Here is a 144179-nt window from a genome sequence, read left to right as displayed (position 1 = left end):
CCAGCACTGACTGCATCCAGCCTTCAGGCGTACTGGGACCTAGTGGGGGGAACAAAGGGAGGATACTACAGTTATACTAATATGATGGGGCGTGGTTAGTGGTGATGAGGTAGCTACATTATAGGTTGCATGCATAACCCATCTACAATTGTGAACTGTGAAGTGTTGTTAAATCATCACGTGGCACAAATGATGTCACTTTTTTTTAGACAAGCAATACAAGTGCTTTGACACATTGACACATGTTCCATTGGCGATATTGAGACCACCTTTTTAAGAATGGATGTTTTACAGAGAGGTGTAAACATACTAGAAGCGATCGTTCCCTTCACATACAGAGAAAGTTATATGGCATCGCTAAAATCAATATGCATTCCGAGTATTAAATATAATCGTTTATACTCAATGTTAAACGATTACAGATCATAGAAATGTAGTGAGTCCAACGCGATTGTAAACGGCTTATACGGTCCAAATGGGAAAAGCCGGTTTGTGCCAAGTGTATCTCAGTGAGCCGCATACAGAAAACCACTGAAATCTCGAATTCACGAGTTCAGAATTTATAAACAAAGTACTTAGAGAATCATAGGAACAGAAAATAGGTCACATAATTTATATAATAAGTAACCACCATTCCAAAATCAAATAGTATCGAATCAAATGAGTTCAAAAGGGATGGACAAAGCTTGAAAATAATCAGAGGAAATTCCCTGAAACACTCAAATACATCAGTACCGGCAGTTGGTTCCCTAACTGTAGATCTATGCATTGACAGAGGAAAGTTCTACAAAAGAAAACGAGCTACTTTCTGGGGAATTCCTCCGTCTTGGAAGGGCTTTGAAGAGTTTTTCCCACAATTAGACCAGCTTGTGCCAAATGACATTGGTATAACTCGTCAGACGCATTGTGGCAGCTGCGAACCCTCACAGTTTACATAAAGATAATAGCATCGATATTCGCCAAGGCAGCACCTTTGTTTATCTAAATGCCACTTTTAGTCTCCCGTTGATTTAATGAGTATTAGAAAAAAATAGGACAAAATCACAGGTACATATTCTCTAAACGCTGGTGGCAATTCTACCGAAACTTACCAGACTTTGGAAATAAACACTTCATTTAAAAAGACCTCTTGAAGGCTGCAGATTGCTGGTGAGACACTTTTGGAATGCTCTTTTATATATAAACAGCCTGGAAGCTCCGTAGAGATCGTGTGGGCAGAGAACGACCAGCATGTTCATTCCAGATTACTCACCTTCTGTCCCCTCTGTCCAGCTTCCGGGTTCACCATTCGCAGGAGTTCCAACGGTAAACGCAAGAGTTATTATGGATATCGCACTGGCCACTACGTCCATATAATGTTTCAATGTTCAACCACAAGTGTACAAGTCACTCTTGGAGAAATTCAAGCTTGCTTGAATTTTCTCCCGAGTCAACAAGTTACACGATTACCTGCCGTTAGCGCCACGGTGGTCCACGGTGGTCCACGAATGCCGTACGGTTATCGTACGAGGTTCCCACGATGTTCAACTCTGGTTACCTCTTGCGTCAAGCCGCCCCGTGAGAAAGGCCTATTATCGTCGCTACATTTTTGCATATCATTCATTCATTGTTCTTTATCTCTCCACATCACCTTCTATATCTCTCATTTTCCCAACCAGTCTGAAGAAAGGTCTCAACCCGAAACTTCACCCATTCCTTCTCTCCAGAGATGCTGCCTTTTCCACTGAGTTACTCCAGCTTTTTGTGTCTCTCTTCAGTTTAATCCAGCATCTGCAGGTCTTTCTTACACTGTATCTGCAGAACATTGATAGGCGATGTTTAGGGTTGAGACCCTTCTTCAGACTATTCCTTAAATCATATTTTCTGCCCATTTTTGTGTATTCCCACCATTTATTTGCAGTATTTAAGGTGAACTGTGCAGCCATTGGAACGTAGGATAATTTTCCATTTCCAAAATAATTTATCTAGCACCTGTAATCTTTGCCCATCTGTTAATTCACATGATTGCTCCTGTTTCCATTGCCTGCTGTTTTCATCAGGAGGCAAATAGCAGCCAGTATTATTTAGAGCCAGCCTGCATCTTTTAAGGTAGAGATGATAGGGTTGGAAATTGTATATTGTGCCTGCCACACAACTGGAAAACTGATTCTAACCTGGGAGACACTCACAAAAGTGTAAGGCAGCACCTTTACTGCTGCGCCACCAGGTACCCAGACGTGGCGTCGAAGGGCGAGAAGCCGAAGTAAAGAAGTGGAAGACAAATAACTGAACGGAAACAAAGCCGAAACGCCAAATAACCAAAAGCGTACGAAGCCAAAACGCCAACTGACCGAAAGATTTAAATTTTGAGCACAATATCCCTGTATGAAATTTGAGTAGAAATGTCTTCAAGGTAGGGGCAACATCGCTACATCACCTGCATAACTGGCAATAATCTCAGCCTACTGAGTCATTCATTGAGGGTATTCTTTTGTACTGACAGACTTGTCTGGAGACACGAGACTGCAGGTGCTGGAATCTTGAGCAAAAACCAAACTGCTGGAGGAACTCAGTGAGTCAAGCCTCTTTGGAAGGAAATGGGCAAGTAGGATTCACAGAGGGGGAGCAGGGAGAGAAAATCTCACAGAACTGTCTGAGAAAGGAGGCAGGCTTCTTCAAAGTGGTCATACTTTGAGGCGATTTCGCAGTGGAGCAGTAAAATTCTGAAGAATGAATAAGTTTATTGGCCAAGTATTCACATACAAGGAATTTGCCTTGGTGCTCCGCCCGCAAGTGACAACATGATATACAGTTAGGAATGGTACATAAAACATTAAACATTAATAATAAAACATTATTGATTAAACATGTGAATTAAATAAAATACCAGAGCAAAAGGAGGCTACAGATTTTTGGTTATTGAGTAGAGCTACTATTCGTAGAAAAAAGCTGTTTTTTTTGTCTGGCTGTGGCAGCTTTGACAGTCCGGAGTCGCCTTCCAGAGGGAAGTGATTCAAAGAGTTTGTGGCCCGACTCAAGAAGGGTCCCATCTCATAACATTGTCGGTCCATTTCTCTCCACAGATGCTGCCTGACCCGTTGTGTTCCTCCAGCAGTTTGATTGTTCTTGATAAGGTGAATGGGCCAATGCAAATCAAATGGACTTTGCACTTGAGAAACACCATAGCTTTCAGAAAATACAAACCACTCCTCAGCACAAAAGGGGTCATTTCAATGTTTGTCACCAATATGTCAAAAGGAAGCATTTGTGGCTTTATAAATTAACCTGTTCCTCCTGCATTCCTTGGATGGAGGCAAGGGCTTGAATTTTTATAGCCCTTAGATCTATACATCTTCAAATACGTTGATCAAATGAAGAAATGATGAAGTATCCATGGGCTTGTCAGGACTGAATCTGATGAATTTCTCGGTACATTGCTTTCCGATCTCCTGGAGATATGTTAATATTTCGACTTGCTTTCAAGTTGTATTTATAAAGAGCATTTTAAATGCAAAACGTATTAGAAAGTAAAGGTGAATACGCTTGCATGTTCGTCATTCATTGATTTTGAGCAGAGCCAAGATAATAATCTTAACTTCTCCCATATCTGTAAGCTTTCTACATCATCCTGTCTCCTCAATCTCCTTCCCTTTGCTCATACTTCCTCCATGAATCCTACTAACGTTCATTAATCTGATTCATTCCCAGGAGATAGTTTGGCAGCATTGATCAACATTGCGTGCCCTCCAATTTGTTTTAGCGTGCCAATTCATTACAATACACACATTGTGTATGCCTGCCTTTAACAAAGTAATCCATCCACCACAGTTTAGAATGAACACCTTAATTAGGTTTGCATTTCAAAACGCAGTTCCTTTCAGCTGGCCTGTCCAGATTGAATTCAAACAAACAACTCTGTTGCCTGCATCAGTCTTGTTGCAAGGTTTTCAATACTTGCAGGAATAAAGAAATATATCACTCCTCATGATATAGAAATTGGGACTTGTCTGATTTTCAGCTTGAGGTAATTAAATGTTGATATCGTTGGTGTAATTTGCCGCAACACTGATATTTAGTACAAAGTGAGGTTTGACGAGCATTTTCAAGCACAATGCGCCCTGGTGCATGATTGAGGTTTTGTGCAGAACATCTGATTTCTGCTGTTCAACTCTCACAATGCCAGCGGCTAACCAGATGGGTGATGATGTTGTATGAAATGATGGAATGTAACCCTCCTCACACCACTCCCCCCCCCTTGCACTTCCCCTCCCCCCCATTGCCCTCTTCCCCCCCTCGCCCTCTTCCCCCCCCATCACCCTTCCCCCCCTTCTCTCCCTCTCCCCCACCTCTCCCTCTTCCCTCCTCGCCCTCTCCCCCACTTGCCCTCTTTCCCACCTCTTTCCTTCCCTCTCTCTCTTTGCCCCCCTCTATTCCCCCCCCCTCGCCCTTTCCCCCTTTGCCCACTTCCCTACCTCTTTTCTTACCTCTCCTCTTTCCCCCTCTCTCTCCCCCCCCCCCTCACCCTGTCCCCACCCCCCCCCCCCCCCTCTAACCCTCACCCTCTCCCACAGTCGCCCTCAACTTATGGAGCTAGAAATTGCAATCAAACTCTTAATGTCTTTAATATAATGGTAGGAGATATTTAGTAATGCCCAATATGCTATATGTTCTCACAACTATCTCACAGTGGTATTTTCTCTCTTCGGTCATCAACAGGACACATCACAATGCAAACAACATATATCCTGCAACAAACAAACTACTGGAGAAACTCAACAATGCTCTCCAGAGAGGTATTCTGTCTGGAGAGAATCGTTGGACAGGTCAGCATGCTTTATCTTGACATAAGGAGTAGAGGGGACATAGCCATTATAAAGAGGTGAGAGGAAGAAGGGGAGGCAGACAATGGATGGAAGATAGACACAACATGTTGGAGTAACTCAACGGGTCATGCAGCATATCTGGAGAAAAAGGATATGTGACATTTTAGGTCAGAGCCCTTCTTCAGGATGCTGCCTGACCCGCTGAGTTATTCCAGCACATCACTGCATTTGCTTTTGCAAGGGCTACCAGTCGGGCTGCATCGTGCTATGCAGGGAATATAGATGCCAGGGATATAATGCGTCTCTTTGCCTTCCGCGGGACGTCACACAGCAGGGGATCACCCACTGCAGTTGTAGAGAGGCTGCAGTGTGGTGCAGGTGTGAGGGACTACACCCTGGCCAATTCACAGGGCTTGTGTTGATTTCTCTAATTTCAAGTAACCTTTGCATTCTCTCTCCATCCTTCCCCCACCCTAATCATCCTGCTAGTTTCACTATCGTCCTACTAATTGTTCATATCCCTTCATTATCACCTCATCCACAGCCAACAATGGACCATTGTGGGCTCCACCTTTCCTTGGTCATCGGTGACCAAGGCTCTGATTTATTATTTTCATGCCTTTCATTAATTTGCTCTTTGTACCTTTTCATACCTCCAGTTTCCCACTCCCCTGCATCTCATTCTGGTGAAGTGTCTCGACTCGAAACGTCACTGACTCCTTTTCTCCAGACATGCTGCCTGACCCACTGAGTTACTCCAGCATTTTGTGCCTTTCCACAATGACTACAGGCCTTTGTTGGCGACCAGCATAGGATCGCTCTCTACATAAAGAGTAGAGGGGAGATAGCCTTTATAAAGAGACGTGAGGGGAAGTGGGGGATGGAAGATAGACACAACATGTTGGAGTAACTCAACGGGTCATGCAGCATATCTGGAGAAAAAGGATATGTGACATTTTAGGTCAGAGCCCTTCTTCAGACCCAAACGTCAACCATTGTTATTCTCCTGGCCCGCTGAGTTACTCCAGCACATCACTGTCTATACTTTTGCATAGGCTATGTCTTTGTGGACATGTGGCTCCATGTCTCGATCGACAGCCTGGATCCTATGGACCCTCTCATCGCCTCATGTCCGACTTTACAGAAGTTGCTGTCACCCCTCATTATGAAACTAATGGTTCTGATAAAAGCTCATCCACTAAAAAGCATGACTATGTTTCGCTCTCCACAGTATCTGCTTCACCTGCTGAGCTTTTTGTTTGACGAATTGAATATGCCATGATTAGAAAATTCTGGATTTGGGTGCCACAACGAGTCCCAGCTTAAAAAATAACTTGCTACAAAAAAAAATCTAACTACGATGTTTGTTATGGGTAATTTCATTAAAAGATTGGCTCCAGAAAGTGTCTTAGATTATATTTGAATCTTGATCGTAAAATATTACTAAAGTATCACATTAGGAGAAAATTCAGCATATCTAACCACATCAGACTTTGGTCTTGATTTAATGATTAGGTACTTTCCCTGTAGCAACAAGATTAAAAGCCTGCCTTTGTGCTACACACGAAATCTAATGAATATATTTTAGATATGTAACTGGGGAAGGTCAGTTATTACACGGAGATTAAATCAGGAATGAGGAATTCTGGATTTCTGCTGAACTGTACATCTCAAGATCATCAATGGAATATTAGCATCTATAACTTGCAGACACGTAGCTTAGTCATTTCATGATCATAAGTTATAGGAGTGGAGGTAGGCCATTCAGCCCATCAATTCTACTCCACCATTCAATCATGGCTGATCTGTCTTTCCCACACAACCCCATTTTCCTGACTTCTCCCCATAACCCCTGACACATGTACTAATCAAGATTCTATCGATCTCTGCCTTAAAAATATCCATTGGCCTCGTCAGCCTTCTATGGCAATGAATTCTACAGGTTCACCACCCTCTGACTAAAGAAATTCCTCTTCATCTCCTTTCTAAAGGTTAGTCGTTGTATTCTGAGGCTTTGGCCACTGGTCCTAGATTCTCCCACGAGAGGATGCATCCTCTTCACATCCATTCTATCCAGGCCTTTCACTATTCGGTAAGTTTCAATTAAGCCACCCTCATCCTTCGAAACAGCCAGACCCGGAGTGCTATGAAGTAAGCAATTTACCATGAAATTACATTTTTAGTGCAAATAGTTTCTCTGTCAGATAATTCCACTTTCTATCATCAAATCAAAATAATTCAATTGATATCAATAGATACAGTTGAATGTTATTTCTAGAAATGTCTGTGAGATTCAGTGGAGCATCAAACAATTTGCTTTTTCACAATATACTCTTTAATCTTCTGACCCTCTGAAGGGTGTCTAGAGTAATAAATGTTTCATTGTTTTTTAGATTAAAGCATTTATAACTTGATAACTTTGGAAGATTAAGTATTAAAACATCATTATTTCTAGTTCTAATTTAATTATTAATCAAATTGTCCATTGAATGCATCAAGCACATTACTATCTAACTTTTGGCATTTTTCATTTGTTGCATTACAATGAATTTGTACACTATAAAGGGTTAATCATACTGACCAAGTTACCCTACCAAGGTAGTCTCCCTTGCTGCGCCTGCTCCATACATCTCCAAACCTTTCTTAGCCACACAAGAGTCTAAGTGACCTTTAAATGTCATAATCGTACCCGACTCTGCAAATTCCTCTGGTAGGTTGCTCCATATACACATCACGCTCTGCGAAAAGTTCCCCTCAAGTCTCATTAAAATTGTTCCCCTCTCATCTTAAACTGCTCTCTAGTATTAGACTCTCCTACATGGAGGGGACGGGGACAGGGAAGGTGGCGAAGGGAGAGATACTGTGGCTATTCAGCTTATCAATGCCCCTTGTGGTTTTATAAACTTCCATGTTATCTCCTTTCAATCTCCTATGGTCCAGGGTAAAAAGTCCAGCCTATCCTGTCTCTCCTTATAACATAAACCTTCCAGACTCAGTACTATCCTCACCAACATTTTTTGCATTATTTCTAGTATTAATAAAACCCTTCCTACAGTAGGAAACCATTACTGTACACAGTATTGCCAATGTATTGTGCAGGTGTGGCAGGACATCCCAATTCCTGTATGCAATATGTTGATTGATGATCTCCGTGGATTTTCCTCTACCTTATCTGCTGAAGCTATCTCTTGTCCTCTTTTTGCCCTCCTGATTTCCCTCTTAAATATACTCCTACACCCCCGTACACCTCAAAGAACCCACTTGATTCAAGTGACCTCCTTCTTGCTTCTCGGTTCGACCCATACAGCTGAGCTGGATGAACCCCAGGAACATCCTTCCTTAAGTCGATGCGATGTTCTCCCAAATCAAAAACACACTTTATCCTCTCTTACCTCCATCTCTATCCCTCTTGTAGCAATTTATACCCTGGAACATTGAACCACTTGTCCTGCCTGGCTCTCAGGTATAATATCCCAGTCCCATGTACCTGTCCACATCCTCAGTCCTAGAGATATGAAAACTTTTCCTTTCTCTTCCCCTTTGTCGGGACCAAAATCCATTTGAATATCAAGGACTTTGGTGTATGAATAAGACCTTTGTTTCAAGTCTCTATTTGTGGTTCCTGTGTCTCATTTGGCAAGTTTTTTGTTTTTTTTTGGAATTAATTTTATTAGAAGCAATTGTACAGGAATAAGGCAATCGACATGACAGTTATACAATTATTGTACAGCTTCATTTTTAACATTGAAATCTAAATCAAAAAAAAGAAAATAAGAGAAAAAAGGAGAGAATGAAGAAAAAGAAATAAAAGAAAGAAAGGAAAAGACCCCTAAACTACCAAAGAAGTGCAAGAGGAAAGAAGAGGTAAGAAAAAGGAAGATGGAGATATACCTTCCCCCCCCCCCTCACCCATCCCTAGCATCGGTTTAAAATTTGTGTTTAACCATTCTGTTGTTACAGAAATTCAGTGAAAAGCGACCATGTTTTGAGAAAATGATCTGCTTTTTCAGCCAAAACAAGCCTAATGTTTTCTAAATGTAGTGTCTCGGACATATCAGTAATCCACATCTTCACTGTGGGAACTGTTGGCTTTTTCCAAAATTTGAGTACGAGTTTTTTCGCGGTTATTAGGCCATAGTCAAGGAAACGTCTTTGAAATATCGTTAGCTTAAAACAGGCCTCTGACATACCTAATGTGATCAGTTTTATATCTGGTTCCAGTTTAATTTTAAGTATTTTAGAGAAGATATCAAATATTCACCTCCAGAGGTTTTGTGTCTTTATACAGGAAGCAAAAGAATGGGTTAAAGTCGCTTCTTGGAGGTGGCATTTATCACAAATAGGGGAGACGGTTGGGAAGATCTTATTCAAGTTAGTCTTTGAATAGTAAAGTCTATGCAGTATTTTAAATTGTATCAGGGTGCCTGACATTGAGAGAGCAATAATGTATGTAAAGTAGGCTTTCCTCCCAGATATCGTTTGAAATTAATGAACCCAACTTGTCTTCCCATGCTCGCCTATACATCTCAGAAGATGGGGTATGCACAATTAAAAGAGTGTTATAAATGTAGGATGTTAACTTGCTTGTGTCAGTATGTCTATTCATACATTCATCTAGTATATCTGGACCCATAAAATGACAGTCTTGTGTATATGTTTTCACATAATCTTGGATTTGAAGATATCTAAAAGGATTGCTTGTTTTCAAATGATATTTCTCCTGTAGTTCTTGAAACGAGAGGAAAATCCCCTTCTCAAAGAGATCTCCCACCATTTTAATTCCTTAGTTTTTCCATTGTGCACACGCCTTATCTAAAGTAGACGGTTTAAACGAGGGATTGTTACCGATTGATAGTTTGGCAAGTATGACTTTTCTTCTTCCTTGCAGCTATTAAACCAATGATGTTTTTTCATCAGCTCTTCCGGCATATTGATTTCGAGCACACCATGTTTCATTCTCCTTGCCAGGTGACTCAAGGTTTTTACTCAGATAGGTTGTTGGCCAGTCCCATTCTGAGCAGCCTTGACAAGATGAGATCCAAGGCCCGGTTCTCGTGCTGAATGATGTGATGGTCCATGTGCCCTGATGATTTGTAACGGTAAGAAGAATATGGAGAGGCCTGAGTTTGATGGGAGATATTGGCCAAGCTACAACTTTATTCCTTGGAGCGCAGGGTAAGACTAATGAGTGATCTTATTATAGAGGTGTAAAAAATTATGAGGGCAAATGATAGGGTGAATCTACACTGTAGGTGAATCAGGAACCAGAAGGCATACAGTAGGTTTAAGGTGTGAGGGGCAACATTTCATTGGAACCTTAGGGGAAACATTTCCACTCAGAGGGAGGTGGGTACATAGAATGAGCTACAAGAGGAGGTAGTTGAGGCAGGTATAAAAACAAGATTTTAAAGGCACTTGGACAGGTATATGGATAGGATAGATTTAGAGGGATATGGACCAAATGGGACCAGTTTAGATGGGGCATCTTGGTCGGCATGGACGAGTTGTGCTGAAGAATAGGACCCCATTGTATGACTTCATGACTCTAAGAATTATTTAGTTCTAACTATTCTACCCAGAAAAAAACAACAAATTATGTAAAAATCACGATTTTTGCAAGGAAACCACAACTATTTCTCATAGTATCGGGCTCAAAAACCACATGAGACTTGAGTTAGGATATGTTCCTGGGCCCAGCAGGGTTGGTGAATATTAAAATCCGCATTGGTTCTGGATTCATTCAGTTGACTCTCCTGCTCTTAGTTACCAACCACAATGAAGTACGCAATGAAGTACGCAACTCCTGTCTTTCTAAAAGTCCTTGTTGATATGAGAGGTTTAGAAAGACCGCACCTCCTCTGGCACAAGAAAACACTGTAAACATAGCAAATCACTGGAGTCATTCCAGGTCTAAATATGAATACAAGGGAAAAAGATGACAAAGCAGCAAAGATCACATCAATTCCAATTTTGAAAAGTATCCATGTTTGGATTTAATTAGCCACAAATCAGTGAGGATTATAATCTTAGATAGTTCTGAAGATCAATGCAATTTCTTTCTTTCATCAGTGCCTGACCTATTGAGTTCCTCCAGTTACCATTTTCTTTCCAAAGTAATTTTTCGATGTTCTATCCAATGTAAAGCATATTAAAGCAGTCACAAAGCAGGCTCACCAAACCTTTGACTTTCTTAGACTTTAAAGTGATTTGGTATATCTCTGAAGTTTAAATAGATTTGGTATAACTCTCACAAATGTTTACAGATATACTGTAGAAAGTATCTTGTCTGGTTACTTCATGGCCTGGTGCAGCAATTCTAAAGGGCGATTTTTTTGGTGACTGTCGGCGACAATCACAGTCGTAGCAGGTTGCCGAAAAAACGGCGACTGGATCCCCCCTGCGACAATATCTACAACAACCTACCACCTAGTCGACGTCAAGCTATGGCAAGCTACAGACAACCGACGACCCATTAGGACGTCCACCTACGACCACACCTACAACAACCTACGACCACTCAGGCAACAATCTACAACAACCGAAGTCAACCTATGTCCACCCGCAACAAGCTACGACCCTGTTGCCGACAAATGTCGACAACTGAAGACAATTCAGTCGCCGGTACCTGTCGCTGGTTGACGTAGGTTGGCATAGGTAGTCGGCAATAGAATTCACTGAAGTCATCACCCGGCAACTACCTACATCACCTGGCGACAACCTGCGTCATCCTGGCGACAACCTACGGCAGCACCTACAACAGGAAAGACAAGCTACGTCAAGCCCACAGTCGCCGAAAGGTTTTGAATATTTCAAAATCCAGCGGCAGCAAGAAAAAAGTTATGATTCTTTAGTGACTTGAGGAGACAACTCATGGCCATACATGCATCAACCGCAACCATATGGCGACGCCTAGTCGCCTGTAGTCGCCGAAAATATTGCCTAAGTGGGGCAGGCCCTTAATGCATAAGTATGTAAGAAGCTGCAGAGAGTGGTGGACACAGGCTGGTCCATCACAGGCATACTTTCCCCTTCCATTGAAAGCATCCACATGAGGCACTGCTTCGGGGAAAGCCCTCATCTCACTACAGCCTTTGAGCAGGAGGTAGAGAAGCCTGAATTCTCATACCCCCATGTTCAGGAACAGCTACTTTCCTGTGACTATGCGGTTCAAGTTCAACAGTGAAATTTGAGTTACCATACAGCTATACTAAGTGAAAAGCAACAATACACACATCCACATAAAATAAAATTTAACATAAACATCCACCACAATGGAATCCACATTCCTCACTTTGATGGAAGGCAATAAAGTTCAGTCATTTTCTTCCTTTGTTAGAAAACATAGAAACATAGAAATTAGGTGCAGGAGTAGGCCATTCGGCCCTTCGAGCCTGCACCGCCATTCAATATGATCATGGCTGATCATCCAACTCAGTATCCCGTACCTGCCTTCTCTCCATACCCTCTGATCCCCTTAGCCACAAGGGCCACATCTAACTCCCTCTTAAATATAGCCAATGAACTGGCCTCGACTACCCTCTGTGGCAGAGAGTTCCAGAGATTCACCACTCTCTGTGTGAAAAAAAGTTCTTCTCATCTCGGTTTTAAAGGATTTCCCCCTTATCCTTAAGCTGTGACCTCTTGTCCTGGACTTCCCCAACATCGGGAGCAATCTTCCTGCATCTAGCCTGTCCAACCCCTTAAGAATTTTATAAGTTTCTATAAGATCCCCTCTCAATCTCCTAAATTCTAGAGAGTATAAACCAAGTCTATCCAGTCTTTCTTCATAAGACAGTCCTGACATACCAGGAATCAGTCTGGTGAACCTTCTCTGCACTCCCTCTATGGCAATAATGCCCTTCCTCAAATTTGGAGACCAAAACTGTACGCAATACTCCAGGTGTGGTCTCACCAAGACCCTGTACCCATGGTCGGGGCTTTTGAACCTTCCGCACTTACTGCTGCCGACGGTCCAATGTTCAAGCCCTCTGGTCGGGATGATCGAAACTCCGGCGCAGGGATGGATCGGAACACTCCGCGGCATGGAGCTCCTGCGTCGGCTTCTTCTTACCGGAGACCGCGGCTTCACGGTGTTAAAGTCCACTGGCCCCGCGGTCGAAGCACCGCTGGCGACCCTCGGCAAAGGATCGCAGCTCCCGATGTTAAAGTCCGCACCGCGCTGTGCCCGCGGCGTGAAGCTCCAGGCCGGTCTTCACGAAAGGCCGCACCACTCCACGTTGTAAGCCGCGGGGGGGGGGGGGGGGGGGGGTGGAGATGCGACACAGAGAAAAATCGCATCTCCCTCGAGGTAAGTGACTGAAAAAGGTTTCTCCCGATTCCCCCACCTCCCACATAAAACAAACCAAGAAACACCAAATCATACTTTTAAAACATACTTAAAATAATAAAAACAGAGTGGGGACTGACAGACTGTTGGCGAGGCAGCCACCACCGTGGTGCCACCCGATGGTGATTTTCTTGAAACAACCTACACAACCCAAAACCTACCTGAAAAACGGAACACCTTGCACTACCATGGATTTTTTTTTTTTATAATTATGTTTTTGCACTAATGACTTTTTTTTGGGACAATTCCCTTTCTTTTAGAATTTTTACACATAATCTATGTATAATTGATATAAAACTTGTTTTGGTGTGTTTTCTTGAGTCCATGTTCCTGTGATACTGCAGCAAGCAAGGTGTGCATTGTACCTCGATCTCAATCTATTTCACTGTGCTTGCGCAAGGCTATGAACTTGAAATAGAACTGTAAAAGGGTCCCGACCCGAACCTATCCATGTTCTCCAGAGATGCTACCTGGCCCATTGAGTTACTCCAGCATTTTGTGGGGGGGTTTTGCAAGCCAGCATCTGCAGTTCCTTGTATTGCCTCTCCAAAATTGAACTTCAATCGGTTTGCCAAATGGATGTATATTTAAATAAAATCTCTTTGACATCTTTACCACATTTTCAGATTGAAACATTATCACCCATGTCCTAGATATATTCCAGCTCTCCCAGTACATACACCCCTATATTTTCAGTCTGAAGAAAGATCCCGACCCGTTCTTTTTTTCCAGAGATGCTGCCTGACCCGTTGAGTTACTCCAGCATTTTGTGTCTATCTTTGACAATTAAAGCTCCAAATCCCAGTACCCACGATACATACTAAATATACTATCTCCATTAAGGCCACCAGCCAGCCTAGGGCCACAACATGTACCTTCCCTGGTCGCCCACTCAAAGACATATCCTTGGAAGAGGAACAGACAGTTATGATTGTTCTTCTTTAGAGATTTGTGTTCAGATATTCACCAGGCTTTCTAAAATGAGATAAGCAACTACTCCTTTAGATGACACCAGCTATTTGTTATTTTCTCGGGGACTGATGTTGTAAGACCACCAACATTATAGTCTGCTGGATCGTGCTGGTTTTCCAATGCAAGGGTTTGCCCGTGTAGGAAGGAACTGCAGATGCTGGTTTAAACCGAAGATAAACACAAAAAGCTGGAGTAACTCAGCGGGTCAGGTTTGATACAAATATATCTATTGATGCTCCTGAACACATCAACAGTGATGTAACCTGGGGTAATTGGGTGTTTCGGGTCTTTCAACATCAGACATCCTCACCCAGGCGACCCGCCCGTGGTTGATCAGACCACGACTTGTGTTCAGGTGGCATTCGCTCCTCCCCATGGACCTTCTCTCCTGATCCAGAGCCATCTCGAGGCCTTCGCCGCTGCCTCTGTGGTGTTCTTGATGGCCCTTCTCCTTGCCACTCCGTTGATGCCCAGTGAACTCAAGGCTTTGTTGAGCGATTGCCCTGCAAAACCTCTGCAGCCAACCTCGATGGGCATACACCTTGCCTTCCAGCCCTGCTTACGGCAGTCTATGACCAGTTCTTCATACTTGGTCATCTTCCTCTCATGGACCTCCTCCAGATGGTCCGCAGCCTTCGGTCCACGTCTCCCTTCGCAGTTGCTTCTAGCACCTTGTCGATGTCCTCGTCGAACTGATGCCAGACTGCAGTCTTGCAGGCCTGAGGCCATTTGACTCGAACCTTCTAATGAGAACTGTTCCGAGGGACTAGTTGCGCTCCTTGGAGGCTTGGGGCTCTATAGGGTGATTCTGGGCCCTGCTCCTCCTGCATCCCACCAGGTAAAATACCTGTGCGATGTGACACTCCCTGTCCCCCCCTCCCCCTCCCCCCTTCTCGGGCACCCCTGGGGGTATTTTTCCATGAGATTTTCTGTAGCGTGATTTGGGTCTCCTCCTCCCATAGGATGCGGGTTGGGCTGCCAACCCGCCCCACCCCGGTTGCCGTCTTTCCGAGCTGTCCAGGTAGTAACTCTGGAGAAAAGGAATGGGTGGCGTTTCAGGTCGAGACCCTTCTTCGGACTGTTGTATTCTGCAAGGAGCTGGACTGACCTGCTGATTAGTGCAGTTATCGCAAATGTTTGATCGCAAGTTGCCCTGGTGTGAGTCCTCCCCGAAGCCAACTCTGAGGGAGTGAGCCCTACTTAATAACCTCTCACGCGCTTCACTGATTGCAAGTTTAGGGGTGAAATGTTAGTGACACGTTGACGCATTGTAAATATTTGCAGGGAATAAAAGGAAATGTCTGCAATGCGAATATCCCGATCTAAAAACGGTGTATTTTATAAATAAAGTTTTCTTGGGGGAGGGAATGCGGTGTGTGTGTGTGTGTGTGTGTGTGTGTGTGTGTGTGGGAGGGGGGATTGTTCGCATAGCAACAATCACTGGTTTACAGAAAACAAAAACAAAGCTGGTGAAATTCAGCTATTTAAGCAGCATCAGTGGACGGAATTAAAGTTTCATCAGATCTTTGAAAGAAACTGGTAAAATAATAGATGGGGGGAGGACATGGATGGAACAAAGTAATCCCACTGACAGATGTGGCAATTACGGAGTAATCAAATAAACTGTAGATGCTGGTTTATACCGAAGATAGACACAAAATGCTGGAGTAACTCAATTGATCAGGCAGCATCTCTGGAGAAAAGGTGACGTTTCGGGTTGAGACCCTTCATCAGTCCCGAAACGTCACCTATCCATTTTCTCCAGAGATGCTGCCTGACCCGCTGAGTTACTCCAGCATTTTGTGTCCATCGTTGGCAATTAAAGAGGCTTGTTGTTCCAAGTTCCAGCATCTGCAGTCTCTTGATTCTCCATTGAGTTGGGAATGCGGTGGTTTCTCAGGGACCAATGAATGACATGGGAAGAAATAAAGTGCTGGAGTACTTCAGCGGGTCAGGCAGCATCTCTGGAGAACAGGGATAGGTGACATTTCGGGTCATCGCCGGTCCGTATTCTCCAGAGATGCTGCCTGACCCACTGAAGTACTCCAGCACTTTATTACTTTTTGTTGTAAACACGCATCTGCAGTTCCTTGTGTCGGCAATGATATGGTACTTTCGCGCTTCACGGCAGGCCGAGCGGAAATAATATGTGGGTCTGTTACAAACGTAATCAGCTGATTTAAAGTAAAAGAGACACAAAGTATAGGAGTCTGAAGAAGGGTTTCGGCCCGAAACGTTGCCTATTTCCTTCGCTCCATAGATGCTGCCTCACCCGCTGAGTTTCTTCAGTATTTTTGTCTACCTTCGATTTTCCAGCATCTGCAGTTCCTTCTTAAACATAGGAGTAACGCAGCGGGTCAGACCCTCCTGAGATGCTGGCTGACCCGCTGAGTTACTCCAGTACTTTGCGGCTATCATTGCTTAGATAAACCAGCATCTGTGGGTCTTTGTTTCTACAGCTGATTGAAGGTGTAGGAAGTTACTGCAGATGCTAGTTTAAACTGAAAGTTGGACACAAAAAGCTGGAGTAACTCAGCGGGACAGGTAGCATCTCTGGAGAGAAGGAATGGGTGACGTTCTGGGTCGAGACCCTTCTTCAGGCTGAGAGTCAGGCGAAAGGGAAACGAGAGATATGCTGTAGATAGTGATATAAAGAGATATAGAACAAATAAATAAAATATATGCAAAAAAAATAACGCTGATGAATGAAACGGTCTATTGTTAGCTGCGGGCTATGTGTTAATGAGTGTTCGATGTGCTCCCAGGGCGATTCTAAACCAGTCCGGAGCTGAAGCAAGTGCTCAGTATTGATGTTGCTGCTCACAACATCCATGCGTGGGGTTTGAACGATCAAACTCTGATAGGCAGAAGTACTTCACCCCGAAGATGGATACAAAATGCTGGAGAAACTCCGCGGGACAGGCAGCATCTCGGGAGAGAAGGAATGGGTGACATTTCGAGTCGAGATCCCCCTCGACCTGTAACGTCACCCATTCATTCTCTCCAGAGATGCTGCCTGTCCCGTTGAGTTACTCCAGCATTGTGTGTCCATCTTCGGTGTTAACCGGCATTTGCAGTCCCTTCCTACACGTTAACTCTGTTTCTCACCCCACAGGTGCGGCCTGACCAGCTGACTGTTTTCATCGTTTTCTGTGGGGTTTTTTTTATTTTAGATTTCCAGCATCTGCAGACCGTTTTGGGGGTATTTTTTCCCACGCGTTTCCAACACAATTTATCTTAAATATTTTGATTGTTTCCCCCACATGAAACAGGCCAAACAAACGATAAGATGGGAGAAGCAAATAGTTCGGGAGTGTACTGTCTATTTTGCGTTCCTCGTACTAAGTGTGCGAAGAAACTATGGAAATGGTCAGGTGAAAAATCTGAAAGTGCACCGCTCTTCAGTTCGAAAAGCGCCACCCACCGGGCTCCACTCTCTTGTGGTGTGAAGTCTACAGCCTTCCACCAGTACCCGGCCAAAGCTGACACGGTGCCCATGAAGCACTGGATCAAGGCGGAATTTTAACATCGTGGGGAAAAAAACACTGACATGCATATTGCGTGAAAGCAACAATACAAAGCCTCGGCGCTTTCTTCGCGCTTCTGGCGAACTTTCTCCAGAATAAAATGCATGAAATTCAACGAAAGGGGGTTGCAAGCGAACCGCGTGGCTGGGTCCCGTTTGATTGTTGCGCCCTCTTGCCCCTGATCCGTTAGTTAGTCCAAATGCCCTGCCACGTCGGAAAAAGCTCTCGAGCAGTGCGATACCTCAGCAAAAGTTTCGTCCATGGCTGTAAGCGGTCGATTAGATTGATCCAGCCCCTTGCATTCAGACTCCAAGTGTGTGCGCTTCAAGCGTAAGGAGTGCATTTGAAGCTCTCTCCCCGACGATCAGAGCGACCAGCCCCGTCCCTGCCCAACCTCCCCCTGTCTTCTGGGACCCCGGTAAACTGGAGACCCGCGTAACAGCGCAACCGCCTCCAGGACTGCCCCCTACAAAGAGATGGTATCGGCGCCGCGATTTCAACCATATCCTTTTCCGCGGAGACCGGAGAGAAGCGAATGCGTCTGCAATTGAAGACCGATTTCAGGGCAAGCTTTTGCTGACAATGAACTTTGATTTTGGGAGTCTGTGGCTCCCGGTTCCCGGAACATGCAAGAGATGGTCCTGTGGATGTTAATGTCCTGTGGATGTTAACTGTCTCCGCAGTGAAGGTAAGTTCCGTCAATTTCTCCGCGTGGTCTTCAGTTCGATATTTTTGCTGTTAATTCATGATTAGAATCGTCTTTACCCTCTCCCTGTACCGGACGCCCCGGGATGTCTTAAACCACCCTGTCCGTTCACTAGCAGAGCCGCGCTAACCTCTACAGATAGCCCAGCCGATGCTGTCTGATCCGTTGAGTTTCTCCAGCACTTTGGCTTTAACCCACCAGAGAGGCGAGTTTGAAAACACGGCCCCAACTTGACAGGGAGAAGTGGGAAGACTATTTCCATGGGTATTTTGCTCCTTTATCCTCACTTGCCCAATTTTAACATTTAAATCCCATTTGATTTTTTATCCGAGGGTTCAGAGAAGTCAAGTTAGGCACACCTCCGCGCATTTCAGGGTGGGTATATTGAATATAGAAACAAAGAACTGCAGATGCTGGTGTATACCAATGATAGACACAAAGTGCTGGAGTAACTCAATAGACAATGGGTGCAAGAGTAGGCCATTCCGCCCTTCGAGCCAGCACCGCCGTTCACTGTGATCATTGCTGCAGTACCCTGTTCCTGCCTTCTCCCCATATCCCCTGACTCCGCTATCTTTAAGAGCTTTATCTAACTCTCTCTTGAAAGTATGCAGATAATTGACCTCCACTGCCTTCTGAGGCAGAGAATTCCACAGATTCACAACTCTCTGGGTGAAAAAGCTTTCCCTCATCTCCGTTCTAAATGGTTTACCCCTTATTCTTAAACTGCGCACCCTGGTTCTGGACTCCCCAACATCGGGAATATGTTTCCTGTCTCTAGCGTGTCCAAGTAACTCAGGGGGTCGGGCAGCATAAAGAATCAGACAGAAGAAGGGTGTAGGAAAGAATTGCAGATGCTGGTTTAAATCGAAGGTAGACACAAGGTAGAATGTCTGAAGAAGGGTCTCGACCCGCAACGTCACCCATTCCTTCTCTCCACAGATGCTGCCTGTCCCGCTGAATTACTCCAGCTTTTGTGTCTATCTTGAGTATAATGAATGCCGGATGCACAGTACAAAGTTAGATTATTCCTTACCAAACGCATATTTCTTTGAGTAACTCCAAACCGTCAACAGAAATGGTTGTGGGCACGGCAAGTGAAATTAATCCTTATCTTAGTTAAGACGGAGATAACGAGGAACTGCAGGCGCTTGAATCTTGAGTAAAACATGAAGTGCCTGGAGGAACTCAGTGGGTCAGGCAGCGTCTGGGGAGGGAGATAGACAGGCGTTTCAGGCCGGGGCCCTTCTTTAGACTGATTGGTGTAGGGATGAGATCAATTAAGACAGGGTTTAAAAAAATGTTGCATCGTACTCCTGAGAACTCATGAATGGAGTTCCAGCCAACGGAAGCAGGGTTTACATCACCCAAATGAAAACACGGAGAAATACTTAGAAAATGTTGAAAACACTAACAAATTAAAGATTCAGATCGATGACCTGTTGTTACTCTATCAGACCGTGCTATAGGATATTGAGTCCCGTCCTAAGCACGAAGTCAGTGCTCCTTGCTACTAAGTGTTCCGTTTTGGTCCTGACTAATGATCGTAAAGGCGCACTCTTTCTCCGTCTTAACTCTGTTCTCTGTCCACAGATGACTTTGCCGTTCCCTGCAACGCACTGATTCCACCATGCCCATCATTTCCCGAGGCAGCGACAACTACAGTAACCTGAGCGACTCGTCGTGTAGTACCTTGAATCAAATTGCTCCGTTAATACACGCTGAGACTTGCCCTGCCAAAGGGGCTTTCTATCGACGGTCCGCAAGGGTCCGCCGTGCAAGTCAAGCGAGCTCCACCGATCAGAAGCGACACATCATCCTCAACGTGGGGGGCACCAAGTACTTGGTGCCTTGGCTAACTTTGGATGAGTTCCCACTGACCAGACTCGGGAGATTAAAGTTTTGCCGCAACTATGAAGAAGTCGTGCAGATCTGCGACGATTACGACGAGGCGTCCAACGAGTATTTCTTCGACCGGAACCCGTGCGCTTTTCGCATGATCATCACTTTCATATCTGCGGGGAAGCTGCGGCTTCTGAGGGAGATGTGCGCCCTTTCCTTCCAAGAAGAGCTGGCGTACTGGGGCGTGGATGAGGCCAACCTTGAGGCATGTTGCCGCAGGAAGCTCATTCAGAGAGCCCGAGAGGTGGCCAATATCAGGCGGGGAGAGGCAGTGGAGGTGGAGGACGATGAGATCAATGTCCTCCCGGTCGCCAACAGCAAGTTGAGTCATTTCATGAACAAACTCCGAGATATGGTGGAGAATCCTCAGTCCGGACTTCCTGGCAAAGTGTTTGCCTGCGTCTCCATTATATTTGTCACTATAACGGTAGTTAGTCTTTGCATTAGTACAATGCCAGATTTAAAGTCGGAAGAAGACCGGGTAAGTCCCCTAATTTCACAAATGTTCACAAATGTTCGGTCCGTATATTTGATAGTCCCACTAGTTCTATGTATCTGTGGCGAGAAACTTCTTATACATTTATATCCTTGCAGCATTTAACATCAGGGTCACTAATACCGTGTTTTCCATTAAATGGCTTTCAACCCACTAGATGACTATATAGTCATACTCATAGCTAAGATCCCAATAGCGAAGTTGATGCCAGTAAAAGGATATCTGAACCTTTTTTAGAGAGTGCCTGAGGCAAAGGTTTTCAAGATTCGAAATATGTTTGACAACCAAGGAAAACCTACCACAATGAACCCGAATATAATCTTATTAATCAGTGGAATGGGGCTTTCTGACTCTAAAAGCTTATTTAGATATGTAAAAAGGAAAAGATTAGTGAAGACAAATGTAGGACCCTTGCAATCAGAGACAGATGCATTTATAACGGGAAACAAGGAAATGGCAGAAAACTTAAACGAGTACTTTGGTTCTGTCTTCACTAAGGAAGATACAAACAATCTCCCAGAAATACTAGGGGACCGATGATCTAGTGGGAGGGAGGAACTGAAGGGAATCCACATTAGTCAGGAAATGGTGTTAGGTAAACTGTTGGTACTGAAGGCAGGTAAGTCCCCAAGGCCTGATGGTCTACATCTCAGGGTACTCAAGGAGGTGGCCCGGGAAATCGTGGATGCATTGGTAATCATTTTCCAATGTTCTCTCGACTCTGGATCAGTTTCCGTGGACTGGAGGGTAGCCAATGTAACTCCACTTTTTAAGAAAGGAGGGAGAGAGAAAACAGGAAATTATAGACCGGTTAGCCTTACATCGGTAGTGGGAAAGATGCTGGAGTCGATTATTAAAGATGTACAGCAGTGCATTTGGAAAGCAGTGACAGGATTGGTCAAAGTCAGCATGGATTTATGAAGGGGAAATCATACTTGACTAATCTTCTGGAATTTTTTGAGGATGTAACAAGTAGAATGGATAAGGGAGAGCCAGTGGATGTTGTGTATCTGGACTTTCAAAAAGTGTTTGACAAGGTCCCACACAAGAGATTAGTGTGCAGAATTAGAGCACATGGTATTGGGGTAGGGTATTGTCATGGATAAATAACTGGTTGGCAGACAGGAAGTAAAGAGTAGGAATTAACTGGTCCTTTTCAGAATGGCAGGCAGTGACTAGTGGAGTGCCGTAAGGCTCGGTGCTGGGACCCCAGTTATTTACAATATATATTAACGATTTAGACAAAGGAATTAAATGTGACATCTCCAAGTTCAAGAGTCAAGAGAGTTTTATTGTTATGTGTCCCAGATAGGACAATGCAATTCTTACTTGCTGCAGTACAACAGAATATCTAAACATAATACAGAATGGGAGATAAAAGTTCAGTGTGTCTATAGACCATAGACCATATATTCACAATAAACAAAAGATAAAGTGCAATAGTAATAATAGACTGTTATTGTTCGGAGCTTATTTGGTGTTGTGTTTAATAGCCTGATGGCTGTGAGGAAGTTTGAGGATGACACAAGTTTGCAGATGACACAAAGCTGGGTTACAATGTGAGCTGCGATGAGGATGCTATGAGGTTGCAGGGTGACTTGGATAGGTTGGGTGATTGGGCAGATGCATGGCAGATGCAGTATAATGTGGATAAATGTGAGGTTATCCTCTTTGGTGGCAAGAACAAGAAGGCCGATTATTATCTAAATAGTGTCAGATTAGGAAATGGGGAGGTGCCACGAGACGAGGGTGTGCTTGTACATCAGTCACTGAAAGTAAGTTTGTAGGTACAGCAGGCAGTGCAGAAAGCTAATGGCATGTTGGCCTTCATTGCGTGAGGATTTGAGTTTAGGAGCAAGGAGGTCATACTGCAGTTGTACAGGCCCCCGATGAGACTGCATGTGGAGTATTGTGTGAAATTTTGGTCTCCTAATTTGAGGAAGGACATTATTGCTATTGAGGGAGTGCAGCGTAGGTTCACCAGGTTAATTCCTGGGATGGCAGGACTGACATATGATGAAAGAATGGATCGACTGGGCTTGTATTCACTGGAATTTAGATGTATGAGAAGGGATCATATTGAAACAAAATATAATTTTTAAAGGATTGGACAGGCTAGATGCAGGAAAAATGTTCCCGATGTTGAGGGAGTCCAGAACCAGGGGTCACAGTTTAAGAATAAGGGAGGCCATTTAGGACTGAGATGAGGAAAACATTTTTCACCCAGAGAGTTGTGATCTGTGGAATTCTCTGCTACAGAAGGCAGTGGAGGCCAATTCACCCTAATGGTTTCAAAAGAGTTAGATTTAGCTCTTAGGGCTAAAGGAATCAAGGTATTTTGGGGAAAAAGCAGGAACGGGGCACTGATTTTAGCTGATCAGCCATGATTATATTCAATGGCTCAAAGAGTCGAAAAGCCTATTCCTGCATCTATTTTTCTATGTTTCAATGCCTAAAAAATTGGCTCATTAGCACACATTTTGTATATGCAAATGGTTGGATGTTGGATTGTTTTCCCTTTGTATAGCAGCAATCTGAAATTGACCTAAATGTGTGTGCCTATGTGAGTGTATGTGTGCATGTGTGTCAGTGTGAGTGTGTGTGTGTGAGTGGCTGTGTGTGTGTGCGTGTGTGCGGGTGTCTGTGTGTGCATGTTTCACATGGCTACTGTTTGCCTTGTATAGGTCACAAGGTTAATGATGCCAGCTGGCAAGGGTGGTGGTGGAAGCAGATACTATGATGTTATTTAAGAGGTTTTAGGAGAGGCACATGGATATGCAGGAAATGGAGGAATGTAGATCATATGCAGGCAAAGGAGATTAGTTTAACCTGGCATCATGTTTGATACAACTTTGTGGGGTGAAGGGCCCGCTCTACTGGTCTATGAACTATGTTCTATATATATTGGGCACCCACACATTTCCTCCGCGGTTGATAGAAGTCAGTATTTGTGGAGGAAACCTATCATTTGATGCTAGCTCAAAATTCTCAAAACACAGAGCCCAGAGTCTGTGAATGACACAGAATTAAAAGGCATAGAAAATAGGTGCAGGGGCCAGGCCTTCGAGCCAGCGCCGCCATTCCTTGTCATCATGGCTGATCGTCCCCTATCAATAACCCGTGCCTGCCTTCTCCCCATATCCCTTGACTCCACTAGCCCCTAGAGCTCTATCTAACTCTCTCTTAAATCCATCCAGCCACTCCACCCTCTTATTGATCTTGGCATCTCCCCATTTGAGGGCTTTATGATTAGCATTGCAGAGAATTAATGAGTGGTGCTTTGATCACAGAGTTCGTGTTGCAAGTTGTTCCTGCAATCACTGGTCCCTAGATCATCCCCAAGCTTTGCAAGCTGTACAGGTTATATCCAGCACTTGTTTAGTGCACTAAAGGAGAATGAGATCACATTTCTATGCACGTCTGTAATACCAATTGCTTTAATATGAATCCTTGCCTCGTGTGAAAAAATGCTTTTGTTACATGTACTACTCCAGAGTCCTGTGCATCAAATGCAGGTTGCACTTCAGTTCTGAGAAAATGTTACACCATGAGTCACCCTGTTGTGTTGTACAGTAGCGTTAGCAGGTAATGTAACTGCGCCACAGCTCCAGTAATCAGGTTTACGTCTGATGTCCAGTGCTGTCTTTGTGGAGTTTGCATGTTGTCCCAAGGGGATTCTCTCTGGGAATCCTGGTTTCTTCAGAATCCAAAAGATGTGTTACTTGTTGTATGAAGTTTCACTGTAAATTCCACACCCCACCCCACCGCCTCAAATGTAGGCAAGGAGAGGAGTAAGGTAAATGAGATTAGTTTAGCTTCCGTCACATTTCAGCACGGACAATGTTGGCCAGAGGGCCTGTTACCTGTGCTGTTCTGGTTTAGGTTCTCATGTTATGGGGTGAATGCGTGCGTCCTTTCCTCCGTCACTTCCATCTTACACTTATGCTTCATCACAATAGTGACAGCACATTACAAACACTCTGCAATGTGCAGTCATTACAAATACAAATTACAAATGTACGATGTCTGTTTTCTCCTCCTTTCTTTCTTATTATTTCGAAGATTGTAAATGTTTCAACTGAACAAAATTAGTTGTTGAGAGAGAAAGCTTTGCAAATAAGGGCATTTATAATAACTTTATGTGCTTTAATGTGAAGATACCAAACAAGATTTTGACATTTCAAGATAATTGCTGTACATTAGAAGAGGGAAATGTTTAGGCAGAACTCAAACCAAACTTTGCTGTATATTAAATAGAAATTGGTAAAGTAAGAGAACTTCAATTTAACATAGATTAATGTGAATAAATATGAAACTTTCATTAAAGTTTTGTATGTAAGAATTTGGTTTCTGAATTCTGGCCCAAACAGATAGACTTTAAGATTTTTACCCTTGATCACATCTGTGTCCTACTGTGTTCCAACTTTGTCAGATCAGAGCCCATCATATTAAAATGGAGAGAGATTTAGCAATGCCTAAACTTGCAATGGAAATGTAGTCATGATTGGCCAAACAAATTTCATTTTGAACTATTAACACTAAACAAATTTAGAACCCTTTAATGTTATTTTCCCTTGACACAATTGACCCAGTTCTATGAGAAAAAAAAAGCTGTCAATTTTCATTCAGAGTTGATTCAAGTTAATCTAAAAAATGAGAACTTTGGTGATAATTATCTTATACCCTTCTTTATGAGGGAGCAAAAATCTAACAATCCTAGCAAAAATCTAACAATCCAACTCATATTGGTTGGGCAATATTTTGGTAATCAATCCAAATATATATAGATAAGTATGAAGGAACTGCAGATGCTGGTTTAAACCAAAAATAGACACAAAATGCTTGAGCAACTCATCACCCATTCCTTCTGTCCAGAGATGCTGCCTGTCCTGCTGAGGTACTCCAGCATTTTGTGTCTATCAAATATATATAGACTTGAGTAACTCATCAAGCTAATATCTTCTTCTTGCTTAAGGCGTGCACAGCCTAAAGTTGTAAGACAACTTGTTCTGTTTGATCTTCTGTTTGTGCACGCCAGGTTGATTGCTTTCGCCGAAAAAGTGTGTAGCACGCGAAGGTTGCAATCTCACACCCCAAGCTAATATCATTTGCCATGTACAAGCTAAATGTATTTGTTTTGGCAATTGTATTTTCAGCTTGATATGATTTTGCTTTAATACAACATAAACTCTTTAGGGTAATGTTTCTGTTAAAGTTAATTCTTATTTACTTTTACCCAAGTATTGAAAATGTTTTAATTAGTGAAGCTTTTTTAATGGTGAAAACATTTAGTAGATGCAGATCTGATTTCATTTCTATTTTTGAAATGCAAAACAGATCACAATCCAATAAATTTTGGTGACTCAAACACATGCAAAATCTGAACACCAACCATTGATTTTTGATGCCTATTTTCATAGGCATCAAAAATTGCTGACAAACATGCCAATTATTTTATAATATTAGAAATGTCAGGTTTAAAATTTAAGACAGTGCCTGTATGTATTTATCTGTATGTAGACAATTTTAACATCAAATGAGAACACAGGTGGCAAGAACACGGTCCTGGCAATCTTGGTCCATGTCAAAGGCAAGGAACTTCAAGTTCAATGATTCAATAATTCAATGATACTTTATTGTCGCATGTTTCTAGGTACAGTGAAATTCTTTGTTTTCATACAATGCACAACGCACTCAAAGAGTCACCACATTCTGGCACCAACAAAGTTACAAAAGTACTCATTAGAGTCATGTTGGCCCATCTTCATTCTCGGTAGCCCCCACCACAGCTAGATCCATCTTTGTTCTCGGTGCCACCCACTCCTCTCTCATTCCCGACAGGTTCCACTTCATTACATAAACCTAGAGATAATAATTTAATGTAATTTTGTCATTTTTGGCAAAGATAATAAACCAAGTCTCATCTAAATCAGATAAATGTAGTAGCTTTTACAGTGGTATTTGAAGAAGAATAGCTGTGATACCATGACCAACAATCACCCCTCAATCAATCAGCCTTAGCAGATTATCTGGTCATTTATTCCATTGACGTTTGTTGGAGCTACGGTGTGTGTAAAGTAGCCACAACATTCCCTACAATACCCATAATAACTTTTCAGAACAATTTTTTGACCGTGCACAATTTTTTGTGTGACTTGAAGTCATGGAAGGCTCCACAAATACGAGCTTTTCCGTCACTGGTCACACCCGAAAAGGCTTATATAAGAGTCTAGTACCCGTTGCGACAGTTGGCAGTATGTGAAGAAAAAAATTGTTGGAAAAACAATTAATTTCTGACATTCACTTCCACGTTATCACATGATGCACGTTATTCTTGCCAATGATGATTTTTTGGAACATGAAAGGTTATGAGGCCAGATCAATCCATTTGACATCGAGCCTTGCCAAACGCTGCTCAGCTCCATTCTGCAAACACAACTCCTTTTAATTGTCCCACCGACTTACTTTAATTCCTGGTCCACCAATGCCTTGATTTAAAAATGGCCAAATGCCTTAATGGACTCAATTGTCCATTTCCCTGTTATCACCTCTGTTTGTATTCTTCCAGGATTCCTAATCTCCATTGCTCCATCTTGAACATGCCTTTTGCTGTCTGTTCCTAGGCTTCCTCCCCCCCTGCCCCATGCACACACACTTTCCTCCCCCATCCCACCTCTTCCACCAACTGGACCCATCTACCATCATTTTCTTATTTGGTTGTTTCATGAAAGCCACCCCAGCTGTCTATTAATATCCTAAAGGGATTTGGTGTTAAATTCAGTTTGAAAATTACTTTCATAATCTTTTTATTGCGTTAAAAGGATTATTTAAATGTAACTTATTTTCATTAAATCATTATATTTCTACTACTGTAGCCTTCCATTAGGCTATAACTCTACTACTTTCCAGATGAAATCTTTCCAATTGATTTCTCCTCCCAGTCCAAGCGTCCTAATTATTATCATGTCTCCTGATAATAACCTGAATGTATTTAATTAAATCCTTCTTGCTTCCATTGCGTCATCTCAAAAAAAAGATCTTCCAAGAGAAGATCATTCAACCTCTTTCATAAGTTCATAAATTCATGTGATAGGAGTAGAATTAGGCCATTCGGCCCATCAAGTCTACTCCGCCATTCAATCATGGCTGATCTATCTCTCCCTCCTAATCGCATTTTCCTGCCTTTTCCCCATAACCTCTGACACTCGTACTAATCAGCTTTCACCTTTCCTCACACCTGTATTGCCGATGCACTAAATCATCTGTACTGCTTTTGTTCAGCAAAATGCCACAGCATAGCTGACTTGAAATGCTTTCACTAGACATAGCACAGGTTCCACTGTATGAGACAAGCCAACGATAAACCAATACACATCATTTTTATAAGCTGCAATAGGTAACTGTTCAACATATTCAAAGATCAAAGTCACAAAGTTGCGATAAAAAAAAAACATCTTCCTATTTTTAGTTTATTACACAAACAAAGAAATGGGGGGGGGGGGGGTGGGGGAGGGGGGCAGTTGCCAAGAACGAGGGACCTGACAGCGGGGGGCTGCTGATAATAAAGAAGCACCCGGCGGGAGAGAGGGGGGCAGGTGCCGAGACCAGAGGGACCGTGGAGACTCTGAGCACTTTTATATCTTTGTCAGCGCCAGATACCTGAAAACTCTTTGCGTATTTTGTGTGTTGCGTGCAAAATCTAATAATTTCACTCGCCCCTAGGTACATGTGGAAATAAAATTCTATTGAATGAGTTCAACTTTCAAAAATCACTTTCTCTTAAACTGTTCATTGCCAATTTTTTTTTCATTATTGACCATGACCTGAGTATACTCGGGGGTGGCACTGAACAGGTTAATAGCAAATACACACTTGCTTTATGTACTTGTAGTGTTGTGTTTTTTTTGTCAGGCAAAACCCATTTTATCAAATATACGATTAACATTCTGACTGCACAAGGCTTTGTGTATGTTGCTTCAGGATAGTTAACTATTGGGCCGAGGGTTTTAATTAAAGACTATCCTTTGCGAGCAGTCACTGGTTGAAAAAACAGAAGCATAGAATCCATTACTTGTAGTCACAGTAGGCGATTGGAAATCCTGTTGCCTTTGATTTGACTACAAAATAAATAAGCTCTGGGAGCAAGAAGTCGCATGTGGCCCATTAGACTACGGCAGAAGCACAGAGCAGACAGCATGAAAGCTGCTTTCACTAAAGCGTGGCAGACAAATTGAAAGCAAGATAAAAATTCCGAATGAGGTTATTTTACAATTACACTAAATCTCATCGCAAAAGTCAAAGGAACAAAATGATTTAGGTGTAGGAAGGAACTGCAGATGCTGGTTTAAACCAAAGATAGACACAAAATGCTGGAGTAGCTCAGCGGCACAGGCAGCCTCTCTGGAGAGAAGGAATGGGTGATATTTCGGGCCGAGCGTTCTTCAGTCTGAGATGCTGCCTGAGTTACTCCAGCATTTTGTGTCTATCTCCAGAACTGGAGAACTGTGGAGATCTCATGAGTATTTCGGCTGGAGGAAACTACAGTATAAGAAAAAGGGCACAAAAAGCTGGTGTAACTCAGCGGGACAGGCAACACCTCTGGAGAGAAGGAATGGTTGACGTTCCCGGTCGAGACCCATCTTCTGAAGAAGAAGGTTTGTGAATGTTGCTTTGGGATACTAAATAATTGAACCAAGGGTTTTAATTACAGACAATAATTTTGGAGCAGTTGTTTAAGAAGGAACTGGAAAATCGAAGGTAGACAATAATGCTGGAGAAACTCAGCAGGTGAGGCAGCATCCATGGAGCGAAGGAAATAGGCAACGTTTCGGGTCGAGACCCTTCTTCATACGTTGAGTCACTGGTTGGAAAAAAAGAAAAATAGAATCCATTACTTGTGGTCACAGTTTGCGATTGGAAATCCTGGAGACATCTTCTGAAGATGTCTTCTGATGAAGATTGGAGACTTCTTCTGAAGAAGGGTCTCGACTCAAAACGTCACCCATTCCTTCTCTCCAGAGATGCTCCCTGTCCCACTGCGTTACTCCAGTATTTTAGTCTTTATCTTCAAAATTATTTAGGTCATTGATCCACTTAAACCATATTTTGTGTTGTCACTACTTTATTTATTTTAAATCTATGCTCCCATCTGGTCTTTATGTGCTTTATTAACGTTACTTACCAGGTACATATTCATCTGACTTTTAAACCCACCAATTGATTATACGTTTAGATTCTTCTGGGACAACATTGTCACAATTCTATTGAAAAGTTCTTCATACATTGAGTTCTAAGTGCTAATTTCAAATCTGAGGTATGCGTAGGCATCGCCACATCTCACTGAAGTGCCTTTTTTGTTTCACAATAAAACAATATTTCACAAGGTTTCCAGCTGGGTGAACGGATGAAACATCAGCATTTGAATTTCTAGCAAATGCCTCTATTGCTGAAAAGATAAATTTAATAAACTGTGAGAAAAGCATCCAGCCTGCAGCACATAATCACATCTGAGATACAGATGTCTCTTTCAACATGCCTCAAATTCTCAGGCAGCTGATATATTCAATAACTTTTCTTTATGTTCCGTCAGTATATTCAGCATTCAGTTTATATGAATAAACAGCAGTCCAAATGATCCAGATTATGGGATTAATCTCTCGAGATATGTCATTCACAGCAAGGCATTGCCTTTCAATGAGCAACTAATATGTCATGTTGACAGTGTGCCAACTCAGACTCCCAATACATCTGTTGTACAATACGGCTGACAAGTTTAATCATTAAGTACTCTGCACTGCATGCACAGTATAAATAAAATAGCACTGATGAGTTATTTAAACTGAGGAAATAAATTCACTTAACATCCATATGTATCCTGTAGACAGTCTTCTCATTTTATACAATGGCCCGCAAAAGTGATTTTAATACAAGCTATTTATTATTGTTGAGGTCCTTACTGAGTGCAGATGCAGAGTCCAAAGTATCTCTTTTGCAGATACAGCTTGAACCACAGTAATTATTTTTACTCAATGTTAATGAGGCATGCCATGTGAAAGTCTAACTATCACCAGTTCGAAAGTTGAAAATCAACATCGATTTTTGACATGATTTTGATTTCAATTGCTTTTACTCCATGGAGGTCAATCAGTCATTATAATCCCCACAAAACATCAGCATTGTTTCATCCTGCACCATCGTAGCTGACGGCACATTGGTGGAGCTGGTAGAGCTGCTGCCTCATGGCGGCAGGGACTTGGGTTCAATCCTGATCTCGGGGTCTATCTGTGTGGAGTTTGCCTGTTGTTCCTGTCACCGCATGGGTTTCCTCCGGGTGCTCTAGTTTCCTCCCACATCCCAAATGGGCGGCACGGAGGCGCAGCAGTAGAGTTGTTGCCTTCCACCACTTGCAGCACCGGAGACCCGGGTTCAATCCCGACTATAGGTGCTGTCTGTATGGAGTTTGTACATTCTCCCCGTGACCGCATGGGTTTTCTCAGAGATCTTCAGTTTCCTCCCACACTCCAAAAACATACAGGTTTGTAGATTAATAAGCGAGTTCTGTATTCCAAAAATGCAAGGAATCATGGGATTTGTCAAAGGTCACTAGTGATAAACATCCCCGGCAACCGTGCCGCCGCATGCACACAGACCCACGCCCCATCCGCAGCCAGGATCGAACCCAGGCCAGCGGCACAAGCACTGCCGAACCACCACTGGACCGTGTGTGTGTGTGTGTGTGTGTGTCCCGGAGCGCCCCAACCACTTCCGGGGGCGGGCGGAAACGCCCGGGGCGAACCCGGACTGCCGGGACACCGGCCCGCCACAACGGCGGTCTGGGCCCACAGCCAGCATGGAGAAGAAGTGCCAACTCCGGCCCAACTTCGCCCGTCCCGCCAGGCCAACCGACAGCCCTGGACTGACGGGACACCAGCCCGCCACAGCGGCGGCCCAGGCCCACAGCCAGCGCGGAGAAGAAGCACCAACTCCAGCTGAAATCTGCCTGTCCCGCTAGGTTAACCAACAGCCCTGGACTGGCCCGGAGCAGTGGAGCTAGCACTTGTTCTCCGCGCCGACTGCAAGCCCAGGCCGCCACCACAACTGGCCGGCGCCCCGCCAGCCCAGGGCCTCCCTCGACCTCTCCGGCCCCCCCCCCCCCCCAGACAGGGACGGGACTCCCAGGAGGGGACAGGGACAGCAGTAACTCAACAGCGCCGGAGACCTGGACCCGATCCGACCACGGATGACACACAGGTCTGCACCCATGTGGCAGCACAGCCGCCGAGTGACCCATGACCTAGGCATGCACAGTCGGAATACCGAACTCCCTTATTAGCTTGGTATAATTGTAAATTGTCCCACGTGTGTGTAGGATAGTGTGTTAGTGGGCGGGAATCGCTGATCAGTGCGGACTTGGTGGGCTGAAGGGCCTGTTTCCGCGCTGTACCTCAAAAAATAAAATCATGCGGGTTTGTAGGTTAATTGGTCTCTGTAAATTGCCCCTGGGGTTAAGGGAGTGGATGTGAAAGTAGGATGACCTAGAACTAGTGTGAATGGGTGACTGATGATCAGTGTGGACTCGGTGGGCCAGAGGAACTGATTCCATGCTGTATCTCTAACCCAAACTAAACGTGGTTAATTGGAAAGATATTGTACGGTAAAATTGGGTTAGCAAAATTTGAAAATTAGTAGATCTGCAACAGACTGCTGCTGCTGGTATCTGGAGCATCAAACAATCAGCAGATTGAGAGGCTTTTGTAAGGGAGGGAAGGAATAGTCAGCATTTCAGTGTGCTGAAATTGAAATGTCGACAATTCCTTTCTCCTCACAGATGTTGCTTGCCGTTCAAAGCTCCTCCAGCAGAGTACTAGTTTATAAATTAGATGCCTCACAGCAAATTCCTCTTCCTCTTCTTTGGGTATTCACTGGGTTGGATTTTCTGTTTTTCATATTTCTAGAATATTTTTCACTCATCCGTATAAATTGTTTATTGGTTAGAATGGTTAGATTGAGATTAATGGAATTCATTGTTAGATTTTTCTTTAACTATTAAATAAGTTAACAACATCATGTGGATTACTGCACAATCAGGATGGATACACTTTTCTTGATTTGTGTATTCCAGTGCAAGTTAAACAATTCCCATGCTAGATTAATGTAAAATATCAATTTAGATTTATTTAACTCAATGAAGGATCAGATAACATATGCAGCAGTGTAGTCAGACCTTTGTCATCTTTTCACTGCATCAACAAAGCTAAAAGTTGGAGCAAAAAGGAATGAAGCCAATGTTAGCCAGTGAATGTATGACACATTCTTATAATAGGTTCATAAATCATAGGAGCAGAATTAGGCCATTTGGCCCTTTGAGTCCACTGCACCATTCCACCTTGGGCTGATCTATTTTTCCCTCTCAACCCCATTCTACTGGCTTCTCCCCATAAAATTTGACACCCTTACTAATCAAGAACCAGTCAATCGCCCCTTAAAAATTATCCAAATGACGGGATCCACAGCCTTTTATGACAATGAATTCCACAGATTCAGCACCCTCTGACTAAATACGTTTCTCCTCATCTCCTTTCGAAAGGTATGTTCTTTTATTTCTGGACTATGCCCTCTGATCATAGACTCTCCCATTAGTGGAAGCATCTTCTCCACATCCACTCTATCCAGGCCTGCTGTTATTTTAATGGATATGTCCTTCCAATTAATAGCTCATTAAATTTCCTTTGTTTTTAAGATATCTAATACCTCCATCAGGATATATGTGAAGGGCAACATTTAAGACTTTGCCCTCTATTAGCTAATACCTTCACAGTAATCTATGAACAGGTCTAGATAAAAGCTGAAGTATTAATCCCAGGACAATGCCCTAAGGAACTCATTTTGCGTTGTCTTTGGCTAACTGCTGCCTTCTTGTCAACCTATTATTGGATATTAGCTCTGGAGCATGTTCGGCTAATCGATTTGGAACTAAGTAATGCTAGTAGGTTCAAAGCAAGCCAGTAATTGGTAAGTCAATGCCACTGAATAAGAATAGTCATAGAGCATAGATACAAATCCTTTAGTCTATTAAGTCCACATCAAACAAGGAACAGCCATTACACATCCCAGTTTTATACACCCCACATTCCCATCTATTCGCTCTAGAATCGCTCACTCACCTGCGCTTTTGGGGCAATTTACAGTGGCTAATTCAACTACCAACTTTATGTCTTTGGGATGTGGGAGGAAACCCACAGAATCACAGGGGGAATGTGCAAACTCAACACAGACAGCAGCAGAGGTCAGATTGAATGTGAGTCAATGACCTTTGAGGGGGCAGATCTCCTGACTGCACTATTTTGCCACTCATTGCTGACTGCACCTCCATCTCTTCACCAGTGATGAAGAATAGACTGGGTGACATGCCGGGTCGAGACCCTTCTTCAGACTCTGAAGAAGGTGTTCAGCCCGAAACATCATCTATTCCTTTTCTCCAGAGATGCTATCTAGTCTGCTGAGTTACTCCAGCTTTTTATGTCTGTCTTTGGTTTAAACCAGCATCTGCAGTTCCTTCCTACACATGACAAATAGACTGATTGGTGGGAAGTGAGTGGATTGGATTCATGCTGCCTTTTGTTGACAGGATCGTTTGAAGTAAGTCCTGGTTTGGAGATGCCAGTGTTATAGTTGTGTCGGAATAACATAGCTAAAGACACAGCTACCTCTGGGATACACTCCTGAATGTGAAAGGCAGAATATCATCACTGAACATAGTCTTTCCTAGACACTGCACACTCTGTGGTTTGGTAACTTCCTTTACATCTGAAGAGTAATCAGAAATGCAAATGCCAAGAATACTCATTGCTGAACTTCAAACACAAACTCTTTAATATTCACCCAACATAACAGGCAAGATCTTGGTTTAATGCTTCTTCCAAAAGGCAGTACATGACACATTTCCTTAAAATTGTGCTGAAGTTTTAGCATAGGCTACGTGCTTGGTTCTCTGAACACAAGTCTTTGATTTATTAGCAAGAATAATATTACAGGACTTGAGTTAAGTTGACAGCTTCCAGTTTTTAATGAACTGAGTTTTCCCCACTCTCCTCTGAATATTAATAATGGAAGTCTTAATCAGTAATATTAAAGATAAATAAAAGATTAAAACATTTGTCAGATAATAAGTCAAAAAGGAGCAAATCCTTGAATTAATGGTTCATAATCTATGAACTGCTAATTAGATTCATTTAAATAATGCATTTTATTTTACTAATGCAGTGTATTTATTTATGTTTTGCATTTTGTCCACAGGATAAATGTTCCCAGAGGTGCTATAACATGTTTATAATAGAAACCATCTGCGTAGCCTGGTTTTCCCTGGAGTTTGTGTTACGTTTTATTCAGGCTCGAAGCAAGTGGCAGTTTCTGCGGGGCCCCTTGAACATCATCGACATATTGGCAATTCTTCCGTATTACGTGTCGCTCCTGGTCGACAAAGGACCTGGGGACGGTTACAAATCTTCAGGAAGCAACATCTATTTGGAAAAACTGGGGCTGGTGCTCCGAATATTGCGGGCCTTGAGGATTTTGTACGTCATGCGCCTGGCCAGGCATTCCTTGGGACTTCAGACGTTGGGCCTTACCGTTCGGCGCAGCATCCGTGAGTTTGGACTCCTGCTTCTCTTCCTCTGTGTGTCCGTCACGCTGTTTGCGCCTCTCGTGTACCTTGCGGAGAATAAGGTGGAGAAAGGAGGAGGCTTCAGCAGCATCCCGGCCTCCTATTGGTGGGCCATCATTTCCATGACGACGGTCGGATACGGTGACATGGTGCCTCAGAGTATACCAGGTCGGGTGGTGGCTCTGAGCAGCATCCTCAGCGGGATCCTCATAATGGCATTTCCCGCAACCTCTATTTTCCATGCCTTTTCCTTTGCGTATTTGGAACTAAAACAAGAGCAGGAGAGAGCCCAGGCTCGGCTGAAATGCATCCAAAAGGCAGAAAAGCATTCCGAGAATGAAGGATTAAATGACACGAGCAATTGTGTTTCTGGAGACCCAGATTGTTCCAGTGAACTTAGTGACAAAGAGAAAAAATCTTTCAATTACTTGTAATTTTAAGGATTGATTCAATGTTGCTTCTTACTTGTACCGAATTACATGAATATACAGCACTAAGTGGCCATTTGCCCAGGTAACCCGTGATGGTGGTTTATACTCCATACAAATCTTCTCCCATTCCATCTACCTCATCTCAGATGTTCACAATATATTTCTATTCCCTCTCTCTATCTTGTTTCATTCTGAATGCATCCAAGATCTCTGTCTTAAACGCACCTAAAAACAGTGCATTCCACTTGCCAACCTTTTCCTCAAATAAAAAGACACCTATTCTTATTTTCATTTTGGAATTATTAATTACTCTCATGCACTTATGGCCCCTGGTTAAAGAAAGATCAGCCATGATTGAATAACGGCATAGACCTGATGGGCCAAATGGCCTAATTCTGCATCTTAGAACATGAATTTATGAACTTATGGTATTGGATTCTTCAACGGGAAGTATTGGGGGTAAATATTAACCCTCATCCTTGGACGGGTCGTGATTGGCTGAGAACTTGAAATTAGACAAAAATCTGAAACCGGAATCCGATTTGCATAAAATCTGCTCCCTTCCTATTAAATTAAACGGCTGAAGGAGCGGCCAACCAGTCCTCACCCTGGAAGAGGGATCACGGGATAAACCCCCGAAAGGCAATACAGTGCTTCCATTTTAAAACAAATTACTTTTACGGTACCTCGTGATAGCAGAATTTCCAGGCTTTGAGAAATCCAGCAAGTAACAAAAGGGCCAGTCCAACAGGTCAGTGCCTAATGGATCCAAAGAAGAACCATATGGGTCTACATCCAACAAGATTAATCTGAGAATTTCTGCAATATATCCTATGATTGTTTATTATTTGCTTGAACCCCATCTTGAGAACTACCTGTACTCTACCTGAGTGCTGCCCCTCCCACTAACAGCAAGTTCCTCTAAATTTACAGGTATGCCACCAAAAGTGATTTCTCCTGTGACCAACATCTTCAAACCTCTGAGATCCCACACAAGAGGTGTGCAGTGATCGCTCCCCTTTGCCATTTTCTGCAGCCCCATCACCCTGTAACTACCACCTCCATCCTTGACTCTTGCCTTCTACCATGTATCATCTCTAGCCCCAAGGACAATGTCTTTCTTCCTCACCGTTAGCTCCCCGAGGGATCTCTCTCCAGCAATCACTCCCTTCTTCATAACCTGGTCCTCTACTGTATGTTGAATGCTCCTCCAGGCAATGAGCAACTAACATATAAACTTAGCTGGTTGCCAGCTACAAAACCTGAAGAAATTATTTGAATATTGATTTCTCTAACTTCAAATAACCCTTAAATCCCTGTCCCACTTTCCCGAGTTACTCACGAATTCTCCCGAGTTTTCCCCTTGCTTCAAACTCGGAGAATATCCGTAGCGAGTCCGTAGCGAGTCCGTAGGCGTCTGTGGATATTTTGTAGTGGCTCGTAATGCCAGCCATGGGTACTCGGGGCATCAGGTAAGCCAGGACGTTTTTTCAGCATGTTGATAAAATGTCCACGAGTAAAACAAATAGCCCCGAGTGCCTACGGCTGGCTATTACCGTAATTTTCCGAGTTTGAATCCAGGGGAAAACTCGGGAGAATTTGTGAGTAACTCGGGAAAGTGGGACAGGGCCTTCACTTTCCTTCTGTCTCCGTCCCTCCCCAACCTAGTTCTCCGACTAGTTTCACTGCCCTTCTGATTAATTTTACTGATTGTATGCCTCCTTGTCACCTTCCCCTCAGCTAACAATGTACCATTGTACATTTCTTTATCATCGTCTGCTTTGACCTGTCGTTTACACGCCTTACCCTTCCATATCTCTAGTCTCCCTCTCCCCTAATTCTCAGTCTGAAGAAGAGTCTCGACCAGAAACGTCAGCCATTCCTCCTCTCCAGAGATGCTGCCTGTCCCCGCTGAGTTACTCCAGTATTTTGTGTCTGTCTTTGGTGTATAGCCAGAACCTGCAGTTCCTTCCTACACAAAATTATTTGAAAGATATTTTATGGTTAAAAGCAGCAGGACATTCACAGAGTTCCATCACAACACCTTGTGGCTGCAATCCCAATAACTTCACCCCTCAGAAAGCAAAGTCCTGTAAATACTGAGGCAGTTTCCTCTCCATCTAACCTAAATTCAACCACATCCCACCTCCGATTCTATGCAGCCTCTCGCATGTCTTTGCTTTCTTGGGAAATACATCCTAACCAGTTTAATCTTTCATGATATTTGTTATCACTTAGTCCCAGTACATCCTTGTAAATCAATTCAAATCAAGTCTACTGTCATGTGTACCAGCACAGTAAGATACAGGTGCCATGAAAATCTTGTTGGCAGCAGCATCACAGGTGCATAGACTCAGCTAACACACAAAAACAGAAATTATGCATATATTACACATAAATGCCAGAAAACAGTAAAAAGGAAAAGACTGCAAAAAAACAAGACATTAGTTAAAACATAATTAGAAAATTAAATGAGTCCATGGAAGTGCAGGAGGTGGTCTGTGGTGTTCCATGGCTGGGTTAGGGTTAGGGTTGTGCAGGTCAGTTCAGGGACCAGACAGTTATAGGAATGTAGTTGTCCTTAAACTGGTGGTCTGGGACTTCATTAACACTACCCTACACGCATCAGGGACAAGTTACAATTATATCGCCAATTAACCTACAAACCTGTATGTCTTTGGAGTGTGAGAGGAAATTGGAGCACCTCGGAGAAAATCCACTCAGATCACGGGGAGAACGGACAAACTCTGTACAGACTGCATCCGTAGTCATGGTTGAACACAGGTCTCTGGCGCTGTAAGACAGCAACTCTACCATTGCGCCATCATGCTACCCTAATCTTGATCTCTTTGTTCTAATCGATTTAGCATTTTATTTCCCAAAGAGCAGGCCATGTCCTGTTCACACCTCCCAAGGCACATCACTTCCCATGTATCTACTGAGATCATTTTGCCACTGCCCAGTTTGTAGGTATTTTAATATCTTCTTGCACAGTGTTGCATTCTGCAGTGCCCCATAATTGGCTTGCTTGTTTTCGACTTCTTTTGAAATGCTTTATCTTGAATTGCAGATCACCCTTTAGAAGATTTCCTGCTGATTTCTGTCTCCTCGAATTTCAAGATGATCTCTCATTTGACTTTCTTTAATCCCATCCTTATTTCCTCACAGCTTGTTCTTTTCAAGCTATCCTTAGACTGTGTCCTATTTATGTCAATCTGAGTATTGAATTTTATGATGTTGTCACTATCACTGATCTCATCTGCTTGCCGGCTCTAACTTCTGTTATCTGTTCTGCTTCATTAACCATGATGATATCCCACATTGATTCCCAATCTTAGAGACTTTGTATATATTTAGCGAGAAAGGCCTCATCTATAGGGCAACCGGGAAATTAGATGGCACTGAAATACATGCATTAAAAAGTTAGTTCCTGATGTGTCACTGATTGTTTTGTTCATAGATAGCACAAGAGGCAGCCAACATTATCAAAGACCAACACCACCCTGGCCACGCTCTCATTTCACTCTTACCATTGGGAAGAAGATGTAGGAGTCTGAAAACCATGACTGCCAGGTTCAAGAATAGCTTCTTCCTTCAACCATTAGGCTCTTGAACACGACACTACACTGACCTCAACAATGAACTATGGTTGTCCCAAGGACTTGTTTGTTTTTTTTAAACTACTTTTGGGGTTATCCATTAATTTAATGTTTGTATATTATATATTATATATTCCCTATGTATATTGTATTTATGGGCCTATTATGCTGCTACGAGTAAGAATTTGATAGTTCTGTTGTCGGTACAGAACCGTTGCAATTCGTCATAAGTCTCCCACTTCCCATTTCAATCTATTTTTCATTGATACTGGGTGAGGTGGTGCAGAGAACATTGAACTATGTGAAGTGTGTCGGAAGGAACTGCAGATGCTGGTTTACACCAAAGATGGACACAAAATGCTGGAGTATCTCTGTGGGACAGGCAGCATCTCTGGAGAGAAGGAATGGGTGACATTTAGGGTCTCATTTTCAGGTCTTGGCCCTTTGATATCTTGTTTTCACACCTTACACTTCCTTATCTCTGTGTCTCCATCTCCCCTGACTCTCAGTCTGAAGAAGGGCTCGACCCAAAATATCACCTATTCCTTCTATCCAGAGATACTTCCTGACCCGCTGAGTTACTCCAGCATTTTGTGTCTATAGTATTATATGTGATATGCTTTTAACACAGACGTAAAATGGCTTCTGGGGTAATAAATCCGTAATTTATTCGTTTCTGTTCTCCTCTCTTTGGCTATTTAACCTCTTGTAGTTCCAACTATTTAACTGGCCCTGCCACAAATTGTCCACTTGCGCTGGGTCCGCCAAGGCCGACTGGATCTCCCGGTTGCAAACCATTTCAACTCCTCTTCCCATTCCCATCCTGACCTTTTTATCCTGGGCCATCTCCATTGACATTATGAGGCCACACGCTAACTCGAGGTACAGCACCTCATATTCTACTTGGCGAGCTTTCAAACCAAAGGTATGAATATGGAATTCTCCAATTTTATTTAACTAACCTACTAACAACCCCAACTTCCCACTCCTCTTTGTTCCCCTCTCTTCACTGTACCCCTCCTGGAAGCACATCCAATTCTTCCTCCCTTCCTCCCCATCCCCTTCCACCTATATTCCTTCCTCTGTCTTCACATTTTGTGCATCTTCTATCCCTTCCTTCCATTTTTTTGTCTTTATCCATTCATCTACCAATCAAAGCCCCCTTACCTCTACCCATCTATCACTTGCCAGACTTTATCCTGCTCCCACCTTTCTTCCAGTCTTCCCCCACCCAACTACAATCAATTTGAAGAAGGGTTCCCCAAAGATGCTGCCTGACCCATAGAGTTACACCAGCACTTTGTGTCTTTTTTTTTGGAGAACAGTTTCCATGTCCCTGATCAACACCATCTGAACATTAACTCTAATTCGTGATTCCTTACAATTGTCTCCTTTCTATCCATGTTCATACATTTATATAACTAAAAGTCTCATCTTGACCACTTCCTGTCTGCACTGTATATTGAATTTAGAAAAAACGCTACCCTATATTGCTATGATTTTTGGCCATCTTACTCACAGTCCGCCTCCGCTGAGGCAGCCCTGAGGATTTTTCCAATCGATGAAAAATAAAAAAAGTTATGAGTGTTTAAAAAATCTTAAGATCAGTTGATTGGTCCTATTGCCTGTCAATCACCATGATGAAGGTAACGCCCCTTCCAGTTGGGGGGGGGGGGGAGCAGGACTATAAAACCCTGGATGCCTGGATGTGAGTCAGTCACTCTGCGAGGGAGAGCCATAACTGTGATTCTAAGCTGCGAATCAACTGAACTGTGAGTCTGCAATGTACTTGCAATAAATGATTTGTTAGCCCTTAATGAAAATGGAATGGAAATGAAATGAAAATGCAATGAGCTGTTTGGCCTGCCCTGTGCTTGAAACTGCAATAGGAATGGAAATGAAATGAAAATGCAATGAGCTGTTTGGCCTGCCCTGTGCTTGAAACTCCAAAGGAAATGGAAAGGAAATGAAAATGCAATGAGCAGAGAGGCCTGCCTTGTGCTTGAAACTGCAATGGAAATGGAAATAAAATGAAAATGCAATGAGCTGTTTGGCCTGCCCTATGCTTGAAACTACAATGGAATTGGAAATGAAATGATAATGCTATGAGCTGTTTAGCATGCCCTGTGCTTGAAACTGCAATGGAAATGGAGATGAAATGAAAATGCAATGAGCTGTTTGGCCTGTCCTGTGCTTGAAACTGCAATGGAAATGGAAATGAAATGAAATGAAAATGAAATTAGTTGTTTGGCCTGCCCTGTGATTGAAACTGCAATGGAAATGGAAATGGAAATGGAGATGGAAATGAAATGAAAATGAAATTAGTTGTTTGGCCTGCCCTCTGCTTGAAATTGAAATTGAAATGGAAATGGAAATGAAATTAGTTGTTTAGCCTGCCCTGTGCTTGAAATTGAAATGGAAATGAAATGAAATGTTTGGCCAGCCTGAAACCACTAATTTCAGCCCACAAGGCCCCAATTAGCCAAGAAACCAGTCCCTTTTGCCTAAAATGCCCGTATTAGCCCAGGAGGAGCATTTTGGCCTAAAGGCCGGTGTCCAGAAAAAGTGCCTTCAAGTTCAAGTTCAAGTGAATTTATTGTCATGTGTCCCTGTATAGGACAATGAAATTCTTGCTTTGCTTAAGCACACAGAAAATAGTAGGCATTTACTACAAAACAGATACATGTGTCCATATACCATGATATAAATATATACACACATGAATAAATAAACTGATAAAGTGCAAATAGCAGAAAGTGGTTATTAATAATCAGAGTTTTGTCCGAGCCAGGTTTAATAGCCTGATGGCTGTGGGGAAGTAGCTATTCCTGAACCTGGTTGTTGCAGTCTTCAGGCTCCTGTACCTTCTACCTGAAGGTAGCAGGGAGATGAGTGTGTGGCCAGGATGGTGTGGGTCTTTGATGATACTACCAGCCTTTTTGAGGCAGCGACTGCGATAAATCCCCTCGATGGAAGGAAGGTCAGAGCCGATGATGGACTGGGCAGTGTTTACTACTTTTTGTAGTCTTTTCCTCTCCAGGGCGCTCAAATTGCCGAACCAAGCCACGATGCAACCGGTCAGCATGCTCTCTACTGTGCACTAAGATTCACTGAGATTTAACTCAGATTTTTTTTTAAAGAGCCCCTTCGGCCTATCAGGCCTGTACTAGCCCAGGAGGAGTCCCTTCGGCCCATCGGAAAGTATTCTCCCTGCAAGTATTAAACCTCACCCCAGTATTGTTCTCCATCCCTTCATGGGCTCCCTGTGAGATCCAGGCCAGGATAGACTTTTCTCCTTCATTGCTGTGATCTGCAGAAAATGATGGAAAATGTCTAAAATTGATTCTCCACTCTCTCTCCCTTCTATCACATGTTTTGTGCATAATTTCTGGCAGTTTCTGAGCTGCCAGTCCACCAGCCCTGAGTGACTGAACTGCCAGCCCACCAGGCCTGAGTGACTGATCTGCCAGCCCACCAGGCCTGAATGACTGACCTGCCAGCCCACTAGGCCTGAGTGACTGAGCTGCCAGCCCAAGAATCCATTCGGCCTACAATGTCCATACTCGCCCTCTGGAAACCAGTCCCCTTGACCCACAACACCCATACTAGCTCTCCAGAACGCCCCCCCCCCCCCCCCACTCACTGGCCACCAATATTGGAATTGGTGCAGAGGTGGAATATAGTGTTGGGGGACCAGCCCTCCCGTGTGAACATGGGACCCAAAAGGTCCCACGTAGTCTAGTATATACATGTTATATACTAGTATACATATGTTAAGTGGACTCTATCCATTGAGACGTCTATTTCAAAAGATCATTAGATTATGTGATAGGATCAATATTAGGCCATTCAGCCAATCAAGTCTACTCCGCCATTCAGTCATGGCTGATCTTTCTCTCCCTCCTAACCCCATTCTCCTGCCTTCTCCCCATAACCTTGTGTATCCTTTGACTGCTGATATGGAATCTGCTTCACATTTATTTGTATTCCATAATTCCAGGATTGATAGGATACATGCGTATCTACCCTTTGTAATCCCACTCATGTGCTTCAAAGGGCACTCATTGCCACCTCCTTGCGTGGAGTAATTGTAACTGCCCCATTCTCTTTTCTTGCCACCCTTTATGCTTATAATCCTGAATATGTGCAGGTTTGTAGATTAATTCGCTCCAGTAAATTGTTCCAAGTGTGTAGAATACAACTAGTGTACATGAATTGCCTGTCGGCGTACACTCGGTGGACCAAAGGCCCTGTTGCTCTAAACTAAATTAAACTAGACCGTGACAGTAGCAGTATGGTTCTTATCACCAAACCACATCTTTAACTCCACTCTCGATGCCCTTGACACCAAACAGGTGATCTCGCTGGCCAGACTGCCTGATAAACTCCTCTCCTTTCGCTCTTTTGTGACCCTGGGATGAAGGATTACTGCACTGCTGGAAGCATCAACTTTCAGATAAATTATGAAATTAAACTTGTGACCTCAATCTATGTTGGATATGAAAAATCCCATGACATTATTTGAAAGAATAGTAGGAATATTATCTCTGACATGGTTTCATAATTCAACAATACTAAAGCAACTTATTTGGTCATTATATTACATTTAGTGGGAGATTAGTTTTACAAAATTAGTTTACATATTTATTAAAATATAACAATGATTACACTCAAAATCACTTCTGTAAATTGCTTCAGAACATTTTGAAAAAAATATAGTGGCATCTTATAAATCTTTACAAAAAATTATTTTCAAAGTGGAATGAAATAGGGAAACTTTTTGATTGAACATTACAACATGTGAACAGGCCCTTCAGCCCATTGAGTCATGTTGACCACCGACACCCCTTCACATTAGTTCCATGTTATCCCACTTTCGCATCCACTCCCTACACATTAGCGGCATTTTTAGAGGCCAATATTCAAACAAACCCGCACAACTTCGGGATGTGGCAGGAAACTAGAGCTCATGGGGGAATCCATATGGTCACTGGAGAACGTGCAAACTCCGCACAGACAGCACCCACGTTCAGGATCTAACACGTGTTTCTAGTGCTGTGCAGCTCTTCCAGCTGCGCCTCTGTACCGCCCAGTGACCCACATGTGACCCATATAACTATAGCTTGTCCTTGATCTTTCTTGATGCCTAAAATTAAAGGTAGATTCAGATTGTAAGCAGAGATATTCACTTAACAAGAATGTACATGGAACTGGGAATTAAGGGTGACCTTGAGTCCTGGTATAAAGCAACTCTTGTTGCAGTATAACTGCATTCTGAAGCGATCCATCTCAATGATATACTAAAAGCTGTAACTCTATCTCCAATTACAAAAGGGTTGAGTACTTGAACTGAACCTTCCTCATTAAGAAACAATTTATTTGATCGTTCCACTTCTTTTCCCAGATTATTTTCTTACTAATGTGACCTCAGTTCCTGGTACTGCGCTGTCATTAAATCCTATGTCTTTTAAAATTTGCTCATTAACCTTCTCAGGAAAAAAAGCACTGATAAAATAGCCTTTACAAACACAGTTATGCAGCGGCACCCATGTGATTGCTCCAAATTAAAACTTAGTTCTCTTCTTTAGTGACAGTGAATCAAGGCCAATTAACATGCCAGCTCAATAACTGCCTTCAAAATTACTTTCCCTCAGACTAGATGATAATTGATAATTTACACAATGTTGCCTAATCAAGGTGTCTCCAAGAGTTTGTAGTTATTCTTTATTAACTTAAGAGTCGATTTGAGTCATTAATTCCCATCTGTCGCATAATAAGAAGCAATTAGTACTCTTTGCTCAACAGTGAGGCACAAATGTTCCATATCTCTCCCACAGAACAAGATCAACATGATACTTCCATTTACAGGCAGGAAACAATTGCAGAATTTTGGTGTTTCATTAAAGCAAATTCCCGCCACAACCTACCAGACCACAAAGAAGCATGTTTATTGTCCTAACAATTATTTTTTCTTGGGATGCACTGACATGGTAGAATTGCAAATTTCAGTGCCGTTACTTTCTAAGAAGGGGAATAGCTTTCCATGGGGTGATAGGAGAATTATACAGAGTTGCTAAGGTCATAAGGTCAAAAATGATAGTAGTAGAATTAGGCCATTCGCCCATCAAGTCTACTCTGCCATTCAATCATGGATGATCTATCTCTCCAATTCAAACCCCATTCTTCTGCCTTCTCCCCATAACCCCTGACACCTGTACTAATCAAGAATCTATCTACCTATCTGCCTTAAAAATATCCACTGACTTGGCCTCCACAGTCTTCCGTGGGAAAGAATTCCACAGATTCACCAACCTCTGACTAAAGACATTTCTCATCATCTCCTTCCTAAAAGAACCACCTTTAATTCTGAGGCTATGGCCTCTAATCCTAGACTCTCCCACTTGTGAAAACATCTCTACATCCACTCTAACCAAGCCTTTCACTATTCTGTGTGTTTCAATGAGGTCCCCCCCTGTTTCCACACTGTATCTCTTAACTAAACTAAACTGTGGACTATATTGCACAAGTAGAAGCAGCATTATTGTGGTAGCTTCTTTGTAGCATCATGCTTGTACTAATCACAATCCCTCAGTGGATTCAGTCATTAATTGTTAACATCAAATCTGCCTGAATCATTGATGTAATGGTAACAGTGCTATATCATGTCAAAGGGATACACATGGTTTAAAAACACAGGGGCTGCTATTAATACTTAATAACTGAACCACATTTGCTGCAAGTACATTTACAACTTTATGTTAGTCACTTAGCAGGATCAATACCTTTAAGGTGTGCAGGGGAAATCTAAAGTTCTCACCCTTTGCTTCTCCCAACTAAAACCCCTCTTCCACTCCAGCTTTGCCCTTATACCACCTCACAAAATTATCCCTTAGTCTTTATAACCTCCTTGCTAGAATTTCTGGTCTCTTTGGAAGTGGTTACTGCAGATGTACTGTACATTCAATCTGTCAACGATCCTTTCAGTCCCTCTGCCAAAGGAGATGACCTTAATGGAGGTCAGTGGCAGAACTATCAGCTGTTGGGAATGGATCTTGGGGGAGATCCATGCTTCGATATATAATCCAGTAATTTTACTGTGCAATGATCATGGGCATTCAATTTTCCTTAGGTGATTTATTTGAACCTAAAAAAAGAGTAGACACCGACCAGCAGACAGATCTGTTGGCTGTTCTTATACTGGTTGCTTCTTGAACATGCAGCACATTTTAAAATCACAGCAATGGCACGCACAATTAGAAAAGAGAAATATAAGTGGAAATCGATTTTAAAATTCAAGCTCCCAACTCATGTTTGCCAGCTATATAAAGAGAAAGATATTTAGTTTCATCTCGTCACTGCCCTGAACGATAAAAGGAAGTTTGTAGCCACAGAGCAAAGGTAAAGCAGTCAAAAAAAGACACAAAGTGCTAAAGTAACTCAGCAGGTCAGGCAGCATCTCTGGAGAACATGGATAGGTGAGGAAGGGTTTCGGCCCGAAACGTCGCCTATTTCCTTCGCTCCATAGATGCTGGTGCACCCGCTGAGTTTCCCCAGCAATTTTGTGTACCTATGGATAGGTGACACTTTGGGTCGGGACCCTTCTTCAGACCGATTGTGGTGGGGGGAGGGGGAGAGAACTAGAAGAGAGGTGAGGGCAGGAGAGAGCAGTAATTGATATATCACTGACCACATGAGAAGATGGTTTGTGAGCACAATATAGACGGACAAACTATTGGATGCTGTAAATCTATAACAAGCAATTATATATCGTTGCCGTAAAAATGTCAAGACTCAGCAGCTTCATTTCAGCACGTTATGAGGAGTGAGATTGTTAGATATATTAATTCCCAAGGTACTATATGAACAGTGAACTGTGCAAACTTTGATTAGTTAATCCAGTGATTGCTCGCACATTAACTATGGATTTATGTCCATTGATACTTAAAAACCTGTCAGCAGTACACTCATAATTATTTTGATAAAGTTCCCACTTCAGTAACAGAACTTTAACAAATGTGACCTTGTAAAGGGAGACTTTTCAACAGCGAGATACAGACTCGGCAGTGGCTCTATAATTGATGTATAGACGCACAAAGATTAGCAAGAGAACGGCCCAGTTCAGATCCACAACCCAAATTTTCCTACATATTTCTGAAAATTAGTTACCTACCAGGGCCTTTCGAAAGTTGATAAGTTCACGTTCATAAATTATAGGAGCAGAATTAGGCCATTAATAATAATAATAATAATAATACATTTTATTTATGGGCGCCTTTCAAGAGTCTCAAGGACACCTTACAAAAATTTAGCAGGTAGAGGAAAAACATGTAAGGGGAATGAAATAAATAGTAGAGACATGGCTAGTACACAAAGTAAAGACAGAATTCAATACAAAACACAATATGAGGCAATTAATGCACAGATGAAAAGGGAGGGGGATGTGGGGCTAAGGATAGGCAGAGGTGAAGAGATGGGTCTTGAGGCGGGACTGGAAGATGGTGAGGGACACGGAATTGCGGATCAGTTGGGGGAGGGCGTTCCAGAGCCTGCGAGCTGCCCTGGAGAAGGCTCTGTCCCCAAAACTGCAGAGGTTGGACTTGTGGATGGAGAGGAGACCGGCTGATGTGGATCTGAGGGACTGTGAGGGTTGGTAGGGGGAGAGGAGGTCAGTGAGATATGGGGGGGCCAGATGGTGGAGGGCTTTGTAGGTGAGGATGAGGATTTTGTAGTTGATCCGGTGGGAGATGGGAAGCCAGTGAAGTTGTTTGAGGACTGGAGTGATGTGATGCCAGGATTTGGTGTGGGTGATGAGTCGGGCGGCTGCGTTCTGGACCAGTTGGAGTCGGTTGATGTAGGTAAGTCTACACCATTTAATCATGGCTGATCTATCTTTCCTTCTCAACCCCATACTCCTGCCGTCTACCCATAAGACATGACACCCATGCTAATGAAGAAACTGCCGAAATCCGCCTTAAAAATATACATTGATTTGGCCTCCACAGCCTTCTGTGGCAATGAATTCCACAGATTTACCACTCTGTAACTAAATAAATTCCTCCTCATCTCCTTTCTAAATGAACGTCCTTTTATTCTGAGGCTATGGCCTCTGGTCCTAGACTCTCCCACTAGTGGAAACATCCTCTCCACATCCACTCTATCCAGGCCTTTCACTTTAGGTCATTTAAATTGCAATGGAATGTGATTCCACCAGCATTCAGATCCTCTCTGGTTTCATCAAAACATTTAAATCATTGACTTCCAACTATTAATCCACATCAGAAAAAATCAATTTATCCTTATTTTGTCTTAAACCCACCATTGTTTTTGTACCAATTTGTGTACCATTGTTTTTAAAATATCTTTATTATGTCTCTTCTTAATCTTCACTGGTTACTCGGTCTTTCAATATCTGAAGTCCTTTAACCTTAGTATCATAAACCTTGCTGTTCATTTTTCAGGTCCTTGATATATTTCCTAATGTATGATGCCCAGAATTGTCCGTCATTTTTCAGTTGACTGATGGTTTGGTATGATTTTCTTTGCCCTACCACCAAAAAAGATTTGTTCTGTGCATTCCTAAGTCATTATGCCCTTCCACGCTCCATAAAATAATAGCATTTATATTTAACTGACTCTCCATGTGATTTGTCCCAATGTGTTTCACTTTATACTGATGTTAAATCAGAAGAAGGGTCCTGACCCGAAACATCACCTGTCCATGTTCTTCATTGATGCCACCTCACCCGCTGAGTTACTCCAGCATTTTGTGTCAAGCTTTGGTATAAACCAGCATCCGCAGTTGCTATTTATTCCATTATGCTTAACTTTACACTTAGTTGTAGATCTGCTTGCCCATTTCACAAGTTTGGCTTTGTTCTTCAATTTGGGGCTAATCTGGTGTCTAGACTCAAGTGCCAGATCGTTTTTATACAGAAAGAAAAGCAATGGTCCAGATTCTGGTCTTACAACCTGCTCCGGAACAGCCAGAAGAACATCACCCACTGCACTTGTCCGACCCATGTCCTGAGCCACTTAAATACCGAAGATTTCATTGCCCTTTTAATATCGTGCTTCTCCTGTGAAATCCTTCTAATTCTGCTCTAAAGTCAATATAATCACCCATTATAATTTGTCATGAACTTTCTCTGTTACTTCATCAAAGAAATCTGTTGGGTCAGCCAGACACATTTGGGGTCTTTTACATTGGTTATCTCCTATTAATCCGACCTTCTGAAGTGAGCATTAATGTCTTTGAAAGTGATATCCAGCATCTTTTACTTACCGACATTAGATTAATTGATTTGTACCTATCAGAGTCGTCCTTCCTCCCTTTTTGGAAAAGAAGGAATAACATTCTGCAGCCTTTAACCATATATTCAAGAACTGAAAGATTGTCATCAACACTTCCTGCCCCTGACCTAGATGTCTGGACCAGGAGGCTTTAACTCTCCGATATGCTGACTGGCATGGCACTTGCTCTATTTCAATCCAACTCAATTGTATGAGACATTAACGACCCTCTACTTATGATATTTCTCCTACACTAATCATCATAGAGAAAAATAGTGCCAATTAACATTGAATTATGATCAGATCTTTGGATGAGATTAAAGTAATTTATACATAATGGACCTGGCCCCATCAATCTGGTGAAAATACATGTCTTTGATAATTTTGGGCTGGATTCAGAGTCCAATTCTTGAGATGAAATTGGACAGTAATGTAAGGTTGCTTTACTTTTCTAAATCAGGAGACATCAGAGGCTTCAGATCAGAATGTAACAATATGTGGTATCATTGATTTTTTATTATTTTGCTCCATTTGGGTTCATTTTAATGCAATATTTAGTGCTGCTTACATTCGCTATTAGAAAACAATTTGAATACAGCAAAATAAACTCTTGCACAAAACGGTACTTCTGATATTTGTGATAACAAACATACTTTTGAAGGAAACATTTTGTTGTACCAGAATTTTTGAAAGAACTTAATCTAAAAATATTTGCTGTTGATAATATTCACCAAATGATAATCAACGGAGCTGAATTAATTATTATGTGTAGCTATTAATTGAAACAAGGCTTCAATGAACTGAAACTCAAAATAAAACGATCGATTTGCTAGCTATTTAATTTGTTATGCAAACTATTATGTCTTTTCCTTTTCCTCCTCCTCCTCCTCCTCCTCCTCCTCCTCCTCCTCCTCCTCCTCCTCCTCCTCCTCCTCCTCCTCCTCCTCCTCCTCCTCCTCCTCCTCCTCCTCCTCCCCCCCTCCTCCCCCCCCCTCCTCCCCCCCCCTCCTCTCCCCCCCCCTCCTCCCCCCCCCCCTCCCCCCCCCTCCTCCCCCCCCCCTCCTCCCTCCCAGCCTCTGCAGTTCCTTCCTACACTTAGAGCATGGAAACAGGCCCCTTGCCCCAACTTGCCCATGCCGATAAAGATACCCATCTACAATAATCCCACTAGATCATCTTAATTCCATTTCTTGAAGTTTACCACATTTATAGCCGAGATCTTAATTAATGTTACTAAGATAGTTAATATGAAATTCCATTGCCTCAAGGTATAAAGAGATACTCTGCTCTAAGGGGAAAATCAGAGTTCACTAATAGATTCAAGTATATGAATCATTGTTTATTTTTGAAATAAAATCTTTGAATTTTCTTCAGCTGCCATTTGCTACTCTTTAAAATCAATATAGGAAAAAAAATTCTGGGCTAAATTAAATCATGATCTCATATTTCAAAGTTTCCTCCATGATCAAATGAATATATATGAAGTCTTTTATTCAAATTTGCCAGATATACATTTTTAAAGCTTGAAGTTATTATTCCATATATTGCCTTACTATATTTTACAAAGGTCATGTTCTGCCCTTGAATTCCTCAAGGATTCTCCATGTCTCTAACACTGATCTTACCTCATTCATCTTATCCATGTCGGCTGTGCTTTCGACAAATTCTGAAGGTTCTTCCCTAATCCCCTCTGCTTCTCCAGCCTTCATTAAACCTTCCCTAAAACTTGCCTCTTTGGCAAAGTTTTGGCCACATTTTTGTTTCAGATTTGCAGCACCTACTGTTTGTTTTTTCTTAAATTTTCATCTAGATCACGTGAGCTCACATAGTTTGAGAATGATAAAAACTGGTGACAAACTATAAAATTATAAATTCTAAGGAAAATGTGACTTGCAGGTCCCAGGAGATTGAGAAATTCATAAGGTCTGTGAGAGACAAGGAAGAAAGATGAAAAGTGGTTGGTGAAGAAAATGGTTTAGAATAGGAATTACAAACGTAGTGTACATCTTAATCTCGAGTATCAACTTTTTGTCATTGTATTCTTTTTAATAAGGTGAAAGAGACAGATAGAAAGTGGCAGAAAGACATGGTAACAAGACATGGATATTGAAGTTTATAGCATGAAAATGACTGACATCAGAGAAAGTGGTGGCTATCAAATGGCGGCAATAAATAATCAGATAGGGCCAAGTCTCGAAGATAGAATGATGTGTACAATTAACAATAAAAAACAGCAAAGAATTTGCAATTATACTGCATCTTAAATGCACTAACCTTAAATGCAATATTGATGTGGTGTTTCACAGAAATTAACTCAACGAACTGCAGTTGCTGGTTTTACACAAATGGACACAAAGTGCTGGAGTAACTTAGTTCTGGAGGTCGGAGACAGGAGGAAAACGTCTTCACAGTAGGCGTACCTAATGCAGAAGGGTCCCGACCTGAAAACCTTAGACTTTAGACTTTAGACATACAGCGCAGAAACAGGCCCTTCGGCCCACCACGTCTGCACTGACCCCATTACACTAGCATTATCCTGCACACCAGGGACAACTTACAGTGACAGAAACCAATTAACCTATAAACCTTTACGTCTTTGGAGTGTGGGCGTAAACTGGTGCACCCGGAGAAAACCCACACGGTCATAGGGAGAATGTACAAACTCGGTATAGGGAGCACCTGTAGTCAAGATTGAACCCAGATCTCTGGCGCTGTAAGACAGTAAATCTACTGCTGCACCACTGTACTGCCCTAAAACATCACCATCCATGTTCTTCAGAGATGAATGAATGAATAAGTTCTATTCTTGACTGATGCTGCTTGACCTGCTGAATTACTCCAGCACTTTGTGTTCTTTTTTAAAACACAATTATAGTTTGACATAAAGCAATTTAAAGAGATATTAAGACAAAGAGTAGTTCGAAGGAGAATCTTTTTTTTTAAGTGAGAGAGATTTCGAAGAGTCTAAAGAAGCCACTCCAGAGCTTGGACCCACTGCAGCTGAGGGCATGTCCACCAACCAAGAACAGAAATGTATTGAGGCTAGAACCTGAGGAGCATACAGTTCTTGGCAGATTATAAATCAGGAGGAATTAGCAAGGGGAAAGGCCATGAACAGATTTCAAGTTAAGTGGGAACATTATAAAAATGTAGGTGAATATGTAACTGGAGACAAAGTGGATCACCGAGGTCCTATGGGTGATCCATAACAGATTACGATGAATGGAAAATTCTCTTCAGGATATACAGTACGTAACTTTAGTTAGTGCATATCTACAATATTCTGAAGAAGGGTCTTGACCCGAAACGTCACCCATTCCTTCTCTCCAGAGATGCTGCCTGTCCCGCTGAGTTACTCCAGCATTTTGTATCTATCTCCAATATTCTATCCAGACCCTTCACCAGAGTAGGGAATATCAAAGTTCCAGAGGTCTTTGAGAAATTATGCCAGACTTAAGTTTCTTTAGGCTGTGGCGTTTTAATGCCATAAGGTCATAAGTGATAGGAGTAGAATTAGGCCATTTGGTCCATTAAGTCTACTCCGTCATTCAATTATGGCTGATCTGTCTATCCCTCCTAAACTGCCTTCTCCTGCCTTGTCCCCATAACCTCTGACACCTGTACTAATCAAGAATCTATCTATCTCTGCCTTAAAAATATCCACTGACTTGGCCTCCACAGCCTTCCATGGCAAATAATTCCACAGATTCACCACCCTCTGACCAAAGAAATTTCTCCTCATCTCCTTGCTAAAAGATCCTTTAATTCTGAGGCTATGACCACTAGTCCTAGACTCTTCCACTGGTGGAAATGTCCTCTCCACATCCACTCTATCCAACCTTTTCACTATTCTGTATGTTTCAATGAGGTTCCCCCTCATTCTTCGAAATTCCAGCGAGTACAAGCCCAGTGCCGACAAACGTTCATCAGAGGTTAACCTACTCATTCCTGCGATCATTCTTATAAACCTCCTCTCTCCAGATCCAGCACATCCTTCCTCAGATATGCTGCCCAAAAATGCTCACAATATTCCAAATGCGGCCTTACCAGTGCCTTATAGACCTCAGCATTACATCCCTGTTTTTGTATACAAGTCCTCTTGAAATAAATGCTAGCATTGAGTTTGCTTTCTTTACTATAAATTTGACTTGCAGATTAACCTTTTGGGAATCCTGCACCAGCACTCCCTAGTCCCATTGCACCTCCAATTTCTGGATTCTCTCCCAATTTAGAAAATAGTCTATGCCTTTATTCCTACTACCAAAATGCATGACCCCATACTTTGCTACACTATATTCCATCTGCCACTTCTCTGCCCACTCTTCCAACCTGTCCAAGTCCTTCTGCAGAATTCCTGTTTTCTCTACACTACCTGCCCTTCTACCTATTTTTGTATCATCTGCAAACTTGGCCACAAAGCTTTCAATCCCCTCGTCCAAATCATAAATATACAACGTGAAGAGTAGCGGCCCCAGTACAGACCTCTGTGGAACTCTGCTAGTCGCTGACAGCCAACCAGAAAATGCCCCCTTTATTGCCACTCTTTGTCTTCTGCCATCCAGCCAACCTGCTATCCATGATAGTATCTGCCCCTTGATACTGCGGGCTCTCAACTTCCGTAGCAGCCTCACATGTGCCACCTTATCTAAGTGTTTCTGAAAATCTAAGTAAACAACATCTACTGACTCTCCTTTGTCTGTCCTGCTCTTTACTTCTTCAAAGAATTCCAGCAAATTTGTCAAACAAAACCTCACCTTCACAAAGCCATGGGGGTGGAAGATTGCAACCTTCACGTGGTCTGCCCTGTTTCGACTAATGCAATCAACTCGACGTGCACAAACAGAAGATCAAATAGAACAAGTTGTCCTACAACTTTAGGCTGTGCATGCCACACGAAAGAAGAAGACAAAGCCATGCTCTCTACGGCCTATTTTATCGTGAACTAAGTACTCCGTAACCTCATTCTTTATCTTAGCAGCCACTGAAGTCAGACTAACCGGCCTACAGTTCCCACTATTCTGCTTTGCTCCCTTGTTGTGCAGCAGGATAATATTAGCATTTTCCAATTTTCCAACTACTCGAGTGATCATTTAGAGTGATTCTTGAAATATCACTGTCAATGCCTCCACATTCTCTAAAGCCACCTCTTTCAGAACACTAGGTGCAGTCCATCTGATCCAGGTGACTTATCCACATTCAGCCCTTTCAGCTTCCCAAGCAAGTTTTTCCCAGTAATACCCACTCTACTAACTTCCACTCTCTGACTCCCTTGAATTTCAGACATGTTGCTGAAAAAAAGTTATTCAACTCCTCTGCCAATTCTTTATTCCCCATGATCACATTTTACCTTAATGAAGGTGTTTGACTTAACTCGGGTGAAATCGTTATTCAGGACAGAACCAGTGCTTTTTTTTTGCAGGCAAAAAGGTGCCGATATGCACCTTTAATAAACATAGTGTCAAGTGGTTGAAAAAGAAAATGACGGTGCACCATCACAATAAAAGCACTGGGTCGAACGAATAAGAGTTCCTTTAGCAGGTTGTTTTTTACTCTAGATTCCAGCATCTGTGATATCTTGCTAGTCCACAAGACTTGAAAAAGTAATAATGTGCAAACATTCAAATTGGAGCCGAACAAAATCAGAGCATGTCTGTCATAGCTAAATTTCAACGGTAAGTGGCCGTAGGAAGTTTGATTACAGTTAGTCGCAGCTTTGATGTTCATCTTTCAGGACTGGAAAATACAGTCCCTGGAACTGAATGAGTGCGTAGGTAAGAACGTGCTGACATTGCACCAAGTCATGTTCAATGGACAACTTATCCTCACTTGTTCTTTTTGTACGATCACACACAATAAAAACCACCCATTTTACAGCTGGCTGCAGACAATGATTAAACAAAAGTCAACACAATCCAAATCAAATTAGTAAAGACTCCAGAGAAAATTGGGAAGATATTTCATTGGAAGCCTTCATACTCCATTAAAATCCCAACAGATATAACAAATTAATATATATCATTTTCACATTAGCTACAGTTTTACAGTGTTTTTTTTCAAGTTGAAACTTGTTTTTTTGTTCTTTGTCTCAAAATTAGGTTGGTGTTTCTATTAATTTCCTTGAAAATATTTGGAGGTTTTGTGCTTCATGTTTTTCTTTAAACAAGGGAAGTTAAATATTTACATTTCATTTAAATTTCATTAGCAGTTGCAGCAAACGTATTTTTTATTGTAAAATAGACCATCCGCCATTATTTAGTTGAACATGGACAATCTGGATTGGGAAGCACCTCAAGCTATTCTCAAGGCCAGCAGCACCGTGTGTTTCAACCTATGGATGCTTTCCCTGTTCCTCACGAGAAAGAAGGAAACCATTTGGTTCATCGAGTTGAAACCACCTCTTAGAGCAGTTCTATTCCTACACTTCTTTCCCTGTAACTTATTGGTACATAACATATAGAACAGTACAGCCCACAATATTTGTGTCGAACACGATGCCAAGTTAAACTGATCTCATCTGCCTGTACTTGATCCAATACTTACTACTCCCTGCACTTCCACGTGCTTATCTAAAAGCCTCTTAAATGCCACTATCATATCTGCTTGCACCACCACCCCTGGCAACGTGTTCCAGGCTCCCATTACTCTCTGTTTAAAAAAACTGCCCTACACATCTCCATTAAACCTTCGCCCTCTCACCTTATAGCTATGCTCTTCAGTGTTGGACATTTTCACCCAAGGAAACATTTTCTGACTGTCTACCTTATCTATGCCTCATAATTCTATATACACCTATCAAGCCTCGCCTCAACCTCCGACATTCCAGAGAATGCAATCCAAGTATCCTACCTCCCCATGTATCTGAAACCCTTTCATCCAGGCCGCATTCTGGTAAAAATGGTCTCCCATATGCCCATTAACACCTCACCCGCCCCATATTTCTCCACTAGCTACCTACAATAGGGATGATTAAGAGCTGGTAATTTACAAAATTAAATTGATTTTGGGATGTGGGAAAAAATGGAGCTGACTACGAAATCCATACAGCAATATCTGATCCAGTTTCACAAAAAAGCTGCATCATTTATCAAAGATGAGATAGGGAAAAAGTTATGAAGCTTTTGACTTTGGCACACTGCTGCAGCAGAAACTCTGTGAAATCTAAAATTATAATTTGGGAAAGGGAAAAACAGAAGCTGAATGCTGGAAATACCGGAATGGAATGAATGATTACCAACATTTGAACAGGCAAGTACGTATTTAGAGATAGTACTGTAAATAAAAGATATCACGTGAGTCCACCCTAATGTGAGTGTCGGTGTGGTCACTGCTGAACCCACGTCATCCACAATGCCACATGGGATGTGGGTCCCATGTGGGACAAATGGGTCACATGCTGGCAAATTGGACTAGCCTAGAATTCCAACTTGGTCAGCATGGACAAGTTGGGTCAAATGGCCTGTTTCCTTGCTGTACAGCCCCGATTCGATGGCTCCATGCTGAATTCAGTTGAATCCTGAGATGGCAGTGTGGTTTTAGATGACAGGGTCATGCTAGATTTACACCTAGATGTCAAGTACCATCTGGAAGAAGTGCTGACAGATATTTGGCAGAGAGGAATCAATGTTGTCAACCGAATTTGTCAGGTTTTCCTTTGGATGAATTGAATAGAGATAACACCTAATTGACTTCCCTATCTGCAGGTTTTCTTTTATGTGTTTTATCCGGATGATAGAACTTTTCCTTCTTTTGGATGAAAGTCAATTGGAAACCTGTTTCCTCCCTCACATAAAAACAAACTATCCCATGTTCTATTCAGGGAATTCACTCCATGTACAGGTTCATGTTCCTCCATTAACTAACACCATTAAAACTGGTAGACAATGGACAATAGGTGCAGGAGTAGGCCATTTGGCCCTTTGAGCCAGCACCGCCATTCAATGTGATCGTGGCTGATCATCCACAATCTGTACCCCATTCCTGCCTTCTCCCCATATCCCCTGACTCCGCTATTTTTAAGAGCTCTATCTAACTCTCTCTTGAAAGCATCCAGAGAACCCGCCTCCACCGCCCTCTGAGGCAGAGAATTCCACAGACTCACAACTCACTGTGCAAAAAAGTATTTCCTCATCTCTGTTCTAAATGGCCCACCATTTACGTAATGGTAAGCCATTGACATAGCTGGCCACTCATAATGTTAATTGTACATTTAGCTCCATTTAGTGACTGCATTCAGGGTCAGAAGTACTAAAATATTCACTCTGTCAAAAGGAATGGATTACATACGAGAAATCATCCACCATCAACAATGTATTTGTAAGTTCCAGGAGCAGAATTAGGCCATTCAGCCTATCAAGTCTATACCACTAATCAATTATGGATGATCTTTCTTTCCCTCTCAACCCCATTCTCCTGTCTTCTCCCCACAACCCCCGACACCCTTACTCATCACGAATCTGTCAACCCCCACCTTAAAAATATCCATTGACAGCCACCACAGCCTTCTGTGCAATGAATTCCACAGATTCACCATCCTCCGACTGGAGATTTCGAAGACCTTGTGTGCCTCTATGTTTGATTTGTTTAAAATCCCTTTCCATGAATTAGCCTCACACATGAATAAAGTTGGACATTGTATGGTGCTTCATGCAAAGATTCAGTATATGGAACAGTGAAACTCAAATATCTTGCATGTTATATCATCACCAAGAATAAGACCCAGAGGCCGACTGATGGTGACATGAGAGTGGAATCCTGTGGGGTTTATAATGAGCAGCCAATTCCAATAAAAGGATAAAAGTGTCATGCTTTTCATAATCAAGGATAACCTGTGGTGTTTTGCTGTTAATGAAATGCTTGTGAAGTGTCATCAGTTTAATTAGAAAGAGCAGGAGTTAATAGCTCCCATAAACAGCAAAGCAGCATTGAGTATTAAACCTTCATCTGTGTTGCCATTTGAGAGGCTACGACGACTAACACAATAAGCAAGTATTCTTCATAAATTGTGGCAGCAGAAATACGCAATTTGCCCCATCAAGTCTACTCTGCCATTCAATCATGGCTGATCGATCTTTCCCTCTCAACCCCATTCTCCTGCCTTCTCACCATAAGCCTTGACACCCGTACCAACAAAGAATCTATCAATCGCCACCTTAAAAATATCCATTGACTTGTCATTCACAGCTTTCTGTGGCAATGAATTCCACAGATTCACTACCCTCTGATTAAAGTAATCCCTCCTCATTTCCTTTTTAAAGATGTCCTTTTATTCTGAGGCTAATGGCCTCTGGTCCTAGACTCTCCCACTAATGGAAACTCATGAAATCTTCTGTGGAATTGTGGCCTACATTTAAAATCTCACCTTAAAAAGTAACTCATCTGACAACATTCTCACTACACTGGAGTGTTGGCTTCCTTGACTTTTTTATGAAAACATCTCTTAACTCTTCTGTCAGAGGTAAGAATGCAATAAACCTAGTGCCATATGTGACATCTAACACAATCTCGTAAACTTCCCCTTAAGCAAGTGGTTTGGTTTTATTGAGGTCAGAAGAAGATAATTGTGCAGATTGCAATTTGGAACTGGTAACGCGTTTTGAAGGTATTGGTTAGTTAGTTAGTTAGTTTAGTTAATTGTCATGTGTACCGAGGTACAGTGAAAAGTTTTTGTTGCATGCTAACCAGTCAGTGGAAAGACAATGCATGGGCAGAAAAGTGGCAAATGGAGTACAGCATAGCAAAGTGTGGGGTCATGCATTTTGGTAGTAGGAATAATGCCATAGACTATTTTCTAAATTGGGAGAGAATCCAGAAATTGGAGGTGCAAAGGGACTAGGGAATGCTGGCGCAGGATTCCCAAAAGGTTAATCTGCAAGTCAAATTTATAGTAAAGAAAGCAAACTCAATGGTAAGGCCGCATTTCGAATATTGTGAGCATTTTTGGGCAGCATAGAAACATAGAAAATAGGTGCAGGAGTAGGCCATTCGGCCCTTCGAGCCTGCACCGCCATTCAATATGATCATGGCTGATCATCCAACTCAGTATCCTGTACCTGCCTTCTCTCCATACCCCCTGATCCCTTTAGCCACAAGGGCCACATCTAACTCCCTCTTATATATAGCCAATGAACTGGCCTCAACTACCTTCTGTGTCAGAGAATTCCAGAGATTCACCACTCTCTATGTGAAAAATGTTTTCCTCATCTCGGTCCTAAAAGATTTCCCCCTTATCCTTAAAATGTGACCCCTTGTTCTGGACTTCCCCAACATCGGGAACAATCTTCCTGCATCTAGCCTGTCCAACCCCTTAAGAATTTTGTAAGTTTCTATAAGATCCCCCCTCAATCTTCTAAATTCTAGCGAGTACAAACCGAGTCTATCCAGTCTTTCTTCATATGAAAATCCTGACATCCCAGCCAGCATATCTGAGGAAGGATGTGCTGGCTCTGGAGAGAGGAGGTTTACAAGAATGATCGCAGGAATGAGTAGGTTAACCTATGATGAACGTTTGTCGGCACTGGGCTTGTACCCGCTGGAATTTAGAAGAATGAGGGCCTCATTGAAACATACAGAATAGTGAAAAGGTTGGATAGAGTGGATGTGGAGAGGATGTTCCAATCTAGCCATCCACAGTGTACAGATACTCGAAGTAAGAAATGCTGGTGTGAACCAAATGTGTAGGATCGAGTACAACCAGTGGCCAATACTATTACTTGCACTGTAAGCTTGAGACTAAAGACAAATTCCTCTCCCATTCTTTATTATTGCTGAACAAATTAGTTTTGAAATATTACTTCCAGCAAATTTTTAAATTTGTGTAAAGATCTTGCATCACAAACAGCTGTCTATTTAGCAATATTTACTTCAATTATTATGAAATAGAAATGCATTATTCATTACCTAATGTGGAATTAGATTTGCACTCTCAAAGCAGTCTATAAATGAAGATTTAGAGAGTTATGCATTAGTCCAAATATTCAAATATCAATTTAGAAAATATGAACCATGAATAACTATATTCTACTTGACAGTTTATATTATATGAATAAATGTCAATAGGTCTTGAAAGTTCCCTATGTAAAAATGGTTATCCTCATCTTGAGTATTTGAATAGCTTGTTAAAATAAGCACAATTTATTAGATTTACGATATGCTTCCCGATAGCCAGCATGAGGTAAAAGAAAATATATAGACAGAATATAGACAGGAAAGGTGTATATGCAACATGGTGGTCAAGGTGGATGACATTAAATTCCCCAACATTGGCAAGAGCTACCCTAGTACAAGAAGCTTAAACACATAGGAATTTGTAAGTCGCATCAAGAGGGTTTCTGTCTGAAGAAGGGTCTCGACCTGAATCGTCACCCATTCCTTCTCTCCAGAGATGCTGTCTGTCCCGCTGAGTTACTCCAGCTTTTGTGTCTATCTTCTTGAAACAGTATGTGGATAGACCAACTAAAGAGACCATACTGGATCTTGTATCCAGTGCAAGCCTGGTTAGGTGACTGACATGTCAGTGGGAAACCAGAAGGCATACCTCTAAGGTGAGAGAGGGAGAGTTTGAAAATGTGAAGGGCAACATTTTTTGCACATAAGTGACAGGTGTCTGGAACGAGCTGCCCGGGGTGGCGGTGGAGGCAGATACCATGGTGGTATTTAAGAGACTTTTAGATAGGTGGATTAATATACAGGCAATTATGTGATTTGGATAATAGGCAGGCAGAAAGGATTGGTCTAATTCTTATCATGTACAGCATTGATATTGTGCACCAAAGGGCCTTTAAATAATTTCAAAATTTGACATGAATTAAGGAAATAGTTAAACATGGGAATCAAATGCCAAGTACAAAGGGTAGGTTGAAAAGATGAGATGTTCAGGGACCAGACAGCTGCAGATGCCTCTGACAGTAATCTCGCAAAGGAGAAGTCTCACAAGGCTGAGTGGATTCTTCAAGGAATCCAGAGGTGCTGGTGTGGGGTGAGAAGTGAAGCTGAGGCAGGAAATCCTTTGCCTGTAACTGGGTTTGTCGGAGTCGAAACAGATATGTGGTCCCTTCCTCAGGTGGGAAAATGGAGCAAAGGTGCTGGGAGGCGGACGTCATGGAAACCATGCTGGAGGCTGAGAAGAATAATGCTTTATCTTGCACCATTGTCACAGTCACCTAGGATGCCATTTGTCGCTTTGTTGAAGTCTGACTGGTGGAGATACCAAACAATTGCAAAATCCCAACAAACGATTGCAAAAATTGCAAGTTGCAATACTTGCAATGACTCATTGTGCCACCTCTCATCTCCTGGGTTAGTGAACTGTGCCGCAAGATTAATGTTCTTCACCGAGGATTTTCACTGCACTATGGAAGAGTGCCTCCATTACAGTTCACTATCTCTGTAACCAGTCCATCTGAAACTCATCCAATAAGTCCTTCCAAAGCTGCACCTCTCAATTCTGATCACTCGTGTTCCAGGGTGCATCGGGCAATTTATTTTAACATTGGATGTGTGTTGTCAGAACAGAGATGTTTTATAGATTATCTCCTACATCCACTGTTGTCAACATTGCCACAGGAGTATTGGACTCAAAGGATCCCTGAGCAGCAGACCAGTGAGATAGGATCTCAGACATGACAAAAACAACCACTTTTTGAAGACCAGGTTCTCAGCTTGAGTGCCTTGCATTTTAAATGTCCAGTCAAAGATGGGGATGTCAGCACATCAGTGACAGCTGTCATTTACAGCCTTTATTATTGCTCATTTCTTTGATAGCTCCTATACCCTGCAAATACCACACAATTTATGTATTTAGTCAGAATTTCGTTTTTAACTGCAAGCAAACACTTCCTTGATTCGGATGGTTGCAACAGGATGAGGTGTTTTCATACTGTTGCTCGAGAGGAGTTTAATTGCAGGAAGTCATGCTGGAATCTTTTTTTTGAACCAGAACGTCGTGTTCTTTATTTATTTACTTACTTTTTATTTATTCATTGACAGGATGCAGACATTGCTGACAAGGCCAACTTGGTTTATCTAATTGCTCTTGAACTGAGTAGCTTATTGAGACGTTTCAGAAGGTGGTTAAAAGTCAACCAATTATACATCCTTCCAACCTTCCACTGTCAGACTAATAGAATTAGATTTTTTTTAATTACAGTGCACTGAATAAATCACTCCCTCGGGCACAATCAAGCACCTGTGGTTACAAGACCACTTACTTTCAATGGGAAGGGTGTTGGACTATTTTAGTTTTACACTATGCTGGCAATACAGCAGGTAATCCAGGAGTGCAGGGCCAAACTCAGTATGGATGAGCCAAAATCCTTTGTCCAACCTTCCAAACATCACAACAGAGGCAACAAATATCAAAATACTCTAAATTCACTTTGATACTACAGAGTGGATTAGGGTATTATATTGACTATACGCAACTACGCATTAAAGACTTTCCTTTCCTGTGTTTGTTAATTAAATTATATGTGTTTCATCTGTCCTAAATGAATATAATCTTCTTTATTTGTAACTCGTCCTATTAAGAATGAATTAAAAGGAATTGATTTGCCATGAGTTTTTTAATCAAATGATCTGTGTTTTTTGCAGCAAAGCTTAATATAGCTATGCAGAACTTTGCAGTGTGCACCGTACATAAACTGCACTGCAGTCATTTGCTCAGGATACTCAAGACAGAAAACCCCATATCCACAACCTCTACCATCAAAACGGACAATCTCAGTAGAGCATCATCTCTAGCAGCAACACATAATCTGCTACAGGACACACAAAGTGCTGGAATAACTCAGCAGGTCAGGCAGCATCTCTGGGAAACATGGATAGGTGACGTTTCATGCAAGGACCCTTCTTTGGTGCATCTTTGGGTGAAAAGCAATGGTCGCTGTTTCTGGTTGAAACTTTGCATAACAATCTCAACTTAATACGTTGACCGTTCATTTCTACCCACAGGTGCTGCTTGACCTGCTGTGTCCCTCCATCTGATTGTTTGCTGCTCCAGATTCCAGCACCTGCAGTCTTTTGTGACCAACATCAACAGGTTCCCCGGCAAGTTGAGTGCATTCCCAAATGTATCACATGCCCTTCATTGCGACTTAGTTTAAATCAAGGAACTCCCTATATAACAGCACTACGGGGGGTGACTTCACCAGAAGGACTGCAGTGGTTCAAAGAAGCAGCTCAATGCCACCTTCTTAAGCATATCTCAGGTCTAATTAGTTGTTGTGCTAGCAACATCCAGATTGCAGAAAATGATTTTTTAAATAGCCATCTTTGCAGGTGGAATTAGGCCAGTTTCATTTTTAGCACACCAAAATTATGGCGCTTTTATTGCCAGATGTGTAAAGTGCAAATGCACAGTGAAATTATTTTCTTACAAACAATCCAGTAGAGTAACGCCATAACCAAACACATCCTCGATTAGCCAGTGTACAGAAATAGTCCACTGATCCTGCATGCAAGAGGCGCTATGTTTTGACGTCATTTTAAAGTCCAGTCCTCACTCTAGTGTTGTCGAGTTCTACAGCCGTCGCCATCACTTGGACATGTGGGTCAACCTACGAACCAACATCCCCCTCCCCGCCTGTCCACCTTTGTTTCCCGGGCACATGTCCACAGCCAACCTCGAGGGCATGGTTGACCAGACCCCGGTTCCCTCTCTTCTTTTACCGGCCTTTCTCCTTACCCATCTCGTCCGTCATCATCACCGGCTCCATCCCCCTGGTCTCGGGTCTTCGGGGACGAGCAAAAATTGGCAACAAAAAGGCACCGATAATATACTTTCTGAGCGTAGGAGGGGAAGAGGAAGGTGGCCCTTCAATATTGTGTCAGCATTGCACACAGCAGCAAATGGCTTGGTATTTAAATCTATATCATTGCATTGTTTTAAATGTAAAGAAAAATAACAAATCCTGTTTGGTAACGAAATAAACAGGAAATTATATTTTAATTCAGCACTTTAATACAGTACTCGTACTTTTATCAGCAACAAAATATTTAAAGATACATCAATCTGCAACATTTTTAAGCAATTTAACCGAATAACAAGTTTAAAATGCAATAATTTTTTTAAACAAGATTCAATGCTTGCAAGTAAATAGGATCATCCTTATAAGTTTTATTCTTTTTTTATAAAAAGGAAAATATGAATGAAAAATAGTTGCTAGCGCAGCGCAAGGTAACATTTTTGCATACACATTAGGGGTGATTATGCCATTCTCTCAGTGTGACATGGAGCTTGATGAGGTGGTCTTGTGAGTCAGGAAGGGGAGATTGTACTTTCAGTTGTGTAACCCATTCTCTAGCTCATTGTCCAGCAATGTGCTGGGAGTGTAGATTTATAAATAACCCTGTTTTCTAATGAATATCATTCAATCAACAATGAGCTGTAAGCCTGCAGGAAAACGTTGAGGGGTTTTTTTTTTGGTGAATAAGAGGTGCCATAACAGAATCCAACTGAAGCAGCTGAAAACATAATGAATTTCTCAAAGATTTGCCACATGATGCTGGCAGCATGCAAAACATCAAGCAAGTCCCAGGCCCCTTCGTGATGAATACATGTTCTGACAATCCTTGTTCAGCAAGTGATAATTAACTCTGCATCTTAAAATATCCTCATAATTTCTAAGTGACAAGGGAGTTTGGGAGAGGGTTTTATGGACAGGAGTTGTGCTTAATGCTCTACCACTGGTACTTCGTAGCGGCACAAAGCACCAAGGCTTAGCCGCACAGGGCATGGGAAAAACAGGGACTTGGCTTAAATTCTTATGCTCTTCGTTATGCCAGCCTGAATTACTAGAACCATCTTAATTTTATTGAGAGATGTCCAATATTGCATGAATATACCATTAACATAGTTTAAACACTGTCAGGTGGAATATGTGTTTGGGCACTGTAGAGTGTACATTCTAATGCAAGTGACTTAGAAAATTTGGTTTGGTTTACAGAATTGCAGCCATCATGAAGCTCTGGAAAATAAAACTCAACCATGCATAAGTGAAAATATAATTGAATTAAAATTGAGGGCTGTTATATCACGTATAAAAGCAAATCCGGCCATTCTGCCTGGTAAATTGCGTATGAAGTAAAATGTTGCAGCATCTGAAAGTGCTAGATAATGCAGCAATGTGTAGGAATTTTCTAAGTCAAAACACTTTAAAAATCAAAATAAGCTAAGCTGTTTGGAGTTGAACGGTAGAATACCACCGCATGTGAAATGTCCTGAAGTTGACTTGACCAGAGGATTAACATTTTTTTAAATCATATGGCTTTGGCAAAATAAATTATAGATTAATGCCATACTGTGGACTGTACGTTAATGCATGGCAGATAAACAGTAGCAAGTCTGATATCATCTTATAAAATCATAAAGTAGCCTTCAGTGCAAAAACAATGCGTATTAGACATATATTGGCACTGACAGGTAAAATCAGTGCTAGAATGTGACCCCATAAACAAGCCATGATTAATAATGTAATAGCAAAGTCACACAGCCCTGCTGGTCTCCAGATGCACTGAACCTGAGAATCACAGTGGCAGTAAATTCTGTAAAATACAGGCCCTTGAGAAAGTGAGGTAAACCTTCACCTGCATATGCGCAGATCATCTGACATTCATTTTCACAATGTACCAGAAGAATCTACTTATCTAATATTTTTGGAAGACCCTGCTGAATCAAAAATGCACCACATATATCTTATCTAAAAGCCACAGAAATGGCCAGACAGTAATACAAACACTACTTCTTTGGTGGTACACTGCAGCAAAGCTTGTAGCAGGTCACTAGAATGTGCACCATCGGCAGTAAGAGCCACAACACTGTTGTTACAGCTCTGAAAACTGTCTGTCCCATAATGTTGTAAATTGATCTCCAATGGTGGGCAGCTTTTCGGGAGAATTTGGGGTGAGTGGGGCAGGAGGCAACATAAGGAAGTATAGACTTTTGTTGGAAACCTTTCTTAGAAATTGGTGGCAAATGACCTCCTTTACCCGTCCTCCTGTGCAGTCCAATTATCTTATTTTAGAGACAGTGCGCAAACAGGCTCTTCGGCCTACCGAGTTTGCACCGACCAGCGATCCCTGTAAACTAGCACTATCCTACACAATAGGGGCATTTTACAATTTTTATCAAAGCTAAATAACCTGCAAACCTGTACATCTTTAGAATGTGGAAGGAAACCAGAGGACCCGGAGAAAACCCACGCGGTCGCAGAGAGAATGTACAAATTCCGTACAGACGGCATCTGTAGTCAGGATCGATCCCTGGTCTCTGGCGCTGAAAGGCAGCAACCCCAGCACTGTGCCACTGTACTGCCCCCTGTATCTGTAGTAGGGAACAATCTTATTTTTTTGTTGTTGTGTCTCCACCTTCAATGGTCTAAGGAGCCTGCAGGGAATTGGCTATCATCAGCATTGAACCTTTGAAATAGCTGTCCTTTTAAGTGGCAGATTGATGTCCTGCTTTTTATATGATTCTAAGGGATTTTGTCACAACTGCTGGTTATTTTTCTGGGTAATCCACCTGATTCCTAGCAGTGGTCCTGAGGGAGGTACAGTACATTCTGATATAAAGGGATCAGTCATTAGTGCAAAATGGATGAAAATTGTTATATATGTAGACTGATGTAACTGTACAGTAAATAGACAATGTGACAGTAGAGGTAGTTTCCATAATTTAAACATGCAGTGACAATTATTAGGTGACATTATGGATTATAACTGACCAGGTCAGATGATAGAACTCTATGAAATGGACGTTGCTGTATCAAATATGACAACATTTCTAAGTCTTCCATTTCATTGTTATTGCTAATAATAGTTTTGGTCAGACTGCAATGATGCATGGTGAAAGGGACAGTAATTCTAATTAATCATTCAAAGCACACTGGAGAGTGTTGGGGCTGGATGCATTTTTCTTGCCTAACTAACAGATAGTGGGGTAAGGGAGACGGAGAAGGGGGTAAATTATGATACAGATCGAAAAGGCTTCCGTGATGGAATTGTCTGTCCTTGAGGAACTTGTAACCCAGAAGCAGTACGGAAAATGGTTAAATATAAAAGCCAACATTCCAAGACACTATATAATCTTTGTGTCAACACTGCACCAGTCTGTAGAATGCATGGAAGAACATAATCAGTGGGAACTACTTAAGGTTGATCACAAAAAAAGTCAGGAAAGGGTATTACTCTCATAGAGCAGTAGTATGCTTCCAGCATATGAACCATAAAGAGCTTTGATCAACTGCTACCCAGTCTTGTTTGAATCCTTTGTCGTATTCAGAACCCTACTCTGGCTCTCAGCTCTGCCTGTGATCCAGTCGATTCCTTCTGATCCAGTAACTGGCAAGTTGCAACATCCTAAAGTGGAAGCGTGTAGGAAATAACTGCAGATGCTGATTTAAATTGAAGGTAGACACAAAATGCTGGAGTAACTCAGCGGGACAGGCAGCATCTCTGCAGAGAAGGAATGGATGGCGATTCGAGTCGAGAACCTCTTCAGACTGATGTCAGGGGAGTGGGCGGGACAGAGAATGTAGTTGTAGACAGTAAGACTGGTGGAAGAATTGGGAAGGGGGAAGGGATGGAGAGGGAAAGCAAGGGTTGTTTGAAGTTAGAGAAGTCAATGTTCATACCGCTGGGGTGTAAGCTTCCCAAGCAAAATAGTGCTGTTCCTCCAATTTGCGCTGGGCCACACTCTGACAATGGAGGAGGCCCAGAACAGAAAGGACAGATTGGGAATGGGAGGGAGAGTTAAAGTTACTGAGCAACCGGGAGATCAGGTATGTTATGGCGGACTGAACGGAGGTGTTCAGCGAAACGATCGCCGAGCCTGCGCTTGGACTCGCCGATGTACAGGAGTTGGCACCTGGAACAGCGGATACAGTAGATGAGGTTGGAGGAGGTGCAAGTGAACCTCTGCCTCACCTGAAAAGACTGTTGGGGTTCTTGGATGGGGGCGAGGTAAAGGGACGTCACCCATTTCTTCTATCCAGAGATGCTGCCTGTCCCACTGAGTTACTCCAGCATTTTGTGTCCATCTTCAGTGTAAAACAGCATCTGCAGTTCCTTCCTGCACACGATTGTAGTTGAGGTGGACTTGATTGTATTTATGTGTGGTGTTATCTGATCTGATTAGATAGCATGTAACATAAAACTTTTCACTGTATACGTGGCAATAATAAACCTAAACCTATCTTCTACAATCAGCCAAACTTGGCAAGGAAAAGTATCCTCTAAATTCTCCTTCAGAAGGATAGTTAATATCAAATCAGAAAAATTTGCTGTCTATCAATTCCATATTACTTAAAGTAATATGTGGAAAACGTTCAGCCTTCAAGTGCCCTTCCCAGCAAACTGGTGACTATGTGTGATATGATGGGCTGTACTTCCATCTCAGTAAGGCCTTGCCTACACAAATTGTTCTATTGTAAGGTACAGCTTATTCTTGGTTATCCTACCTTAATGTTTTAGTTGGAAAGCCTTACTTTCCATTAGCTAAAAATATCCTACTCATTGCACAGGAAATAACTTTTAATACCATTTTACAGGAAAAATATCTGCATCGCCTCCCAAACCCGTAACTCATGGGTGCTGGATACAAAAGGTGTATGAGAATCCCAGCAAAGTTCCTCTCCGACTCATTATTTTAACCTGGAAATACTGTTCCTTCATTGTCACAGAATCAAATTCCATGAATAGTTTTCTATGGAAGTGCCTACGTCATAAAGAAGGCAGCTCTTTGAAGACCAATACAGATTGATATTATGTTATACTTAACCCATGATGCTCAGATCCATGAATGAATTAAACAATAACTATCTGTAATATACTCAGAAATAACAACATTTTTAATCTAGAATCCAAAGTTAACCTTTCCTCCATTGAGAGGTCATCGACCTGAAATTTAAACCCTGCTTATTTCTCAACTGCGCCGCCGAACATTCCGAAGATTCCAACGTTTTCTATCATTCACCAATATCCCCTCCGAGGTAATCTTTATCCATGGTACATGTGAATTACAGTAAATTGAATTTCACAAAGCATGGTAGGTATATTTGATTTTGAAATTTCTCAATGTCCAGCACAAAATGATATGATGGTTGGGGACAGACCTTAAATAAAGCCATGAGATTAAAAGATATTTTTAAAAATACATCAAAAGTGGAAATGGAGGGAAAGAACTGCGGAGCATCAAGGGACATATTTTTTACAGTGACTCACTCAACAATATAATGTAAATTAGGATTTGATTCTTTACCAGATCACATTGGAGTTCTTTTTCTACTGATCCGGTGTCTGAAACTGCAGGTCTCTTTCAGCGAATGCAGTTTGCAATAAATAGTTTAATGTGTACCCCATTAAATATTACCTGCATAACTTTGAAAAAAATATAACGCTATATCATCATTTGCCTTGGCATTAAAAGATGCAAAAGGGAATAATTTTCAGAATGCGTCTGCTGATACTTTGGAACTTCACACTACAGCAAGATGTGACAGGGAACACACTGATGGCAAACTTGTTGCAGCATCAAAATGGAACACTTTGACAGAGTGTGGGTTACATTAAGGCATGAGGAGACTTCTAGAACTGTTCATAGGAGTGAGGAATCATTATCTGGTCAGCCCTTATTAAATGCACATTGACAAGGTTCGGTTTGTTTTCTCATTGCTGTTGCTGCTGCTCTGTACGTCCTCTTTCTAAATATAAAATGATGAGTTAATTAAAGTTAACTCTTCACCCTGCCTAGTGGAGCATGACCTGGAGATCTTCAAAGCCATCAGTAGGAAAGAAGTTTCAACACAAAATGAGTTATATGGCTAAGGCACTTTAGTTTAGTGGTTAAAGAATTGAATGTCCTTCAATGAGTAAGAAAGGAGATCGATCTTCTTGGCACGGCCCTGGTGCCTAACCTGGTCACAAAATCATGTGTCTCAGGCTGCCATTCATTCACTCTGCAGTTTTGTTAGCTGTATTTTTCGTGTGCTTCTTTCCCGTACGTGAAGACCTGAAAGAATATTGCGATGTCAATACAAATCTGAAGGGCCCCACAAACCCAGAATTGTACAGGTGTTGCATTAATAATGAAGTAGGCAGTTTTAAAGATGTCACCCAGGGTCCACATCAGCACCATCTTAACACTGAGAAAAGAAAAGAGACAAACATTATTATGCTGCACTGAATCAATGAGATTTCTTGATAGCAATAACTTCAAATAGTAAACAGGAATAATGTTTACATTTTATAAACTACATTTAACAGATAAATCACCCGCAAAGCTCACAAAGGAACTGTAGAAGGGCCAAATTGGTATGCAATTGAAGGAGGGAAGATTATAAGGGATGACCAATGGTTTAGACCAAATTCTGGGCTTTAAGCTGCTTCTTAAATGAGGAATGGGGGCGGGAAGAGGTGGGCAGATTGAGCAAGGAAATTTAAAGCAGAAGAGCTTGATGGCAAAGTTGTGCTGACGGAATCTGTGACAGCAATAGTGACTGAGGCATGTTCTCTGAGTAGAAGAGTAAGAGTTTGAAGGAAGTCTAGATTTATCAGCAAATACATTTATTTTGCTCCCAGTAAGGTTTCCCCCCTGGAGGATAGCCTGATTAATAGATTTGGCTTTGTATTCATTGGTAATGAATTAGAGGAGGTGTAATCTGAAGTTATAATCTTTGCTTAGATTTTGCTGATAAACACTACTGTTTGTTCAGTTAAATGGAAGCAAGTCCAAGACATCTGAGTCCAAAACATGCAGGTACACGTCAGCTAAGTCCACTCCATTTAAACAGATAACATGCCAGGTTAAGACCAGGTTAGGCACCAGGCTCCATTAAAACCAGAAGTGGGCAATTTGAAGAAGGGCTGGTCAGGCCTTTTGGTTGAACCTGATCAAAACAACCCCTCTTTTAAAAGTTAGAATGACCTTACAGTAAATGATATCACAGGAGGCAGAGATTCAACGAGTCATGTCTTTGAAATAACTAATTGGTTCCATACCCAACATTCTCCACACGCCTTTCATTTTCCTGCATCTTCTCTTTATATTTGTTGTTAAAAATGACAACTACTGCTGTTCCCACCACTGTTTCAGGCAGTGGATACCTTGCTGTGTAAAACAATTTATCCTCATCTCTCCTTTGGTTCTTTTGCCAATTATATTGAGCTCCCACTGACTGCAAATTCTCACTTCTGCTACCAGCATTTCTGCATCTAACCCAACTACTGAACTGCTGATCCCTATTTTCTCAGTCTTTACAGATCACATAAATGTCACAATAGACAATAGACAATAGCCATTCGGCCCATCGAGCCTGCACCGCCATTCAATATGATCATGGCTGATCATCCACAATCAGTACCCCATTCCTGTCTTCTCGCCATATCCCCTGACTCCACTATCTTTAAGAGCTCTATCTAATTCTCTCTTGAAAGCATCCAGAGAATTGGCCTCCACTGCCTTCTGAGGCAGAGAATTCCACAGATTCACAACTCTCTGGGTGAAAATGTTTTTCCTCATTTCCGTTCTAAATGAACTACCCCTAATTCTTAAACTGTGGCCCCTGGTTCTGGATTCCCCCGACATCGGGAACATGTTTCCTGTCTCTAGTGTGTCCAATCCCTGAATAATCTTATATGTTTCAATAAGGTATCCTCTCATCCTAAATTCCAGTATACAAGCCCAGCCGCTCTATTCTATCAACACATGACAGTCCATAGATTCCGGGAATTAACCTTGCGAACCTACGCTGCACTCCCTCAATAGCAAGAATGTCCTTCCTCAAATTCGGAGACCAAAACTGCACACAATACTCCAGGTATGGTCCCACTCAGGTCCTTCTGTACAACTGCAGAAGGACCTCTTTGCTTCTATACTCAACTCCTCTTGTTATGAAGACCAACATGCCATTAGCTTTCTTCACTGCCTGCTGTACCTGCATGCTTACTTTCTGTGACTGATGAACAAGGACCCTCAGATCTCATTGTACTTCCCCTTTTCCCAACTTGACACCATTCAGATAATAATCTGCCTTCCTGATTTTGCCACCAAAGGGGATAACCTCACATTTATCCACATTAAACTGCATCTGCCATGCATCTGCCCACTCACCCAACCTGTCCAAGTCACCCTGCATCCTCATAGCATCCTCCTCACACTTCGCACTGCCACCCAGCTTCGTGTCATCTGCAAAATTACTAATGTTACTTTTAATCCCTTCATCTAAATCATTAATATTCTAAATAGCTGCGGTCCCAGCACCAAGCCTTGCGGTACCCCACTATTCACTGCCTGCCATTCTGAAGGGGACCCGTTAATCCCTACTCTTTGTTTCTTGTCTGCCAACCAATTTTCTATTCATGTCAGCACTCTATCCCCAATACAATGTGCTCTAATTTTGCCCACTAATCTTCTATGTGGGACCTTATCAAATGCTTTCTGAAAGTCCAGGTACATTAGATCCACTGGCTCACCCGTGTCCATTTTCCTAGTTACATCCTCAAAAAATTCCAGAAGATTAGTCAAGCATGATTTCCCCTTCGTAAATCCATGCTGACTCGGACCGATCCTGCTACTGCTTTCCAAATGTACCGCTATTTCATCTTTTATAATTGACTCCAGCATCTTCCCCACCACCGATGTCAGGCTAACTGATTTATTATTCCCTGTTTTCTCTCTCCCGCCTTTATTAAAAAGTCAGATAATATTAGCTACCCTCCAATTCACAGGAACTGATCCTAAATCTATAGAACATTGGAAAATGATCACCAATGCATCCATGATTTCTAGAGCCACTTCCTTAAGTACCCTGGGATGCAGACCATCAGGCCCTGGGGATTCATCAACCTTCAGTCCCATCAGTCTCCCCAACACCATTTCCAGCCTAATGAAAATTTCCCTCAGTTCCTCCGTCACCCTAGGTGTTCTGGCCATTAGTACACCTGGGAGATTGTTTGTGTCTTCCTTAGTGAAGACAGAACCAAAGTATCTATTCAACTCGTCTGCCATTTCCTTGTTCCCCATAATAAATTCACCTGTTCCTGTCTTCAAGGGACCCACATTTGTTTTAACTAATTTTTTTCTCTTCACATAGCTAAAGAAGCGTTTACTATCCTTCTTTATATTCTTGGCTAGCTTACCTTCGTGCCTCATCTTTGCTTCTTGTATTGCCTTTTTAGTTATCTTCTGTTGTTCTTTAAAGTTTCCCAATCCTCTGCTTTCCCGCTCATCTTTGCTATGTTATACTTCTCCTCTTTTATTTTTGCACTGTCCTTGACTTTCCTTGTCAGCCACGGTCGCCTCTTACTCCCCTTAGAATCTTTCTTCCTCTTTGGAATGTACTGATCCTGCACCTTCTGTATTGTTCCCTGAAATACCTGCCATTGTTGTTCCACTGTCATCCCTGCCAGGGTCTCTTCCCAGTCTACTTTAGACAGCTCCTCCCTCATGCCTCCATAGTCCCCTTTGCTCAACTGTAATACTGACACTTCCGATTTTCTCCTGTTGTTCCGTATTGACCAGTGATCCCCGTACACTAACACTAACACTGGGGATAATTTACAATGTTTTTCCCCGAAGCCAATACTGTAAAACCTATGAACCCGTATGTCTTCGGAGTGTGGAAGGAATCCAGAGCACCCGGGGAAAACCCACACGGTCACGGGGAGAACGTACAAACTCCATACAGACAGCACCCATAGGCAGAATCGAGCTGCGTCTCTGGTGCTGTAAGGCAACAGCCTTACCGCTATGTCACTGTGTCACCCCTAGTTACACTTGTAAACCTCTAAGCCTATAACAAAAATGTTAAAACAGGGCAATCTAGCACAAAGGTCTAAGCCTAAATGCTAGATTATTAATTTTCAGCATGTAAACGTGGCCTGACAGCTTTGAACATCATAGTGTTAAGGAAAGACTTTGAGTCATCATTTCCTGTGAGGATCAGGGTTTAAGTGCAAATCTGCCCATATTTGGAAATTATTGCTTATCGCCTTCGTTGTGGCTACACCGATGGCTGCTTTTGGGCAGAGATAATGTAAGTGCTTCCAAAGTGATGTTAAGATAAAGAAAACATTTAGTTTCAGTTTCAGAGATACAGCACGGAAACAGGCACTTTGGCCCCACCGCGCCCATGCCGACCAGCGATCCCTGCAAAGCAGCACTACCCTACGCACACAAGGGACAATTTAAATTTTTACCGAAGCCAATTAACCTACAAACCTGTACGTCTTTGGAGTGTGAGAGGAAACCGGACACCCGGAGAAATGGCAAGCGGGTCACTGAGAGAACGTACAAACTCCATACAGACAGTATCCATGGTCAGGATCGAAACCGGTTCTCTCGCACTGTAAGGCAGCAGTTCTACCACTGTGCCAATAAGAAATAAAAGCAAGAATAGGATATGGTGCTGATGATTCTGCTCAAGCATTCAATAAGATCGTGGTTAATTTGATCATGACCTCCAATCTGCTGCCTGTTCATCCATAACTCTTAATTTCCCCAAAATATAACATCAATAATTCAGTCTCTGCAGCTCCCTGAAGTAGAGAATTCCAAAGATTCATAATCATTGAAGGGAAGGAATCCTTCCCCATTTTTGTCTTAAATGGCAATGTCATTATTATGATGTTCTTCCCCCCTCACTCTGAACTCGGCTATGAGGAGAAATATTTCTCAGTATCAAGCAACTTTGTTCTGGTAATGCAAATGGAATTTTGTTTTGCTTCCAAATCCTTCCTACATTTCATGACCATATTTTATGGATATTTGAATCCCACATAAGAGTAAAATAACATACTCAATTCTCCATACACAATGGATCCCTCTCACTCAAAACATTATCAAGCTTTGTACCATCAAATATAGACAGAATTAAAATCCAGACCATTATAGTTATTTATTGAGAATAGAACATTATAATTATTTATAGAGACTAAAATATTAATCGGGTGCAGAGAATAATTCTGTAAAGTTGTTGGGCAGAGCACAAGAAACATTTCATGATCTTATTGGTTAACTACCATCCAAAGGAGCAGAGAAAATGTAATCTTCTGCCTAGAAATTGTATTTCAAACTTATTAGGTGCGCTGAATGTATTTTGGGGCATAGAGCTTAAACTAAATTAGAAAATACAAAAAAAATGGTGACATCTTCACTTTAAGCTGTAATCCTCGTAACGATAAGCGTAAAACAATTGGGTCATTGCAAAAACCCGTCTGGTTCACTCAAGCGTTTGAAGGGAGGAATCTGCACTCCATAACTGGCCTACATGTTATTCCAGTCCCCACTAATGTAGTTTACATTTAACTACCTCTTCAGTATAGAATAAATTAGGAATGAGCAATAAATAACAGCAGTGCCAATGTTAAGTAGTAAACAGTAACTGTAAGGCAGCAACTCGACTGTGCCACTGTGCCATCCTGTGCTGCCTTTTTTTTTGTAAGCCTAACCTGATGTTTGACCACTCACATAAAACCCAGCAGATTGTTTGAGGCCCTGCCTTTACTCTGCACTGAGCTCCAATGTTGGCAGATGTGATTGATAACAGATCAGTGGAATGGAGAAAAAGGGCAGCAAATGGATGTCTGTCAATTCTGAGCAGGTGTGAACAGTGCCAGGCTAGAGACCAGACCGCTGGGTCGAGAAACTGCCACACACCCAGTTAAAATAGAATTGCAGGTCACCCTGTAGCTTTTTTTGAAAGCTGCATAAAAAGCTAGAAGCTCACAGAGCAGCATTGTCAGGTTACAATGGAAAATACTGCAATGAAACTAACAATGTTGGTTTCACTGTGGCATTTCCTACTGATACCTTCTTGCAGTTGTCAGCAGGTACCCCAGCAGATGCAGACTTAGCAGACAACTCTCAAACGAAAAGGACACCAAACAGGGAATGCTATTACAGGTACTCCCAAGGGTAGAAATAACTTAGATTCATAGAGTGATACAGCGTGGAAACAGGCACCGGCTGAACTTGCCAACACCGGCCATTGTCCCAGCTACACTAGTCCCACCAGCCTGCGTTTGACCCATATCCCTCTAAACCTGTCCTATCCATTTACCTGTCTAACTGTTTCTTAAACGTTGGGATAGTCCTTGCCTCAACTACCTCCTATTGCAGCTTGTTCCATATACCCAACACCCTTTGTGTGAAAAAGTAACCCCTCAGATTCCTATTAAATCTTTTCCCCTTCACCTTAAACCTATGTCCTCTGGTCCTCGATTCACCTGCTCTGGGAAAGAGAATCAGTGCATCAACTCAATCTATTCCTCTCATGATTGTACACACCCCTATAAGATCACCCCTCATCCTCCTGCACTCCAAGGAATAATCAAGGAAAAGCCTACTCAACCACTCCCTATAGCTCAGATCCTCTAGTCCTGGCAACATCCTCGTAAATCTTCTCTGTAACCTCTCCAGCTTGACAACTTCTTTCCTATAATATGGTGCCCAGAACTGAACACAATGCTCTAAATGCAGCCTCGCCAACATCTTATACAACTGCAACATGACCTCCCAACATCTTTACTCAATATTCTGACTGATGGCCAACGTGCCAAAAGCCTTTCTGACCACCCTATCGACTTGCGACACCACCTTCAAGGAACCATGCACCTGCACTCCTAGATCCCTCTGTTGTCCAACACTCCCCAGAGCCCCATCATTCACTGTGTAGATCCTGCCAAGGTTACCAAAATTCAAGTGGCATTTTCCTTACCAAGGGAAGTAAAGGTGTGAAAATGAACACCAGATTCAGGACAGTTTCTTCCCAGTTGTTATCATGCAACTGAACCGTCCTACCACAACTAGAGACAGTCCAGAACTAGTATCTACCTCATCGGGGACCCTCGGACTATCTTGGATTGGATTTTACTGGCTTTACCATGCAATAAACTTTATTTCCTTATCATGTATATGTACGCTGTGAATGGCTCCATTGTAATCATGTATTGTCTTTCCGCTGTCTGGTTAGCACGCAACAAAAGCTTTTCACGGTACCTTGGTACATGTGACGATAAACTAAAACTGAAAGGAGTCAGTCGAGGGTGCCAGCCAACTGCCCCAGGCAAAAGGTTCTCTGTAAGGACATGAATTCATTCTTTGGATAATCCCCACAAAGCTTGTCTGCTCTGCCTGTTGCAATGAAATGAAGGAAAAGTAGATGAAGTCTGAGTAAGGAGTTTGGATGACTTCCTTAATGCAGCAAAGAGTTAACAACCGTGAGGTCTGGCAGAGATCAGTGTCGACCACCTGGAGTGACGGTGAGAAGAAGAAGCTGTGACTGACTATGATCCCGACCTCCCTCTTCAGCAGTTAAAGAAGGCACCTCACCACCACCCTCTCAATGTCAATTAGGGATGAGCAACAGATGCTGGTTTTGCCAGATACATGCACATCCTGAAAAATACAGGCACCCGTGTGAGATAGTATTTCAGTTTGCAGGATGTCATGGATTTCTTAGATGAAAAGTTCAGACTGAATATAAATAGCATGGTTTGGGGGAAATAAGGTTTTAGTAAAAGTCAACTACTCTGTGAGGAATTAAGAACGAGTAATGTGAGTAATGGAAAAATTCTGCATGTCACACGACTACTGACTTCCACTAAAAAAATGTTGTAGAAACTTAAATCGCACCAACATTGAGGAAGTGGATTTACTGATAGTCTACAAGGCTTCCAGGAATGTGCACAAATCTAGGTTCATTCAATCTTCAAATACATCACACAGTTTCTACAAATTAATTTCTAGCCCCAAGAAATGTTTACATTTCAATCACTAGTTTTTTTTCAACCAGAATTGATTATTGAATGTGAGGGTAAATTTGGAATATATTCCTGTAATCAACAAAGTTTGTTTTAACTGCTAGTAACTTGGCAAGACTGTAATTATTTAATTATAAACCTACATTATAAAGAGCGTAAACTTAAGAATAGAATAACTAGATCCCATCAAATCTAATGATCTTAAACATCCAGGCAATTCAGAATCCAGATTTGAACTGTTTGGTTTGGCTTGGTTTGGTTTAGTTTAGTTTAGAGATATAACGTGGAAACAGGCCCTACAGCCCACCAAGCCCGTGCCGACCAACAATCACTCCCTCACTAGTTTATATCCTACACGCTAGGGACAATGTACAGAAGACAATTAACCTACAAACCCGTGCATCCATCGTCAGGATCAAACCCAGGTCTCTGGTCTATAGGGTAGCAACTCTACTGCTGTGCCACTGTGCCACTCCTTACTGTGTTACCCCATACCATAACTATACCATATACTCTTACCATAAAAGGCTATGTACCACTGCTTTTATATTGCTACTTCTGTGTTACTTTACAAGATAAGGTACACCTCTTATTCATATCAATGCTCTAAATATTGAAACATTCACAAGTGAAACCATTTTCCTCACCTCATGCCTGCTGTGGACTTGTTCTTGAAGTTGCGGCAAAGCTGAGGCACTCCCAACATGGCTTCAATGAGGACAGCCGTGAAACCGAGAGTTTCCACAAAGAGTTGGGAGTCAATCAGGAGGTACGTCACCAAGAGGCACACCATGGTGAAGGATAAACAAAACTGGATGTAATCGAGGAAACGGCTCCAGGCCCAAAAATATCTGGGATCAAAATCTACACAAAACAAAATGAGGTTTTGATTAGGCTCAGCGCTGCTGAATCTCAGTTACTCTTTATCACTATTGTCACTAAACAGATACAAGGTAGTACCTGTATTTGGCATTTGAAAGAAAAGTAATAGTTCATTTCAGTTACATTAAAAATATCAGGAGAGGAAATATAAAACAAAGTTCAAATTTCCTTCGACTTCAGCTTTTGGGCCCTGCCCTATTAGCTCCAAGCAACAACCATGGAAAGAGGCCACTTGTTCCAACCAGTCCCTCCACATAGAACAAATCCTCCGCATCACATTCACCGCCCACTTCCAATCTCTTCTGCTGCCTGTGCAATTTAATTGTGAATTTGACACCATTCCTGACTCAATCGCTAGCCCTGAATGTGAAGTAGTCTTTGAACTTTGAAATTATTTTTCAAAAACTCTCAGAATTATTTCAAAAATGTGATTTTGCATTTGTATTATTTTATTTATAAATATTTATTGAAGTGTATTTAAATAGCCAAATTGAGCCCTGAGCAACCAGTGATCTAGACTGAGCATAGAACACAGAATCTGGTCCTTCAGCCCACAATGTCTATGCCGAACATGATGCCAAGACCATCACTTACCTTCCTGTAGATAACCCATATCCTTCCATTCCCTGCATATCCACATGCCAATAACATATCTGCTTCACTCATCACCTCCGGCAGCATGTTTCCAGCACTCTCCACCCTCTGCCCCGCACTGCTCCTTTAAACCTTGCCCCTCACCTTAACGCTGTGCTCTCTAGTATTTGATTTTTCTAACCTGGGAAAAGGATTCTGACTGTCTGGCCTATCTGGTAAAAAAGGTTTCCAGTTACTTGGATAACATTTACGGAGAACTTCTGCATTGGAAGTGACTGGTGAACTGAGGAGCCAATCGTTCAATGTTGTCAAGCATTTCCTGCAACGGAGCAGAGAAGGGATACATGACATGAACGATTAAGGTATGGAAAATTACATCAGGGAGTTACATTCAAGCTAAATTAGCTCCAATATATCCAGGACAATAACTGAAACTTTAAAGAACTAGCCAAGGGCGGAAACCAATCTTATACTGTTTTGTTATGGGTCGCATTAGCCTGCATAAGATTAGAAAACAGAGTCTTGTTTGAAAATTCAATACCAGCCACAATGACTTCGAGCACAAAAGATGTGATTCAACTCTGGATCACACACATAAATCACCCTTGCCTTATTAAGGAAACAAGCGGTACACATAATCACATCCCTACGGGTTCTTTAAATAAAAGAAGCAAAACAAGACGCAAACACAGCATTTTTTAGTGCAACCGAGCTGCCAAATTATACAAGGCAAATTTTCTTGGCTTTGCACCGTAGGTTCACAAAAGGAGCTCACGTAATGAAGCTACAGTACATAACTAAGCCTGTTACATTTAAGTCATTAAAATGAATGTGGAATTTTCCATTTGCCCTGTTGTGAAATTGGAAAATTAGCTTATCGTTTCTTTGATATTAGAGGTGTTGCCTTTGATCTGCTGCAGGTAGACAGTCAAGTATGACATCCTCACAGCCAATTCAATGGGAATTTATTTTAATCCAGTCATTCTTGTTGTATCCTGTGAAGTTCAAAAGATACTTGAAATGTTCCTTTTCTGTCTTGCTATGCCAAACTGAGGGCTAGCAAATATTGAAAAAATAGCTATTGAAGATTATGTTCTAAACTGTAAAGAGTAAGCAGACAGAGGAACGTAGCTGCGTAACTATCCCACGAGTGTAGATGGGAGTGTAAGTAAATGCCAAATGCTTCTTGCTTGTGGGTTACCACGAAACCTTCATGCAGATTGTACACTGGCTAAAAGAGTCTTCAAGGGTAGGGTGTGGTGGAGATGCACCTCAAACGAGGGAAGGGATATCACCCCCAGGGGGCCACATGAGTGGCAAGGGTACTGAGTAGCAGGATATTTCTGTGCATTAATAAATACGAAGCTAATTAATATAGCCTCTGTTTAGCTCTGTTTTCCTTCCCATAGATGCTGACTATTTCTATCAATTTCTGTTTTCATTTCCTTTTGAAGCCCATCCCTAATCATCAACTGAGTCCTTTGCAGAAAAGAAAGGGTGCAACCTAGTTCTCTGGCAAGCCAGCAGTTCTCTTAGGATCTTTATTGCCCAGTTTGTCTTATTTCGCCCTAAACTGACCTTCCCACCACAATCAAACATCTCACGCCTGCTGGCAGGCTGAAAAACATTGCCCATTCCCATTCCATTACGACCTGCTGCTAAATCTTTAGTCATTCCTTGTTACTTTTCTTTCAACGCACTCATTGAGAAACGTCCCATCGCTAAACTACTACAGACTTAAGCTCACACAAGACTTAGCCACCTGTATTTTAATTTCTATCCAATGCCGATTCAGAAATCATCCCAGTTTCCACCAACCTACCATGACCGCTAGCCAAAGCAGTGCTTTTGTTTTAAAATGCATTTCCTTGTTTTCAAATCTGCCCATGATTTGAGGCAGCCCAACTCGCTCCAGCTACACAAACTTTATGGTTCCTTACACTCCTTCAATTCTTACACCTTCCACATTCCTGATTTTAATTGTCTTACCATCTGAAGCTGCCAAGGCCTTAAGATCTGGAATTCACTCCTGTCATTTTTTTTAAACTCTCTATCCTCATTTATCATCTTTAAGAAAATCTGCTTTTCCATCTTTTTAAAATCCCACCTTTTTAACTGAGCTAATTTTTAGTTTAAGGTAGATAAAAATGCTGGAGAAACTCAGCGGGTGAGGCAGCACCTATGGAGCGAAGGAATAGGTGGCGTTTCGAGGTCGAGACTCTTCTTCAGACTTTTAATTTTTAAACATTTCTTTAATTTTTAGTTTAGTTTAGTTTAGTTTAGAGATACAGCGTGGAAACAGGCCCATCGGCCCACCAGGTCCGCGCCGACCAGCGATTCCCGCACATTAACACTATCCTGTACCCACTGGGATCAATTTTTACATTTACCAGGTCAATTAACCTACAAACCTGATAGTCTTTGGAGTGTGGGAGGAATCCGAAGATCTCGGAGAAAACCCATGCAGGTCACGGGGAGAATGTACAAACTCCGTACAGACAGCACCCATAGTCAGGATCGAACCGGGGTCTCCACTGTAAGGCAGCAACACTACCGCTGCACCACCATGCTGCCCATTTGACCTAATAATCTCATTATGAACCCTGGTGCCAAATGATTAGATTAGATTAGATTAGATTTCCTTTATTGTCATTCAGACCTTTCGGTCTGAACGAAATGCTGTTGCCTGCAGCCATACATGTAATAATAACAACACACAATAAACACAAATTAACATCCACCACAGTGAGTTCACCAAACACCTCCTCACTGTGATGGAGGCAAAAGTCTTAGAGTTACTGTCTCTTCCCTCCTCTTCTCCCTCTGCGCCGAGGCGATACCCCACCGGGCGATGGTATCAGTCCGTATCAGATGGTTCAAGCTCCGCGGCCCGGGGGTGGTCGAAGCTGCCGCCCTCCAGTCCAGCGGACGCAGCTGTTGCAACGGGAGCTCCGAAAAACAGGCACCAGCCTGTGACCTGCGAGCTCCCGACATTGTCATCCACTGGCCCGCGGCCGAGCCCCGGATCCAGGTCGCCGCCGCCAGAACGCCGCCTCAGCCGCCGGAGCACCGTCTCCGCCCCGCACCGGGCCGCCCACACGGCAGCGTCTCTGTCCCGCACCGGGCTGCCCCCACGGGAGCGCCTTCCAGCCGGGACCCAGGCCGCTCACACGGGAGTGCCTTCCAGCGGGTAGCCGTGCCGCCCACACGGCAGCGTCTCAGCCCCGCACCGGGCTGCCCCCACGGGAGCGCCTTCCAGCCGGGAGCCGGTCCGCCTTCACCGGAGCGCCTTCCAGCGGGTAGCCAGGCCACCCACACGGCAGCGTCTCAGCCCCGCACCGGGCTGCCCCCACGGGATCGCATTCCAGCCGGGACCCAGGCCGCTCACACGGGAGCGCCTTCCAGCCGGTAGCCGTGCCGCCCGCACGGGAGTGTCTCAGCCCCGCGCCGTCCGCTCTCACCGAAGCGCCGAGTCATGCCGCTGCCCGGATGTCGCCACAGCTCGAAGACGGCCAGCCTGTTGACTGAAGATGCTGTTTCTGACACATTTTGGGACCATTACCTGCACTAATGGCACACTGCAACTTGTCAGAGGTATTGACTTCCCTATCAAGAATATTATCAAAAATCTTATTAAAGGTCCACACCATCCTGACCACATCCTCATCTCGCTGCTAAAATCAGGAAGAAGGTACAGGACCCTGAGAACTATTATCTCCAGACACAAGAACAGTTTCTTCGCAAACATCATTTGAATCACCCCACACTCTACCTCGGCTCTGAACTACTATGGAGTGTACACGACCAAAGTTACACCTCTTTCTTTGGCTTGCATTATCGTGCGCTGGTTTACTAGAATAATTGGTTACGTTTATTATATATTAATTGTGCTGTTTTGTGCTAATAAAGCTGCAGCACGTACTGTAAGAATTTCATTGCCGTACAGTTGCATATGACCATCAAACACTATTGACGCTTGTTGGAATCATCGCCATCAACTGAGAACACAAGGTTCATTCCAGGATGAGTAGAGACATCTTAGAGCATCACACTATTGAGTGTGTGATGCATTACTGAATGTACTGTCCTTCAGAGGAATTGCCAATCAAATGATGAATTTGTCTGTTTTAATGATTTAATTATTGATTCAACTATTGCAAAAAGAACAGTGTTTTTTTCTGTAGAAACAAAGAACTGCAGATGCTGGTTTTAACCAAAGATAGACACAAGGTGCTGGAGTAACTCAGCGAGTCAGGCAGCATCTCTGGAAGAAAAGGATAGGAGGCGTTTCGGTTCGGGACCCTTCTGAATAAAAGTCCCGACCCAAAACGTCACCAATCCTTTTTCTCCAGAGATGCTACCTGACCCGATGAGTTACTCCAGCACTTTATGACCATCTATACAGGGTTCTTTTAGTTTGGTGTTCCTCTCTCCAACAATACCACCAAAAATAAATTATATGGTCTCACTACTTTTGTGAAATCTAATTTGCAAAACAACAGTCACAATGCAGGTTAAAGTACCGGAAACACAACTCAGGCATTTTTTTAGAGTATTTTTGTTTATTCGAATTGCAAGTCTCACTTCTTAAACTCCAAGATTCTGCCTTTGCCATCAAAACTGATTTGAACCGAGCTTTTAATTCAGGCGTGAATTTGTGCCCCATTGTGGCCAAAATTGTTCTAGTTGGTTATTCTGATGATATTCTGGCTGGGTGGTGCTGTTGAGTATGACTGCCCCGCCTGCAGCTGTTCGTCCTTTCATCCTTTTTTTAATTTTTAGTCTGTCAAAAAAAATTGTTTTGGAGGTCTTTTAGTCTTTTTAGAAACATAGAAATTAGGTGCAGGAGTAGGCCATTCGGCCCTTCGAGCCTGCACCGCCATTCAATATGATCATGGCTGATCATCCAACTCAGTATCCCGTACCTGCCTTCTCTCCATACCCTCTGATCCCCTTAGCCACAAGGGCCACATCTAACTCCCTCTTAAATATAGCCAATGAACTGGCCTCGACTACCCTCTGTGGCAGAGAGTTCCAGAGATTCACCACTCTCTGTGTGAAAAAAGTTCTTCTCATCTCGGTTTTAAAGGATTTCCCCCTTATCCTTAAGCTGTGGCCCCTTGTCCTGGACTTCCCCAACATCGGGAGCAATCTTCCTGCATCTAGCCTGTCCAACCCCTTAAGAATTTTATAAGTTTCTATAAGATCCCCTCTCAATCTCCTAAATTCTAGAGAGTATAAACCAAGTCTATCCAGTCTTTCTTCATAAGACAGTCCTGACATCCCAGGAATCAGTCTGGTGAACCTTCTCTGCACTCCCTCTATGGCAATAATGTCCTTCCTCAGATTTGGAGACCAAAACTGTACGCAATACTCCAGGTGTGGTCTCACCAAGACCCTGTACAACTGCAGTAGAACCTCCCTGCTCCTATACTCAAATCCTTTTGCTATGAAAGCTAACATACCATTCGCTTTCTTCACTGCCTGCTGCACCTGCATGCCTACTTTCAATGACTGGTGTACCATGACACCCAGGTCTCGCTGCATCTCCCCTTTTCCTAGTCGGCCACCATTTAGATAATAGTCTGGCTGGCTGGGGGGGGAAGGGGGGAAACTGTTTTCTTAGTCACTACCTGGTCAAGGAATGCGTCTTTGCTCCGAGCCACATCTTCGCCCCCTCCTCGCGGCCTACCATCTGGATTGGCGCGGCCTTTCCTGCCGGAAACCGTCCAGAGCTTCAGCTTCAGCAGCGGGGCAGCACTGAAGCACCATCGCGGAGCGGGAGTGCTAGGACTGCCGACTTCAACACCGTGGAGCTGTGGTCTGCGGAGTTTCCAGCCAGCCACGGGAGGCGCTGACTTTAACAACGCGGACCCTAGGATCCTTCGCCGAGGATTGCCGTGTGGAGCTCCGCCCAGCTCGGCCTGTGGACTTCGGAAGCCGCGGTCTCCGGTAGGAAGCGGCCGATTTGGAATTCCAAGCCACTGAGAGTGTTCTTCCGACGCCGGAGTTCCATCATTCGGCGAGAGGGCTTGAAACATCGTGTCGCCGTTGGGCTCAATAGGCCCCGACCACGGGTGAACATAGAGGAAGATGACTGAACTCTTATTGCCTTCCCCCACAGTGGGAAACATTGATTCTGCTGTGTGGGGATGTTCATGTCAAATTCTATCGTGTGTTGTGTTCTTTTTATTTGTATGGCTGTATGGCAACCCAAATCTCACTGTACCAATTGGTGCATGTGATGATAAATGTAAACTTGAAACTTGAACAATGCTTATGCCAATCATTTCCACCTCATTCCAACCAGGCAGGAACACAGTGGGAAACGATGGTACAAGCAAAAAGACTACAACTATTTTGGCCACACAGGGCACCACATTTTGTAACTCCAAGAAGACCCAGGAATTGCTGATGTTGGAATTCTGAGTAAAAAACAAAGTTCTCCAGGAGCTCAGCCAGTCAGACAACATCTGTGGTGGAAATGGACGGGCGAAGTTAGGATCAGGAACTTTCATCAGTCTGATACATTACCTGTCCTTTTCCTCCACAGATGTTGCCTGACCCGTTGGGTCCCTCCTGCACTTTGTGTTCGTAACTCCTAGACCCGACGTAGACACCTCCAGTTGCCTGCCTGATGGAAATTCATAGAATGGGGAAACTGGCTGACGGATGAAGGCCTCAGGATGTCAGGTGACAAGAAATTGCCAGTCGGCACCAAGGGAACGCGGGTAGTTTGTGCGGAGAGTGGTTTGGAAGGCTCTTGTGTTCATTGTGGTGAGGAGACCAGGGCATATGGGATGACTGGAATTCCCTGGTGTGGTCTGCACCTTCTTACTCCCACGAGGGCAATAGAAGAATACACGCTATTAGTGCTCACGTTCATAAGTTATAGGAGCAGAATTTGGCCATTCAGCCCATCAAGTCTATTCCGCCATGCAATCATGTCTGATCAATCTTTCCCTCTCAGCCCCATTCTCCTGCCTTCTTTCTCCTCATAGCCTCTGACACCCGTACCAATCAAGAATCTGATTGCTCTGTGCAATTAACGTGAATTGTGTTAGCATCTTAGTTACTTACCAACTAGATGGGGTTTAAGAAGCTTCTGCATAGGCACAAGGAATGGAGGGGTATGGATTACGTGCAGGCAGATAAGTTTGTCTTGGCATCATATTCGGCACAAACGTTATAGGTCAAATGACCTGTTCCTGTGCTGTACTATGTTACAACTTCTAAATTAATTCAACAATGACCTTGACAAGTAGAAATAGCAATCGTACAAGAATCATTGGATCATGTGGCATAGTTTAATCAACAAATCATGTCTCAGTCTGGCATCAAACCAACATGATTTCTTGACCATAAATGGAAAAAAGAAAGCCAGTTTCACTAAACAAATGACCCAATGATCTTTAAAAGAGATAATTTCTCTCTATTTTTATTTTCAAAAGTGAGGATCATTAAGGGCCATTTTTAGTCAATTGACACATGCAAGCCTCAGCGGACAATGTATTGGTTGAACAGATTTCAATGTAAAACACTCTCACAAATGGAGAAAACTATTTTCTTGTATCGCAATAGAACATCTGCATATGTAGAATAATCTCTACAAGAAACCATTGATATTCATTTAGAATCCTCTTCTGCAAATGGCAATTAACACAAGGTCTATTGTTGATTTTATATCTAAGAACAGCAGAGACTTGTTAAACAAAGTTGTAAAGGGATAAGTGACAAGGGTAGCTATATGGAGTTAGGTTACATGTTAATCGTTATCTTGCTGCATGTAGCATCAATGTTTAGGCCTTAATGGCCTAATCCTATTCCCAAGGCCCGTCTCTATCCATGAAAAAGTTTATTTTGTTCTACTTCTCCTTATTTCAGTTCAGTGGTTTTGGTAATTGATTTTTGCCTGAAACAATACTCCACATTCTCTCTTCCCCAATGAAAATTGATTATTTTTGTGTAAACCGCTGAAGCTTCTTACTAATTAGTTGGAAATTCTGATCAGTAAATATGTCTACTGTCGGATGTGATATTCATTCTGTAACTTTTATGGAAATATTTATCTGACTCATTGAACCATCAGCCTAAAATATAATATATAAGAAGTGTTTTGTTAAGATCTGTGACTCAGACTGACTCTCATTATTGTAAATACCAGAATTGCAACAGAATACAATTTATTTTTCAAAACAGGCTGGATAATTCATTTGTATATAATTACAGGGGAAGAATTGAAAAATAACATTTCAAATATTATTGAGATATATTGGTATTGGTTTATAATTGTCATGTGTACCGAGACACTGTCAAAAACTTTGTTTTGTGTGCGATCCAGGCAAATCATACCATATATGAGTACAGAGAAAACAAACAGTGCAGAGTATACTGCTACAGCTAGAGAAAGTGCAGGATGGAATAATCAAATATTACAGGGCATAGCTTTAGGGTGAGAGGGGCAAAGTTTAAAGGGGTTGTGCGGGGTACGTTTTTTTACACAGAGGGTGTTGAATGCCTGGAATGCGCTGCGGGGGGTGGTGGTTGAGGCAGATTCGATGGAGGCATTTAAGAGGCTTTTGGATAGGCGTATGAATATGCTGGGAATGGAGGGATGTGGATTATGTGCAGGCAGATAATAGATGGGCTTGGCATCATGTTTGGCACAGACATTGTGGGCACAGGGCCTGTTCTTGTGCTGAACTGTTCTATGTTCGATTGTGTTTTAAACTATTTCTCTATCTGCATTTTGTGTCAATTTATTATTATTTTTTTCTTCAATTATCAGATACATCCAATTGCCCTCACACAATCTTTGTGATCAACTGCACAAACACCTACCATGTTGACAGAACAGATTGGGTACACAGCAATCCTATATTGTTGGGATGAAGGAATTAATTATTTACCACTGTAGAACTATCCTACTAAATTTAAAAAATGGTTAAATGAAATAAAGCTTTAAGAAAAAAAATACAAAGACAAACACAACTTGACTACAACAAGGTTGAACTGTGTCACATTGTGAAGGTCAATATAAAGTGATGAACTAGAGCCTCATGGATTTACTTAAGGCAAAATGTTTCACAGAGAGCAACCCAGGCCTATTTGACAAGTTAATTATCAATACACATAGCACAAATGAAAAGCAGGTGGGGCTCAAGAGCTAATCAGGTAGCTGATTACACATGGGCAACAGTGAATGAATGTTCGAACAGTGAGGGTAAAGCACAGGGTGCCAAGGCTGACGAAGGCTGACATAAGAGGACGCAGTCAATTCAGTAAATCTGAGATATTACACAAGAAGACAGACACAAAAGGCTGGAGTAACTCAGCGGGTCAGGCAGCATCTCTGGAGCATTTCTTAAGTCTGAAGAAGGGTCTCGACCCGAAATATCACCCATTCCTTCTCTCCAGAGATGCTGCCGGACCCACTGAGTTACTCCAGCTTTTTGTGTCTGTCTTTGGTTTAAACCAACATCTGCAGTTCCTCACTACACAAAGTACACAATTCTAAAGGGCCTGTCCCTTGACTCATACTCGCAGCATGGTCGTCACGAGGTCGTACGAAAGTCGTCTGTAGGTCGTGATGCTAGTCGTAGGTAGTCGAAGGTGGTCGGAGGCATTCGAAGGTAATAGCTCCGGGGTGAAAAAAAGGTCAGTAGAAAAAAAAAGGTTATTTAAACAGCATAACGTCACCTCTGTCACTCCAAGGCATGTTCATTCATAGCTGAATGAGTTTTTTGGAGAGGAGACTAGTGTTTTAGAGATGGCACCAAAAAGGCAGCAGCGCAGGGGGAGGGCACAACCCTCAAAAAAGCCTGCCATGCAGGTGTTGCCCACCCAGGAGGAGGGGTGGCAGGAGGTGATGCCACAGGAGGTGGTAGTGCAGGAGGAGGTAGCCCTGCATGAGAGACCCCTGGAGGAGACCAGGGTGGTATAGGTGCACAACCTTTTATCCGAAAGCCTTGGGACCAGACACTTCTCGGATTTCGGAATTTTTCGGATTTCGGAATGGAAGATTTTTAGCGTAGATTAGGTAGGTAGCGCGGGCGGCTTGAAAAGTCTGGAGCGCCTGCCTCCTCCCCGGAGACCGGGGAATCATTGTAAATCATTGCTTAAATGTTAGTCAGTTAGTTTGGAGGGATTTTATGTGGGGGGGGGGGGGTGAAGGGGGAAACTTTAATTCTTAGTCCCCTACCTGGTCGGAGAGGCGGGGAGCGGGCAATGCCTTACCGGGTCGCCGTGCGGTAAGCTCCGGAGCGCTGTGGCCGCCGACTCACAACATCGCGGAGCTGGGGCAGCGGGCGTCCGGCCACGGGCGGCGCTGGATTTGGAGCGCAGCCAGTGGTAGAGTTGCCGGGGTCGGAGCTACAACCGGCGCCGCCCACGGCCGGATGCCCGCAGCCCCAGCTCCGCGATGTTGGGAGTCGGCGGCCACAGCGCTCCGGAGCTTACTGCACGGCGTCCCAGGTAGGGGACTAAGAATTAAAGTTTCCCCCTTCACATAACAGCCCTCCAAACTAACTGACTAACATTTAAGCAATGATTTACAGATGTTTAAGTGTCTCCCCGGTCTCCGGGGAGGAGGCAGCCGCTACAGTAGTACAGACCTGGGTTGACCGTGGGTCGTTTCGGGTCAAGTTTGGCGCCAAACGCGAGCTTTGGTGTGCAGACGACATCCTGGAAAAAATGTCCGGTTTTCGGAGCTTTTCGGCTTCCGGAACTCCGGATAAAAGGTTGTGCACCTGTAGTTTATGTTCCCACCACCACCCCATCCTTCATTGCCTCATTTGAAAGGCAGCAAAGCAGCCCTTTCTCCTGTGTCTGACACAGCATCAGAGGAAGATGCCCCATTGGTGGTGAGGGAGGGCTGGAGGAAGGTTATGCCCTACACCTTCACCAGGCAGCAGGAGGGGGACCTTGAGGAATGGTACCAGCAGAATGCTGGTCGTAGACATAGTGGTATGAGGTCGTACACATAGTCGTGGAAGGTCGTAGGAGGTCATGAATTAGGTTGTGAAAGTGGGACAGGCCCTTAAGACTGACTATATGAGTGACCTTTTACACACATCACCAAGTGTCGGGATGTTGGAGATGGGGATGATTTAAACTGGGGATGTGCAAGTTGATAACAACTTTAAACATTTACATGTGCAAATGATTTAGAAGTGCTTTACAATAGCGACAGTTCTGTAGAAGGTATTACAGAATCTTAATAGCCATAAATTGCAAATTTCAATCAAGGAACTAAACCGAATGGAAACAGCTCAATTCATTTGCATTAAGCCCATATCCCTCAAAGATTTTCCTATCCAGCTGTACAAATATATCTTAAATGTTGTAAACTTACCTGCCTCTACCACTTCCTCTGGCAGGACAGCTCATTCCACATACGCAACACCCTTTGTATGTAAAAGTTGCCCCTCAGGTCCCCTTTCACCTTACATCTATTTTTGACTTAGAAAAAGACCATGATCAGTCATCCTTATTTGTAGCCATAATGATTTAATATATCTATATGATACCCTTCAGCCTCCTGCTCTCCAAGAAAAAATCCCAGTCTATATGGTGTTCAAGAAGGAACTGCAGATGCTGGAAAATCGAAGGTAGACAAAAATGCTGGAGAAACTCAGCGGGTGCGGCAGCATCTATGGAGCGAAGGAAATAGGCAACGTTTCGGGACGAAACACTACTTCAGTCTATCTGGTGTCTCCTTATAGCTCAAGCCCTCCAGTTCCAGTGACATCCTCGTGATTCTTTTCTGCATCCATTCTAGCTTTCAAGACATCACTATTCGCTTCTCTAAATTCCCTTGCTTCCATGACCTTCACAGTGAATACAGACGAGAAATATTCAATTAAGATATTACCCATCCAAACATAGACAACCACATTGAATCTCAAGGGACCCAAGTCAACCACATTGATCCTCAAGATGCCCTATTCTCTGCTTAGTTAACCTTTTGTACTGAATATACTTTTAGAATCCTTTCCGATTTTGATTTACTTTTTCTGCCAGAGCTATCTCTTGTCCTTTTTTTACCATCTTGATTTCACTCTTAAGTGTACTCCTGCAAGCCTTAAACTCCTCAAAGGATTTGCTAGATCCCAGTTGCCTAGAACTAACATATGCCTCAATTTGTCTTGACCACATCCTCACAATATTTAATTTGTTGTGCTGGTTATGTGTGATTTAATGGGCACCCAAAGCTCATTAGTATACTGATACGCCTCACAAATACTTCATGCTATGAGTTTATTTGCAGCCTTTGTGTTTAAACTGCCAAAACTATTTTCCTGGAAAAAAAATGAACGTTAGAACAGAGTGTCGAACCTTGCCCTTCATTCTAACAGGAACATGCTGGTTCCGATCCCTCCCTATCTCACTTTTAAAAGCCTCTCACTTGTCAAAAGTCCCTTCATGTGTAAACAGCCTCTTCCAATCAACTTTTGCAAGTTCTCATCTCATGCCATCAAATCAGTCCTGTCCTAATTTATGAATTTTAACTCATGGAGCAGTCCTATCTTTTTCCTATTTAAAAACTAATAGAATTAAGGTCAGTGGTCCCATAGTACTGCCTGACTGTCACTTTGGCCATTTTCCCTGCTTCATTTACCAATAGGAGATGCAGTGTTGCCTACTTTCTATTTGGCCGTCTACATATTGTTTGAGGAAATGTCCTTGGACACACTTAACAATTTATGACACATCCAAGTTCTTAGCAATATGGCAGTCAAGGTCAATATTGGGGAAGATAGATAGAATGCAGGAGTAACTCAGCGGGACAGGCAATATCTCTGGATGATTCTTTCTCCCTAGATTATCGATCAGCTGTGTACAGATACCTTATTCCAAGATCAATGTCACTCCAAATTCCAGCATCCAGAGATGCTGCCTGTCCTGCTGAGTTACTCCAGCATTTTGTGTCTATCTTCGTTTTAAACCAGCATCTGCAGTTCCTCCCTACTCAATATTAGGGAAGTTAAAATCACCTACTGTTACAACCATATAATTCTTACATCTAAGATTGGCACAAAATGTTGGAGTAACTCAGCGGGTCAGGCAGCATCTCTGGAGAAAAGGAATGGGTGACGTTTCGGGTCGAGGAGGGTCTCGACCCAAAATGTCACCTATTCTTTCTCTAAAGAGATTCTGCCTAACCTACTGAGTTACTCCAGCATTTTGTATCTATCTTCGGTGTAAACCAGCATCTGTAAACCCTTCCTACACATTTATTTTTACATCTATCTGCAATCTCCCTGTGTATTTACTCCTCTGATTCTCAATGTCCATTGGGGGCTATAGTATAATCCCACCAAAGTTATCAACTCCTTCTTATCCTTGAGTTGGGAGTTTGGAGTGACATTGATCTTAGAATAAGGTATCTGTACACAGTTGATCGATAATCTGGGGGAGAAACTAGAATTAATAAGTTGAAAGAATAGCCCAGGGGACTTGTCTCCAAAGGGAAGTATAGTGTCTGAAAGAAAGTAAAATAAACTTCTATTAGTAGATTTACAGCCCCAGTGAGCAATAAAACTGGTCGTTATTGTAAAGATCTGACAGAAAAGATAAGGAATGTGTCAGCCATTAAAAGCAAAGTGCTCTCGATACCAGCGATGCAAATTGAGGCAAAGACGTGCAAAGGTGGAAGCACAACAGTGTAAACAGTGTTAATTAACTGCTGTAATGAAAATTTGTACCCAAAATATTCATAAATCTGTCCTCTTTACAAAGGCTGACCGACTCTCTGCATTCTACTTTTGTTTGTTTGATTTGTTTGTTTGTTTGTTTGTTTGTCAAGGAGGACTCTCTCTAACTTCTACAGGTGCACAGTAGAGAGCATGCTGACCGGTTGCATCGTGGCTTGGTTCGGCAACTTGAGCGCCCTGGAGAGGAAAAGACTACAAAAAGTAGTAAACACTGCCCAGTCCATCATCGGCTCTGACCTTCCTTCCATCGAGGGAATTTATCGCAGTCGCTGCCTCAAAAAGGCTGGCAATATCATCAAAGACCCACACCATCCTGGCCACACACTCATCTCCCTGCTACCTTCAGATAGAAGGTACAGGAGCCTGAAGACTGCAACAACCAGGTTCAGGAATAGCTACTTCCCCACAGCCATCAGGCTATTAAACCTGGCTCGGACAAAACTCTGATTATTAATAACCCATTATCTGTTATTTGCACTTTATCAGTTTATTTATTCATGTGTGTATATATTTATATTATGGTATATGGACACACTGATCTGTTTTGTAGTAAATGCCTACTATGTTCTGTGTGCTGAAGCAAAGCAAGAATTTCTTTGTCCTATCAGGGACACATGACAATAAACTCACTTGAACTCGAACTTAATTTGTTGTGCTGGTTCTGTGTGATTTAATGGGCACCCAAAGCTCATTAGCATCCTAATATGCCTCTCAAACTCTGCATGCTATGATTTTATTTGCAGCGTTTGTGTTTATGCTGTAGCAACTATTCTGCAGGAAAAAAATGCATGTACTTGTACTAGCGCTGATGAAATATAATCAACCTGAAAAACTTAACCCTGAAGACAGATGCAAGAAGCTGGAGTAACTCAGTGGGTCAGGCAACATCTCTGGAGAAAATGAATAGGTGATGTTTCGGATCGACCATTCTTCAGACTGAGAGTCGGGAAGAGGGAAACAAGAGATATGAAAAGGTACATAGAAAAAATGAACGAAAGGTATGTAAAAGGACAAACCAAAGGCAGCACCGATGATCAAGGAAAGGTGGAACTCCGAATGGTCCATTGTCGGGCTTGGAGAAGTTGATTAGTACGGGTGTCAGGGGTTATGGGGAGAAAGCTGAAGAATGGGGTTAGGAGAAGAGACAGAACAGCCATGATTGAATGGCAGAGTAGACTTGATGGGCCAAATGGCCTAATTCTGCTCCTATCTCTTCTGACCTTATAACAAGTGATACAATGTTGCTTCTGATTTTCTAATATTATGTTGTCAATCAGTTGGGGAGATGTCCACGTGGACATCAGCATGTAGTCCATATACAATGCACATTACTAGCATTTACTCTAAAAAAAGGTATCAATAATGTTACAAAATTCATATTTACCCAAATGTAGATGATTATTTTTTCCTATTATAAAAATAGGAAAAGTCAGTGTTGATTGCTTTATAGTCTCATTCTAAAACAAATAAACATTATAATTTTATCTTTGTCGCAATGGTTTTGCAATGTAATCGCAAGATAAGCAATCTCTTGGTAATTAGGTTGTTAACCAAGAATATGTTGACAACTGAATGTTAAGGCAGCACACAAATGCTTCTAATAATTCAGAACTGTAATTAATACTGTATATTTAAATTTAACCAGAAAAGGAAAGCTTTGGAGCGTAAATTTATATGTGCAGAATAGCGCCTGATTTTTTCTTAATGGCAATTGTTTGTGTATTTCAACAACAGCAGTTTGTATTTGGAGAGCAGTGCTAACATTGGCAAAAGCATCATAAGGTATGACTGGAATGACCAATAATATCTAACAGCACACATAATGGGACTTTAGGCAAATGCTTTAAAGCCTGGTCTAACGGAGAGGATTTGAGGAGCATCTTAAAGGATCAGAGGTAAATAGGAAAAGAGATGTCCTCTGAGGTTCTGACTTATCTCATATCTGCCAAGGCTGTTAGTTACACTGCCTTTACCGTACAGATGGAGAATCTGGAGAGAGATGATTGCAATGTAGTTTGAATTGGCTACAAACAGATTTAATGTGGGGAGACAGGGTTGGCCTGAAACAGGCCTTTCTATGTCTGTGCCAAGCATGATGCCACCTTAAACTAATCTCCTCTGCCTGCACGTGATCCATATCTTCCGTTCCCTGTATATTCATGTGCCAGGGCGGCACAGTGGTGCACCATTAGAATTGCTGCCTTACAGTGCCAGGGACCCAGGTTCGATCCCGACTACGGGTGTTATCTGTACATTCTCCCTATAACCGCGCAGGTATTCTCCAGGTGCTCTGGTTTCCTCCCGCATTCCAAAGACATGAAGGATTGTTGGTTAATTGGCTTCTGTAAATTGCCCCTAGTGTGCAGAACAGAACAAGTATATGGTTCCTTGCACATCGGCGCAGACTCAGTGGGCTGAAGGGCTTGTTTCCACGCTGTATCTCTAAACTAAAGTAAACAAAACTATTGGAAAGCCCCCAGCAGCACCTTTGTCAGCATGTTCCAGTCACCCACCACTCTGATGTGAAAAAGCTTCCCTCTGCACATATCCTTTAAACTTTCCCCCTTCTGACCTTAAAGCTATGCCCTCTAGTTTTCGACATTTCCACCCTGGGAAGAAACATTTTGACTGTCTACCCAATGCATGTATGTGTGTAATGGATTAAGGTTCTTTCATGAATCACTCAAAAACACCCTGACCACATTTCCAACGGGAGTTTGACCATCTTTATTGACTAGTCTTGCTTCTATATTTTAAGGAAATATGGTAACTTGGAAAGAAATTACAGAACCTGGGCTAACCTTCACAACTAAAAACATTACTGCGGGCAGTGGAGTGATTACATTTAGAATAAACTAGACCAAGTCCAGACCCGTTGGGTCTGTTCCTCCAACGCGCGTTTGCAGGGGGGGGGGGGGGGGGGGGGGAATGCGGCATCACACACTAACCACCCCCACACTAACTACCCCCCTTGATATTATATCAATATTATTAAATTGCTTTTACCCCATAACCGCCCTATCCACTGACGCATAGCCCCCAACTCGCAGGCGCGTCTAGAGAGGGGGGGGGGGGTAGAGAGTGAGGGCAGAGAGAGAATGGGGAGAGACAGAGAGAGAGGCAGAGACAGAAGGGCAAGAGACAGAGGGAGTGGGGGGTGGAGGGGAGGTGGAGAGGGAGGGTGGGTGAGGAGGGAGGATGGGGGAGGAGGGGAGCGAGAGATAGGAGAGAGGGGGGAAAGGGGGGCTAAGAGGGGGGGAAGGGAAGGGGGGAGAGGGGGTGGGAAGGGAGGGGGGGAGATGGGGGAAGGGAGGGGGAGGTGGAGGGAAGGGGGTAGGGGAGGGGTGGAGGGAAGGGGTAGGGGAGGGAAGGGTGTGGAGGGGAGGGGGGTTTAGGGGAGGGGAGGGGGTTGGGGGAGAGAGAGCGGGAGGGGGAGAGAGAGAGGGGGGGGGGAGAGAAAGACGGGAGAGAGAGGGGAGAGAGAGAGAGAGAGAGGTGATAGAGGGCAGAGAGAGAAAGGGGGACAGAGGGGGCAGAGAGGGGGGATAGAGAGAGAGGAGGAGAGAGAGAGAGAGGGGGCGAGAGAGAGAGGGGGAGAGAGGGGAGAGTGATTGAGAGAGGGGAGGAAGAGAGGAGAGGGGGGGAGAGAGAGGCAGGGGAAGGGAGAGAAAGAGGGAGGGGGAGAGAGAGGGGGGGAGAGAGAGAGAGAGAGAGAGAGAGAGAGAGAGAGAGGAGAGAGATGGGAGAGAGAGAGAGAGAGAGAGAGAGGGAGAGAGAGAGAGAGAGAGAGAGGAGGGGCGGGGCGGGAGCCCGAGCGAGGCACGGAGCGATCTGAGGATGGTGAAAAGCAGCGGGAGAGCCAGCCGATCGTGGCTTCCGCAAAGGTAAGCGCACCCACCAGCGTGACAGAGCCGGGCCGGGGACAGACGATTGGGCCTCCCCGGAGAGGAGGTCGTCCCCTGTGACGGGTAGAGAGGAGAGGGGAGAGAGGGAGGGAGGAGAGGCAGGAGGTGAGAGCAGGAGGGGGGGGGGGGGAGGAGGGGAGCCGGGTGAGTGAGTGGGCTCCGAAATGCGGAGAGACAGAAGCGGGTTCTGATTCTCTGGAAACCCACAGCTGGAATGAGCGGGCAGGGGATGGGAGAGGCGGGGCTTCACGAGCTGCGCCGACAGTGAGGAGAACCTTCTTCAGCACGTGAGCAACTTTCACCTCCGGATCTGCAGAACAAAGATCCTATAGCGGAGCGCAGCTATAGGATCTTTGCTGCAGAACATTCTCGTTCTTTCTGCGCCTTTTGAAGAACGGGGGGTGCGCAGCTGCATTAATCCACAGTGGCGGGGGGGCGGGGCCAGGAGGAAGGTGGGCCTTGATTGGTAGGCATGTGGGCATTGTGACGTCAGCAGCTGGCAAGCGGTGATTATTTTTTTTAAAGTGAGTTTTGTGAACAATTTTATTCAAAATCTGGGGAATGCGCAGTTTTCCACGAGGTACGTTACTCCCCGTTCTTCAAAAGGTGCAGAAAGAACCACATGGATGACGCCATGTTGTTGTTAATGTGGCTTTGCAAATGTGCATGAACAAAATAGGGACCAATCAATTTATAACTGCGTAGTATGGAAATGAATAACATTCACTACCTATTTATTCAAACTAATAATAGCAGCCATCGCTTGCATATTATTTTCCTGGACTTCATAAAATGGCTAAGTCTGATTACAATTAATGTTTTCATAGAGTTAAAGTCCAGTGAAGCATCTTGTGATTCTAATTATGGCAGCCTGTAGAACAGGCAGTGGAGTTACAGGAAGTATGGATTTGCTTCTGCAAAAGGATGCCAACTCACCGAGTTTATATTTAGAAACGGTCCATGAGGAATAAAATGCAAATTCCTCTCACATAAGATCTCATATGGTGCAACACCATGTGTGTGCTTTATTTACACACATCTTTAATCATTGTTTTACCCACCAATGCAATTATTTGGCTGTCAAATGCTTTGGTCTAAAAAATCAATTACTTTGTGCTGTTTCTTTCACTGTTTTGCATATAAAAATCGATTTTGTTTTCAAGGAACTGAATGCATTTACTACGATTTCTATCTGAGTGAAACCGTTGCCCCTCTGGCTGCCATTAAATCTTTCCTCTCTCACCTTCAATCAAATCAGACCACTCCAGAAAAAATTCCAGACAAGTTCGAGCCTTTCCTGGGGAATTACCGGGTAGTTCACATGGTGAAAGAGAGCGGAGAAGATTTACGAGGATGCTGCCAACACTTGGAAGATGATCTTATGGACGTGTATAAGATCGTGAGGGGAATAGATTGGGTAGATGCACAGTCTTTTACCCTGAGTAGGTGATCAAGAACCAGAGCACATAGGTTTAAGGTGAGAGGGGAAAGATTTAATAGGAACCTAAAGGTCCTGTCCCATTGACACGACTTTATAGCGAGTGTCTTCGACCTTCAAGCTCAAGGGCACTCGCCTGGAAAACCTCGAGCTGGATCAACCGTCAACGATGAAACCGTGAGCTGGATCGACCGACCGCACACACACACACACGCAAACACATCGCAAAGGCGGAGGCCAGGGAAAGCGGGGGAGTGCTGTCTGAAATTCACACCCGCGATGAAGAGGAAGTTTAAAGACGGCTGCACAGTGTACGGTAAGTCCTACAGAGAGCGCGGAGGGGGGGAGGGAGAGAAGGGGAGAGAAGGGGAGAGAAGGGGAGAGAAGAGGAGAGAAGGGGAGAGAAGGGGGGGGCGGAGAAGGAGTGGAGACACTTTTAAGAAGTCAGACAACGTTTAATAAAGTTTAGCGGGCATTTAACCTACCGGTCGTTTTTCCTTGGTCCTCAAATCACCAATGAGCCAATTAAAATGCCCAGTCAGCGAAGGAGATTGCCTACGGCTGCCCTCGACTGCCTGTAACTACATAGTGACCCCACTCCACTGCACTACGAGTTAAAAAGAACCACGCTGACCAATTTTTACTTGCGGAAAAATTTCAACCTGCTGAAAGATTTTCCACGACCTAGCTGAGGCCACGAGTATGCGGGAACTTCCCTCGAGCATGAAGGAGAGTTCCAGTGACTTCATAGAACCTCCTAGGACCGCGTGTCGACCATGCTGCGAGTTTAAGTCAAGGGCAAACTCTTCTAAACTCGCAGATTAGGTCCCCGCAGTGGGACAGCCCCTTAAAAGGCAACTATATTAAACAGATGACGGTGATATAGTTGTCAGAAGGGTTAGTTGAGGCAGGTATGGTAACAACATTTAAAAGACACTTGGACAGGTCCATGGATAGGAAACGTTTATAAGGATATGGGCCGAACGCGGGCAGGCGGGACTAGTGTAGATGGAGCATCCTAGGCAAGTTGGGCCGAAGGACCTGTTTCCGTGCTGTATGACTCTATGGTTCTGAAGAATTTTTGCCATTGGACATTCTCAACCCAAAAGCCTTTCCTGCAGTGTAAAGGTGGTCTCACTTAGCTGGTCTCAGCCCAGCACCAGAAACCTTAGGTCCCCATTGATTTAGATATCATCCATATTACTCCAAATTCCTTCCTCGCTTTCTTCTCCCCACCCCATATCTGTTTTGACCTCTATTTTCTCCCCACAACCATCTCATAACAATCCCTTTCCTCAACACTGACCAATTTCCTGATCTTCTTTCCCCAATCTATGATCTGTCTCAGTTCTCAAGCCCCAGTTAACTCTGGCCCTGGTCAACACACAATCCTCTAACTAAACCCTTACTTAACTCCCATACCCCCAAACACCTGTCACACCTCCCCAAATGGCATTGGTAGCCTTTCTATTTGGTCCCAACCTTATCTGCTATTTTTCCTTACATGCTCAGCAAAAGACCTGATGCGATATTGTGAGACAGGAGGAATATGGTGTAAAGATAGATCAGCCATGATCGTATGAATGGTCTAGATGGCTCGAAGAGCTAAATGGTTTACTCCTACTTTTATTGTTTTTCTTGTCTATTGCACAGTGAATTAAGGAACATGCACAGGATTCACTCAATCACATCCAATGCCTTGAAATTTAAACTGCAAGCAACATACTTTAGTTTAGTTTAGAGATACAGCCCTTTGGCCCACCGAGTCCTCGTCGACCAACAATCCCCGCACACTAACGCTATCCGACACACTAGGGACAATTTACAATCAACCTACAAACCTGTACGTCTTTAAAATGTGGGAGGAAACCGCTCTCGGAGAAAACCCATACAGGTCACCGGGAGAACGTACAAACTCTGTACAGACAGCGCCTGTAGTCAGTATCGAATCAGGGTCTCTGGCACTGTAGGGCAGCAATTCCACTGCATCACCACCAAGCCACCCAAACTGTGGGTCATATTGTGACCAAAGCAACTGAAGGAGGTTGAGCCAAATTATAATCGTTCATTCGTCTGCCTTAGATACTGATGATATGGTACTTCAGGGAGTTTGGTAATAGAATGGGTAGTTTCGTTTAAAAAAATGACATCACCATATCTATTTTTCTCAATTTGCCATTGTATATATGGAGTGAAAATAACAATTTCGCACATGCAAAAAAAAATGGCGTAACGAGCTCAAAGATTAAATATAAAGGGTTCTGACCCGAAACATCACCTCTTTATTTTCTCCAGAGATGTTGCCTGACGCTCTAATTTCTCCAGCATATTTTGTCCAAGTTTTTGTTGCTATCAACTCTCTGGAATATGGATTATTTTGGACAGGCAAAGTGGAAGATGAGATTGCATGGGATCCAAAGATAGCTGACGATAGAAAATTGACTTAATGGAAGGAAGCAGAGGTTGATGGTAAAAGGCTGCTTTTCTGACTGGAGGCCTGTGACTAGTCGTGTGCCTCGAGGATGGTGCTGGGCTCCTTGATGTTTGCCATCTCTATCAACGATTTGGATGAGAACGTACTTGGCAAGATTGGCAAATTTGTAGATGACACTAAAGTGCGTGGTATTGTAGATGGTGAAGATGGTCGTTGGAAATTGCAGCAGGATCTTGATCAGTTAGGTAGATGTGCTGAAGAATGGTTGATGGAATTTAATACAGATAAATATGAGGTTTGTATTTTGGGAGAACTACATGGGCAGAGCCTACACAGTGAACCTGGGGTTTGGGGAGTGTTGTATAGAGGAGGCATTTAGCCGTACAGGTAAATAGTTCATTGAAATTGGCATCACAAGTAGATCGGATGGTCAAAAAGGCAAAGATGGAAAGGGTACAGAAAACTTAAACGAGGATGATGCCAGGACTCTAGGATCTGAGCTATAGAGAGAGGTTGAGCAGGTTAAGATTCTATTCCTTGGAGCGCAGCAGGATAAGGGGTGATCTTACTGAGGTGTATAAATTCATGAGAGGAATAGATCGGGTATACACATTATACAGGGTACAATTCTTGTCCAGAGTTGGGGAAACGAGAACCAGAGGACATAGGTTTAAGGTGTGGATGGGGGGGGGGGGGAGATTTAATAGGAATCTGAGTATAAACTTTTTTACACAAAGGGTGGTGGGTGTATGGAACGAACTGCCGGAGGAAGTAGTTGAGGCTGGTACTATCACATCGTTTAAGAAACATTTAGACAGGTACATGGATAAGACAGGTACACAAGTGGGACTAGCTCAGCTAGGGAATTTATGGACATGTTGGGCTGAAGGTCCGATTTCTGTGCTATGCTGCATAATTCTATGACTCGCCAACTCTAAGGTGACATTAGGAATCAAAGATAACACTGCCTGTGTGCTAACGTGGTAGAATCAGGTGGCACAAATCGATGATAGACTCCTTTGTGGAACAAAGATATTGGAGGTATTCCCGCTTGGTAAAGGTATTTGAGGGAAACTGCTTTCAAAATGTTAAATGAGGGTGTGATTTGCCAAACAGCATCCTCCTCTTTGTTCTTTTTGCCACTTGCTCCTGGTTTCTCGTTGTCTTCCTTACATGACTTTCACCCTTGGAGAAAGCAAATGATCCCTGTGCAGCATACTGTAACACGAGCACAATCTTATTCTCTGCATACCAAACTGAATTTTTCAGAGTATTAAAAAAAAATAAAGGCCAGCAGTCTGATGTAACAAACAATTCTCCAGCTCAGTAGCTATGTCTGATCTTTTTAAATTGATGGGGATGTCCTTCAGCTAGCTGGGGACACATGTAGGACATACAAAAATTATCCTGTAGATCAATGAATATAATTGATTGTGACTGCAGCATACATACATACGTTCCTTTTTTTAACTTCAAATGGATTAATATTGACTAATCATTCCAATAAAAATGTCCTTTGAACTACAATGCTATTTAAGTCATCTGTCCTGCTAGGTTCTTACCCAATCCTCCACAATGAAGCAAAGTCAAGGTCAACTTTCCGGTTCATTTGGATTGAACTGGCTTAGTGTGTTGTTGAGAAAATACAGGTCCACCACTGATTTTCCAGTAACTGCTGGTCCGGCACCTCCTTTAATCTGAACAAAATTACGAGAGAGTACTTGAAAATCCCTCTCGGAAGTCCCCCCAAAATGAGGCACCTAGACTAGGTGAGGAGGCCGATCTCGACCTCATCGAGATTTCCGCGGCTGATTGGCAAAATTAAGGTTAAATGATTTTAAAATCCTGCTGCTCACCTATAAATCACTACATGGTTTAGGGCCAAAGTATATCACTGACATGCTTCCACTATATAAGCCTTTTAGACCGCTAAGATCTTCTGAAACCAATCTGCTAGTGATTCCCAGAGTAAATACAAAACATGGGAAAGCAGGATTTAGTTACTATGCAACAAATAGCTGGAATAAACTTCCTGAAGATTTAAGACTTGCCTCAACTTTGACCACTTTTAAAACAAGACTGAAAACTTTTATGTTTACTTTAGCTTTCAGCTAAATCTTAACTACATTGCACTTTTAACTTTTGCACTTTTTATAATGCATTTTTAATTTTGCTTTTATTTATTTTTTTATTTATTTATTTATTTATTTTTTTAGTTCTTCTATTTTATTTCATTTTATTATTTCATTTATTGTATGACATGTTTTTATGTGAAGCACTTTGAGTCTGCCTCGTGTATGAAATGTGCTATATAAATAAAGTTGCCTTGCCTTGCCTTGCCTATGGCTGGGGCTCTGGAACTCTGTCCCGGCCGGAGCCAACGGATCAGTTCCCATTGCCGACTTCCAAGGCTTTCATTGTGGGCCATTATCTCCATGCTCCAACAGCCTAGACATATAATTCCGGTACTATTCGACTCCTCTTGGAGGCCATGACCTCTGTTGTTCCAGAGTAACAGGTAATCCAGCAAGGCTTTGGAACCAAGGGTGACGGTGAATCAGTACGGGTGGGCCCGTACTGTCATGGTGCATTTGGATAGTCTTGCATTGGTAACTCTTTGTGAAATTTATTTCAAATTTTTATACGAGATCCATTCACGAATCTTAGAATAATTAATAACAAATATCATGCAGGATGTTTTGTCACCTATCCCTACTGATTGTCAGTAAGTGGAGGATTCAGTTGCAGGGGTGCTGAGTCTAAGGTCAAGGAATTTGGAGACGAGTTTGGCAGGAATCATGGTGTTGAGGACGGAGCAATGGACAATACATCCGAAAGCCTTTCCTTCCTCTTTGAATTTTGGTCGTTTAAAATTGCCATTTAGTTTTTGCCACATCCTTTTGACTTGTTTTGTCTCTTAAACCACTTTAATGCTGAGGTCTGGCTGTGAGACAATGTTACAACTGTTTGTTCCAAATGTCAGTTTTCTGCTCAGCTATCTCTGCTTGACTGCCTCCAGTTACAACAAAGAAGTGCTTCCATGTACATAATGCTTTTAACCTACCAAAATATTCCACATGCTTCCCAGGAACATTATCAGACAGGGCGCTCGAGGAGATTTTAATGCAGTTGATATAAAGTTCAGTCTATGAGGTAGGTTGTTGGAGGAAATAAAAGTCCACTTTAATGAGGGAATTCTATTGTTAAGGACCTTGGCCACTACTGTCCCATTTGTGGAGTGATTAAAATCAGAGACACGAGAGGCTGGATTTTAGATAAGTGCAGATACCTTGAAGAGTATTAAAGCTGGATACAATTAAGGGAGGGGAAACCTCGTGGATGGATTTGAAAATATGATGCTGAGGTACTATAGATCTGCAAGCACCACTGTCACAAGAGAGCGGTATAGCGACACAGCAGTAAAGTTGCTGCCTCACAGCTCCAGGGACTCGGGTTCAATCCTGACCTCGGGTACTGTCTGTGGGGAGTTTGCACACTGTCCCTGTGACCGCGTGGGTATTTTCCTCCCACATCCCAAAGACGTGCGGGTTTATAGGTTAATTGGCTTTTCTAAATTGCCCGTAGTGTGTAGGATGTGAAATTAGGATAACATAGAACTAGTGTACGGGTGATTGTTGGGCGGCACGGACCCAGTGGGCCGAAGGGCCTATTTCCATGCTGTATCTCCAAACTAAACTAACCTCTACCATATTTGCCTCTGGCAGACCAATGGTTAATACCAGCTGACTAGTCAGGCAGCACTCTCTATTTCACTTCCCATGAACAAACCATCCATTTCTGTTGACAAGTCCATCGGGGTTTTCACTCATGGTGTGCGCTGTTTAACTGAGAAAATAATTCTGAACTTACTGTGATTAACTTAATGGGAGATCCACTGCTCATAGCAGCAAAAACCTATTTTGGCAGCATTAGTCCATTAAGAGTCTTCCTGCCTCTGGAGATACTTAAGCAACTCCGTTTCATAATCTACTTACTACTTGCCATGCGGGTCAGTGTTTCGTCCAACAGGGACAGCCAGACCTACCACATTCCAATTTCTCACACCCACTGTGCTCAGGCATTCTTTCTCTGGTGTCTAGTCTCATAACAGGAACTTCCTTCAGATATTCATTCCAATCCACAATCCATGAGTTCAAACACTGATGAACTTGTCAATAGAAATGGATGGTTGGCTCATGGGAAGTTAAATAGAGAGTGTTGCCTGACTGGTCAGGTGGTATTAACTATTAGTGTAACCAAAGGCAAATATAGTATAGTTTAGTTGGAATCAGGGACATGGGAGGCTGTGAATCAGCTGACTAGCAGACAGCCTATGTGCATGAAGCTGAAACATTGGTTGACAATTCTGAAAGACATAATTTCAACAGCTGTGATGAAAAATCTCATTCTACTTGTCTTAACTCATTAACTTAGACTGTATGGTTTGAAGAAGGGTTCCGATCTGAAACATCGCCTATCCATGTCCTTCAGAGATGTTGCCTGTACCACTGATTACCTTCAGCACTTTGTGTTCTATGCAAAATGTCAGCATCTGCAGTTCCTTATGTCTAGATTGCATGGTCCTTCAATTTGGCATAAAATTGTTGAATGGTTCCGGATTGAATGTTTTCTTCCAATATACAGTACTTTACTCTCTACATTAAAGTCATCTCTCATTGCTGTCTCCCTCTCTCTCTCTCTCTCTTTACTTATGTTCCACAATTATTTCTGCAGTATTAGAGCTGGCCCTTCTGTTATCACTGTTCTTCGACTGTCTGGTATCATCAGTGAATCTGACCGCTTCACAATGAGGTTTTGATGCAGACGATAAAGTAACAATAGCTGAATATGCACCCGTGGACACACGTCAAAACTCTCCATGCATGTGTTCATAAAGCTTATGAGCATATCAAAGGTAGAAATTATCATTGATTTAACACTGCAGTTCAAAATTGAACATCATAATTCATGAGGCAACTTGCTGATGAAAAAGGAAGCCTGAATGTGGAAACAAGGAACTGTAGATGCTGATTTACCAAGGACAGACACAAAATGCTGAAGTAACGGGTCAGGAAGCATCCCTTGAGAATATGGATTGGTGACGTTTTGGTTTGGGACCTTTCTTCTGACCTTTCAAAAAGGAGGGTTGCTTGTTCTCGAAGGCAGAAATAAAACGTACAAAACTCTAAACATGTTTATGATTAAGAAAGATGATATCTTTAAACATGAAAGCCAGATAAGCCAGTGCACTATGTTCTCTAACCTTGAATACAATATTTGCATTCCGGTGATGACTGATTGAAAATTAAGATGATTGATGATATTTACATTATATTTTTGAACCTCTTGGACAATGAAATTACAATGGCATCGTTGGAACTGAATTAATTAGGGTGACACTATTAAATTTTAATTATTTTGTTTTCAGAGTCACAAATGTTATTGACCTCACGCTGCCTTTGTTAACATTCGTACTGAAGTATATCCCTCTACTGAGGTACTGAAGCCAAACTATATTCAATTGCATTCATAAGCAAAATTCACTCAGGTTTTCTCTTCCAGTGATACACAAGAAATAGAATTTCTTTTGGAGTCATATTAAAATAAAATTTACATTTTACCTCTATGAGGTATACATTTTATCTCTATATGAGATGTTCATATTAATCACAGATTAATCTGCTTCTATATAGACCCTTCCATCATCTGCTTTGATCTGCCATTTTCACACTTTACTTTTCCATATCTCTAGACTCTCTCTCTGGACACAGTCTGAAGAAGGGTCTCGACCCGAAACGTCACTCATTCCTTCTCAATCAGTATATCAATCTCCCTCCCATGGTGACTTTACGTAACCAGTTTAGTGCAGCGATATTGGTTTTGTAATTCAATTAAAGCCCCGATTTAATGTTTCCATCGCCTTACAAAGCCTGATTTACAGATTATCCCACTGTCTGCATAATTTTATATATTTTCCTTTACATCCCCCCTATTTCTCTTTTACCCTTCTCTTTAATGCTGTGTTCCCTGATGCATGAACCATCCATTTACAGGAACTGCTCCTCATCTGTTCAGTCACCGGAGCCTAACCATGAAACTGGAATACACCATAAACTAGACATTTATTCCCCATAACAACTTTGCATTTCAATCCTTCTCCATGTAACATGACTCACTCTACTTTCCCCAGCTAGTTAAATCAAAATAGCTGCCCTTATTAACATTCCTAGGTTTCACTAGTGACCCTGTTAGATATAACTTTTAATGAGCATTTATTTGCAGTGGTGCTTTTGGAACAGTTTTGTCAGCATTCAAACACATGCTCTCCATTACAATGGATACTTCATTTCATCTCCACTGCAATGGCTATTTCATCCCTGTCGTGGTACATCAACCTGCTGAAACCTTCATCCATACCTATCTCATCTCCCAATTAGACTAATCCAAACTAGTCTTGCCTCAACTCTCACCTTCCATTAAACGTGGCAACATTCTATGGCTACCGCTAATTAATAATAAGAATAATCATCCGGCCCGCAGGTGGATTTTTTTTCCCGTAATTATCCGGCCCGCCGAGCGGGGCCGAGCTCTGGCTGTACCGCATTGTACGCAAAATCGCGGGCATGGCCGCGCACTTTCTGTGAACACGTTTAAGAAAGAACTGCAGATGCTGGAAAAATCGAAGGTTGACAAAAATGCTGGAGAAACTCACCGGGTGAGACATGCAAGGATTGCACAATACTGCCTCACCCGCTGAGTTTCTCCAGCATTTTTGTCTACGTTCTGTGAACACGTGATTTGATGACTGCCATCCGGGGCGGGATGGGAACGGGATCCATGTGATAGATGTGGCCCGCCATCCGCTCACAGACATGCGTCCTGGCCCCTATGCAGAACAAGGTTGCCGACTCCTGCTCTAAATAAACCTTGAAAATGCAAAAAACGAAGTACGTATTTATAGTTTGAATCCCGTCACAATTGCTTGGGGATTTAAATGTAGATAATTGAAATTTAAAAAAAAAAGTGAAACTACCAGGTTGTTATTAAAATCCCATCAAGTTCACTCATGTCCTTTAAGGAAGGAAATCAGTCCCGCCCTGGTTTGTCCAGTCTACAACTTAGTGAATGTGCTTGACTCATTACCATTAAATGTTGACGTTACCACTGATGCTCACTTCCTCTGAATGATTTTTAAAAAAAGATCCAGTCACATTCGACATCCCATTCTCTGGATGAAAAAAGTTCTCCTTTAATCCTTCCATTAATGATGTTGGATCTACACCCCTTAGTTTTTGATCTCTTAACTAAAGAAAACAGGTCCTTATCCACACACTGCCGAAGGAGTTTAGAATTATGTAATGATTAAATCTCCCCCAAATTTATAAAAGGTGTAACCCTAGCCTATGCAACCTTTTATTCAGATGAGGTGCCAATATCATTAACAAAACAAAATATCTTTATTTTGTTGTAAGGCATCCTCAGCAGCTTGGCTTGAGACAGTGCAGGGCCTCGATGGTGGACTGGGCCGCTGGAGGCCCTGCAGCAGCCTGGGGCTCGGTTGTGTCCCAACCGCAGGCCCAGCTTGCCCGGAATGGGAAGGCCACCAAGCCCAGCCCCTGCACACCCCGTGGACTGGGATTCGACAAGAGATGGAGGGAAATGATGGCGGCGGCGGATGCTAACCAAGTGAGAAGAACCGGGGAGTCTCGCCTTCCGCGCTCTCGAGGTCGGCTGCGGGAGCCCCCCCCCCCCGGAGTGAAGAGGGCCGGGAGTGGAGAGGGACAGCGGTTCACTGGATGACTGAATGGGGGCGATGCCTGCAACAAGCATTTGTGGCAGCTGGAATTGTAAAATGATGCCAAAATGATGCCCCTTGCATATGGATTCAGTGGGTTGTTCTGTACATTCTGTACTGACCGGGCAATTGTGCTTATCTACGGGGATAGTCTTGCTGTGCTATATGCAAAAAATATATTCCACTGTACCCGGTACATGTGAAAATAAAGAAGATAAAGAAACCATCGAACCATTGAAGGGCGGCACTCTGGTGCAGCAGGTGAGGTGCTGCTGTACAGCGCCAGAGACCCCAGTTCGATCCTGACTATGGGTGCTGTCTGTACTGAGTTTATACATTCTCCCTATGACTGCGTGGTTTTCTCAGAGTGCTCCAGTTTCGTCCCACACCCCAAAGACATCCAGGTTTGTAGGTTAATTGGTTTTGATAAAATTATAAATTGTCCTTAGTGTGTAAGATAATGCGTGATTGCTGGTCGGCGCGGGCTCGTGGGGCCAAGGGGCCTGTTTCTGTGCTGTATCTCTAAAGTCTAAAGTGGCAAAAGCAAGATATTTCCAGACATTGGCAAGGATCTGGAAATTCAACATTGCATTGTGAAAATCAGATTCAAGCTTAAATTCTGATACACATCTCCTAACTGAATAGCGTGCAATCTCGAACAGGGAGAGGTTTCAATATTCTTCAGCACTCGTTCACAACTGAAACAGATTAATAAATAAGCAGCTGATTTTATGCTTGTTTCCAACTAGTTCATGGAAATGTGTTACAGTTTCTACCCACTGGAGACTAAAATGACAGCCATTTATTAGGTAACTGTGAGAGATGTCATTATAAATGTGAGAGTACAGACCTGTGAAAAGATGTCTGCTGGTACTCAAAGTGGAGGACTGCTGTAGCTCACAGCATAAGTGTAGCAAGGCCAGCATGGTGAATATCAAGACAATGCTTTGCCATACGAGGGTCACTTCAAAATGTCTTCCAAACCTGTCATGAAAAAATGAGGAATATGATAAGTAATTTCCATTATAAAGAAAAAATGGTGTTTCGGAAAATATAAAAATAATGTAACAAAATATTCTGCTTTTTCTCCACAGTACAATAAATTGCTTCTGTTAAGTAACCTCCAAGAACATACTGTGAAAAAATTGTAAAATGATTTCTGGCTTTATATGTAGAGTGGATACGTGTTGAATTCTTCAAATACTCTGTACATATTTTGAGAAATTATTCAGTAGATTAATTGTAGTTTGAGTATGATCAGATACCACTGTCCTTATGTTGTTGTGCATGCAATTAAAGTTACTAATAAGACATATATCGACAGTTCTCCCATTGTAAGTTTGAGATTAGTGGCTACAGCACCAACCTCAGTGTGATAATCCATTTCTGTTACTTGGCCGTACCTTACCCGGGGAGAGTTCTGCATATGCAGAGAGATCCATACCTGAAGTTGAATTTTAACATGTTTGGAAGCCATAGGTGGCAATTGCCAACCATCTACGTATTTCAATTAACTGAGGATAGATTTAAAAGGTTAGAGAGTCAAATGGCACACGACTTTTTGTTCACTGAATGTGTAGGAAGGAAGTGCAGATGCTGGTTTATGCTGAAGACAGTCACAACATGCTGGAGTAGCTCAACGGGTCAGGCAGCATTTCTGGAGAAATTGAATAATTATAGTTCGGGCCAGGGTCCTGCGTCAGACTGAAAGATAGAGGGGGGGGGGGGGAAAGGCCAGAACAAATCTCAGGAAGGGTGGAGTCCATAATGGCCCATTGTTTGCTGATGAAGATATGCTAGCGAGAGGGATGCAAAGGTTGAAACTGGTAGGATGACTAGGGTGGGAGAGAGAGAGGGACCGGGGGGCGGGGGGGGGGGGAATGCAGGAGTTACTTAAAATTAGAGAAATCAACGTCCATACCACTTGGGCAGCTTGGGCAGCTTACAACCCAGCTGAGTTACTCCAGGCCTTTTGGTCCACTGAGTCCACACCGACCAACGATGAACTGTTCGCACTAAATTTATGTTATCCTGCCTTCTCGTCTACTCCCTACCCACCAGGGGAAATCTACAGAGTCCAATTAACCTACAAACCCATACTTCTTTGGAGTATGGAAGAAACTGAAGCACCCTGAGGAAACTCACATAGTCAGGGAGAGAACATGCAAACTACACACAGACAGCACCCAAGGTCAGGATTGAACCTGGGTCTCAGGCGCTGTAAGGTAGCAACTCTACCCGCTAAACCACCATGCCGCCCATGGATATGTGCAAGTATGTGAGTGTGTGCTCATGTATATGTTTGCTAAGTCTGTGCAACAGATCCCCACATCCAATTGTCTTGGACCTCCTTACCATTGGACCAAGACCTCATTCTGACAACCTCCTGAGGTAACACAAGCAACGTGACCGACCTCCGCACCCACCGCGGGCCAGTCCGACCTCCGGCACCCACTGCGAGCGACTTGGCCCATCCACTGTTTTCCTCTCCAGAGATGCTGCCTCACCTGCTGTTATTTTCTTTCAGATTTACAACATCTGCAGTAGTTTGGCTTTGAATTGGGATTGGGATTGGGATTGGGCTACGTTCTGGCAAAGGGAATGGAATTGCGATCTGGGCAAGATCAGCCATGATCATATTGAAGGGCTAGGCAGGCTTGAGAGACCAAATGCCCTATCTTCTGTCCTATTTTCCTGTGTTCTAGTTAAAGATTAAAAGGGTGTAAAAATCGTCCTGACCTGAAATTATTTTGTGATCTATGATGAAAAGACTCACCAAACTACTCTAGTTTACTCTACTCTGAGTACTTTGTCACTATGTTGTACCAGATCTGTGGCGACTCTTTGCATGCTTTGTATATTGTATGCAAATACAACAAAATTCACTGTACCCAGGTACATGTGACCATAAAATATCATCAAACCTTTGAATCAAACAATCCAGACAACTTGCGGGCACAGCATCTGATGAAATATAATAAAAAGTAACTGCAGATGCTGATTGTCACCATGTCGTGGTGGAGAAGTTTGTGTGGACCTGAGATCCTGAGAGCGATGCCGTCTGGAGCTATGCTCCTGGCAGTTACCATGGCGGTAAGGTCGAGAGGGAGGTCTCTGACAAAGAGCAATCCAACCAAGACCTCAACAGTGGAGGACGATGGCTGACCTTAGCCACCACGGCAGGGAAGGCGGATGAAGGCTGCAGCAGAAAACGGTCTCCGGTCGTCCTGGACTCCATGCCACTGGATCCTGACCCAGATATGTCAAGGACCGTGGGGTGGCTGTCTGCGCACCAGTCTCCCCACGTTAAACAAAGTCATGCACAGACGTCCTCCATATAGGGAATAGCACCCTGGAGACACCCATGGTCAGCCATGACCGAAGGGGGCCTAAGAAGAAGATGCTGATTTATACCAAAGAAAGACACAAAATGCTGGAGTAACTCAGGAGGTCAGGCAGCACCTTGGGAGAGCATGGATAAGTGATGTTTCGAGTCGGGACCCTTCTTCAGACTCATTTGATGGATTTGATGTAAATGCATTTGATGATCTTCGGTGGGATCAGTGCAGTAAAGATCATAGTGTAGATCATACTCCAACTACAATTAATTTCAACCAACTACAATTAGTGAATAATTTCTCAAAAAATTATACAGAGCATTTGAAGAAGTTGAGGTATTAAACACCTTTCCACTCTACATACAATGCCCTCCATAATGTTTGGGACAGACCCATAATTTATTCATTTGCCTCTGTTCTCCACAATTTGAGATTTATAATAGAAAAAATCACATGTGATTAAAGTGCACATTGTCAGTTTTATTAAAGGCCATTTTTATACATTTTGGTTTCAATTAGAAATTACAGCTGTGTTTATACATAGTCCCCCCCATTTCAGGGCACCATAATGTTTGGGACATATGGCTTCACAGGTGTTGGTAATTGCTCAGGTGCATAATAATTGCCTCTTTAATGCAAGTATAAGAGAGCTCTCAGCACCTAGTCTTTCCATCACCTTTGGAAACTTATTGCTGTTTATCAACATGAGGAACAAAGTTGTGCCAATGAAAGTCAAAGAAGCCATTAAGAGACTGAGAAACAAGAATAAAAATTTGAGACATCAGCCAAACCTTAGGCTTACCAAAATCAACTGTTTGGAACATCATTCAGAAGAAAGAGAGCACTGGTGAGCTAACTAATCGCAAAGGGACTGGCAGGCCAAGGAAGACCTCCACAGCTGATGACAGAAAAAATCTCTCTATAATAAAGAAAAATCCCCAAACACCTGTCCGACAGATCAGAAACCCTCTTCAGGAGTCAGGTGTGGATTTGTCAATGACCACTGTCTGCAGAAGACTTCATGAACAGAAATACAGAGGCTACACTGCAACATGCAAACCACTGGTTATCCGCAAAAATAGGATGGCTGGGTTACAGTTTCCCAAGAAATACTTAAAAGAGCAACCAGTTTTGGAAAAAGGTCTTGTGGACAGATGCGACAAAGATTAACTGATATCAGAGTGATGGCAAGAGCAAATTAGGGAGGAAAGAAGGAACTGCCTAAGGTCCAAAGCATTCCACCTCATCTGTGAAACACGGTAGTGGGGGTGTTATGGCCTGGGCATGTATTGCTGCTCACATTTTTCATTGATGATACAACTGCTACATAGGTATGTTGCAAAGCCTATCTGAAGCGTCGCTGAAAATCTGTCGCTGCGGGTGTGCGCGATTTTGGCGCCGTTTAGAGGGGGCGGGTTTAAAGCGCGATTTTCTCTAGGCTGTTCCAATCGAAGATGTTCAGCCTAGTAAATTATTAACGAAAAATCGCTGAAAGACCCCGTCACAAAAGCTATTATTAGTTTTAAAGGCCTTGAATAATAGTTATAGTAGTTTAAAAATCAATCTCTAAACCCGCGACCACCAGCAACCGCAGGGTCTCATAAAGCAGACAACTGAAGGTAGGCTGTATATTTTTACATTAAAAAGGGCTTCTTAAGATCCCTTTATACAAAGTTTAATATTGCGAGTAGCTCATTTTGGGCCCATTATATCCCGCAGTATTTTTCTGGGCATTTGGGGGCACAAATCTACCGCAATGTGAACGTTCTAAACCAGCGCGTTCCACGGGGACCCACTGGAAAGCTGATTTAAAATGTGCATTTATTTACAGCAATTGAACACTGAATTCCTTCCATTTGGCCTATAAATTAATGTAAATGAGATTTAAAAATCATGTTTTATTGTGAATTATTTGTGAATATTATTTGGACATTTAGGCTATTTAAAAATGTTAATCATTCATTAAGAAATGGATAGATGTTTAGATCTAGTAATTGAAGTCTGAAATTAGCTACAATTAGGTAACTAACTAATTATATGCTTTAATTTCAGGTCATCCAAGTAAGATTATTTTATATTTGTTTCAGAATGCTTCAATCTATGATAACTGAAAATTTCATTCAGTTCTCTTAATTTTTAAGAAAGTTATGGGCTTTTGACTGTTCACGATCACAGCTTTTTTGTTATGTCCATAGAAAATCAATAGGGAACAAGATGCTCATTTCCGAGTATGAAAATGGCCATGACTTTTTAAATACTTGAGATATGAAAGTGAATTATGTGTCAAATTAAACTTATTTTTATGCTTTATCTGATGGGATAAATTGCAGACTTGTTTTTAAAATCTCAAAATGTTGTAACATTGCTAGATGGTAGTAGCATAATGAACTCTGAAGTGTATAGGCCAGCGTGTCTCAACCGAGGCTCCCCGGAATGCTAAGGTTCCGCGAGAGGTCGCTAGGGGTTCCGTGAGAAATAGTGATAAACTAGACAAGGGGTGGGAGACAACCATCCCGCGGGCCGGATGCGGCCCGCGAAGGGGTCCAATCCTGCCCACGGGAAGATTTCCCCAATGCCGGATCGGGCTGCAGATGTTCCCGTGCCGGGGTGTCCGGGCTCCCCGATCCGCTACTCGTTCGCGTGACCCGCTTCCCTAGTCAGTCGTGCGCTCTCTATATGGCGTGAGAGGCAGTCGCTGCTCACTGCCAGCATTGTGATGACTCCTTGACTGACACCTGACCCGACCAATCGAACCGCAGATGCCGCTCAGGGGGGTGGGGCCAAACGCGGCGAGAGCCAGACAAACGGGCTGGCCGTCATCCCGCGTGACTGACACCAGGCTGGCCCAATAGAAGGGACCGCTCTCTGGGCAGTCAGCTGAGGCCAATGAGGAGGGAGGGGACGGGCACTGCGAGGGGTTAGTTTGCGCGGAGCGGCAGGGTTCGAATAAGCGAGTTCGGTATTCCAACTGCGCATGCCCAGGTCAAAGATCACTTTGCATAAACATTGCTGGAAAGTAGTGGAGCTGTGTACGTACACCTTTATTTCTTCTGTTTTTTCCAGCTTTGATTCTTCTAGGTAACTAAATACTGCTTTCAAACTATGAAATAGTTGTATTTATTGTTAAAAGCTAAGATTATTTTGTGATTTTTATTGATTTGGGTCCCATTGTCACATAGAAACATAGAAATTAGGTGCAGGGAGGCCTGGTCCACCAACGCAATATTTCACCACTCATCCATAGCCCCTAACTGCGCAGGCACCCAGCACTCCCATCCTCCCTCTTTTTTCCCCTCCCCCAATCCCTCACTCACCTCTCCCCTACACTCAGTCACCCTTCATAGCTCATCTCCCCTCCCTCTCCTCTCCCTCAATCCGCCCACTCTCTCTCCTCACCTCCCCAGGATCTTTCCCCTCTCCTCCTCTCCCCAATCCCTCCCTCCCTCTCCTTTCCCCTAGCTTCAGTGCCGGCCCCGGACTCAGGCGGCCTCTGGGCTCATGTACTCAGTGCGGCTTCTGGGCTCACAGACTCAGCGCGACCTCTGGGCTCACGGATTCAGCGCGGCTTCCGGGCTCATGGACTCAGCGCGGCCTCTGCGCTCACGGATTCAGTGCGGCCTCTGGTTTCCCGCACTCAGCGCAGCTTTCGCAGTCACGGACTCAGCGTGGCTTCCGGGCTCATGGACTCAGCATGACCTCTGGGCTCCTGGCTTTATTCACCTCGCCCCAGTGATTGACAGCGGGTGCCAGAAGGGGTGTCGCTGTTCCGGTGAATGACAGGAGAGAAGACCAATCTGCTGACAGAAGAGGAGACCAATCTGCGCATGCGCAGTTTTTACGATTTTTAAACCTTAATAACTTTTGTAATATTCCACCGATCGGAACATAACTTGTTGCACTTGCAGCACAGGAGAATGGCGGGTAAGGTGGTGGGAAATCGTAGCGCTATCGGATACCGTTTATGCGCAAATGTAAAAACAACGCAAACCGGAAAGTTTTAGTTTTGCCTCTCTCAGCAGTGCTCTTTAAAAACATTCCAATTGCACTTGCACTGCGTGTTGCAAAAGCAAATCGACCTCCCCCTGCTAGCCGAGCCATTGTGATGACATCAGTTGAAGCTGGTCATTTTAAATTCAGTCTTTTGATTCTTTTAAACTTCAATCAGTAATAAGTCGAGAAATAAAGCCGAGAATGTTCAGTGAAGGAGTTCCCTGCCTAGAGGGGGAAAATGGTAATCAGAATATGTAAGGTTCTTGCTAGAGTTGGCATTTTAAAAACCTTAATTGCATATAACGTCAAATATAGAAATAAATCTTCAGTGAAGCTGATCACTGCTAGCCGAGCCATCAGTTGAAGCTGGTCGTTTTAAATTCAAAGTCTTTTGATTTTTAAAACTTTTAATCAGTAATGTCGAATAAGTCAAGAAAGAAAGCATAAAATGTTCAGTGAAGGTGTACTCTGCCTCGAGGGGAAAAATGTCAATCAGAATATGTAAAAATGTAATCGTTGACCGGCGGTTCCCAGCCCGTCGGGGAGCGGGGTTGGGCTGGAGTTGGCACTTCTTATCCGCGCTGGCTGTAGGCCTGGGGCCACTGGTGTCGTCAGTCCGGGGCTATCGGTTGGTTCGGCAGGAGTTGAGCTTCTTCTCTGCGCTGGCTGTGGGCTGGGGCCACTGGTGTCGTCGGTCCGGAGCTGTCGGTTGGCCCGGCTGGAGTTGGCTGAAGAATTCCATTGCCTTGAAATTAGCAGAATAGTGAAATTCGACTCAGAAACTATCATCGTTGTGTTCGTAATGGAATACATTAATTTTCCTATAATGTGACCACACGGCACCCCCGTTCCTGAGATTAAATATATTTTTACACATAAATTATGAATAAAGATAAGAATTTATACAGTTTCTTCAGCCAGCGCTTCATTCGATTTTTCTTTATGGTGAACGACCTTTAACAAATTCCATGATTCCCTCCGTTTTTCGGAATACCGAACTCGCTTATGCTGTGAGGAAAAAACAACAACATTGTAGCGGTGCGGGCTGCGCGGTGGATACTTTTCTCTTTACACTGTGTGGAGCAGCATGGCGGAGGAGAGAGCTCAGCCAACCACAAAGCGTATTTGTCCTAGGCCCTTCCCAGTCCCGATTGTCCCAGAAGTCCGCCACAACCCGGAGTTTCTCTTGGATGCCAGCGCTAAAATGGTGGCGGAGAAATAGACCTAACGAAACAACAATTTTTTTTGTTAGGTCTACATTTGTGTCTGTTAATGTTCGATTTCAAATGGTTTATTAATGCAAAGGCTGTGGCTCCGAAAACGATCTTAGCCAAAATATGATAGTTTTTCTCTCTCTCATCACAACTTTCTTGAAGTCTACGGCTGTAAGTTAATACCAATCATAAAAGTAATGCTTGCTAGGCAATCTTCTTCATCAGAAACAAAATTCGTAAAATGAAACACTTTGTAGTTATTGCAGAGACTGAGACACATGAGAGCTGGTTCAAAAAACAAAGACGACAAAATCTGTGGGAGCACGAGTGCGTGCATTCGCGCATGCACAACTGATCTGGCCCGCATGAAGTCGCATTTTGCCTCAATCCGGCCCGTGACCTAAAATGAGTTTGAGACCCCTGACTGGACCAAGCGTGGACCTGTTGGGTCCCCCTCCCCTAACACAATATTCTCCCAGTCTTCTTCTTATCGAGTCCACACACAAGATTATAAGTTGTTCAGCCAGAGCTGAACACACTTCTCGGCATCTGCATACAATGGTGTCTGTATTGTGCTTCTTGTGGTGGAAAGATAGGTGAAAACAGGGCCTCGACGTGAACGCTCTTTCCTTGACCCCATTCCCGCAGTAGCACTCACCCACACACAACGCTGGATGTTAAAATGGCGATCCTGGCCCGGCAATCCTCCCCCAACTGCGCAGGTGCAGCTGACGGGTCCCCGTTGTGACGCCAGAGATCGCTGTTGTGACGCGAGTCAAAATGGCGACCTCAAAATGGTGGCGGGCCCAGCAACCCCCAACTCAGGGGTTCCGAGACATGAAATTATTTTCAAAGGTTCCGCAAGGGTAAAAAGGTTGAGAAACGCTGGTATAGACACACCCTTTCTGCTCAAGTTCAAACCAATGCCTCAAAATTCATTGGCCGGTGGTTCATTCTACAGCAAGACAATGATCCCAAACATACTGTTAAAGCAACAAAGGAGTTTCTCAAAGCTAAAAAATGGTCAATTCTTGAGTGGCCAAGCCAATCACCCGATCTGAACCCAATTGAGAATGCCAAAATATGTTTTGGACTAGCCCTCAAAACAAGCATAAGGGGCCTGTACTCCAAATATGTCCTCACCACTGTCTTGTACAACTGTAACATAATGTCCCAACTTCTATACTCGGCACTCTGACTGATTTGGAGAGGAGTGGAGTCTAATTCGGCGGACACTCACCAGAAGAAGAGGCGAAGGATATTAGCGACCAGCAGCACTAGGCACACGTGTGTGGAGAAGCCCTCGGTGTTGCCACTTCTTTGGATCTCGCGGTATTGCGGGATGTAGGGCAGTGCCCCGCCGAACACCATGAAGAAAGTCGCCACCCACGACAGGAAAAACCAGGCGAGGTCTGAGGGGGGTTCTGCATCTGCCATTGCCACCATCGGAACAAACTTGGAGGCTAATCGCAGTCACTGCGAAGTTGCAGGCGTTCAGTGCTCGCTACACACGGGGCAGGGCACCAGCGCTGGGCATCATCAGACAGGGGGCACAGTACTCGCATAAAGTCACGGGTGCTGTTGTCAGCCCGCAGGCTCAGGAAGTTTCAGTGCTGCTTCCTGCTCTGTTGATTAAAATAAAAGGAATTAATTCATAGCTGCAACGTAATTTGCGCAAATGTTTTTCCTTCTGCATTTTATTTCACAGCAAATGCATTGGTATTTTAAATGAGATGACTCCGCCCTCCCCCTCCCTCCAGCCCACCCGAGCGTTGTCTGGTTGCTTAACAGGGAGCTGCGAAGGGTTTATTTTTGTCTTGCAATTAAACGTTGGGAGGGATTGACACAAAGACGGACTGGTCTGGGAGATGGGCGGCTTGCAGAGGGCTCCACCTTACCTTCAGCCGCGATCGCGACCCCCTTGACAACAGGAGCTGAACAGATACATACTGGCGTGTGTGTACCAAGCTAACCTCAGCCTGTTGGGACGTATCCCGGAAACTATTTCGGCTGCAAACCGTGCAAAGAACGCACTTCCTGCAGAATGGTAATACAATATCGTTGGTAACCAGATCTCATCTCCAGGTCAGTGTCTGCTGTTACTGCCAACCTGTCATGTCTGCATTACATGTCAGCCTCTATTACAGCCCACTATCCCCAGATTCGCGGCAGTCCACCCTTGTGGATAATTCTTCACTCTCTCCTCGCTTTAATTTACCTACCTGTTCTCAGTATGTTTTTGAACGAGATGCACAGAAGTCAAGTGATGTTGGACTGACTGGCGTCACTTTGTTTATATTTGCATTCAACATGCAAAACAGTAACATCCGATCTGTCCCACCCACTGTATTTGCGTTGATGTTCTCAGCTACCTCGCCCTCCTGTTTAAATCTATAGCGTTAGTTACAGTGCCCTCCATAATGTTTGGGATAAAGACCCATCATTTATTGATTTGCCTCTGTACTCCACAATTTGAGATTTGTAATAGAAAAAAAAATCACATGTGGTTAAAGTGCACATTGGCTTCACAGGCGTTTGCCTCCTTAATGCAGGTAAAACAGAGCGATCAGCACCTTGTCTTTCCTCCAGTCTTTCCATCACCTTTGGAAACTTTTATTGCTGTTTATCAACATGAGGAACAAAGTTGTGCCAATGAAAGTCAAAGAACACATTATGAGACTGAGAAACAAGAATAAAACTGTTAGAGACATCAGCCAACCCACAGGCTTACCAAAATCAACTGTTTGCAACATCATTAAGAAGAAAGAGAGCACTGGTGAGCTTACTAATTGCAAAGGGACTGGCAGGACAAGGAAGACCGCCACAGCTGATGATAGAAGTATATAACCAAGAAAACCCCCCAAACACCTGTGGAACAGATCAGAAACACTCTTCAGGAGGTGTGGATTTGTCAATGACCACTGTCTGCAGAAACCTTCATGAACAGAACTACAGAGGCTACACAGCAGGATGCAAACCACTGGTTAACTGCCAAAATAGGATAACCAGGTTACAGTTTGCCAAAAAAGTACTTAAATGAGCAACCACCATTCTGAAAAATGGTCTTGTGGACAGACGAGATGAAGATTAAGTTGAAGGTACTGGCTCACTTATCTTCATTGATGATACAACTGCTCATGGTAGTAGCATAATGAATTCTGAAGTGTACAGACACATCTGTCTGCTCACGTTCAAAAAAATGCCGCAAAACTCATTGGCCGGTGGTTCATTCTACAGCAAGACAATAATCCCAAACATACCGCTAAAGCAACAAAGTAGTTATTCAAAGCTGAAAATGGTCAATTCTTGAGTGGCCAAGTCAATCACCCAATCTGAACCCAATTGAGCATGCCTTTTATGTGCTGGAGAGAAAACTGAAGGGGACTATCCCCCACAACAAACATAAGCTAAAGATGGCTGCAATACAGTCCTGGCAGAGCATCACCAGAGAAGACACCCAGCAACTGGTGATGTCCATGAATCGCAGACATCAAGCAGTCATTGCATGCATAGGATATGCAACAAAATACTAAACATTACTATTTTCATTTACATGACATTGCTGTGTCCCAAACATTATGGTGCCCTGAAATGGGGGGACTATGTATAAACACTGCTGTAATTTATACATGATGAAACCAAAATGTATAAAAATGGCCTTTATTAAAATCTGACAAAGTGTACTTTAACCACATGTGATTTTTTTTCTATTACAAATCTGAAATTGTGGAGTACAGAGGCAAATAAATAAATGATGGGTCTTTGTCCCAAACATTATGGAGGGCACTGTATTTATATACCTATCTATACGCCCAGTTAGTAGTCCTTTTCTTACCTCCAGTTCCTCCTACCCCCACTTTCAGTACTTTCACTAACTCCAGTTCCCACCCTCTCTACTTTCACTCCAAAGAAGGGTTCCAACCCGAAACATCACCCATCCTTTTTCTCCAAAGATGCTGCCTGACCCGCTGAGTTACTCCTGCTCTTTATGTCTATCTTCGGTATAAACCAGCATCTGCAGCTCCTTCCTACACAATCTTATTTCCCTGTTGTCTACTCTCACACATGTATATTGATACCTTGGAGGCGCAAGAGTCTGCAGATGCCGGAATCTAGAGCGAAAGAAAGTGCTGGAGGAACTCACTGGGTCAGGCAGCATCAGTGGAGGGAATGACAAGTTACGTTTCGAGTTGCGACCAGTGTGAAAGGTCCCAACCCAAAATGTCATCTGTTCATCCCTTTCACAGATTCTGCCTGTTCCACTGAGTTCCTCCAACACCTTGTTTTTCCACCCATTAACACTCCCTGATTCTTCTACCAGCCACCCCTGCACTAGTGATAACTAACAGTAGCCAATTAAACAAACAACCAGTATGTCTTTAGACATCAGGAAGTCTAAAAAATGTCACCTTAGCATGTTTTCCAGAGATGCTGCTTGACCTGCTGAGGTACTCCAGCACTTTGTGTTTATCTTCAGTATGTCTTTAGGATGTTGAAGGAAACCAGTGCATTGGCGAGAAACCCACATGTCCGGAGGAATAAAATGCATACTCCAGCACCGGAGGTCAGAATCGAAGCTGCCTCATTGGACAGCTGCTCTTCCTACAGCACCACTATGCCAGAAATGTGGCATCATTCAATATCTTAAGGACCACCTTTTTTTTGGCCTCTAATTTTCCACATGAGGAAATGTATTCAACAACAACTTCCATTGTTCCATTGTCTAGGAGCAGCTCCTAGGCTGTGGAACAGCATCCCCCTTCCCATCAGAACTGCCCCCTCCATCGACTCCTTTAAGTCAAGACCAAAAAGGTATCTATACTCCCAAGCCTTTCCTGATGTCCACTGAGCGAGGGCTATATGTATATATGTATGTAGTTTGTTTGTTTATACTATTCTTATCACAAATGTAAAGCACTTTGGCCAACGAGAGTTGTTTTTAAATGTGCTATATAAATAAATGTGACTTGTGACTTGTGACTTGATTCATATTACAGCTCCACGATTTTACAGCACCCTTGGTTCCAGAGCCTTTCTGAATTATCCGTTTTGCTGGACCACAGCCTCCGAGAGGAGTCCAACGTAACCGGAATGTTCCGCCGAGAGGCCGAGGCACTGGCCCGCAAAGTCATCCTCGGAAGTCAGCTATGGGAACGGAACTGCCAGCTCCGGCAGGGCTGGGGTTCCAGAGTGCCGGCCGCAGGGGGGAAAATTCAACTCACCGATCGGCCTTTTAGCATGCTGGCCTCCATCAGTCACAGCATTGGGGGGTGGGTACCGAGGTTGGTATGTTATTTGCCGTTATAGATATTGGTGAGGTCGCACTTAGATTATTGTCTTCCGTTTCAGACATACAATACATACAATTCAATTTATTGTCATTTGGACCCCTTGAGGTCCAAACGAAATGCCGTTTCTGCAGCCATACATTACAAACAAATAGACCCCAGACACAACATAATTTACATAAACATCCATCACATTGCTGTGATGGAAGGCCAAAAAAACTTCTCTCTCCACTGCACTCTCCCCCCCCCCCGATGTCAGAGTCAAAGTCAAAGCCCCCGGCGGGCGATGGCGATTGTCCCGTGGCCATTAAAGCCACGTCGGGTGATGCAAGGTCGCGCACCGGGTCTTGGTGTTAGAACCCCCGGCGCGCGCTCGCAAACTCCCCCGGCCATTCCAAGCCGCGCGGGGCGGTGATGTAGGCCCCGCTCCAGGAGCTCTTCAACCCCGCAACTCGGCCGGGAGAAGTCGCCGCTGCGGAAGCCCCGAAAAGCGGTCTCCCTCCAGGGTCCCGCGGGCTTCCGGTGTCACTGTCCGCCAAACCCGCAGTTGCAGCCACCGAATCTTCGGGGGTCGGGTCGCAGCAGCATCCACCACAGCTCCACCCACTCTGGACTCGGCCAGCTCCGCGACGGTGAGGTGAGTAGTCGGCACCACAGCCCCCGGTTTTCCTGTTGGAGGCCGCTCCTCGTTGCAGCCCCAACGACAACGGAGACCCGACAAAGAAAAGGTCGGGTCTCCCGTGCAGGGAGAGATTTAAAAGTTACCCCCAACCCCCCCACACCACCCCCACCCCCCCACACACATACCCCAACAAAAATAACAAAAACTACATAAAAACATAGACATAAAATAATAAAAACGCAGACAGACTGCAGAGGCCGCTGCAGACGAGAGTCGCGCATCCTAAAGATGCCACTAAGCTATATAGTGTACAGAAAAGATGTACGAGGATTTTGCCAGGACTCGAGCGAGGTTGGGCGGGCTAAGAACTTATTCAATGCAGACTGAGAGGTTGTCGTATAGAGGTGTATAAAATCACAAGCAGCATAGATGGGGTGAAAGTGCATGCTTTTTATCCCCCAGAGTTGATGAATCAAAAACTGGAGGGCGTAGGTTTAAAGTGAAAGAAGAAAGATTTAATAGGAACCTGCAGGTTTTCACACAGAAGGTGATGCATGCATGGAACAAGCTGCTAGAGAAAATCTTTGAGGCTGGTACAATGACAACATTTAAAAGACAATTGTAGAACCCCATGGATAGAAAAGGATTCGAGGAATATGGAACAAAGGCAGGCAAATTAGACTAACTTAGATGGGGCATCTTGGTCAGAATTAATGAGGTGAGTCTGTTTCCATGCAGTTTGACTCTGTGGTGGAGGGATTAGGGAGAAGGCAGGAGAATGGGGTTGAGAGGGTAAGATAGATCAGCCTTGATTGAATGGCAGAGTAGAGCTGATGGCTTAATTCTGCTCCTATCACTTATGAACATGTTTGGAGGAGAAAAGGACGGGCCAGAATATTAAGCGATCTATAAATAAAGGACAAATGTTTTAAAGACAAGTTGTAATATAATTAGAAGTCTGTTGCTTTGTGACTATTCTCTAAAGACTTTTCATAATTTTAAAAATCGTTAAGTGTCAACACTTCACCTTTTTCAAAAGTAGGCAAGTATTTTCATCTCTTCTTAATAGGTTTAACTTCATATTCCTGGTACCATCCTTCTACTAATTCTCTCCAGTAATCCAAGAAAGATTCACTCAGCAAATGTCCCCTGGAATGAGAAACTTCCCCTATCAAATTTCCCTATGTCGAGTGAATATAGATCAATTTACCCTCTGGCTAGGGAAATTTGATCCATATTCTTTTAAGTTTAGATGTATGTGGGTTGATCATGTTGAAACATATAAGGTTCTGAGGGGACAGGACAGGACAGATGTAAAGATATTCCATTAGAATCTCTTGATCTTGAATCTCCTCTTAAATGAAGGAACGTAGTTACAAAATTAAGATGATAGTTCAAAACAATGGTGCACAGGAAGTTCCTTTTGCAGAAGGTGATGCCTATCTAAGAGAAGCTTTTAAATAGGCACATAGATATGCAGGGAATGGAAGGATATAGATTAACAGCAGGCAGAGCAGATTAGTTTAACCTGGCATCTTGTTTGGCACAGACCCTGAGGCTGAAGGGCCTGTTCCTGTGCTGTATGGTTCTGTGTTCTTATGTTTTCTACCCTGGAGGATGATGGAAGGAAGATCATATGGGGTTATTTAAAGAAGTAAATAAATCCTTAAATTAATGGGGAATTAAGAGTTATGAAAACTGGCATGGAAGAGACAATGAGGCCTGGAGCAAGTCAGCCATGCTCTTGTTGAACAGCAAGGTAGGCTTGAGAAGCCAAGTGTTTTCCTTCTTTGTTATGTTCTCGCATTATGTTCTCTTCCATTCCAAAAGGTAACTCATGCCTAAACAAGCCTGTTGGTGCTGAAACCAATACAATACATCAAAGTTGGCTTCAAGAAAAAACTGACATTTCTGGTATCTACTGGTATTTTTCCTATTGGCTTCTTGGCAGCATTGAATGTAGCTTTGGAAGATCTCTGATGCAAAGGTAGAAAATCTGCCAGACTATAAGATCCAAATATATGTGAAGAACGTGTGCTTTAGTATTGAACATGGAGGATAGTTCACCTGCTGGCATTTGCAATGCTACAACCAACCACAAGGAAGAGTATTGGCATCCCTGCCCTTTAATACTTACATTAATCTCCAAATAAATACATCCAAATAAATGAAGGTTTTGCCACACTGATGACCCAACAATAGCAGTACAAACAACAACCATGGCTGAAGTAAAGCACACTGTGATAGCAGACTGGCTGACTCTCTATTATGTGCCATGCAAACCCAAACAATCACAGATTACCTGCTTTAAGATGTATTATTGTGATGCTAACAAAAGCAAATAATATAAACTCTAATGGTATCCATGTCACTCACTGTTAAAAAATCCCATTTACCTTGGAGTACCCTTGAACCACACATTATTTTATAACAGCTGTATTGAGAAAAATCAAAAGTAAAGCCAGCACCTGGAACAATAACACCTAGAAGTCGGTAAATCCAAAATGGGAGCACCCCCACACAGGTTCAGTAACTCTGCTCTCAGTCTTTGTTTATCAGTATTGGTATTGGTTTACTATTGTCATATGAAACAAGATAAAGTGAAAGTTTATTTTACGTGTTATCCAGGCAGTTCATACTACACGCGATTGCAATTGCATAATATATGAGTACAACAGGTAGTGCAAGGGAGAAAATAAACAGAGTGCAGAATATTTTGAAGAGAAAGTGCAGGTTAAAAAAGTGCAAGGGGTGCAAGGAAATAGATCGGAAGATCGGGAATGCATGATTGCAAATGAGAGGTCCATTCAAGAGTCTGATTACAACGGGGAAGAAGCTGTTCTTGAAATTGATGGTATGTCTGTCCTGAATGGAAATGATCTGTCCACAAACAAAAAAAATGAATTGGGTGCAAAGTGACAGGTGCAAAATCATCTTTGGCATCGAAAATCAACAGCTTGTACATCCTCACTAGTAAAACACTAACACATATCCAGAAGCTGCAGTGAGTCTTGAAGAGAAACACCAAGTAGGGGACATCAGGCATGTTTGCAGAAGGAGCACCACCCGAAACGTCACCCATTCCTTCTCCCCAGAGATGCTGCCAGTTACTCCAGCATTTTGCTCCATTGAGTATGGAGTAACTCCATGAGTTATTCTATACTACAGATGCTGAGTTACTCCAGCATTTTGTGTCTACCTTCGATTTAAACCAGCATCTGCAGTTCTTTCCTACATTACAGGCATGTTTTATGTAGTCATACCACTGCAGAGAAAATGCCTGAAGTCATGACCAGGGATATTACTATAAGCACCAACGCGGAAGATGTAACTTTAGGGGCTTTATTGCAGGGTCAGTGTGGTTACTCTGGCACATAAGAAACTTCCTGCACAGACGGAAGATGAATCGACCATCTTAGAGCCCTAAACTGCTTCCTTACCCAAGAGAATTGGCGGCACAGTAGTGCAACGATAGAGTTGCTGCCTTACAACGCCAGAGACCTGGGTTCGATCCTGACCTTGGGTGATGTCTGGAGTTTGCACGTTCTCCCTTTGACCGCGTGGGTTTTCCCCGGGTGCTCCAGTTTCCATCCACCCTCCAACGATGTACAGGTTTGTAGGTTAATTGGCTTCAGTAAGTTATAAAATGTGTCCCTAGTATGAGTTGGTTAGTATACGAGGATCGTTGGTCTGCGCAGATTCAGTGGGCCGAAGGGCCTGGTTCCGCAATGTATGTCTAAAGTCTAAAGAGTCCACATGGAAAAATGGAGTCTTTGCAATACCTGCCATTGTTGCAAATGGTAAAATATTTTAGTTTGCTTCCTAGTAAGGAAGTTCCGCAATTATTCTCAACGCCTCTACAGTGCCCCACAAGGATGCTATACTCCCTATATATTCATGACTGTGCAGCCAAATTCGACTCCATCTATAAGTTTTCAAATAACTCCACTGTGGTGGGCTGGAACAACAACCTCACTCTCAATATCAGCAGGACAAAGGAACTAGTTATCTATTGCAGGAAACATGGTGGAATGCATGCCCTTATTAATGGTGGCGAAGATGAAATGGTTGAGAATTTCAAGTTTCTTGGCATAAATATTATCAACAATCTATTGTGAACCAACCACACTGAAGTGACAGTAACAAAGCACACCAAACAGAAGATCTCAGAGAAAAGCCACGTGGTCATGGGGCGAACGCACAAACTCGGTACAGACCGCACCCATAGTTGAGATTGAACCTGGATCTCTGGTGCTGCAAGCGCTGTAAGGAGTCAACTCTACTGCTGCGCCACCATGTCGATTTGATTGGATAGCATGCAAAGCAAAGCTTTTCACTGTACCTCTGTACATGTCACAATAATAAATCTAAACCTCGGATTCTTGCATTATTTGGGATCTTGTCATGGTCAAATTGTGAGCTCTGCATTGTGCCTGTTAATGAAAAGATAAAGGAGGTTGGGAGATGGACACAAGAAGAAGGTTTAAGTCAGGGCTTCTCTACTTTCTAATTTTATCCATTTAGAAATAAACCTCAACCTTTAGTTAAGATGTTTTTCTTGTTTTGGCTTTATTAGCCCCTATCACAAGCTCTAGCATGTAAATCACTGATCTAATCGCTAGTGGCATAATTTTTTTAATCAGTTCATATCCTGACAATATGCCAACTGGTTCTCAGCAGATACTTCTCCTGGCAATGGACGCATTAAAATAGACCCCACAAAATTAGCAGGAGATAAAATAGCAAATGTTCAGCTGAGTTTCTGAGAACTGCAATAATAACAAGGCCAAGATAGCAGGGGGATTTCAACTATTGTGGTGTTAACCATGACAATCACAAAGGTAAAGAAATGAAGGGTGCAGAATAAAAGGTGTAAAAGGCTTGGCAAACCCAATGAATGAGGGCAGTACTAGGCAAGTAGACTGAGTAGTGATGTGAGTGATTTTGCAAAATAATTATTGCAATTTATTAAGATTTAGCATAATAATGGATTTGGTCAAAGATAGACCGGGGCTAAGATGCAGTGGTAACATTAAAAAGCAGATTCGGAAGGCGAGAAGTATGCATGATAACATATTGGCAAATAAAATCAAGGTAAATACTTGTATGTTTTATTAATAGCTGAAGAAAATGGGATACCAAAGGCATCTTTGAAAGTAGATATGTTCCTAAATATGAATGAAATGTATTTGATGTTCTTAGAAGAAGCAAGGAAGGAAATAACCACAGCAAATCAGATTAACATAAACAGTAGATAATGATTCAGCATAACTTAACATTTAGAGAGGTAGAGGTTAATCGACCTGAAGAAAGGTTCCAACCTGAATTGTCATCTGTAGATCTCTCTCCACAGATGCTGCCTGACTTGCTAAATTCCTCCAGTAGATTGTTTTTTGCTCAGGATGCCAGCATCTGCTGTTTATTGTGTCTCCATTAATCAGGGACAAACAGCTGGATGTTGGTAATGCTCTGAGAAATAAATGAATATTTTGAGGAGATAACAAAAAGTCAGATGTACTCTGCATTTATTTTAGTAAGATGTTTGACAGTGGCGGGTTGATTATGGAACTGAAAACCCATGGATAAAATGCAAAGACTGGCTGAGTGCAACAAAGCAGAGTTGGGATCAACAGTAATGACTAGAGGGGCAATTATGGTGGGGTTCTGAAGACTCAGCACTTGGATGTAAATATAGTGGACATGATTAAGATGTTTACTCATGATAAGAAAATCTGGTTCACAGGTTCTAGGAGTAGAATTAGGCCATTTGGCCCACCATGTCTACTCCACCATTCAATCATGGCTGATCTATCCTTCTCAACGCCATTATCCTGCCTTCTCCTCATAACCCCTGACACCCTTAGTAATCAAAAATCTGCCAATCTCCACTGTAAAATGTCCTTAGGCTTGGCCTCCACAGCCATCTGTGGTAATGAATTCCACAGATTCACCACCCTATGACTAAAGAAATTCCTCCTGATCTGTCTAAAGGTACATCCTATTATTCTGAGAGTATGGGCCTCTCTGGTCTTAGAACTCTCCCACTAATGGAAACATCTCCTCCACATTCACTCTATCTAGGCCTTTTACTATTCAGTAAGTTTCAATGATTTCCCTCCTCATCCTTCTAAACTCCAGCAAGTACAGGCCCCAGTGCCGTCAAACGCTCATCATATGTTAACCCAACTATCCCTGGAATCATTCTCGTAAAATTGTTCTGGACACTCTCCAACGCCAGAACACCCTTCCACTGATATGGGGCCAAATCTGTTCATAATGTTCCAAATGTGATCTGAACAGTGCTTTATCAAGCCTCGGCATTACATCCCTGTTTTTATATTTTATATATTCTAACCCTCTCAAAATAAATGCTAGCATTGCATTTGCCTTCCTTACTATGTTGTTGGCGAAGATGACGGTTCCTAGCTGTATCAATGCAGTGGTTAGATGGTTATGACAGTGAAGTGGCAAATTGAATTTAATTAAATACACTAGCACTATCCTACACACTAGGAACAATTTACATCTTTACTGAAGCCAACTAACCTACAAACCTGTACGTCTTTGGAGAAACCAGAGCACCTGTGGAAAACCCATGCGGTCACAGAGAGAACGTACAAACTCTGTGCAGACAGTATCCGTAGTCAGGATCGAACCAAGACAGCAACTCTATCGCTGTGCCACCGTACCGCCCCTCTGCTGTAAATTTAAGCGATACTACTGTTTTCTGCTTGGATTTATTTCCCCTTGTTTTCTCCACTGCTTTCACCACTGACTCTTATCACCAGTTCTACTGGTTTTGGAAATGACAAAGCTACTACATACTTCTCTGGTTACACGATAATCAGCAACAAGTTAAAGCCTGCTCCACTCTCAAGATGAAGAGGATGCCCGTTAAATCACAAATGAATAAATATTTATGTAAAGAGAGGTGGGAAATGAGTGGACGGATCGATTTACTGATTTGCAAAATAACAAATGTTCACTATTTAAATCATGGGTCTTAGATCTTTTACCTTACTACGTTTAAATATTTTGCATGTCTTATCAGATCAAAGTCTGCAAAATTTCAGTCTGTGATCAGTCATGAAAACAACAGGGTGGAATTGCGTCTTTGTAGAATCACGGTAGTCAAAAGCTCAGCGAGAATGGTATTATAAACTCCTTCCCTGTCTTTCAATTTATAAATGTGTAGAATTACTTTGTAAATTGCCAGATGAATACAAGATTGGGCGCAACGGCGTGTTTATTTCCTGCGCTTTGCTCGGGTTTCCTTACAGTTGCTGACCACCTGTGTTTTTTTAAATAGATCCCTATGTTTGAAGCCAAGCTCTCTAATTAGCAAATGAACACAATTGTTTGGGATGAAAATCATAATTCCTTTTTGAACACGAGTAGCAACGGAAAGTAGCAGCCGAAGTGGGTTTCAGAATTCAATGTCACTTCTCAGCGGTTGCAACCTTTTCTTATCACCTCCATCACCGTCTATATCTCTCGTTCCCCTCTCCCCTATCTCTCACTGAAGAAGGGTCTCGACCCGAAACGTCACCTATTCTTTTTCTCCAGAGATGCTGGCTGGCCCGCTGAATTACAATAGATAATAGGTGCAGGAGTAGGCCATTTGGCCCTTCGAGCCAGCATCGCCATTCAATGTGATCATGGCTGATCATCCCCAATCAGTATCCCGTTCCTGCCTTCTCCCCTATCCCCTGACTCCGCTATTCTTAAGAGCCCTATCTAGCTCTCTCTTGAAAACTCCAGCTATTTATGTCCCTTTTCTTATACTGTAGCTTCCTCCAGCCCGCTGAGTTACTCCAGCATTTTGTGTCTACCTTCGGTGTAAAGCAGCATCTGCAGTTTCTTCCTACACATCTCCAGCTCTGGACCCTTGTTCCTCTTATGTTATGTTGGCTTCATCTCTGGTGGCCAAACCTGGAGCCCCACTAGTCAAACGCCCTCTTCAAACCCATTCGCCACATTACACCTCCCCCTTTAAGACACAATTAAACATCTACCCCAGTGACTCTCACTTGTACAAATATCTTCTTCAGTGACTGGTGTCGAGTTTTGTTTGGGAACGTCATGGATGAAAACATGTTTGTCCAGTGGTATAAATAAAAGTGCCTGTCGTTTGGAGAACGTTAATCGTGGAATCAGAACGCTTTCAGGTTATAAAAAGAAATAAGCTCAACAGCTGCGCTTCGAATAGCAGCAATCCGGCCGTTTATAATTGCTCTTTACATTTGCAAATCGTGGTACATTATAATCGCGTATGCATCAATCTGGTCTCAGTATTTGTGTCTTGTAAGCTGCTTCCTGAAACACCTCCATCCTCATACACAACAATTTGTTATTAAAAAGTGCCGGATGTTTCAATATTCCGCAACAAAATCCTTTGACAAGATTTGCAGAGAGTAGCACCTTGATTATCAAAAATACTGCCTACAGCAGTGTCGTCAAAAGTATATTAAATGAAAATAAAATACTGTGGGAAGTACCTTCCAGCCCCTGAATTACTTCTGCAGGGAAACATTTTTATATTCTTCTCATTGGGTAAACTTTAACGTGTTGTCAATTTTAGCAACGCCTTTGCGATTTTACACAGATTGCTAACAGATTTGATATGATTTACAAGGCGCATCGCGAACGCTGTGTAAACCGGTCGCGTGGTCCTATATAGCGTTGGTTATTGCGCCGAGCATCCAAATGTATATTAAATTATTGCAGAAAAATAATTTTCTGAATTTATTTCAAATTTTAAAAAAATGTAAAAACCAAGCCTTTCAATGTAACAGTAATTTAATTTAATTTCCCAATGTAGGAGTTGAAAGGAACTCTGAACTCTTCTGAACTCCACTTTCTGAATTCTAGTTATCCTGTTGGAGTGGTATCAAAGCATACATTTTTTTAAAGATTATCGTGTCACACTGCACAGAAACCGGCCCTTCAGCCCAACTCATCCATGCCGACCAAGATGCCCATTTAACAAATTGCTGGAGGAAATCAGCATGTCAAGCAGCATCTGGGGAGTGAAATGGAAGATATCACTTCTGGTCTAAATTAAACACTCTCGACCACTGCTACACAACCATCTAAGACGCCTACTGCTCCATCGCATTTGGAAAACCTGAACACCTGACTGTTTCTACTACCTGCTCACAAACAGAAACTGAAGGAGGAGGATCTGGTACAGAAAAAGACACAAAGTGCTGGAGTAACTCAGCAGGTCAGGCAGCATCTCTGGAGAACATGGATAGGTGACGTTTCAGATCGGGACCCTTCTTCAGACTGAAGTCTAAGTGCCTGTAATCTAAGCAGCTGTGGGAGTCAGTAGGTTTGTAAACGTCTTGAAATAGTCTCTCCTGAGATGTAGAGAAGAAGAGATAACGGGGAGTGAGATGTAGAGGTGTTCCTTCGTGTCATTTTTGTTTGTAAACCAGCATCTGCTGTTCCATGTTCTTCCAGTACTGAAAGTCGTGCAATGCTGGCATGAGGAAACAGATGTGATCCTTCGCGACTGCTTTGAGTCAGTAGACTAGACCACATTCAAAGACTGTGGCCAACCTAAATTAGTATTCCTCTGCCATCACAGAATTCATCAGTGAGGAAAGGAGAGAGTTAAGTGAACTAGGGAGTAATGGAGAGATGGTCTCTGCAGAAAGTAGAAAGGGATGCAACTGATGAGGGATCGCATTGAAGGTAGCGGAAATACTGGAGAATGATGTGTTAGTGCAGAGGCTGATGGGGTGAAAGGTAAGGATCAGGGGGACTATATCCCTGTTCTACATGGAAGTATAATGGCAAGAGCAGAACTGCAGGAAACAGAGGAGACATGGGTGAGGGCTCCATCTAGAACTGCAGGGGTGGAGGGAGCAACTGAAGTGCGAGGTCATCTCAGATGTCCTAGAGTAGAAAGCTTCACCCTGAGGGTAGACAGAGAAACTGTGAGAAAGAGATGGCATTCTTGCAAGAGACAGGGTAGGAGGAGGTAGCTTAGCCAGCCATGGGAGTCAGTGAGTTTGTAGACGTCAGGGAATAGACTGTTTCCTGAGAGGGAGAGATCGAGAATGGGGAGAGGTGTAGAGGTGGGCCAGGTGATTTCGAGGGCAGGGTGGAAGGTGGTGGTGAAGTTGATGACGGGCTCTGCACAATGCAAGAGGCACCCAATGCAGTTATCCATGTAGGGGAGATGGGGAGTGGGGGAGTGGTGCCAGGGTACATTTGGAACAAAGAGTGTTCAATGTAGCCAAAGAAAAGATAGGCATTGCTGGGGCTCATGCGAGTGCCCTTGGCTGCACCTTTGATTTGAAGAAAGTGAGAAGAATAAACATTAGAGTTATTAAGGGGTGGGGTATAAATTGTGCCAGGTGGAGGAGATTGTTAGTGAGGCTCCATCTGCAACTGGTTTTGCTGGTTGTGTAGCAATGACCCAGGGTGTTTGGGTATCTGGTTGGCTGGGAGATGTGTTGATAGTATTTGGTAGCACTCTCTTGAGGTTGTTCCGATTGAAATCCCCAGCTAATGTGAGCAAGGCTTCGGGGTACTTCCTTTCATGGCTATTGAGCCTTAGGAGGGCCCTGAAGTCTTTGTGGAAAGAAAGTGTAAAAAGATTGGAAATCCATGACATAGATGAGACGGTGGGGACTCTAAGGTGTCCTGGATGTAGGTGGGACAGGACACGGGCAGGTTAATGTAGAGTCGAAGTAAATGATGAGTTTGATGGGGCAGGAGCAGGCAGAAACAGCAAGCTTATTAGAGCAGACTGAAATCTTTAGCAAAAAATAAAGTACTGGAGGAATTCAGCAGGTCAGACAGCATCTGTGTGGAGGGAATGGGCAGATGATATTTCAGATCGAAGAAAGGTTCCGACCGGAAACGTTGTCTGTCCATTCCTTCCACAGATACTGCCTGATCTGCGGTTCCTCCAGCACTTTACTTTTTGCCCACAGAGCAGATCTGTTTGCAAATCTTGGGTAGGAGATAGAAATGGGCAGTGGGGGGTGTGTTGGGGCACTATTAGGTTGGAGACTGTAGAAGGGAGACTGCCAAAGCGATGAGATTGATGATGGTTTGGGAATTAGTGGCCTGGGGTCATGGTGAAAGGATAGATACGAGGAGGTAGCTAAGAGCTGTAACATAGCCTCAACTTGATAGTGGTCAATCTGTTGGACTACAGTGGCATTGCCCTTGTCTACGGGTTTGATGACTAGATTGGGATGAGTACTGAGTGAATGGAGGGCTGCGCATTGGAGGGGGTGTAATTGGAGGGGGCACAAAGTGAAGAAGTCAAAACAGTCAGCATTGCATCAGCAGTTGGAAATGAAAAGGCAGAAAGAGGGTAGAATGCCAGAAAAGGGAGTCCAAGAGGAAGAGCTGTGTCGGAGAAGGGAAAAAGGATGGAAGACGTGCTCGACAACTGGTGGGCTCAGAGGCGAGGATGCAAGGGTACAAAAGCGAGATCTCTGCTGAGGATGAGCCACTCGGGATCAGAGAGAGGAGAGGTCGGGGGAGTTGGTAAAGACATGGCAGGGGGTTGAGCTGGGTCAGGCAAGGGGTCAGAAAAGAGTTTGGGGGGGGTAGGGGAGGCAGGAGTGTACCATGGTGGGTGGAAGAAGGCTCAGAGGAGAAAATACGGGGCGGGGCGATGCTGGAGTGGGAGATGTGGTGTGGGTCAGTGGCGGGACCAAGTCTTATGTTATCAGTGTTATGAGTCCGACCTGGAGTCGGCTAGGGGAGTGGCTTGTATTAAGGATTTGCCTGTATTAATGACAACTATTTTGTTTGTTGCTACTTTAAGTGGGTGACAATGCAGCTCATAGAAGGAAAAGGTAATCATTAGTTGTGCTGTTGTTCAGGATCAGTGAAATGGTACTCCAAAGAGCAATATAGGATTTATTCTCCTCAGTTGTATTCTGTTAAATATCTTACCCATTTTTAAGACCCAAAAACATGTTGTCTGGTGAATACCTAACTCTGTGCATAATCTAGAAAATATAATAAAATGCAGACCCAATCTAAAATAATCTTAGCAGTGTATGTTAATTATTGATACTCATAGTTAATATAATTTCAGGTATGAAGTGCAGCAATAATATTAAAATAACCATTATTGCATGACATTTTGGATCACATTTTAACAGCGCGATTTAAAGATTTATTTTCCAATGTTACTGCAGAATAATTGCTTTCAATATAGCTATACAAGCTTTCACTTAATACCAGATGCCTCTAAGCAACACAATATGGAGTTTGTTACATGTATTGAATAGATTTTTTATTCATTACTGCATAGAAAATGCTGGAAATAATCAACAGGTCAGGGAGCATCTGAGCAAAAAAAATGTTTTAGCATTAATTATTTTAATGAACTATTAAATTTGATAATCAAAGGAAAAAAATCAAAAATCATGAATCATGCAGCATTTTTATTGGACTCTACAATGTGAGTTTAGTTTGGTTTAGAGATACAGTGCAGAAACAGGCCATTTGGCCCACCGAGCCAATGCTGACCAGCGATCCTAACACTATCCTGCACACACTAGGGACAACTTCCAATTTAACCAAGCCAATTAGCCTACAAACCAGTACGTCTTTGGAATATGAGAGAAAACTGGAGCACTGGGAGAAAACCAACACAGGTCACGGGGTAAACGTACAAACTCCGTACAGACAGCACCCGTAGTGAGGATGGAACCTGGATCTCTGAGCTGGAAGGCAATAATTCCACCGCTGCATCACCGTACTGCACAATTGACACATTACACATGAACTGTTTTCCTTAACAGCTACATTATTCCATCCTATCACAGAAATTCCCTTTGTATACCCATTGCACACCCACATCTTCTCTGCGACCTGAACAAAATTATCTTCTCTCCTTTTTAGTTCTGATTGAGAGTTAACTGTTTTTACCTCCATGGAGCTGCCTGACCTGCTGGCATGTCTCTTTTTACATTAAATCTGTTTCTTTCCCTGCATACTGCCTGGCCTTCCGAGGATTTACAACATTGGCTGTTTTAAATTTGTATTTCTCGAATTTGAATATTTTGCTTTATTATTATTGTTTGATTCCTAATCCTTTATCTACAACTGGAATGCACTGGATCTGTCAAAAGGAGGAAATTAAGGGATATCAGTTAAGATACTCTCTGCTGTGATATGATACACAGTCCAAAGCCCTTGTTTGAGTTTATTTTAACTTTAAAATCATGGTTACTGCTGCTCTGTTATTCAAGACTGGAAGATTTTTGAATTTTGTGGTCATGGAAATCAGGTGGAAATGTGAAAGAGTTGCAGCATTAGCCACAATCTTATTAAATGGCAGAACCATCTTAAGAATTCATAGGGTTCTTTGTTTTGCTGTTCTTACCAGCAATTAAGTTATATCTCCACTTGCAATGCCTGAAAATAAATAACATTAAAAATCAAAGATTATAAATTTTATTTTTTTACAGACATTTATAAATTACTATTTGGAATGATGTTTCATTATCTGTGGTGAAAGATGCCAATTAACCCTAAATTATTTCAGCTCCATAGTTCAACGTGCAATGGTCTGATTTTATTCTGTTCATTTATTCCCTGCTTGATCTCAGTGCACCACTGGATCTGAGCTCCCTCTGTGCAAGACCATAATTAAGTCTTGTAATATTTTTAAAGGAGAATGAGGAGGAGTTCGCTGCTTGAAAATAATTAGTACATATCCTCAGCAATGAACTCTTTCAGTAGAAAATTGCCCAGTGGTGGGTGGAATCACAATTTGCTAAATAACCAAGGCACCTCGTCAACAGTTCAATAACTTACAATTATTGCGATGTAAAGCGCCTTGAGTATTAGAAAGGCGCTATATAAATCCCATCCATTATTATTATTATCTTGTCTTTACCATGGGCGTTCGGTCCTTATACTCCTTCATTCCCGATCAGGAAGGCTTAAGGGCCCTCCAAATCTTCCTTATAACCTTATAACAATTACAGCATGGAAACAGGCCATCTCGGCCCTACAAGTCCGTGCCGAACACTTATTTTCCCCTAGTCCCATCTACCTGCACTCAGACCATAACCCTCCATTCCTTTCCCATCCATATACCTATCCAATTTATTTTTAAATGATAAAATCGAACCTGCCTCCAGCACTTCCACTGGAAGCTCATTCCACACAGCTACCACTCTCTAAGTAAAGAAGTTCCCCCTCATGTTACCCCTAAACATCTGTCCCTTAATTCTGAAGTCATAATAATAATAATAATACATTTTATTTATGGGCGCCTTTCAAGAGTCTCAAGGACACCTTACAAAAATTTAGCAGGTAAAGGAAAAACATGTAAGGGGAATGAAATAAATAGTAGAGACATGACAAGTCATGTCCTCTTGTTTGAATCTTCTCTACTCTCAATGGGAAAAGCTTATCCACGTCAACTCTGTCTATCCCTCTCATCATTTTAAAGACCTCTATCAAGTCCCCCCTTAACCTTCTGCGCTCCAAAGAATAAAGACCTAACTTATTCAACCTTTCTCTGTAACTTAGTTGCTGAAACCCAGGCAACATTCTAGTAAACCTCCTCTGTACTCTCTCTATTTTGTTGACATCCTTCCTATAATTGGGCGACCAAAATTGTAGACCATACTCCAGAATTGGTCTCATCAATACCTTGTACAATTTTAACATTACATCCCAACTTCTATACTCAATGCTCTGATTTATAAAGGCTATCACACCAAAAGCTTTCTTTACCACCCTATCTACATGAGATTCCACCTTCAGGGAACTATGCACAGTTATTCCTAGATCCCTCTGTTCAACTGCATTCCTCAATTCGCTACCATTTACCAGTTGCTACCATTGGTCCTTGAACAGAGACCAATCAGTTCCCCTCAACCAACACGAGTAAAATTCTCTATTTTTAACAAACGTCTATCTGCACTCTCCTCCCATGCCACCTCTCCTCTTGCCCTCTTCCTCCACCCTAGTTGTTTAACCAGTTCCACAGTTCACCACAATGTATCTCTCTTAAGCTCACACCTTCCCTAGCCAAAAATGAGCCTACCAGCGCACCACCCTACCTAAGGTCATTTGTAAGCTGCCCTGATTGGTCCTAGTCTTTTCTCACTTCCAGCTCTTCTTCCCCCCCCCCCCCCCCCCCCCCCCCCCCTCCCACTCGCTACATATTTTCAGTCTGAAGAAGGGTCCCTACCCAAAAGGTCGCCTAGACTTTTTCTCCAGAGATGCTGCCAGACCCAGTAAAACCAAGCATAGAACGTTTTGCTGGACATTTGCATTATTCGTCAAGGTCTGCTGGAATTCCTAGTTGCTAACCTTTTTTTTAACTCCCCTCCCATACTGGTTGTTCTGTCCTTGGGCTCCTTCACTGACAGAGTGAGGTTACATGCAAACTGGAAGAACAGCGCCTCATATTCCTCTTGGGTAGCTTATAGCCCAACGGTATGAACATTGAATTCTTCACGAAGGGCGCCTGGTTAATTCATCCTTTCCCACCCAAACCAACCCTCCCCCTGCAACGATAGAAGATGCAACACCTATCACTATATCCCCTCCCTCGACTCTATCCAGGGATCCTGACAATCCTTTCAGGTTAGGCAGAAGTAACCCGTGCCTGCCTTCTCCCCATATCCCTTCATTCCGCTAGCCCCTAGAGCTCAATCTAACTCTCTTTTAAATTCATCCAGTGAATTGTCCTCTACTGCCTTCTGTGGCAGAGAATTCCACAAATTCACAACTCTCTGGGTGAAAACGTGTTTTCTCATCTCAGTTTTAAATGGCCTCCCCTTTATACTTAGACTGTGGCCCCTGGTTCTGGACTCCCCCAACATTGGGAACATTTTTCCTGCATCTAGCTTGTCCAGAACTTTTATAATTTTATATGTTTCTATAAGATTCCCTCTCATCTAAATTTCAATGAATACAAGCCCAGTCTTTCCAATCTTTCCCGTGAACCTACGCTGAACTGCCTCAATAGCAAGAATGTCCTTCCTCAAATTAGGAGACCAAAACTGCTCATAATACTCCAGATGTGCAGAAGGACCTCTTTACTCCTATACTCAAATCCTCTCATTATAAAGACAAACATGCAATTAGCTTTCTTCACTGCCTGCTGTACCTGCATGTTTACTTTCAGTGACCAGTGAACAAGGACACCCAGGTCTCGTTGCACTTCACTTTTTCATAATCTGACACCAATGAGATAATAATCTGCCTCCTTGTTCTTGCCGCCAAAGTGACAACCTCACATTTATCTACATTATACTGCATCTGCCATGCATCAGCCCACTCACTCAACCTGTCCAAGTCACCCTGAAACCTCCAAGCATCCTCTTCGCAGTTCACACTGCCACCCATATTAATGTCATCTGCAAATTTGTTTGCATTACTTTTAATCCTATCATCCAAATCATTAATATATATTGTAAATAGTTGTGGCCCCAGCACCGAGCCTTGCGGCACTCCACTCGCCACTGCCTTCCATTCTGACAGGGACCCGTTTATTCCTACTCTTTGTTTCCTGTCTGCCAACCTATTCTTTATCCATGTCAATACCATACCCCCAATACAATGTGCTCTAATTTTGCCCACTAATCTCCTGTGTGGGACCTTATCAAAGGCTTATAAAAACCTCCTTAATCCATTTTACTTGTCACATCCTCAAAAAATCCCAGAAGATTAGTCAAGCAGGATTTCCCCTTCATAAATCCATGCTGACTTGGACCAATCCTTTTACTGCTATCCAAATGCGCCGTTATTACTTCTTTAATAATTGACATCAGTATCTTCCCCACCACCGATGTCAGGCTAACTGGTCTATAAATCCCCGTTTTCTCTCCCGCTTCTTTCTTGAAAAGTGGGATAAAATTAGCTACCTTCCAATTCACGGGAATTGATTCTGAATCTATAGAATTTTGGAAAATGATCCCAATGTGTCCACGATTTCTAGAGCTACCTCCTTGAGTACCCTGGGATGCAGACCATCAGGCCCTGGGGATTAATCAGCCTCAGTCGCATCAGTCTACCCAATACTATTTCTCACCTAATGCAAATTTCTTTCAGTTCCTCTGTCTCCCTAGATCCTTTGTCCTCTAGTACATCTGGGATATTGTTAGTGTAATGGCCATTTGGCTTAATTTTGGGTGTTATAAATTATGTAATTTTCTCTGCCTGTAATTATGTGGGTGGGATTTATTACGTAGTCGGAGGCGTGTTTGCTGCTGGGATTCTTGCGCAGAAGCTAGTAGTTTTTTAGTTTAGTTCAGAGGAGGCACGGAGAAGGAATATATTTTGACCATGCGGAGCTATGCGGAGACATGTGAAGTTTTCTAACGTTTCAAAGCAACATGCTGGAGTTTGACGAAGATTAAAATGTACGAGTTAAAGAAGAAGGTTGGATGAATATCTTACTGTTTTTCTTCGATAATTAAGAAACTATTAATCAAGAGACTGTATGAAGATTTATCTTTCGAGAGGCTTTGAATGTCTCGTGGAGAGCTCCCTTGCGAAAAATGACACACTCTCCTTACCCCATGTTTTCTCCTAGTGGCTAGAGGGAGCGATTCCTTGAACGATATAATAATCTGCCACTATAGTTAGTGTCTTCGTTAGTGACCTGTTTGTGACAAAGAGTGACAAAGTACCTGTTCAACTCTGCTGCCATTTCTTTGTTCCCCATAATAATTTCACCTGTTTCTACCTTCAAGGGACCCACATTTGTCTTTACTAATCTTTTTCTCTTAACATACCTAAAGAAGCTTTTACCATCCTTCTTTACATTCTTGGCAAGCTTACCCACGTACTTCATCTTTTCACCCCATATTGCCTTCTTTGTTACCTTCTGTTGTCCTTTGAAAGTTCCCCAATCCTATGGCTTCCCGCTACTCTTTGCGATCTTATTCACCTTTTCTTTTAGTTTCATTCCATCCCTAACTTCCCTTGTCAGCCACGGTTGCCTCTTATTCCCCTTAGAATCTTTCTTCTTGGTTGCCTCTTACTCCCCTTAGAATTACCTTCTCTCTGGTAGGCTCCAGTACAAGCTGCACTAAGAATCCATCTCGGAGGCACTCGACAAACTCCCTTTCTTGGGGTCTAAAACCAACATGATTTTCCCAGTCTACCTGCATATGGAAATCTCCTATAACCACAGTGACATTACCTTTGTTACATGCCAATTTGAACTCCTGCTGCAACTTGCACTCTATACCCAAGCTACTGTTTGGGGGCCTGTAGATAACTCCCATTTGTGTCTTTACAATTCCTCAATGCCATCCACAGTGACTCTACATCGCCGGTCCCTGTGTCACCCCTCACAAGGGACTGAATTTCATCCCTCACCAACAGAGCTACCCCACCTCCTGCCCACCTGCCTGTCCTTTCTATAGGACGTAGCCTGAATATTCAGTTCCCAGTCCCAATCCTCCTGCAGCCATGTTTCTGTAATCCCCACAATGTCATATCTACCAATCAACTGAGTCTCAAGCTCATCCACTTTACTTCTTATACTTCGTGCATTCATATATAATACTTTTAATCCATTACTCACCTCACCTTTCACATCAATTCCTATTTCACTTGGCCATACTCTCCTATCCCTTTGTGAGCTTTCTGCCCCGTTAATTCCAGTGCCTTTCTTAACTTTTCCTTACTCTCTTTCCCTTTAACTCAATCCTTGGATTTCCAATTTGTCTTACACTTCCTTATCTAAACACTTCCTTATCTATGTTTAAGAAAGAACTGCAGATGCTGGAAAATCGAAGATAGACGACAATGCTGGAGAAACTCAGCGGGTGAGGCAACATCTATGAAACGTAGGAAATAGGCAACGTTTCGGGCTGAAACCCTTCTTCAGACTATACCTCCCATTTCCCTGACATCAGTCTGAAGAAGGGTCTCAACCCGAAACGTCACCCATTCCTTCCCTCCAGAGATGCTGCTTGTCCCGCTGAATCACTCCAGCATTTTGTGTCTATAATCTCTCGTTTCCCTTCCCCCTGACTCTCAGCCTGAAGAAGGATCTATTCCTCTTCTCCAGAGATGCTGCCTGAATTACTCCCTGCAGCACTGTGTGTATGTGTGTGTGTCTCTCTCTCCACTCCTCCATGGTTCATCTCCAACCCAGGCCCAGGACTACAACACCCAGAAGGCAGCTGGAGGTTCGGCAGTGACGCGGTGGAAGGGCCGTGTCGCCGAGGAGGGTTGGTTGTTGTGGTAACCGGGCGGGCAGCGGCTGGAAGGAAGGCTGAGCGTCGTGAGGGGGCTGAACACACTTGTGATGTCGGACACCGACCCAAAGACGGTGCAGGATCTGACCGCCGTGGTGAGTGTGAGTGAGAGAGAGTGAAGACTGGCTGGGTGCGGGGCCCGGGCGTGAGGCCGTGGCGACCGGACTGTGCTGGGGGCTCAGGCTCAGGCTCAGGCAGCGAGCGCAGGCCGCGTTCTTCTCCCGCATTTGTTTCCTTGGCTGCAGCTTCACTCAAACACACCCCGAGCCCAAGGAAACGGGGCAGGAAACACATTGCACCCGGCAGACCCGGCCACGTAAAGTGAGCTTAAAAAAATGCGCTAAACAATAATATTTCTGCAAAATGTCTTTGGGGAAAACACCCAGACTCAGCTATGTCATTTAATGTTTGTAAAATAAAGCAGTGCTGGACTTTCACTTTCATACAACCTTTTATGCACCTTTTCACTTCCATGAGGTTGATTCTAATTTGTGAACTAATTTGTAAAACCATTGTAAAGATATATTTTTGGTGAATATAAAACAATTGTACTTGTATCACATCTTGCTGGCTGTTGATACTGTTTACCTTTCTGTTAGATGTATTCCAGGTAGTTGAGTGTCTTTTTTTGTGGTGTTGTGAGCAGTCGCAAAATTAATAAGACATCCTGATAGGGGGCAGAGAACATATCTATAGTGCCCTCCATAATGTTTTGGACAGACCCATCATTTTTTTTTGTCTCTGTACTCCACAATTTGAGATTTGTAATAGAAAAAAATTGCATGTGGTTAAAGTGCACATTGTCAGATTTTAATAGAGGCCATTTTTATACATTTTGGTCTCACCATGTAGAAATTACAGTTGTGTTTATACTTAATCCCCCCATTTCAGGGCATCATAATGTTTGGGACACATGGCTTCACAGGTGTTTGTAATTGCTCAGGTGTGTTTAATTGCCCCCTTAATGCAGGTATAAGAGAGCTCTCAGCACCTAGTCTTCCCATCACCTTTGGAAACTTTTATTGTTGTTTATCAATCTGTGGACCAAGAGTTGTGCCAATGAAAGTCAACAAAGCCATTATGAAACTGAGAAACAAGAATAGAACTGTTAGAGACATCAGCCAAACCTTAGGCTTACCAAAATCACCTGTTTGGAATATCATTAAGAAGAACGAGAGCACTGGTGAGCTTACTAATCGCAAAGGAACTGGCAGGCCAAGGAAGACCTCCACAGGTGATGACAGAAGAATTATCT

The 144179-nt window shown here is 43.0% G+C and overlaps 3 protein-coding genes and 2 long non-coding RNA genes across 6 annotated transcripts in view; 3 read left to right on the top strand and 2 right to left on the bottom strand.

Moving 5' to 3' along the window:
- The first annotated feature begins 18171 nt into the window (after positions 1 to 18171).
- Positions 18172 to 37169, top strand: kcng4 (potassium voltage-gated channel modifier subfamily G member 4). Its single transcript, XM_033035780.1, has 3 exons — positions 18172 to 18336; positions 19948 to 20737; positions 35048 to 37169. Exons 2-3 carry the CDS (start codon positions 19985 to 19987, stop codon positions 35846 to 35848), a joined length of 1554 nt encoding a protein of 517 aa, XP_032891671.1. The 5' UTR covers positions 18172 to 18336; positions 19948 to 19984; the 3' UTR covers positions 35849 to 37169.
- A 16946-nt stretch (positions 37170 to 54115) lies between these two features.
- Positions 54116 to 62825, bottom strand: LOC116982933. Its single transcript, XR_004414560.1, has 3 exons — positions 62815 to 62825; positions 58410 to 58417; positions 54116 to 54379 (listed from the first exon to the last, which is right to left on the bottom strand). It is a non-coding gene; the product is annotated as an uncharacterized LOC116982933 (long non-coding RNA).
- A 7390-nt stretch (positions 62826 to 70215) lies between these two features.
- Positions 70216 to 119258, bottom strand: LOC116982527 (solute carrier family 66 member 2-like). The gene is made up of 4 exons (XM_033035779.1): positions 119032 to 119258; positions 110100 to 110233; positions 79134 to 79350; positions 70216 to 70868 (listed from the first exon to the last, which is right to left on the bottom strand). The coding sequence occupies exons 1-4, from the start codon at positions 119235 to 119237 to the stop codon at positions 70694 to 70696; spliced, it is 732 nt and encodes a 243-aa protein (XP_032891670.1). The 5' UTR covers positions 119238 to 119258; the 3' UTR covers positions 70216 to 70693.
- A 23579-nt stretch (positions 119259 to 142837) lies between these two features.
- Positions 142838 to 144179, top strand: part of hsbp1 (heat shock factor binding protein 1) — a 17912-nt gene continuing 16570 nt past the window's right edge. Inside the window, exon 1 of one of the 2 annotated variants that reach the window (XM_033035778.1) lies at positions 142838 to 143019. In XM_033035778.1, coding sequence (XP_032891669.1) covers positions 142975 to 143019 — 45 coding nt within the window. In that variant the 5' untranslated portion in view covers positions 142838 to 142974. Of the gene's footprint in view, positions 143026 to 144179 lie in introns of both variants that reach the window. The other variant, XM_033035777.1, reaches the window with a different exon arrangement.
- LOC116982526 overlaps positions 143038 to 144179 on the top strand; it is a 5398-nt gene continuing 4256 nt past the window's right edge. The window contains exon 1 of the long non-coding RNA XR_004414484.1: positions 143038 to 143245. This is a non-coding gene — a long non-coding RNA (uncharacterized LOC116982526). The remainder of the gene's footprint in view (positions 143246 to 144179) is intronic.

Source organism: Amblyraja radiata, chromosome 17 (genome assembly GCF_010909765.2).
Source record: "Amblyraja radiata isolate CabotCenter1 chromosome 17, sAmbRad1.1.pri, whole genome shotgun sequence".
In the NCBI taxonomy this organism is placed as follows: domain Eukaryota; kingdom Metazoa; phylum Chordata; class Chondrichthyes; order Rajiformes; family Rajidae; genus Amblyraja; species Amblyraja radiata.
The sequence above is the reverse complement of the archived record's forward strand: the minus strand, read 5'-3'. Positions and strand labels throughout refer to the sequence as shown.

What these genes read in the sequence shown, in the direction of transcription:
- kcng4 (XM_033035780.1), top strand. Translation starts at nt 19,985, where the DNA reads ATGCCCATCATTTCCCGAGGCAGCGACAACTACAGTAACCTGAGCGAC. An exon ending in TAAAGTCGGAAGAAGACCGG is followed by an intron (nt 20,738 to 35,047) that starts GTAAGTCCCCTA and finishes TTTTGTCCACAG; the next exon opens with GATAAATGTTCCCAGAGGTG.
- LOC116982527 (XM_033035779.1), bottom strand. Translation starts at nt 119,237, where the DNA reads ATGGTGGCAATGGCAGATGCAGAACCCCCCTCAGACCTCGCCTGGTTT. An exon ending in ATCCTTCGCCTCTTCTTCTG is followed by an intron (nt 110,234 to 119,031) that starts GTGAGTGTCCGC and finishes TTTTCATGACAG; the next exon opens with GTTTGGAAGACATTTTGAAG. An exon ending in CAGCAGACATCTTTTCACAG is followed by an intron (nt 79,351 to 110,099) that starts GTCTGTACTCTC and finishes TGTTTTGTGTAG; the next exon opens with ATTTTGATCCCAGATATTTT.